Source organism: Camelus dromedarius, chromosome 19 (genome assembly GCF_036321535.1).
Source record: "Camelus dromedarius isolate mCamDro1 chromosome 19, mCamDro1.pat, whole genome shotgun sequence".
Taxonomy (NCBI): domain Eukaryota; kingdom Metazoa; phylum Chordata; class Mammalia; order Artiodactyla; family Camelidae; genus Camelus; species Camelus dromedarius.
Window position 1 is genome coordinate 15923913 of NC_087454.1, and position 144179 is coordinate 16068091.

General features: G+C 37.2%; 1 protein-coding gene across 1 annotated transcript in view; it reads left to right on the top strand.

Moving 5' to 3' along the window:
- Positions 1 to 142309: 142309 nt before the first annotated feature.
- NRSN1 (neurensin 1) overlaps positions 142310 to 144179 on the top strand; it is an 18684-nt gene continuing 16814 nt past the window's right edge. The window contains exons 1-2 of the mRNA XM_010980120.3: positions 142310 to 142428; positions 144165 to 144179. The exon at positions 144165 to 144179 is cut by the window's right edge and continues 55 nt beyond it. The gene's annotated coding sequence lies outside the window, so the exon portion shown is untranslated. The remainder of the gene's footprint in view (positions 142429 to 144164) is intronic.

The window sequence follows — 144179 nt, forward strand, 5'->3', positions numbered from 1 at the left end:
GATGAGGTAGGAAAAAAATGAACTTCAAATAAATTGAATTCTATTAGGAGTTATTTTTAATTTCTTTTTTTTATCTCATGTAGAAAGTGAGAATGTGGTGGAAGAAGATGGATTTGGTGCCGGAAGATCTGAGCTCCAGCCCCAATTTAACCAGATATGATGGGATATTGAATAAAATACTTAACTTTCCTAAGCCCACTCCTCCAAATGGGAAAATGGGGCTCATGCTGAGACAGGTTTCTTGTCAAGGAAAAAAAAAATTAATGTGGAAAACATTTTATAAACTCTAAAGTTCTATCATGCCTCAGCTACAGAAGCACTCTACAAGGTAGGCAGACCTTTACTAACTTAGCTGTTCACTTATTTTTTTAAATCTCACCTTTCTAGAAAATTCCAGACCTGAATCAGTCCAGCTGTTTATTCTTTCCACTTTTGTATCAAACTGCTGAGTGCTGCCAGAGAAAAAAACATATAGAGCCAAGTTCTTCTTTCCTTCTACAAGTTTAGGGTTTCCAACCCTCTCTGGGCATCAAGGCTTCTTGGCAATCCTAGATTTCCTCACTCAGCTCCCTCTTCTACTCTCCACAGAAGCCATGTCTACACATTCCATGTTTTCACCAAACCTCTTAGACCATAACTCCTATCTTACACTCCCAGTAATGACTTGACCTCCTAGCTCACAAAGAAAATAAAAAATAATCAGATAGGAATTCCCTCAAATTCTGACACCAAACCTTCCTGTAGCTCATCTTTTTCTCCCCTCCTCCTATGACAGTGGAAGAAGTGTTCTGGTCAACCAGATTCTATCTGGACAAGACTAATGTCTCCATCTATCCTCTGCTTCTCATTCTTTCTTAGACTCTCATCGACCTAAGCCCATCAGTTATCTACTCGGTTATTTTTCTACACCGTTGACCTCTCCATTTCTAAATGGTTTCCTACCATGTCATTTAGTTGTGATCAGGTACCTCTCTCTACCTCATTCTCCCTCCAGTTACTACCCTAATCTCATCTCCTTTCTCAAAATTAAGCTTCTTAAAATAATTGTCTCCACTTAAATCACTTACCATTAGTTCCTTCATCTACTACAATGTAGCTTTTACCACATCATCATACCGGATCACACACACATACACACACACACACACCCCCTCTTCTTGTTGATAAATAAGTGGCTTGTAGTTCTTTGTTTACTTATCTGTAGCACTTGACATTTTCGAACATTCCTTCCTGCCTTAAAAGCTCTATTCTCATGATTTTCAGAACACTGCATTCTCTCTGTTCCCTCCCTTTCTCTTTGGCTTTTCCACCCAGACAGCTTTGCAGAGCTAATTTATTTTGCCCATTCCTTATACGTTCATGTCCCTCAGGATTCCACCTTTTCCTTCGACTTTTTCCACCCTAATAATTCTCAGCTGATAATTGCAGGCATACACATGGCTTCAGATACAAACTTTTGGCTGATGATTTCAAAATTAATCCTTCTCTTGGGCTCTAAACTGTATATCCTACTGCCTACTGGATAGCTTGCTTCTCTTGAATATTCCACAGGAGCTACACCTTCAACACGTGCCAAATATTCATGGAGCTTTGACTACATGCCTTTTCTCTGCTACATGTTTAAACTAAGGAAATAAAAGATAAGGAGGCTGCATCCTCAAGCAAAATTTTTGTATATTATGGCAAGGGCTATGCTGGAGACAGGCTCTAGGGATGCTATCAGACCACAGATGTTACACTCCAAAATAAGAGTGGATAATATTTTAAATAGATCTCTCACTTTGATTGTGGGCATATCAAGTAGCACATCAAAACTGTTTTGTGTTTAGTCAGTTGAAATTTGGAAGCAGTATTTCAGGGTCTTCTCCTTTAGAAGCAACTTTGTAGTAAGAGACAGCATCACACTTAACAGTGATGGGAAAGATTTGATTAGGCACATTCTGGGAAGCCCAGGACACTAAACACATTTGAAGAAAAGGCAATAGCAAGTAAAGAATATTGGAGATTTCTATTTCTCAATTATATCATTATTCTGATCTCCAAAAATCTTTCCCTTTGGGAAATACACTTTGATCAAAACCAGAAATAATTTATCACCTAAGCTGCCATAATATCTTCTTATACAGGATTTGTACAGTATAAGACTTAGCTGAGCATAAATTATATATCTGCTCCTGATACACATATATAAATATGTATATTTTATATGTATTATTCAGGAGCAGATATATAATATTAAATATATTTTCAATTTATAAGTAAATAGTCTTCAATGAAAAATTATAGAAATTTTCAGTAGGAATACTTTAATTATTAGAAAATTGTAAGTAGGTTCAAACACAGTCTTTGCCTGAATGATGAACTATAACCTTAAAAATTACAGAAGTTATTGAGATAGTTCAAATATTAATCTTTTTTTTTCTTTACCTGGATAGAATATTTACAGCTGAAGACTTATCTCCCTTTAGACTGATACCTCTGCCAACATTGATTTAATCTCCCTTTGCTAACGGCATTAATATATTGACATTTTAAATCTAGAAGAAAAAGAACTTCTAAGTTGATTTTCAGAGATGCCACACCAGCAAGAAAAATGAGGATCCCTGATCCTTCTCCTCTCCTCATCTCTCCCTCCTCCTCTTCATATTTTTTTTCAGTTGCAGGTAAGTCCAATGGCTAGAAGTTCCCTGGCCTGGGACCTTCTCTACAACTCTGCCCCAAGCTAGATCAAATCAGATATGTAAGGGGACAAAGTGTATCTTAGCTTTTCTACCAGTGACCCTTACAATCCATCTTGAAGATTTCCCTTAAGTACTCTTTGTCTTAGAGAGTCTTCTTTCATTCTCTAACAAAACTCATTTTTATGGCTTTAGAGCACTCTCCTTAGCCATCACCATGGAAAAGTTTGATTTACTAATGTACAAAACATAATAGTAACTCAGCTAACCCTCTTCAAGAGAGCAGCAGTGGCAACTGTTAATTCCTGAGGGCCTGATGTGCACTAGGTACCTGGAACTAAGTACTCCATCACAGAATCTCATCTAATGATTTAGAACTATGTAGGTAGGTACCGCAACACAGGCACTAGTCATTCTTTTTACAGCTGAAGAAGCTGAGCCTCAGAAACGAAGAGACTACTCACAATCCAATGGTAGTGCAGGGATTCTAATCCAGGCAAATCTGACTCCAAAATATAAGTTCTTTTTATTGCATTTTGACAAAAAAAAAATGCTTTCACTAAATATCCTTGGATTTCTAAAATGGAAATTCAAAGACCGTTTAAAAAGACTTTTACTTGCCCTTTGGGGTTTTTTTTTTTGTTTGTTTTGGGATTGGGGGGAGGGGGCAGGGTTCGGTGTGGGGGAAGGGCTTTGAATATCAAGTACACTACCAGAGGTCAGAACAATATCTCTGGTCAGAGGTCAGGTTTTCCTGAACCCAACAGACCAGATATCAGAATGAAATGTGAAGGCAACAATTTGTTTCTTTCCTTCAAATTGTGAAACATAGATTTTTTTTTTCCAAAAATCACTTACAGAAGTTAAATGATGACATTCATGACCAAGACATTTGTATAAATTAGCAGTTAGCAAAAGCGGAACCACAAAACAGTGCACAAGCATGCTTGCTTCACCTCTCCAGGGATCATCTTACATTCATCTCTCTTGGAAGTTAAAGCACCTGAGTTGTCAGACAGACCCTGGTGTGGGTGGTGACCTCTAACAACCAGATAGGGCTCTAGCTTTCACTCCAAGGGCTTCCATATTGAGTTTCATTTGTTTCAAGAAAGCACCTGAGAAGGAAGCCTCGAACCCAAGCAGGTGTTTATTATGCAGACATTTTAATATAGCCCTGTAAAATCTCAGTGAGAAATCTTATATCCTATCCTGAGATCAGGGAGAAGAAGCCACAAAAAAAGGAGTGCAAAAGACTATTTCTAGCAATATCTTCCTTATTTTCAGTTACTAGATGGGAAAAAAAAAGAATACATATGAAGATGGCATGTTTGGGAAATTGGAGATATATTTGAATACTCACCTCTCAAGGACAACCTGACCGTGAATAAACAGTAGGCAAAGATCAAACTCAGGAAGAACACCAACCAGTGAGGGGTATAACAGACACTGTCGTTGAGAAGTCACCTCGTACTGGCCACTGTACCAAGTGCCTTACGTAGTTTATCTCATCCCAATTTCACTAGTACCCTATGGAACACTTAGTAATAGTCTCATTTCACAAGTGAGGAAACCAATGCTCAGAGAAGTCCAGTCTCTGGCCTAAGCACACAAGCATGTAAATGACAGAACTCAGATCCAACTTTCTACAACAGTCAGTGAACTCAGCTTTGACCAGTCATCCATTTACCACTTCTAGGAATTCTCTTGTATCTATATCATAGCCAGAATGATATCCACTGTATATATATAGATAAATAGAGATTTCAATATAATATTATATAAGATATATAATATATTACATATGTGTTATATATTACATAATTATAATTAATTATATGCAATTAATTGCATGCATATTTAATTAATGTAATTACGTGTAATATATAAATATATCATATAAACAAAATAATTACTTTATTACATTGAGCTAACTATTATTGCCTCCAGAAAGCTTTTCTTTTTCTTTGTCTTGAAAAGAAAAAAGTATTAGAGAGATGTTAAAGATCAAACTAAGACTTAATCTTTTACACATTCAGAATTGAAAGAAAACAGAAAAGAGAATCACTTTCTTGCTATGTGAATTTTTGTTGTCTAATATTGTCTTCTTGTACTACCTGAAGTCATCACACCAGACACCAATGATAGGTGGTAAATATGGAATTCTGATGCATACTCAAGAGCAAGTCAGACACACTGGGAATTAAGGGCAGGGGAAGGAGGGAAACAAACTCTTCCAGATCTAAAGTAGAATGGTGTGGTCCAGAATGGAAGCTTTCTAGGTATTTAGCAGAGACAGAGCAGCATGTTTGGGGATTATCATGGTAGACTGAGAAAACAGGTGAGGTTTGAGCTAAAGGTTTTAGAATATAAAGCTAGAAAAGAGGGTGAAGGTATTAAACACAAGGAGAAGCATAAGTGAAATTACAGAAAAGAGAATAGTCACAAGATGCTAAAAGGACACCTGCCTTACAAGATCAGAAGAGACTGGTGTGGCATACTGGGGAGAAGAAACAGGTAGGATCACTAATACACTGTGAAATTATAGAGGATATACGATCAAGGTTTAAATGTGACATGGTAGCTTTTAAAAATCCAACGAGGTTTATTAGCACACTGAACTTCAGAAACATTCTTTCACTTAAACCTCACAATTGCCCTGTGGGGAAGGCATGAATATCAAGCTTTTATTTACAGGCATATCTCATTTAATTGTGCTTTGCTTTATAGTGCTTCACAGATGCTGTTTTTTACAAATTGAAAGTTTGTAGCAACTCTGTGTTGAGCAAGTCTATTGATACCATTTTTTCTAACGGCATCTGCTCACTTCATGTCTCTGTGTCACATTTTGGTAATTCTTGCAATATTTCAAACTTTTTTGTTATAATTACGTTTGTTATGGTGATCTGTGATCAGTAATCTTTGATGTTACTACTATGATTTGCTGAAGGCTCAGATGATGGTCACCATTTTTTAGCAATAATGTATTTTTTAATTAAGGTATATATATATAGTGTGTGTGTGTGGGTGTGTGTGTGTGGGTGTGTGTGTTTAACACAATGCTATTGCAGACCACAGGGTAGTGTAAACATAACTTTTATATGCACTGGGACACCAAACAATTCATCTGACTTTCTTTATTGAAATATTCACTTTTTTGCAGCAATCTAGAACTGAACCCACAATATCTTGAGGTATGCCTGTACAAGAAATCAAACTCAGTGTAGCAGACAGAATAGCAGGCTCCAAAGATGTCCATATCCTAATCCCTGGAACCTGTGGTTATGTTACATTACATGGTAATGCACTTTGTAGTTACATTTACTGTGCAAATGTAATTAAGGTGATAGACCTCAAGGTAGAGAGATTATCCTCGGTTATCCCCAATCTAATCATCTGAGTCCTTAAAAGCAGACAATTTTCTCTGGCTAGAAGGAGAAAAGTTATGGCAAAACAGGAAATCAAAGAGATTTCAGGCATGAGAAGGATCTGATGCACCACTGCTGGCTTTGAGGTGTAGGGATTTGCATGCAAGGACCAGAGAGAGGCCCTTAAGAGTTAAGGGCACCCCCAGCTAACAGCCAGCAAGGAAATAGGACCTCAGTCCTACAACCATAAGGAACAAGATTCTACCAACAATGTGAATAGGTGTGGAAACTGATTCTTCCCAGAATCTGCCAATAATAGTTCAATCAGCAGTTTGCTTTTAAATTTGTTAGACCTGAAGCAGAGAAACCAGCTGAGCTGGACGAACCAGGCCTACCAACAGAACTGTGAGATAATAAACCAGTGTTGCTTTAAGCCACTAAGTGTTTAGTGTTCGTTACAGCAGCAATAGGAATCTAATACATTCAGGTTACACAACCTGCCCAAGGTCATAGAGCTGATAAAGGACCAATCTGTAACCCAAACTCAGGTACATCAAACTCCAAAATTCACATCTTTAATTGTTATGCTATCACATTTCTAGCTGAACAAAATCACAAAAAGCGGTATTTAAGACAACAGAAGCCAATGTGCCACCATGTTTGGAAAGCTGTCTGGAAAAGTTGGAGTCAAATGAGAAGGACTCAAGCTGACATACTGCACTCCTCAGAGCAAAAGCCTCTTTTCGCTCTTTTGTGTCTTTCCTTTGTAAGTACAGAAACACACAAAAAAAGTGAGCTTTTTCTACTTTTCAATTTCTCAAGGGAATTTTGAAAATTATAAACTTAATTTGAGAGTGTCGGAGTCCACTTGAACTTCAGGGAGGAACGATGATACTTGCTAATTTTCACTTCAAAAGCAGGCAGATGTGGAAGAGTTGAGAGCTATTATCCTTAGAATAAAAATGAAATTTATCATGTAGAGCTACAGTAATAGCAGTGGCTAAATCAAAACTCACAAATGACAGTAATATAACTAAAAAAAAAAGTTAAGCCCATGAATGCTTTATCATTGAGAAATTATTTCAAATATATTTAATGCAATTTACAATCATTCTATGAACTAGATAGTATTATCCCAGATTTGCTACTGAGAAAAAAAATGAAACTCAAAACTGTTAAGTGGCTTGTCCAAAGTCACAGTATGGGACTTAAATCAAGGTTCTTAACCTCTAGACTTCATACTATTTGCATGGCATCAACTTGTAGCACTAAGGAAAAGAAAAAATGATTATTAAATGACTTCATAGCATTGTCTTCTAAATCAACTGAAACTTCATGAGGGAAGAGGTTGTATACAGATAAACCTGTCATCAATATGCAACATGAACTTGGCCCAAACTGGCCTCATTCTATGTGCACAACAGGGTGAGATGCTGTGGGGGCATCCCTCATTTCTCAGTGTTATTTATAAACCCAGATCACAATACAATTTCAGGTTTAGTATCCAATTCTCTTTTAAAAATTCTGAAAACAAATGTGCATTTTAATAGGGAAACATTATATTATATTAGCGAATAAGAATAGTGGGGAAAGAAGCAGGAGGAATTGGAAATGACTTTCTATTTTAAAATCCTGGTCCTCCTCCAACCTTGCACTCATCTGAGCAGAGCCAGCACCTCCTCAGGGACTGTGGCTCTGAAGTGGATGGCAGGCACACATGCCCAACTAAGATCACTGGGAGCAGCTGTTCAGCCAACTGTGTTTATCCTTTCCTGGGGCTCCTTGCTCAGGGTAGGAAATGGTGTGGACAGATGAAAAAGTGCTGCCCTGGCACTTCTGAAATGTGCTGAATTGCACTAGATAAAAAGCAGCTGAACTGTTGGAGTCAACTCTCCAGAGAAAATAGAACTCTCAGTCAGCCCTAGAAAATGGAGAGCATTGTAAAAGCCAGGCAAGAGGAACTCTCCTGACCAAACAAACAGCAACATTTGATATATACGTTCTGTGGACGTTTGCTAAAAAAGAAATGGAATAATTTCCTATCATACTGTTGCTATCTCAGCAACTGACAGGAAGAGAACTACAGTGATGGAGATTTCTAGAAAACAGAATTGGGTAGGATGCATTGTTAAGGGGGCAGATGACAGAGCAGGGTCACAGCCTGGAGGAGAAAAGGGTAAGACAAAAAGAGTTATTCCAAGCTTGTCAGCCTATCCTCGGCCATCCGCCCTTTCCTGTTCTTTCCTGTGAATGGCTCCCTGAATCAGCTGTCCTCAAACTTTTTGTCCCAGGCTACATTTAAGCTCTTGAAAATCACTGAGGACCCGCAAAGAACTTTGTTTTACGTGGGTTATATCAATTTACATTTAACATTAGAAATTATAATATTTATTAATTTATTTAAATTAACATATTTATTAATTTATTTAAAAATAACAACTCTAAACCCATTATATGTTAATTTAAAAGCATTTTTTTAAAAAACTGTATTTTCCTTAAAAAAATAGCAAGAGTATCAATGGTTTACATTTTTACAAATCTCTCTAGCATTTAGCATAATAGAAGACAGCAGGATTCTAATATCTGCCGCTTCATTCAGTCTGTCCCAATGTCATATGTCATGTAGCCTCTGGAAACTCCATGGTATACTCATGAGATGCTCCACTGGCTACTCATTAGATGACAAGGATCATGACTAAAAATAATGTCTTAGCATTATTATTATAGTAGTTTTGATCTCATGCACTCCTGAAAGAGTTGTTAGAACCCCCAGGTGTTCCTAGACTATGCTCTGAGAATCACCGTCTTATATTTCAACCTTTTTTCTGATTTTGGAATCACAGCTTGGTTCATTCATGAGTCCTTTCTGGACCTACAGAATCACTTGTACATTATTAGAGTTCCAGAAAGTTATAGCTAGAAAGAACTTGGTAATCTAGTCCAGCTTTTTCATTGATTAAACTGTTTTTCCACCACGTGTCATGTGCTGTTCTAGCACTAGAAAAACTGCAATGAATAAAACAGAGAGTTAAGGAGCTTAAACATTTGAAACAGAGGGAATCTGAAAATAAATAAACAACAAAAAAAATCAAGATAACCTCAAATGCTCTAACTGCTCTAGAGTAACAACTGCTCTAACTGTAACAAAAAGTCAAGGTAACTGAGTTACTCTTGCAATTGGAGTTGTGCAGAGAGATTTGATGACTTGCTCAAGGTCATGCATAGTTAATATGTAAGAATCAATAACAGAACATAGGGCACAAAAAAAGTGAAGTTGATAATTATTTGGGATATTGGATGGTGCAGACAGCTCTTCTAATTTTAGAAAATTATCAAAGGTAATTTTTATTGATGTTTTGCCCTAATTATTTCACTTGACTCTTCTCAGAGGACTTGGTCACCAGGCAATTGACCCACAGTTATTTCAAATTGCCTAAAAATCCTTTGTGAAGATGAAAACTAGGATAGAAACAAATACTTTAAATTTTCAATATTATATTTGAATCATGTCACAGAATATAGGTCATATAACATTGACCTACATGCCCACAAAATCAGCCCCAGAAAATAGAGTTTGTTATATAAATAATTGGCCCAAAAAGAGAATAAAATGTATCTTGGGCATGTCCCACAATTACTCCCATTTGTATATTCGTACCTCCTGCAGCAATCCTAGGTCCAACCCTGACCACTCTCTATGTGTGTGTATTCTTTAATCTTTTATGATAGTATAACACTCATACAGAAAATTGCAGAGATGGCTCAATGAATTTTCCTAAACCAGAAACTCCCATGTAACGAGCACTCAGATTATGAAGCAGAATCCTATTACCCCCGAAGCTCCTTTTGTATTTTCTTTCAGAAATATCACTCACCAATGGTAAACAGTATTCTGGCTTCTAACAGCAAAGATTGCCTCTTTTGTACTTGGTATAATTGGAATCATACAGCATGAACTCTTGTGTCGGGTTTCTTGAGCTCAACATTTTGTTAGTGACATTCATTCATATTGTTGCATGATTATAGATCATTTATTTTCATTTTTATAAACACACATCTCATATGAATATGCCACAATTTATTCATCCAGATGGACATGTGGATAGCTTCCAGTATGGGGTTATTATGAATAGCCCTACTATGGACACTCAATTCATGTATTTTAGTAGACATATATATGTGTGTATATATATATATATATATATATATATATATATTTAGTTTTATATATACTATTTTTCTTAAAATATATTAATATATTTTTAAAATTTTGGTCATAAAATATACTTATGTTCATCCTTACTAAATAATGCCAAATAGTTTCCAAAGTGGTTATTTCAATTTATACTTTCAGCAGCAGCATATGAGACTTCCAGAAAAATTTCTCCCTTTTTACATTAAAATTGGAGAGGCTTGTCTACTATTTTCTCAGGGACATATTCTCTACTATTGAATTTCATATGCAACTCAAGGATTAGTGGCTATGATACCCACCATTCTAGGGATACTGATATCCTAATACGGAGTCATTGGATCTGTCATGTCTTAACCAAAAAGGTTCTTAAATAACAAGACATCAGAGATTAATCAACAAGCCAGTAGTAAAAGAAGGTCTTAAGGTTCTAGTTCCCAAATCACATGGTTAGATCACCTATCACTCTGTAACAAATGTAAGCCTGGTTCAGATATGTGGTACTAGGACAGAGCCTTCGCGCTACAGCCACTCAGTCTAGCCTGGAGCCCTGTATTCAGGTAGTCCTCAGACCAACACCGCTCACATCACCTGAGCACGTGCTAACAATACAGAATCTCAGCGTGCTGCCCCAGACCCACTGAATCACAATCTTCATTTAGCAAGATCCTCTTTACAATTTGAGACGCACTGCCATAGAGTTGTACTAAAAGGAAGAGCCTCAGATGCCAAATTTCATCGATTATGAATTAGCAGAGCTTGTGGGGCAATTCACAGCCTAGGTACCAAGACCTACAAAAGTCAGTCAGTACACTTCTCAGGCCATTTTTTCCTTCTCTCTGGAATAAGGCCTTAGTGCCCATATAGAAGACCAGTGTTTATCAGGAGAGCAGACATGCAGCCATGTTTAATACAATGTTGTTGCAGTTGTTGACAATATTTATAGCAAATATGACAGAACTACAAAAAAAGAAAATGGCTCCCAGTGATCCCCAGCTCCTGGTATTCACACTCTTGTGTAATCCCTTACTTTGAATGTGAGTTGGATCTAGTGACTTGCTTCTAATGAGTATCATAGCAAAAGTGATAGGACATCAATTCTGAAATTAGCTTATAAATAACTATAACTTCCATCTTGCTGGTATTCTCTGTGTAGCCTTTTTGTATGTGTGCTTTGATGGACAGGACCATCGGAGAGTGGCATCTGACCAACCACCACCAAGGAACTGAATTTTCTCAATTATTACTAAATGAACTTAGAAGAGAATCTTGCCCTAGTAGAATCTTGAGATGGCTGCAGCCCCAAGCAACACCTTGATTTCAGTCGTGAAAAAATTCTGAAGGCCAGTACCTAGTTAAGCTGTGCCTGGAATTCTGACCCATACAAGCTGTGAGGTTATAAATTTGTTGTTTTAAATCACTAAGTTTTGAAATAATTTGTTATACAGCAATAGACAATTAACACACACAGAAACCACAAACAAGTCAAGAAATAGAACATGGGCAGCACCCTCAGAAGCCCCATCTTTGTCCCTTTCCAATGACAAATTCCTCCATACGCATCAGAGATTATCACCACTTTCATTTATGAGACAATCACTTCCTCGCTTTTCTGCATAGTCCTACTACTATTTATGAATGTATCACTAAATGACATGGTTTGGCTGGGTTTGGGGATTAATATAAGTGAAATATTATTACTCTATTATTCTTTTCAGTCTTGTTTCTTTTGATCCACATTATATTTACAAGATAAATCCAAGTTGTTGTGTACACCTGAGATTTATTCATTTCCATTGCTCTATATTTCTGTGAGAATATAACATAACTTCTTACCCATTCTACTTTTGATGGCCATTCAGATTGTTTTCAATCTGGGCTAGTACAACAATGATCTGTCAAGACTGATGTACATGTACATGTATTCTGAAGCACATGTGCACACATCTAGTTATCTGTGAAATCAGCCAGATTACAGAATGTACTCATCTTCCTGGTATTACAAAATGCCAGAAGGCTTTGTTTGCTGAAGGGATAGTACCCATGCCATAGTGAATTTAGAGGGAGAAAGGAAAGAAAGAGGAAAAGAATGGTAGGAGTTATTCATTTATGTTTTCTGGTAATGAAACTCTGTATGGTTAAAAAAAAATCCTGTTTGGATGTGTGTGTGTGTGTGTGTATGGGTGTGTGTATTGTTAGTTGTTTTTTTTTTTTTTTAACTGCCTACTATTATTAGGCCTCCAAAGGACAGCAGTTCCTCCTATAACTGGTCCACTCCCATGTGTTTAGGAATTCAAGTCTATTGGAGTTTACTGAATTTATTTCTTAGTTATGATCTCTTGATATACATACTATTCAAACCCAAGACAGAAAAGCATATATTCTCTAATCTGTTCATATTTTTACCAGCTCTAACTAAGATTTACACAGGCACCATGCTTTAGGGTCTGTCCAAAATTTGAGAAGACTGCCTTCTCTGTGTTTATTCATACTTAAATTTCTTTAATTGTAATGAAATAGAAATTTTAGGACACTGTGAAAGAGACCTACCAAAGAGTTTGAGATGTCCTCTCAGTTTCTATCAAACATGCCCAGATAATACTTTCCTTTTCTGCTCATTACCAGTAGTTGAGAAAATGCAGTCCAAGCAATCCAGATCTCTAAATTGGCCCAAGAGAGGGAGATGCTGCAAAAAAATTTCAATGTGCAGGAAACATTGTTGCTCCAGGAAAACTGAGGGTGTGCTCTCACTCTGTTTTATAACCTTTCCCATGGCAGAAATAGACAACTCTATACATAGCCCCATCCAGTGTTTGATCCCATTAGACTTCTTGTAGGTGAATCTCAATAACATTGAGACAAAAGGACCTTCTTTTCAGTTGGGGTAAATAAGCTAAATACTAAGCCACTTTAACAAAAAGACCCCAAAATTTAACAGCTTTAAAAACAGAATTATTTTTACTCATGCAAAGATGAAGAATTTTAGTTGGTAGGGTGGCTCTGCTTCAGATGGTCATTCAAGGATATAGATTGCTTCACTATTCCAGACTGTTGTCTATTTCTGCATACTTAAAATTGGACTGTAGGTGATCCAGCAATCCCACTTCTGGGCACATATCTGGAAAAGACAAAAACTCTAATTCCAAAATGGTACATGTACCCCAATATTCACAGCAGCACCATTTACAATAGCCAAATGTCCACTGACAGATTAATGGATAAAGAAGATGTGGTTTATATATACAATAGAATATTACTCAGCCATAAAAAGAATGAAATAATGCCATTTGCGGTAACATACATGGACCTAGAGATTATCATACTAAGTGAAGTAAGTCAGACAGATCAAATATCATACGATATCACTTACATGTGGAATCTAAAAAAAAAATGATACAAATTAACTATTTGCAAAACAGAAATAGACTCACAGACATATAAAAAATCTTATGGTTACCAGAGAGGAAAGGGGATTTCCATGTTTTACATGAAGGGTAAAAAACTAAACATTTAATGAAGAAATTATATCAATTCTACAATGTCGTCCAGAAAATAGAAGAGGAACAACTTTTCTCAACTCATTTTACGAGACCTGCATTATTCTAATACCAAAGACAGATAGATTATAAGAAAACTCGAGAGCAATATCCCTCGTGAATATAGACACAATAATCCTCAAGAAGACATTAGCAAATCAAAATCCAGCATTATATAAAAAATGACTACATCACAACCAAGTGGGATTCATCTAAAGAAGGAAAGGCTGGTTCAGCATTCACAAATCAGTCACTATAACTTACCATATTAGCAGACTGAGAAAAATTGTATTAGCATCTCTCTCAATAGATGCAGAAAAACATTTGATAAAATTCAACATTCCTTTATGATAAAAACTATTACCAAATTATAAATAAAAGAGAACTTAGTAAAGGATATTTACAAAAAAAAAAAAATACAGCTAACATCATACTTAATGATGAAAGACTAAGTGCTTTCCACCTAAGATCTGGAAAAAGGCAAAGATGTCCTCTCTCATCGCTGCTATTCAACATCATACTATAACTCCTAGCCAGTACAATAAAATAATAAAAAGAAATAAAAGGCATACAGATTAGAAAGAAAATAAAACTGTCTTTATCCACAGACATGACTGTGTATGTAAAAGATTCAAAATAGTCTTCAAACTAGCTCCTTGGTCAAATTAGTGAATATTGCAAGATAGCAGGATACTAGGTCAATATACAAAAGTTTATCATATTCCTATATGTCAGTAATAAATAATTGGAATTTGAATTATTTTAAAAAAACATTTAAAACAGCACTCAAGAAATGAAGCTTAGGTATAAATCCAACAAAACGTGTAGGATCTGTATGCTGAAAACTACCAAACATGGATAAAAAATAAAGAAGATCTAAATAAAAGGAGAGATAATGTTCATAGATTGGAAAATTTGGTATTATTAAGATGTCAATGGCCCCCATTTGGTGTATAGATCTAATGCAATCTCAATCTACATCAGGTAACTTTTTGCAAATATTGGCAAACTGACTTCAAAATTTACACTGGAGTCAAAGGAACTCAAATACCAAAAACGATTTTGAAAAGATGAATAAATTAGAAGACTCATAATATCCTACTCCAAGCTACAGTAATCAAAGCAGTGTGGTTTTGGTGAAAGAAGAAATAAATAAATCATTGGGACAGAATAGAGAGTCTCAACCATGAAATCCAAAATTACAGTGAATCGATTTTTGACCCAGCTGCAAAGGCAATTAAATGAAGAGGACAGTGTTTTCAACAAATGCTGCCAGAACAACTGGATATCCATTTTCAAAACAAGAGTCTCAACCTAAGCCTCATCTGTTTTAGAGAATTAATTTAAAAATAGATTATAGGCCTAAATGCAAAGTCCTGAAATTATAAATCTTTTAGAAGAAATTATGGGAGAAAATCTGTGTAACTTCAGGTTAGTAAAAGACCTTATATTTGACAGCAAAGGCATGATCTATGAAAGAAAAAATGATTTCATCAAAATCAAAAATTTTGCTCTGTGAAAGATGTTGTTCAGAGAAATTTTTGTAAAGTAATAGACTGGGAGGACATATTTGCCAATTACATATCTGGCAAAGGAATTGTATCAAGGGTTTAAGGGCCAAGGGAGAGTATAACTACAAAAGGACAACAGGAGAGAGTTTTTTAGGGTAATGGCACTAGTATTCTTTATCTTGATTATGGTGGTAGTTACACAACTGTGTGTATTTGTCAAAACTCACTGACTTACATCAAAGGGAGTGAACTTTAGTGTATGTAAATTAAAAAATAAAGAAGAAAAAATTATGTGAGTTGACAGTATTTACTGTTTCAACCATATGGATATGCACCATTTGAACAACAGCTCTGAATAAGACCAATACTCCTGAGAAAAGAATTTAAATAGTCAAATAAACCATGTTCTTAAGTCTGTTATCTATTTGGGGAAATGCATGATTTCTTAGTTGGCTTGTCTTATCTCTTTGGGGCTGTGGCACTTCTGGGAGAAATTCTGGAAATGAACAGAGTTTGTCTCCAGAGAAAGATAAAGTACTACCTCAAGAAACATCCCATGGGCTGATAACCCCCCAAGCAAAACCAATGGCATTGACAGGAAACTAAGGTTAAAATTTCTAAAGGGTTCACAGAGCCCATGTTGACTAAAAAATAAACATGTCTTGTCCCTAGTCATCCAGAGATAGATTGCATGGCTTTTCACTTCTCAGACAGAGAAAATGGGAGCTGCTAAGGAGAAATGGAACATCATCTATCTTTTAATCTTCACTCCCTGCCGTTCACACTTGTCTCTTGCAGACCAGAACCTCTGGAGATATTTGCTCTCAGTAGTCTGACCTCATAAGGTTGAGTGTGAGGGTAAATTTTGCAAATGTAGAGGGTTAAATCTCAAGCAGCACTGTGCATCAATGCAGCCATTTTTAGAGCCCTAAAGTTCCCTGATTAGGAAAACAGCATTTAGGGAAACAACCACATACTACGCTCTGCTCCTCCCACCTCACCCCACTGGCTTTCTTCCCTCTGCACAGCATCCTTCTGCTCTCAACCCTCCCTAACACCCTCCAGTTTAGGAAGACTTGTATACATCAGTGTTCATTTAAATCTATTTATTACTATCCCAAAGGCACATGCATGTTAAAATCTCATCCAATTAAAAGATGGCAGATACATGAAACCTGTTAAACAACTAAGCTGGTGAGAGAAGTTTAAGAAGTTTGGGAATGTGTGTGTGGGTATCAGGGATGCTTATAAACAACTCCACATGGGCAATTTTGCTTAAGAATGAGGACAGTTTCGTTGATTCACACCGTTAAATACTCTTTATTCAAGTAGCAGAAAGTTTCAAACGTCAGAGAATTTCCCAGCCATGCAATAGCTGTTTGGGAAGCAATTTGCCAGATGTCTAGGAGAGTTAACTCACTCTAGGTGCCTATGCAATCAGGCCCCTAGTTAACAGCTTCAGAGCCATTAAAATCTCAGTATTAGTTGTCTGGTGCAATATCCTTTATCCAGAAATGGTCCCTGCATGACATTAGAGAGGAAAACAATAAGCGTCCTGGCACACAGTGCTAATGAATTCAAATCTTATCTCCAATTGTAAAGCCTCTAAATGGGAGAAATGGTTCCCCATGATAAGTGGGCCATTAATATATGTTTACTGCAATTAGTGGACAGAATGTCTTTTCATTAAAAAGAAACTTGTAAAAAAATCACTCAGCAAATGAGTAAAGGCTAAGGATGTTGTGATTCTTTAGAACTTTAAAGAACAGGGTTAGGTCTCTGGAATGTCACAGAGCCTACTCGGCCCAATCTTCTTCCAAAGAGCGAAATAAATAAATAAAAGCAAAATATTCACCATATGGGAAAAAAAATTCCTAGGGAGACATATGACAAGGATCAGCGTTGGAAGGGATCGAATATTTTAATTATATATACAAATGACTTGGTACTGAGGACAAGATTTGCAGATTACACTAAACAGGAAGGGAGGCACAGCACAGTAAATAATAAAGTACCCAAATGCCAAGCGGCAGCCAAGGATTTACATTACTATGTGTTATATGTGGGCTTAGAAGATGGAAAATGCAGATAAGTGTAAATAAATGTCAAATAATGTGCCCAGTGGCCAAGAAATATAGAAAGTGAATATGGGACCAGGGGAACAGTGTTGCAGCACAATGATCAGGAAGGGAACCAAACACAGGCTTATCACCCCCAAAACAAGCTTCTAAGAAAGCCAGAAATGTTTCCATGCAAACTAGGATGGAAGGGAAAAATCTACTGTACCTTGCACACAAACATCCACCTAATACCTTCCAAGTACAAAGGCACTGGCTTCTCCATCTAATCCATCTGTCATTTCCAGGTACCATTTATCTGGTATTTAAAAGGAGCATGGGGTTATGAGACTGGTTTTACTTAATTCTATTTCTGTCACTAGCCAGCTGGTAGACCTTGGTCATGTCCCTTCATATCTCTATGCCTCAATTTTCTCTTCTATAAAATGATGAGATAAGCTGAGTGCTATCCCTCACATTTATTAGAGGACCTCTTAGCCAACTTTTATGACAAACAGTCACGGAGAGCTTTGTCAGGGTTGAGGCCTCCCTTTGTTGCGGTGGTCCCGGTATATTCCAGTGCCTGAGCATCTTGGATACCTAGCACACTAGGGAAACATTTATTACATGTTGAATGAATGCTTCAATCCTTCATGACACATTAACTTTCATGATTCAGTTCACTCTTTGTTCAAATTCCTTTTTAAAAAAGAGCATTTACAGTTTGAAATGTATATTTTCAAATTGAAATCTGGTAGTCAAGGAAATATCTGATTCATTCAAGAGGGAAAGAGGGATTTTAATTGCCAGGGTGCTTCTTGCCAAAATATCTCAAAGTTCAGGATAACTTAAAAGCCACTTGCTTAGATTCCCAGCATGGATGGCAACATGCTTTGCTGTCAGTTTCTAAGGCGTTTTCATATCCATTATTTCAATCTTTACAACAGTCATTTGAATTAAGACTTGTTAACAAATCACCCATTGTTTAGATGAGAAAACCAAGGCTCAGAGAAATGAAATGACTTATACATAAGGTCAGATGGCCATTTTCCTAATTATGCAAATATTTCATATAAAAACAGTAAGAATGAGGAGTCTCTAACACAACTTACATAGACAATAGCCTGAATACTACAGAGTCATTGCTTAGAGTTGTTGCTAAGGACATATGATCTAGATTCAGATAACCTGGGTGTGGGTCCTGGCTTCCCCACTTACAACTTGGGTAACTGCAGGCAAGTTAAGTTTTTTAACATTCAGTTGCCAGGTATGTAAAATGGTGATAGTCATAATACCTACTTCATAACAATATCATTAATATGAAAGAGATCACACATTTAAAGTAATTGGCAAGTAGAAAGTACTCAATGAGTCCAAGCCATTGAGTATGAGGAACAACATCTAAAAAACGGACTAAAACATAAATCTAGATCTAAAACATACGTTTTAACATATGTAAAATGAGGCTCAAAGAAGAAATATTTTTGAAGAGTTTTAACGACAGAATCCAAAGATAAGAGAACAGAGTAAGATACATAACTCTACATTCAGTATTATTTTGTTTATACGCAACATCAATGTTTGAGAAAAGCCTGGAAGGATAACCTCTAAGCATTTGCAGTATTCATTTCCTTTGTGGAGCAATTATTGATGATATGTTGATGAATACTGATTTCCGATTTCAGTTACCTTGCCGGAAAATATGAGCCTTCTGGAAAATCATCTCATTTATTTAACCAATGGAAATACTGCAGATTACCTCAAGTTCACCTGCCCGACACTTCACCAATAGGAACTAGCTGACCTAGCCTGGACATTGTTAAGAGACGAGTGTGCTTAGTGAACTCTGCAAAGAGTTCAGCAGCACAAGAACACCATCCAACTCAAGGTGGTTCATCATTAGCTTGTGTCCTATTAGTACTTCTGTGATCACTGGATATCACTCTGTCATTGAATAAAAACAAATCAAGACTTGAGAACTGAAACATAGCTTTAAAAGCACCTTTTAGGACTTCTTCAATGTATGATTGAGAGAATACAGGTCCAGAGCAGCTATGTAACTGAACAAGGCCCAGCTGCTAGATAAAGGCACAATCCAGTCAAGAGTCCAAATCTTGCAATTTGCAGGCCCCTGAATTTCCCCAAGCATCCTGACATCCAAGTGGAAGTACAGTGACATATTCAGCCAAAAGCACCTTAGCAGTAAATTAATGGGGAAAAGAATATAAGGGTCAGCACAGGAACGAAAAGCAAGGTTATTTAAATCCAGAATAAATCATCAAAGTTGCTTTGCTTTCCTATTCAAATGAAACCAATATTTAAAACAAAAAAAACAAAAATCAACTAAAACCCAAAATCCCTTAGAATGCAGTTTATGGGCAGGTAACAATTGCATTCTTATCTTTGAAGGTCACAAATATCCATAGTGCTGTTCAGTCACCAAGAAATAGTAATGGAAAGAGGACAAATATTGTTCCACATAACAATTACATTTTTCTGAAGGGCAAAGTAATATAATTTGCATAATCTCAAGAGTTTTTTTTTTTATTACAAAGGTAAGAAGTCCAAATCCCCTTTTCATGAACTTTTCAAATAATAAAAGACAGGCTCACAGGCAGACAGACATGCCAATGTGGGCAGAATAATTAAGATTCATGACTATGATGAGCTAGAAAGAACCTGGGCTTCTAGCAGCGAGGACTAATAGAATAATTGGGAGGAAAAAAAAAAATGGGACAGACCCCTAGAAGGGAGAAGAAAACGACTGAGCAGTAATGACTTCAGTCTCCAAAGAGTGAAATAATTCTGCCTGTAGATTTGAGAGCCCACTCCTCCACACCAGGCTGCCGTGCTGCTGAAAGGAAAGGTGCACTATGCATTTAAGGAATAAACTGAGTTCTGACATATGAGCAGCAATTAAGATTTAATAGCTTCTAGGAAGGTCACTTCACATGTTGCTAGTCTTCCCAAGAAGAACCTGCCTGCGCAGTTCTCAGATTCTCTACCCAAGGCTGTTGTTCAGTCTTAGAGATCTGAGCATTTGAGAGTCACATCAATTATAGTAAGAGTGAGTGAGTCCCTTTTCCACCTTGATAGCATGCCACATAAGTACACTTGATGTGGTCACCTAGTAATTCATCTCTTCATCAGAGAAAATGAAAATCTTAAAGAATGAAGGACATAGCTTGGAAGATGACAAGGAATAGTAACTGCAAGCTACACAGGTTTTATAACTGGGCAGCATAAATACAAGTTGAAAGAAAGAGACCTAGGAAAATATTTTGCACATTAAAAAAAAATCCCTAATTGCCTTCTGTGCAAGATTGTTCAAGGCAAAAACCAGGACCATTTACAAAGCAATTAGATGTTATCCTGGGGAAAACATAACATTAAAAAGAAGATTACATTCAATTGTTCAAAGCGTTTTTTTTGTGCCCTCTAGGGTCCTGTGCTTTAAATGTGCAATTGAGGAGCTGACCTACTAGGGATATCTGATGAGGTTCCACAAGCCAAGCCACTGATGGCAGAGGATACCTTCATTACAGGGTGACAGCTTATTGCAGACCTGAAGTGCCCCCAAATATAAGTGGAGAGTTTTCCCCATCTGAATTCCAACATTATTGCCCGTCACTGACAAGTGACAAACAGAGGACAAACTCGGCATTATACAAAAATTCCAAGGACACATAAATAAGTTGAGCAGAGTTGATTCTAAAATATGAAGGATGAAGGAAAGTACAGAAAAAAGAGATGAACAGCAGAGACATTGCCTGATTCTATTAACCTTCCAATCAATTCTTTCCCTAAGGGCACTCTTCTTTATCATCTGAAGCCTCTCATTCCAAAGTTTTCTCACATTTGAGCCAATTAAATAAAAATCAGGGTCCAGTGGTCAGAATGCTTACAGACATGGCTCACTGGGGACTTTACAACTGGAAACTCTGGTCACAAGTGCCACCCATCTAACAAGGATGCTGGGCTTGGTATTCTTATTCCCTGGAGCATGTGTTGGCATTATCCACTCTATTATCCGCCCCCATTTCCAAGCTCCCCGGGTTTCCCTGAATTGCTGTTTCCTTCTCTCTGTTTTATCTTCTATTGATCTGCTGAGTCAACATGTGCTACCGTTTTCCATGAAAGAAAACATCTGTATTCCACGTATATTTGTTCTGAGCATGGAGCCAAAGTGAAATTCTGTTGGCCAGTGCATTTTTAATGTAATTACCAGCACCAACCTTTAGGGGCATGTCAATTTAAAACTAATACTGCCAGGACAAATGAAAACTACAACGAATGCAGGTCCAGGATGTCACTGTTCATTTTAGATTATGGTTGGAAAGATCAAGTGAAGGGAGAATCTAGTAGATTTGCCAGTACAGGTTTCAATAGTAGCTTTGGCTACATTATAGTTATTCAATAACAAAGAGCTTTATATAACACGATGATGAAGATCAAATATCAGACAACTTGGATTTGAATCCCAGCATCCTTTACCAGCTATATGACTTTCAGCAACCTAGTAACTTCTTAAAGTCTCAGTTTTCCCATCTCAAAAATGACCATAATAGTAGTATATCATATAATGATTAAGTGAGATAATAATTTAAAAGGTAGGCACAATGCAGACACATTGTTTTTCAAGAGCTCAACAAATGTTAGCTGTGTTAGGAAAGTGTTGAGGAGAAAATCAGCAGAGTTAAGGTTTATTTTTCTTAATAGATACACTAGAAAATTAGTGAAAGCTCAATACATCTAAATTTCCAGAGGAGAGATTCCCAAATTTTAGCATGCGTCACAATCATCTGGAGGGATTATTAAAACTTGGGTTGCTAGACCCCAGCCCCTAAGTATCTAATTAAGTAAATCTGGGAGGAGGCTGAGAATTTACATTTCTAACAAGTTCCCAGATGATGTGGATGCTGTTGGACTAGTGAATATACGTTGAAAGCTGCAGCTACAGCAAAAGGAGAGAGAGCTGATTCACTATTAGGCACCCTCATGTGTGAGCCACTCTACACACCTACGACATTTAGTTTGTTGAAAAGCACTGATCTCACTCTCCAGATAGAGAAGCCATATTTCTCAGTCAGCCATAAATACTGCCATTCAGTTCTAAAAAGTTGGCTACTATGGAGATAATCTCCTGGGCAAGAAAATTATTTGCAGTTACATACCTTTTTTAATCAATCTTGGTCAAATTTGAATCAATCCCTGTACTTAATAAGCAGATTTCTTTTATCTATTAGTAATGCTTTGGAGGTTAAATAATACTCTACCCTACCCTGCAAGATTTATATGCCAAAGGATTTGTCATACCTAAATGAAGAAGGAACACAGAGGAGGGAGATAAGTGATATGCCAGGAAATTAAGCTCATAATAAAAGTATTATTTTTCAACATTCTCCATTTTGGCATTAACCCAAATTTAGATATCAGTAACAGTCATTAGTTATTAGTAAAATTTTAATAAGAATTTTATAATTATAAAACTTGTAATTTTATAATTATATAACTACTCTTTTTTTGATCATTATCAGCACTTTTTAAAAAACACAATTTGTATAATAAAATAACACCACAAAATAAACTGAAAGTTTAAATCTATGTTTAAAAATTTTCATGAGTACTTGATGGAGTGTGTTAAAGAGAAAAGTTGTTTAAAATAGAAATGGGATGAAGGGTTCTTTTAAACCCTTGAAACTCCACATTCAAGATTAAGAATGAGGACATTTCTCACCACTTCTACCTTTCATTTAAAATATTATTCAGAGTATAATTTTTGAAGTCAATCAAATCAATAAATGCCACGCAAAAGCCTCGTATAAACCAGGTGACCTCATTAATGCCAGCTTCACAGTTGAATGACATTCCATCATATTGAATGTTAAGGTGTAAAGTACAAATTAAACATGGCAATAGGAGTGTGCAATTCCATTTTATCTTGTTAGAATGCATTTCTTGACTACAGTTAATTTGACCTTCATAGCAATGACCAAGTGAAACAAGTTTTAAAATAAATGTATAACAAGGATTTATTTGGTGAATTTTAATACCTTCTGCTTTCTTATCACTAGTGACTGGTTTCTATGGGAAAGCTTCTTACAAAATGCTTTAGTCTTACTACTACTCAAATAAAATAAAATCAATTTCATGTTCCTACTAACAGTTGGTACCTAAATCTATTGGATTCCCTCCATTGTCCTTGAATCTTTAACTCACCAAGAACATGTTCAAAGAACTGCAGTCTCACAAATGTAATGCTTGACTTAAGAGAAAAGCATTTCATCTCTATTTTTCTTCATTTTAAACAAATTCCCTTGACTATTTAAGACATTTTTAAAAAATAGAAATAAATGAGATTTTGAGACAAAGGTTTTTGTTAGGAGTAGTCTGAATATTTTTCTTTAACTAAAGCATAAACCAGAGCTTGTTTTTGCCCTAAAAATGAACAACAGATATTCTATATTATAAACTGAAGTCTAATTTTGATGACATCCATTGGTTAGCCAGATTATCCCAGTCAGCTTTTTGGACACAGACATTTTCTAAAAACTGAGACCACTGAGATGATAAGGAACAAAATGCGATGATGAAGGTTTGCTGAAAGAGTAAGGAATTCCAAGCACATCTGATGACTCTGTTCACCAACAATTATAGGAGCCAGACTTCCTACAGAAATAGCCATTTCCATGCTGTGTAATTATTGATCTGCAGATGCTGCATATGAGCTGACTTTGGGAAAAAAGGACTGACTCCCAGCTCCTTCTGCTTAAATATCATTAATTGAGCTCCTTCTACCTGTCAGCCATTGTAATGAAGATAGCAAAAAAAAAAAAGGCATTAACCAATTTGTCTTCACACCCACACCCAACTCAATCCCATGTAGAGGGTTTCTCTCCTAGGAGAGAAAAGTCTGTCCTTCTTTGTTGTCTGTCTTCCGCTGGTGCTCTGGACTCCAGCACACTGGGCTGAAGTTCAGGGCATTAATCATGAAGAGGAAACAATCATGAAGAGGAAAACAAGACAGAGTCCCTATCCTTAGGGAACTGTATGCTAATGGAGAGGCATACTCATCAAATAAAGGTCATAATAAATACTAAGAAAAAATATGCAAGGTTGTGTAATTGAGAAAATCCTATTTGATATAATGGAGTTAGGGGAGCTGATGCATCAAGGATGAAATGGTGCCAACAGAAAATATATTCCAGGCACAGGGAAAGGTTGGTGCAAAAGGCCTTGCAGCTGGAAGAGCTTCCACTGATGGCAACTGAGAAAGATGGCAAGCAGGGCTGGGACTTAGTGAGCACTGGGGAGGGAACTATGAGACAAAGGACACAGATAAGGATGGTAAATTAGACAATAGATCCTGTAAGTCCCCAAAGTCAAGGAAAGAATTTTTTTCCACTCTAATTGACAGAGTGAAATTTTAGTACAGTCAGGTATGCAGTAGCACAAAAAGATAGCAAGTAGTTCTGCTGAAAAAGAATAGTAAAGTACAAAGAGCAGTATTTGAGCCAAGCCTTAAATGAATTGCCAAGAGAAAAAGGAAAGATTATTAAGTCTACACACATGGTCTTTGTAACTGGAGATTTCATAGATAATTGTATTGAAGAGCTAAGGTCATTTTTATTTTTTAATGAACAAATTGTATTCATGCCCCAGTTAAACAACTCCAATGCTATCAAAGACTGCCATAAGCAGAAATAAATTTTTACTGTCAATCCCAGTCAAAGGTGTTTTCAGTTGTCTAGATCAAGGAATTTGAGGTCAGGTCTCAAATACTGGACTGCCAAATGCATGGCTATAGAGTTAGGCCAAGGGTGAAGTCAAAAGGTGGGAATCCCTGGGGCAGAAGAGGGGGATGAATACATAAGTCACTGAGTACTTGCTTCTAGAGTCCTCTAGAAACATCAGGGAGTTCATGCTTTCCCTCCCCAGACCAGTGGGGTGTCCCAGTAGGCATCAGGAAAAACCCACAATTGTCCTCCGCTGGTGTAACTGTATAAAAGACCACCCAACTAGTGGAACCACTAGCAAAAAGCTGCCATTTTCTGACCTGTCCCCCTCCCCACTCTAGACTGTACCAGAAAATCTGCATTACCTTTTGAGTAAGTTATTGATTACAGGTGAGATTAATATTAGCACAATCTGTCCAGTAAATTAAGCCACTAAACTGTTAACACCATGAGAGCAGGGGTCACATGGTTTGTTCACCAAGATTGGCATAGTATTTAGCTATTACCAGGTGTTCAATTAATATCTGTTGAAGGAAATACAGTGCACATGATGAAAATAACTGATAACACTATCCCAAATAAGCATAAACAATACATACTATAGTAGTTAAGATAGAGAAGTATTACTTTCCAGTAGGGTGTTTAGAAAGGCTAGCCAGAGTGAAAGGGATCTGAGCCAGATATTGAAGGATCACGATGATGATGATGGTGATGACATACGCCAGGCATTATCTAAGCACTTTCATACATTAATTCATTAATCCTCATAATGAGACTGTGAAGTAAGCCCTATTATTATCCTAATTTTCCAGATGATGAAACTAAGAAACAGATTAGATGTGCTGTTGATAAACAGAAAAGAGCAAGGAGAGCACATTAAAAACAAGAGGATCAGTAAACTCAATAAATTCTAAATTAAAATGCAAATTACCCAACTCTTCATTGTGTACAGTCACCTCCCTTACGACAGCCACAGAGAAAGGGTAAATAATGATGTCCTTCCAAAGAACATCAATAGAACTGATTTATTAAATGGCCTGTATTCAAATGGTTTGACTTTTATCCCATCCCAGGCTTCAAAAATGTTTGGGTTTTTGAAGGCACCTTGACAGTTCCCACTGTTTTCTGTTCACTCAAGTAAATAATTTCTTTCTAAATCAAACAAAATCCAATCAAATCCAGTTCATAGCTCTTCTGTCAGACGGGGTGGAGGAGTTGGGCAGTGAGTGTACTCCCATGATTCCCTGGGGAACTGCGAATTGAGGAAGTACATCTGTATTCACCCAGAAGAGGAAACCAAAGCTTCTGCATCTGCCTGGAAAAGGGGATGAACTGTTTCAATGATAAGAACACCAAAAACAATTAGTTACACCTATTCTGTTACTTTGTTCCTGACACCAAGCCTGAAAAAATAGGAGTGTGTGGCAACCTGCCCTCTCCTTCCTAATGAAGTTATTAGGACTTTAATTTGATTTCAGTGAATTAAGAAGCTAGTTTCTATGTACTAGAGGTAAAGAAAAAAAGCCATTAAAAAACAGACTAATAACTAAAAATATTTTGCTTGGGAAAAAACTCAGAGGTCACTGATGCTGACACAAGCATCCGCTTAGGACCAGCCATCCTAGGTGAGTGTGTGAGGTCTGTGGTTTATGATATATCAACAGCTGTGCAATGTAAGATACACTGTTATGACACCCAAGCTTAAATTATTTGACCTTATTAACTACTCAGGGACAGTCAGGAGACAACTGTAAGTAATTACTCTGAGAGGTTTAAGAATTTGTTCCATTTTTAAATTGTTATTTAGTATCCATGGGAAAAAAATTGCTGGTCTGGATTCAGGATAACTGAATTCTGATATTGGCCTTGCCACTGATTTCTTATGTGACTTTGTGCAAGTTACTTACCTTCACCAAGCCTCAGTGTCCTCATCAGTGTACTAAAGGACCTGAACTAAGCCATCATTCAAACACACAAGTGGCACTCTATTAGGCACCAGGGAAACAAAAATGATACCAGTCCCTGATGTCATTCTCATATTTCAGGAGAGCAGAAGCCCAAAATCAAGGGATTAGTTCCTTCGGTAGGCTCTGAGGGAGAAACTGTCCCATGTCTCTCTTTCTTAGCTTCTGAAGGTTTCCAGGGATCCTTGGCATTTCTTAGCTTATAGATGCATCATTCTAATCTCTGCCTTCATCTTCACATTGCTTTCTCTCTGCTTCCTTGTCTTCTTTTCTTCTTAAAAGAACACCAGTGTTTTTGTAAGGACTCTAAATTCAGGATGACTTCATCTGGAGATCCTTAACTAACTACATCTGACGAAGACCTTATTTCCAAATATGATCACATTCTGAGTTTCCACGTAGACATGAATTTGGGGAGGACACTATTCAACCCTCTCCAGATGCTACTCTTGCTTCATGACTTACAGCTTCTCTAGACTCTAAATGGCAAACAGGGGGACATCTTTCGGTCTAGAATGGTAATGGAACACTTTCTACTATAAGATTAACAGAGACTTTGTAGACATTTCTGTCTCCTGCATAATGGTTTTTGAAATGCTTCTTTTAAAAAAAATCTTCTGCACTAATATAGATTTTCATATAGTTTATCTTTATCAATAAAACCTCAGGAAAATTAAACCATAAAGAAATTTCCAAAAAGCACTATCAATGTGAATGGAATCCACAAAGGTTCCAAAGCAAGAATAAAGCCTGGGGTTTGTGCCCTCTCCATCGATTATCAGTCTTTTGAGAAAGTACGCCAGATACAAACAGATGGCTAGCCTAGATTTGGATGTGCATGAATGTAAATTACTGTTGGTTTATAACAGTGGAAATCACAAACACTTATTGTCGCTTTCATTCAGGTGGGATTTTTTTTCATATGGTTCAGTTTTTTCTATAGTTGGTGATAGGAGAAGCACCTTTGTTTAGCTTAGCACAGTAAGAAGAGCCCTAGTCTCTCATCAGAGCAGGGAGTGAACAGATGGAGCCCCAGGCATCATAGACCTGAAGGGCCTTTCCTAATATATAACTTTGGGCTTTACTGTTCCCAAATATCAGAGAAAGCTAAATGTTAGCTTTAAAAAAAAAAAAACTCAGGTCAAATTTTGCAGTTCTTTCTTAGGAACAATCCCTGATGCTCCACTATTCCCTTTGTTCCTTACAGCGGGATGGAAGGTTTCATTTATAAAGCATTACAGGAGAAGGAAATGGTAAATGATACAAAAAAGTACCTGGATTACATTTAGAAATGTTATGGGACTCTGTAAACCTTCCTGTCTGATTTTGTGGCTTTCAGTACAAGGAAATTTGGGGAAGGGTCCAATAAAGTAGATATTAAGGAAGCAAACTGTACTTTTTTTTTTTTTTTGCTACATCTTTTTTGGTACCATTTCATTAAGTTGGATTAACGGGTATATTCACTATTGAAGAGTTAGTACTTTGAAGTTTTGTTGATTTACTACTTTTTCTTCATTACCAACATCTTCAAAACTAATCTTTTATAAGATTAGTAACTATTTTTATTTCTGAAATGCAGAATATGAGAGTTCTTATTTCCATATCAATATACAGTGCTTTGTACCTGCTAGGAAAAGTATAGAAATTCATTGACATAAAATGAGACAGAAATCACCCTTCAGAAATTCACTGATCAGATATTGAAATTAAATGGACAAAAAGAAGTACTATCATTTATTCAGGATTGGAAGAGTTCTAGCTCTTGATGCAGGAACAGTCCTTTCTTTCCTTGAAACTCTGATTGCCACATAGGTGTATCCTTTGAAGTGAGAAAGATAGAATTGTTCAGACTCTGAAATTTTATAAATTATAGCCCAGAAGGAAAAAAAGCCAACACTGGTCTATTTCACTTCAAAGCTGCACAATTCCAAGCCACCTCATATGAGTTACATTTCTTAGTGCTATGGTATGTCATTCTTTGGCCTCACAGGAAATTTGAACCACACTGAGCAGTTAATAAAAATCTTTTTCCTTTTCACAACACCCATGCAATATTTTCTAACTTTGTTTTAGGACCAGACAGCTTAACTGGGGAATTCTACCAAACATACAAAGAAGAACTCATAGCAGTCCTTCTCAAACTCTTTCAGAAGATTGAAAAAGAGGGAATACTCCCAAACTCATTCTATGAAGCCACCATCACCCTGATACCAAAACTAGGCAAAGACACCACCAAAAAGGAGAATTACAGACCAATATCACTGATGAACATAGATGTAAATATCCTTACCAAAATACTAGCAAATAGAATCCAACAGCACATAAAAAAGATTATACATCATGATCAAGTGGGGTTCATCCCAGGGACACAAGGATGGTTCAACATACACAAATCAATCAATGTAATACATCACATCAACAAGAGAAAGGACAAAAACCACATGATCATCTCAATCGATGCAGAAAAAGCATTGATAAAATTCAACACCCATTTATGATAAAAACTCTCACCAAAGTGGGTATAGAGGGAATATATCTCAACATAATAAAAGCTATATATGACAAACCTACAGCCAGCATAGTATTCAATGGTGAAAAACTCAAAAGCTTCCCAATAAAATCTGGGACAAGACAAGGATGCCCACTATCACCACTCCTATTCAACATAGTCTTGGAAGTCCTAGCCACAGCAATCAGGCAAGAGAGAGAAATAAAAGGTATCCAAGTTGGAAAAGAAGAGGTGAAAGTGTCACTATATGCAGATGACATGATACTATACATAGAAAACCCTAAAAGGTCCACACAAAAACTACTAGAAATAATCGAAGAATTCAGCAAGGTAACAGGTTACAAGATTAACGTTCAAAAATCAGTGGCATTTCTTTACACTAACGATGAATCAGCAGAAAAAGGAAGTAAAGAAACAATCCCCTTTAAAATAGCACCCAAAGTAATAAAATACCTAGGAGTAAATCTAACCAAGGAGGTGAAAGGCTTACATATGGAAAACTATAAAACACTGATTAAGGAAATTAAAGAAGAATTAAAAAAATGGAAAGATATCCCATGCTCTTGGATTGGAAGAATCAATATTGTTAAAATGGTCACACTGCCCAAGGCAATCTACAGATTTAATGCAATCCCTATCAAATTACCCAGGACATATTTCACAGAACTAGAACAAATCATAATAAAATTTATATGGAACCACAAAAGACCTAGAATTCCCAAAGCATTACTGAAGGAAAAGAAAGAGGCTGGAGGACTAACTCTCCCAGACTTCAGACAACACTACAGAGCTACAGTAACCAAGACAGCATGGTACTGGTACAAAAACAGACATATGGACCAATGGAACAAAATAGAGAGCCCAGAAATGAACCCAGAAACTTTTGGTCAACTAATCTTCAACTAAGGAGGTAAGAATATACAATGGAATAAAGACAGTCTTTTCAGCAAATGGTGTTGGGAAAACTGGGCAGCAGCATGTAAATCAATGAAGCTAGAACACTCCTTTATACCATACACAAAAATAAACTCAAAATGGATCAAAGACTTAAACATAAGACAAGATACAATAAACCTCCTAGAAGAAAATATAGACAAAACATTATCTCACATCCATCTCAAAAATGCTCTCCTAGGGCAGTCTACCCAAGAAATAGAAATAAAAGCAAGAATAAACAAATGGGACCTAATTATACTTACAAGCTTCTGCACAGCAAAGGAAACTATAAGTAAAACAAAACGACAACCTACAGAATGGGAGAAAATTTTTGCAAATGAAACCGACAAAGGCTTGATCTCCAGAATATATAAGCAGCTAATACAACTTAATAAGAAACAAACCAACAACCCAATCCAAAAATGGGCAGAAGACCTAAACAAGCAATTCTCCAAGGAAGACATACAAATGATCAATAGGCACATGAAAAAATGCTCAATATCACTAATTATCAGAGAAATGCAAATCAAAACTACAATGAGATATCACCTCACACCAGTCAGAATGGCCATCATTCAAAAATCCACAAATGACAAATGCTGGAGAGGCTGTGGAGAAAAGAGAACCCTCCTACACTGCTGGTGGGAATGCAGTTTGGTGCAGCCACTATGGAAAACAGTATGGAGATTCCTCAAAAGACATATGGAATAGACTTACCATATGACCCAGGAATCCTGCTCCTGGGCATATATCCAGAAGGAACCCTACTTCAAAAAGACACCTGCACTCCAATGTTCATAGCAGCACTATTTACAATAGCCAAGATATGGGAACAGCCTAAATGTCCATCAACAGATGACTGGGTAAAGAAGAGGTGGTATATTTATACAATGGAATACTATTCAGCCATAAAACTCGACAACATAACGCCATTTGCAGCAACATGGATGTTACTGGAGAATTGCAGTTACATGGATGTTACATGGATGTTACTTCATTCTAAGTGAAGTAAGCCAGAAAGAGAAAGAAAAATACCATATGAAATCACTCATATGCAGAATCTTAAAAAATAAATAAATAAATACATACATACATACATACATACATACATACATACATACATACATACATACAAAAAGAAACAGACTCATAGACATAGAATACAAACTTGTGGTTGCCAGGGGGATAGGGAGTGGGAAGGGACTGGGATTTCAAAATGTAGAATAGATAAACAAAATTGTACTGTGTAGTACAGGGAAATATATACAGGATCTTGTGGTGGCTCACAGCAAAAGAGAATGTGACAATGAATGTATGTATGTTCAAGTATAACTGAAAAATTGTGCTCTACGCTGGAATTTGACACATTGTAAAATGACTATAACTCAATAAAAAAAAAAAAGTTAAAAAAAAAAGAGTTAAAATTCTTACCAGTGTGCATTTCCAAAATGCTACTCCGCAAAACCCTGGGCTAAAGCCCTACCCAAGAAAGAGAGAGTCATATAAGCTTTTTCTCTCTCCTATACACACACACACACACACACACGTACACAATTTAGGATGGGGTATAAGGGGTGGTGTAACATTATTCTTCTTTTAGAACACAAAAGGGCAATCATATTGAGCCATTTCCTAACAGTGGCCACATTTAGGTACCCATGAACACAACCAAATTCCTGTATTAGGCTCTGTCAATGTGACTCTCCTCTTTTTTATTGAATTTACTTAGAGCACTAACTAAATAGACTTTTATTTATTTAAGTACTGCTGTAGATATGAGGGAAAAACTACTCTTGCTAGGATGTAGGGAATGCTGACCTGTCTGAATGTCTCTTTCCTTTCTCTTGATCATCTATCTTTACACTCCAGAGGACCAAAAGTAACTGAATAAACATTATCTTGTCCTTGGCCTTCACCAAGCAAAATTGTTTATATCTGAGACCATTTCCCTTTAGAGTCTGAGATCATTATTTTAAAGTAAATTGTCAAATGCTCCACAGTTGATCTCAGCTCAGTTCTGCCATTTGCTGCTCTATGAACCAAGTCCAGGGCATGACATTAAGCCTGTGACTACATAACATGAGAAAAATGTTTTAAGACAGAATAAAACATCACGTACAGTTCCTGGCAGTGAATCTTAACAATTGAAATATGCCTGTCCAAGCAAACACTTGAAGATACTGTTTCAGAAAGTGACAATCATGCCTACCTCACATACAGTTGTAAGAATTTAATGAGATAATGGATGTGAAAGAGCTCAGTACTCTAACGTGTATAGCAGATTTTCAATAAACCTTATTTGAATCAGAATTTATTGAAATATATTATCATCCCTGATGGAGGAGGGTGAAATTTAACCAAATTAAGTAGTATCCATTGCAGGAAATATTTTGGCCAGCTGCCTGCTGGTTTTGTCAACCATGCATTGCCTGATGTACAGCCAAGAATTTTTATCTTTCTCCATTCTTGAACACTATCTTACAACTTGGATCTATCTTACATATAATCAGGAAAGGAAGCTGCCTGTATGATGTTGCCTGATGCATACAAAACCAATTGCCTAATTCTGAAGCCTCTCCTTTATAATGATGATGCAAAATTAAAATGTTACTATCCACATCTTAGGTTGAAAGAACATTACAATATATAAAGCAGGACAAGTTTTTTGTACCCATTGTTCAGATAAGTGAAATAAGACTTGAGGTTGTATCCAGGCTGAACGGCTCCTGTCACCACCAAACCAACCTACAAAATATCAGAATGGCAGCATTAAAAAGGTTGGCCCAGTAAAAACTCTGCATTCAGCCTTTGGTTCTGAACTGCTCTCCCTACCTCTCCCTCACCTGACTCTACCCTTTTTCTGACACTTCAGCTGCCAACGAACTCCTCACCTTTTCATTTTATCGCCTTCAAAATCTCTATTTTAATGTGCAGCACTATTTCTGGGTCTCCACTCAAGTTATGTGGCCTTGTTTATTCATTTCCTCCAGGGCCCAGAATGTTCCACATTTGGCCTCCCTGCCCTGAATCTCATCTTCCTCAGAAGACAGAGCTTCCACTAGGCTTTTCAGGCATTGAAGAAGAAACAAGTATGTGGCATATTGAATGTCTTGCCTAAAGTTACATGTCCTATTTGCTGCAAAGTTAGGATTTAGAACTAAAACCAACATAGTTCCTGTACTAACCAATTCTGAGACAATGCAGACTCTCCCGTCCCTGTTAAAATCATTCTGGGACCAAACACTCTTTCTAATTTCCTAAAGGTCTGCATTTCTTAAATAATTTCCATGTTTCCAACTTCATAAACAATAACTAGTCCAGGCAAAAATAACAGATATTTGCTCTAAGAAATACTTATTCCTGGATGGTTAGACTGTCAACCAACTAAAACAGTTAACTTGTCAAAACTAGCAGCCCACACATAAATGCTTATTTCAAGCTTCTTACCTCATGGGACCCACCAATCCAAAGTCTTACGTGTCATAAATTCTGTCCAATCCTAACTGGTAAAAGTACCCAGCCCAGGCCCCCAAATCCCTAAATATCCTTCCCTGATCTGCTCCTAGTGAGACATTACGAAGAAACGATCTTACATAGCATTCCCTCTCTCGAATTGCAGTAAGTCTAATAAACTTAGCTTTGCTTAGTCAGGATTTTCTGATGGCTCTTCCATAGCCAACAAACATAAAGTGACCCCAAATTCAGTGTTTTTGTTTGTTTTCTCTACTACCCTAATTCTTCATCATATGGTCGTTGGTATTCAAGAATAAAAGTTTCCCTTTAAAATGTGAACTTTATTTGTTGACATTAGCATCTAACCTAAATCTATTTATACATAGCATATACTTCACTGAATGGCAAATGGCACAGATTTTATTAACAATAGAACTAACAATACAAACTACCTTTCATGCATCTTCCAAGTTCCAGACACTTTACATGCATTATCTCATTTATTCCTAATACCATGTCAGCAAGCCAAGATATTTTCTTCATTTTCCATGAGCAAACTGAGGTTCAAAGAGGTGAAATAACTATTCCAAGCCTACATACCTAGAAAGTACTGGAGCTTGGATTCAAATCCATGCAACTTGCCTCCAGAGCCTAGATTTTTAAATGTCATATACTGTTAAATATTTTTAAATAGTTCTCACTTCAAAAACCCCTTCTTTTCTACTACATAAAAATATTCTAAAAGAGTGAAAATATGGCGAAATGCATAGGGCTTCTAGAAGGAAGACTTGGGTAAAATTTGTTGTGTGGGGTTAAGTGGGGGCTTGCTAGTAAGGGAACAACAAAAGCAGCAGAATTCTATGCTGGCCAGCCAAGGAATAATATAAATTTGGCAAGAATGTAGAGAAACAGGAGTGTTCATGCTTTGCTGGTGGTATTGTAAATTGGTACAGCCTATTTGGAGAGTGCATTGGCAATGTCTAACAAAATTATACACATAAACACACACATTTTTGAAGATACTCATAAAACATAGCTGAAAAATACAAGAAAGAGAACATGGGAGACTGGGGAAGGGGGTTGGGAGGAAAATATTTTTACTGAATGCCTTTTACAATTTTTGGATATTAAACCATGTAAATATTTTCTTTATTCAAAATACAAATGTAATTTAAAAATAAATAAACAAAAGAGACACTGCACTGACTGTTTAAAAAGAACTCTCCACTCTAGTAGTTTAGATTCAAAAATAATTGATGGTATTATACGCACTTCCCAACTGCTCAGTCCTTTTTTTCCCAAGCATTGCCTGGTGCATAGTCAATGGCTAAATTTCTTATAAATATAAAAATAGTATAATTTAATTAATCTGTAAATGTCAGCAAATCCCACTGGAACGCTGATCCATATGTATGTTATATCTACACAGCCAACTCAATTTTTATTTTGGTTTCAGTATTTTTTAAGAAATATTTTAATCCATTGCCTTCCCAGATGCCCTCAGCATTTCCAAAGATTGTGGATTAATGAAGGAATGTGTTCTTCTGTCAGTGATAGAGCATTTTCTTACTTGGGAGATGAACTTTTAGTGCATCTGAAATTCCAATTGTTTTTGAAGTGAAGAGAAATCATTTGCAAAGCCTACAGAGGCTCTGAATTTGTGTGTGTGAATAAATGTAAGAGGGTGACTCAAACTCAGTGAAAGGTGGAACAGAATCTCCTCCATCAGCTCTGAAGTCTGTGTGTGGGAGGCAGCCATCCTCAGAGCTGTCCCAGATGACAACTTAGCTTCTTCCTTAATGTGGGAGATGCCTCACAGAAGTGAGATGAGTGAGAGGACACTTTTATATTTTATCTCAGACATGGGCACATGCCCTCTAAAGAGCTGAACCAGAACCAAAGGATTGAAGGAGGCAGGAGGTGCCCCTGAGCAACTCTTGAATGCCCACCATGATTCTGCTATTCAGAAGCCACAGGCAGACCACGTGCCACAGATGAGAATGTGCATGGTGGGGCTCTGACACTGAGGGACCTCTGACACATAGGACCTGAGATTCTTAGTGGGAGAGCACATTTCACTTGCTCAAAGTCCACAGCCCTAGAAAAACAGACCATCATTGACAGCCCTACATGACCTACTTGATGGCATATTACTATCATTATCTTCACTGTCATTATTTTCTATCATTTATTGTGTGTTTCTATGTGCCAACCACACCATTGGGCATTCTGCATACATTTTCCCTAACCATCAAGATGATCCTAGGAGGTAAAATTAATCTCTACTTTTTAAATGAAGAGAAATTGAGGCTCAGAAAAAGTAAATGACCTATCAAGAATACCTAATAGAGCCAGGAGATGGGAACTCAGGTCATCCTGGATCCTTGTACTACAAGATCTCCTTGTAAGTACTTAGAATGGAATTATTTACCAAAAAAATCAACAAACCGAAGTAGCATCAAACATAATAGAGGTCTATAAATGGTGTTGGTGGATCATATAATCTCAGCTTCCCATAGGAAACATCATTCGAGCTTACTGAGTCACTTGGCAAAGAGCAACGTTTCTCTGTGTTTCATCCATCACCTTCTCCCTTGTGTCTTGAAACATTCACTACTCTCCATTCTAAAAGAGGATGAAGAGCTGTGTTCTAGCCAATTGCCTTTCTGTGTCATCCACACTCCCTCAGTCCCTCTGAAGCCCAACTTCTTTTGAAGCAGGTATGTCTCCAGAGCATGGGATCTTCTTGGAGGATGACAAATTTAGAAAAGCACGAGATGGAAAGAGTCTACTACCCAGAGCATTTTTTTCCTCCTGACATGGCCTTTTCTTAGTCATAAGTCCATCTCAAGCAGACTTGCTCTGAGTAGCATTTCAAGTTTGTATGTCTTGGGTATCTGACTTCCTTTCTTTTCATATGCACCTTCTGAATGTCAGGCTTTCTCTGAGGAAGACAGTAAGTTTTGCACATTTCTCTCACAACTCACTAGGAATTCCCCGTTTTCACCATTAAGGGCTATAAATGGTTTAGCCAGAACTGGTAGGAAGAAAGCATTTGTCGGTGAGGAACCTGGCCTCCTCCTTAATATTCAGGCATGAACACCAACAGGACAGCCACCAGAACTGTGCTGTGGAGTAGCCCAGCTCTCTCAAGATCCAGAAAGACACATGGCTCATACTCTCTATGCAAAAAAGGAAGATTCACCCTTACACACACACATACACACATCAAATCTCATCCATTCTTTAAGCTTTTTGAGTCACAGTGTATCTTCCCTTTTCAGAGAACTCATCTCTGACTCATCTATCCCTAAGTTGGACTTCTGATCCTCTGAACAAATTACAGTATTTATTTTCTATGCTTGTTGGCACTTAACATACACAACATCATTTTCATGCAAACAAGTATTAACTTTTTAAACTACAGTATAAGATCCTTGAGAACAGGAACTAAATTTTGTCCCATGACACCCAAGGCATTGCTTTGCCCAAAGCAGATAAACATGAAGAAATTTAAACATAAAATAATATTTTTAATGAGCATTTTAAAAAATAAACAATCTCGTGACTATTGTATCCCTTCAGTATAGTAAACTTGCGTGTTACATACTTATTTAGAGATATTTCTATTATTCAATACATTCATAATAATCCTCTCATTTCATTACCCTCATATTATTTTTAACTTGTTCAAAAAATAATTGTCATAAATTATTATGAACCAGGAATTTTGATAGACACTGAAGATTCAAAGTAGAATAAAGCACCGAACATCAAGAAACCTATAAGCTATGTGAAGAATGAAGCCATAGATGAAAATGCATTACAGAGATGTGTAGCAAAATTGAGATGTGAACCATTTGCTGTAGCAGCACAAAGATCACAACCAGTTCTCACTAGGAGATTCTAGGCCTCCAAGGACAAGTAGGAATTTTACAGAGAAAGAAGGGAAGACAATAGCCTACCCAAAGGCACAAGTCTTGGAAGTGGGCAATACGCATGGCATACCTGAGAAGAAGCAAGAGGCTGGAGCATACTTTCATCCTTTGAGGACAGATGTGATTTTATTTGTCTTGAATTTGTCAAAGATCTTTACAATAGACAGAATAGTAGATAAACTCTTCGTAAAACCATTTGAGCTTAAGAATGGGTCATGAGCTTGCTCTTGGGGAGTGTCTAAGAATTTATAGACCTGAACAATAATGATACAAACAATTACTTAGAGTATAAAGCTCTCTTCAATATATATATTTTATTAAATGTGTTTAAAAATTAATCTTAACTTCGTTCAAGCCAAGCTCCTCATTTACTGTTCAACTAAAGAATTAGTGATTTTTGATGAGTAGAAGTTAACAAAATTCTGACTTCAAATTATATGTGACATTATTGGCCCAATTACTATGAAGAGATAAGTCCGTGGAATTAGGTTAAACAGTGGAAACTATTAGAAATAAGAGCACATCCTTCTTTTGGTCTCAAACTATTTATTACTTACAGCTTACAGGTAAAGAAATAAAACTTTTTCTAGAATTATTTGTAACGTTTTATCTCATGATATCCTTTTAGTGATTTTTATTAGATCTTGTCAAAAAAATAAGCAAATTACTGTCAAAAGTTTGTCAAAAAGCCAAATTATTTTTAGTCTTTTGATTATCAGATAACTAAATGTTTATGGGATAGGGTGTGGAACACACTGGAAAGCCCAAAGAAAAAGAACAAAAATTACCTGTGACTCTTACTGCAATCCTTATTTTGGTAAGTGTTTCTCTTGGTTATTTTTCTATTCATTTGCATTTTTTTCAAAATTGTAATCATTGCATATTTTGTGTCATAATCATTGTGCTTCATAATATATTATAATTATTGACCACAGAAATTTTAATTTAGCTTTTTTCCAAATCAGAAGGCAAAAAAAAAAAAAAAAAAAAAGAAGTAGTCAACTTGGCATGGAGCTTCATTTTTTTTCAACACTGAGGAATAACCAACATGCTTCACTAACCATGATGTCCTTCTTGGCAAGACTCTCTGTGGGGACAGCTTATTTGGCAAGACCCACTGCAAATTTAAGATAAATAACTCCAAATGGACCCTTTTACTCCATTAAAACAGAAGCTTTCTACTTCCAATGGCATGTGGAATTAATTTCTTCCATGCTGCCTTTCCCTAGAATACTATCCAGTAGAATGGACATAATGACCACAGGCTCACATTTGGCCTTCGTTCAGTTAAGTCCCGCTTTGTTGCTGAAAGGTATATTTCCCTGTAATTTGTGTTTAATACCATTGGAATAAAAAAATAACAAACAAATATTAAAGCATTTAATGAAAAAAAAGTAACTTTCATGGAATTAGCAAACATTTGAAGAATTCTCAAGAAAGAAAAAAAAATCAGGGATAAAGTTCAAATTCACTGCACAGAGATAAGAAAAGTGACACACTGAATGAAGTGCACTGATTGTCAAATAACTGTTTATGTTAAAAGGTGTGGAAGATACTGCAAGAGCCATTATTTTGGTAAATGCCCTTGCAGCCACACAGAGTAGAATCCTTCTTTCACTACTGGTTTAGTTCAGTAAACCAGTAGTGAACATCATGACCTTTTTTTCACAGTGCACATCATGACCTTTCAGTAGACAGTAAAATCAATTTAGTGTATCACAACTGGTGTTTTAAAATTTTAAACAGAACAGAATTGAAAATACTAGAATGAACTGCATAATGTAAGAATAAATATAACTTCTAAAACATTTATTTCAGGTGTGTGTATTATAGGTAAGTAAATCAGTCCTGAGTAGGTTTGAGGGTCATGATTTTAAATGTCCAAAGTCCCTGCTCAGAGCAGAGCTTTCCAAGTGCTGTTTTACTGATGAGCTGAGAATGCATTACAATTAAATGGGAAATACTACTTCCATCAGCTCTCAGGACAACCAGTCAAGGCCTGAGTTTTTGGGAGCACGCAGACCAGTCCCCTGCCACTGTGGGAAGTCTTGTCTGGAGTTCTCAGAAGACATCGTGAATGCAAAAGGGACTGTTGGTCAGCACATACAATGAGGGCCATCCGGAACGTGCTGCTCACCCCACAGTGTTTCATCTCTTGACAAGATGACCATCTGGATAACTAGTTTTATAGCCAACTGAGATCGCACTGCTACCATTGTGGACAAGGAACATCAAAGGAGTTAATTTTCTAGGATCCCTAGAATCAGAAAATTGGCTCAAAATAAGGTGGGTGTGCAATTGAGGCAGAATGTCCATGTAGGTCCAGGATGGAATCCCAAATCTCTGTTTTCATGTATATTAAATATGTCTGTCCTTTTGTGGTAGATGTGACTTTTCAGTGGCATCCAAGTCACCAATAAAGTGACTGCTTTAAACAATCTCATGGGTCATCTGCAAATTAAGTTTAATCTTCATTTTGAAAAAACTTGATATAAAAATACTATGATAAAATTCAAAATTCATTCATATTTTCATAAGAAGTGTCATCATCACATTTAATATTGAAATAGGAAGAATGTTGGACTCTACATATCCTGTCAAACATCTACAGATTTTTGAATGATTGTAAAGTGACTTTAAATGGTTGTAAAGTGACTTTAAATTGTGTATCACCTGCCTGTGCAAAGTAATTCTCCTATGAATGCAAAAAGAAATCTTCTCTTAAGAATTCAGGAAAATCATTATTAAAGGATCTTAATCAAAAGTTTAATCAGCCATTTCAAACATAAAACCTGATGTGAAGTGGTAATGTTCAGAGATATCAGCTCAAATTTATCACTAAAAATTCTGAGCAGAAATTATTTGGAAAATTTATACAAATTCAATAATTAGCATTTGGGGTTTTGTTTCTAGACCATAATAATATACAATATAAAGGAAATGAAATAAACTTTTTTAGGCAACCCCCATCAAGTATCAGATCCTTTCCAGTTTACCCAAATACGTAGTACTGATATACAAATAAGCCATGATGTGATATTTTTCCTTTTTGGAAATGGTATCGTCTAACAAAAGAATAATTGCAACTTGGAGCAAATCACTGCCACCCAGCCTCTGCTATTCTTTTCATCATGTTGAAGATCACTTCTGGTCAACTTTCCCACATATAAGAGCTGCGCCGTGTGTAAGAAGGAGGAGGGCGTTTACTAGCCAGAGGCTGAGGGCCACTCTACCTCGGCCCCTTGAAGTATCAAAACTCAAGGTCTTTCTTTATACAGAAGTATAACCCAAGCCCCGCTCTAAGAACTGCTTTGCGGCCAGCCTGAGAAATGAGATTGTGTGGGCAGAAGCAAGCAAGATCTATAACGGCTGCTTGAAAGGGTTACTGATAACACACATCTCAAAGAGGCCACAGTGGATATCTAATAAAAACGGTAGTGTGGGACTAGAAAGGTGCTACTGTGTCATCTCAGCGAGTAAAACCACAGTACTTGTCCACAGGAGTGAAACACTGAAACATTCTCTTTGTTGGCTGAGACTAACTTTTATAATACATGACATGAATTTCTCTTAAAACAGCTTTCCTCTTCTGTACTGTATTTCCTCTGACTGTATTGATTCACACATATAGAGTTATCCTTTCCCACATGCTCTGCAAAGTAAGCTACCTGCCATTTTATTTATCATTTGGGAGTGGTTTCCCTCTGATTTTACTTTACATCCTTGTTCTTTGTCGTCAGTCAAGTTCTGCATATTCAGACCCTAAGCTCCAAGACAAGGGACTGTTTCATCTAGTTCATCAGGCAGCCCAAGAGCTACTAGGTGCATAGTAAACATGCATGAGTAGTCAAATTAAAGGGAAGATATATTTCATCCACTTTGGTAGAAAGAATAACTCGCTAACTGGCATCCAAGCTAGAAATTAATCCTCCCCCACCAATGATATTTGGCAAAAACATGAAAATGTTGACAATTCCTGTGTAACACCAAGAAACATCAATCTGCCACAGCTATAAAAGTGTTTCTGATTAATCCATTCACACATTACTTTGTAGGCACTACAACAATAACCATTATTTTCATAAAGTCACCCAGAACTTATGGTAGCAGATGACAGAAAGTAAGGAGACGGGTTCTGTCCTTTATTCCACCTTGATAGCAAACTCTGGACTCCTAATTTGCCTTTTCTCTTCCACCCACTATGGTTTTGGGTAAACACCTATATACCAGGTAAGAAAAAAAATCCAGGATAACTTGAAGACATTGGGCCTCAGTGTTTCTTGACTAAGAGAACCACATTATAAGCTTCCTGAGGACAATGACCCTGGCTTTTATTTTTAAATTTCTCCCCCCATCCCATTAGCACCTAATACAATATAGATAAAGAAAGGACATTCAAAAATATATCATGGAGTCAGAATATACATGCAAAAAAAAAAATAGTACAGGAACCAAATATCAATTCAATCACTAGCAAATTCCAGAAGGCTGTCCTCACAGTTATGATGAGAGGAGAAAGGCAGCCCCTGTCCTCTCAGAAGCCTACAGACTGGTGGTACTTCAAAGCAAACTTCCGAAACTGTCTTACATGGTATAATACTTTTTAAATGGGATAAAAATCACCCATCTCTTCCTGCTCTTTATACCTTTTCACAGTATTTTGGAAACAGCACAGAAGTGACTCTCAATTGAAAAGCCATTTGTAGCATCACCAAGCCACTAATGGTGGCCTACTCCCAGCAGGCTTATTTGTGAAAATATGACTTTAAGTTTAACCTAGCAAACTGCATGCTTCTAACAACATCCGGCAGTCCACAGCTGACTTTGAATATACCCTAGGTTCCAACTGGATCACAGAACTAAATCATCTCTTATTCCAGCCTACTCATTTTGAACCACCTCATTTTACAGTATGGTTAGCATAGTCTTTCTAGTTAAGGATGATTGCTCAAAGCACTTAGGGCAATGTTGTCTTAGCACAGCATCTAGAGTGAGGCAGTTGACACAAATTGCATCATATGCTGCTTGAGATTTAATGTTGTTACTGCCAGGAGAATATTTTTGCAAAGGTCACTGATGTATAACAAAATAAAACATGTGCCAAAACCAAACCTTCAGTCAGCATTCCTCTTTAGTCCAAGATTCCAATTATAGCTCCTTTCTTAAATGTAGGACCAAGAAGACAATAAATAAAATCTGCATATCTTAATTAATGTCAAAAGTCTTTGGTATGATAATAATACGGAGGAAAAATACTGTCCACTGTACAAATCCTTTGGTTCCAAAATAAATACAATTGACACTTATAAGACTTTATACCAGAAATGCTATCCATTCATTGTATACTCCTTATACTAAACCTAACTGCTAATTGTAGAGTTCAAAAAACAATGGCAATGATTCATTTATTCTTTCTGTATCCTGTAACAAAGGAAAAGAAGGGTAACATAGGAAAGAAAGTCAGTATAAATATATGGAAAATATACCGGTATCCTATAAAATGAACTGTGAGTAACAGAACACTCCACTCTCATTTCCTAGAAGCATATTTTGCTGGAGGTCATAAACTTTAAAACTGCCCAATTAGATTTTATATCAAGCAATACAATTTAGCCTTCTGTGGATCCGTGAACTCTGGCTCACTATGAATTAAATGGTCCCGCAAATCACTACATACAAGATGACTTGCACAATGTGCATATATTTCTATTAATTACTTTTTTTAATGCTAATGTAATTAAGAACTGGCCTTAATATGTTGGATCCTTATTGTAATTACAGTTCTACATTCTGCAATAAGCTCAAAGAAAGCCCCTTTTGAGCTTACATGGCTTGATGATCAGAATTTTCCTTTCTATTTTCATGATTTCCATTTACTTGGCCTGCTCTTCACAGGTCTAATTTTAGATTTAGCTGTGATCAGGTGTGGCTCTAGCTAAAGAGCCTTCATTCTCTTCTAGAAAGTTCTACCTATTCATTATTTGTCTCACTAGGTACCTGGGAAGGACACAGATAAAAGTGGATGCAACCACAAATAAACAGATTGCATTTGTTCTATAAACGACCAGCATTAGTGTGTTGGTTATTTGTTATCTACAGTCATTTAATCACAGTGTTGAAAATTACATAACAGTTTTCCAAAACTGTTAAGTGGACCAATACACCCAAACAATTTAGGCCTTTCTGCAAGGTCTGAGGTCATCAAGGTTATCATGTCCTTCATGCACCACGGCCATCCTTCAGATGAGGGATGAAGTCAGAAAATGCACACAAAAAAATATGCCGCTAGAAGAGGAAATTATTCTAATCTCCAAACTCTCCAAATTATGCTTATGGTCTTTTTTCTTCCTTTGGAAAGAAAGCCCCCTCCCCCAAAGCTTCCAAATGAGGAGATTTTAAATGGTTCAGGGAGTCTGTTCTGTTGAGATAACTAACCTACCCAAATTTGGAAAACTATTCAATTTTACCTAAACCAATGAAGCTTCTAAAGTAACCAAAGCATAGGAACACTCCTCTGGGAAGTTAAGTGTTTCTAATTCAAATTTCAGCCTTAAAAAGAATATGTAGAAATGCAAAAAAAAATGACAATGGGGAATAAATCTACAAAAATTTTTTAATTATTATCTTTGGAGTAAATAAATATCTAAGGATAATTCTGGGATCAGTTTGATTTGTTTAGTCTTGTTTTCAAATTTTTCAAGATAAATAATGTTTTCAAACATTTTTTAAAAGAGCTAAAAAAAAATCCTGGAGAAGGATAATACAGACTGAATTATTAATGTGAGAATGTCTGAAACTAAAAATTTAATGTGAATATTCAAGATGATACAGTGAAGATTAAGTAAAAGATTGAAATACATGCTACAAAACAGGTGAATCTTGAAAATATTACACCACGTGAAAGAAGTCACCAAAGATCACATACTATATGATTGCATTAACTTAAAATGTCCAGAATAGACAAATCCATAGAGATAGAAAGCAGACTAGTGTTGCCAGGGGCTGGGAAGCAGAATGGGGAGAATGAGGAGCACCTGCTAATGGGTACAGGGTTTCTTTTCAGGGTGATGCAAATGTTCTAAAATTGACTGTGGTGATGGATGAATACTCTGCAAATATACTAAAAGCCATTGAACTGTACACTTAAATTGGGTGAATTTTATGGTATTTGAAATATATATTAATAAAGCTGTTTTATTTTTAAAAGCCCACAAAATTCAACAGTGTTCATCTCTGCTATAAATAGGGATAACGATCACCTGTATCAGGACCCTTGACTGTAATAGTCAGTGGACTTTCTTTTAAAACATCCTTGGATTAGTCACACAGATCAGAGTTACTAATATTTAGAGTTTATTTTTTAAAGAGGAGATGACCATCTTATGCACTGTCTTCAGGAAAGTGAAGTTGAATGCAAGAGAGCTTCTCAGCATCTACATTAAACAGATTATCCACTTCATCAGATGGTCCATTTCAGATGGATCAAAAACACTCAACTATTGCTCATCTCTCTGGCTAGTTCTCTGTGATCCTAAATATTAATCTGTTTGTAGGTCCTCAGACACTTGGCAATATACTAACAATATATCCCAGCACGTGTTGTGTGGATACTTCCCCTGCCCTTGCTCTGTTATAAAAACAGAGATTTACAATTCAACACATAACTGAAATAAACCTAAGAAATCAAAGTGATGGATCTAGAATTGTGTCTAGAAAATACAAAACACAGTTAAATGAAACACCTATGAACAGAGCCAGGAGCTGGTTTTACTAGCTGGTCCCCAGTGCAACATAGGTCACAGGTGACAGGGAACAGCTCACAGAAGTCAAGGTTTATTCCACTTGATAAATTCTTCAAGCATCATCTGTTTGATTTACAAGTTAGGGGAGTCAGATCACAGAGGGCCTGAGCAATGAATTTGCAGTTCTATGAAACTAGAAATTAAGGCTCCTGTTTCAACGTCATTTACTAAGGAAACAGTAAGGCACTCAGATCATCCCTATGTGTTTACCATACTTTAATTTTAGGGGTCAATTTATATAAATCCAGCAGTGGATTTAAAAATAGATGGAGAAATAGGTAAATAAATAAGACTTGAAAAAAGCATATTGAGTGAAATGCAAGATCAGTTGAAAGTCAACCATCCAAATCCAGGGCTGTTCATGTCACTGACTTTTGGGGAGAAGAGATATGTGTCAAAGGCAGTACATGTCAAATGTACTAGGACCCATCAATCCTTTCTTAGCAATAAGGGAATATTCACTGTTGACTTAAACTAAGTCACTTGTCTGGTGACCCTGGCAGCAAATGTCAGAAAACATTGCCTTTCACTTCATCTGTCACTGACACTCGACCACAGTGTTTTTTTTTTTCTTTACCAGAGAAAAGAGAAAGTCAACTCAGTAGAGGAAGTGGGGCTGTCAGGGAGATGATGGGAAAAGATACACATTTTGAAGATGATGGATGGCCCCCACTGAGTCCATACACTCCTCAATCAGAACACTTGGGACAGGTTATTATTATCCTAGCGTGATTCAGAGAGGACTCACTCTTTCCCCTAACTCAGAAACAAGTTGAAAGCCTATGACATCCCATCCAAGGGAGACATATCAGGCTGTGCCCAACCAGGGGTCTCTCTGATGAGCATCTCTTCATTTCTGTGGCCTGAAAGATGCAACCAGATAGTTATTTGTAGAGGAAGGGGAATTTTGACTGTCACTGAGTTGGGTTAAATTTTGCAGACATCCCTATGGTACTGAGTAGGAAGAGAATAGAGATTCCTCTCCACTGCAGTGCAGTCTTTGAGAATTTAGGAATGTGGGGAAAATATGTGGAGGATCTATGATGTTCCATGGAGAAGGGGCAGGTGTAGCAACAATGTACACATATCCTAAGCTTCATTTCCCCCGGTAAAAATCAGGGCCAAACACAGCAGATAGCGATTGCCACTGGAGCTGAGAAAGAGCGCCCCCTGTGGGGTGCATGAGCAGGAAGGGTTTCCCATATTTTAAAGGCTGTAAATGATTCCATTAGATAAATAAGTATATCACAGTTTGGGGACACAAGCTCAGCAAAAGGTGCATTTGGAGAAGAGTGAGCCAATCAGTCCGGCCCCATTAGAGAATGTGTTCTCATATTTTGTCCCCTTATTCAGAAGGAACAGAGACAGGCAGAGGAACAATAAGGGAACACATAAGACATTGGTGTTCTGGGATTAACAATAGAGTGTGCTCACTTGGAGACAGAGAGCAGTAATGGGCTACAGTCCTCGGAGGGCACTCAAGCTATAAGCATCTTCTCAATAAGCGATCCCTTCATGTTATATATACCAAGAGTCCCACCTATGACCACAAATGCTACTTGCCATATCTTCTAGTTATTCTGAAAAGGACAAGAAAGACCTAGATGAAAGAAGTTACAATTATTCTTGACATTTTAGAATGAACCTCTGCTGTGTTCAGAATGTTTCGTCATAGGATTTAAAATGTGAACTAGTATAGGAGAAAGTCTGGACTGAAGACTTCTTTGAAACAAGAGCTCACCTGTATCTGACTTTGCCTCAAATTCAAACAGATTTTAGCAACTAATTGAAAGGTCTTCATCTCATCCAAGTGAAAAACATCATAACTCCTTTAGCTTTATACTGATTAATTTATGATTAAGCAGTACAACGGGGAAATATGGATTTTTTTGGTTAAGAAGCTATAAAGAAATGTGTCACTCAGGCTAGCTCTGGGTGCAAGCTTATTAATGAACCACATTCTCCTTTATAGTTGTCTGCATTCTTCAGTTTTTCTTTAAAGGGCATATATTACTTTTCAGGGGAAAAAAAAGTTGTCAGAAAAAGAAAAATATTACCACTAGTCTTTACCTTGAAAAAGGAATGAGATCAAAACAAAAAGGCAAAATACCAAAGTGTTAACAGTGATTGGCTTCAACCACAAAGTAAGTGATGACTTTTTTTTTCAACTCTTCTGGTATTTTTTCAAATGTTCTAAAAAGAATATTTTTAGTTAAAAACACTTTGAGGAACAAAGGAAACTTGGAAAGAAATGTTGCCTCAATTTTAATTAACTGGAAATCCAGGAAAAGATTGTAATTATCTAACTGGAAGAAAGCTGAGTGGACAGAGCCCACAAAGCTTACTGGAGACAAATGGCAACGGCTAAAAGCACCCACCTGTGGCCAGCCTTGGTGTTAGGCAGATCTCTCTGTCACCAAGCATGTGGATTGGAAGGCATCCAAAAGACTGTTCTCCAACCTATCTGTTCTTTCCTGAAACAGCACCCACACCAGTCTGCTACTGTCTCTCATGTTCTTGCTGTTAGTCATTTCTTCAGCTTCTAGCAATATGTTCTCTGGAATACCCATTTTAATCAAAATGTCCTTGGGAAGGGGACTAGCAGCCAATGGCAAATCAGAAAGGTTGAAGTTGCCATGAAAAGACCACAGACCTGAACCCCAGTTCCAAAGCCAGGGTTTTCTCTAAGTCGTACTGAAATCTTGTGCACAACCTTTGACTTCTTTTGGAATTAAATCCCTCTTCTATAAAATGAAGGAATGGACTTATAATTCCTTATGAGTCTTCCAAGATCTAAATTCTGCCAGCATAATTTCTCAATTTAGATGGCTGTCACCTTCAAAAAGCAAAGAACTGCTGAGGGACTAGATAATAAAGTAGACATGTGTTCAAGGTGGGCATCAAGGGAAGTAAATATTTTTCTGAGTCAGTCTTGATTCTGAGTCAAGAGTCTCAGTTTAATATCTTAATCTCACAAGACAATCATACTCTATGAGGTTTTTTTTTAAAGTGGCTTATTTTCTCAAGAAACTACTGAGAGTGATCATTTTATCAATATTCCTATAAAATGGAGATGTTAAAAATATAGGGCCATTCTCCTATATATTTTACATGAGTGAACTCCCAATTCCCCTCCAGCTGATTGACAGAACAGAGTAATGTAGGGTTCTTTCTAATCACAAATCCATCACAAATGAGAGTGAGTAGAAAACATACACATAAGCAGTAGGCTCTTCTGTGAGGAAAAAGGAATAGTTTATTTATTCTCCTCTATAGAAAACAAAGAGATTTATTAATGAGGAAGGAGAAAGGCAGTACCAGTTTAAAGAAGAATGAAATCAAGGACAGGAGAAAAAAAAAACAAGCGTTTCCCTACCAAATGACCTTATTATTTTAAAAGAAGAATATGTTCATGTTTTGAATGCATTTTATGCTGCTGTACAATTATCTTTCTAGAGAACTAATTCTGATAACATGGGATGCATCAACATGGCATAAAATAAACCCTGCAGCTTTTAACTATGGACCATTCTCTCTTGGTCTTGCACCCAGCCTCTTACTGTGTGAATGGCAACACATTTTTCCCAGCAATGAAAGCAGACCTTATTCCTAAAATTAAAAAGTTTGATTTTTCCAAGTCCTCTTTTTCATGATCAAGTTTCTGACCCTGATTTGTCAAAACCCCACTGGCTAGACTTCTCCCCAACTAAATGAACTGAATTGTAAAAATTACTCAGTGGAAACTGAAAGCCTAAAATGAACTGAGATGATTCATTCTGGAGCCCCTTGCTATTTTCGGACTTTGGACAGAATTGCTGGCATTCAGAAGCAATAAACGAGGCTGACTTGACACCTTGATTTGTTAACTCAGAGAAATCCACAGTCAGTCCCACACTGGATTCATGTGGAGTTCAGTGATACAAAGGTGATTAAGAAGGAAAAAAGTGGCCACATCACTTTTAAAGTTTTATAAGCCAATTTATCACCCTGTGTTTTGACGTAGCTAGCCCAGCAATATTCTTAAAGGATTCCCAAAGCAGATTACCTAGAATAATAAAATCAGTAACTCATATAGCAAGAATTTTTTTAAATTTATTACACATTTAAAGAAAAAAAAAGGCAAGCCAACCATTCCTCTGGAAGTGAAGTCTGAATAATAGATCAATAAGCACCTGACCAAACAACTGATCTATATGGTCAAAATCATATTCAATCTTTAAAGGTTAAAAACTGACTCACCACTTAAAGAATGTACTTTGAGCAGTCTCTCCAGCAGTGCTGATGAATTTAGACAGTTTTGTCAACATTGTCATTAGTGTCTTCCCCTGACCAAGCTGAATATTTGTAATATGGTAAAACAAGGCCCAGTGTAAGGTATTGGCCACCGTGAACTGACTGACAGAAGCACTGATCCAGAGCCATGGCGCGACAGACCACAGGTGTGATCTTAAGTCCTCAAAAATTCTTCAGAATGCCACCAAACCTGTAAGCTCAAACCTCGAAGTTCAGAGCACTATTTATATGCTATATATGGCAAGGGAACAACCCTCTAACAATAGCAGTGCTAGAAATTTTTGTTTAACTTTCCCTTTTTTCAAGTGATCTCTGTTTTTTGAAGTGTACCCAAAATATACCAAGAGCCAAAACTTGGGTTGGTTTTCCCAACACTAGTAACAGTAGAGATAGCTAAAACCTATAGAGTGCCTACATGTGCCAGATACTCTTCTCAGTGGCTTGTCTATGTTAATGCATTTAACTCATGCCAACTACATCTGTCTCATTTCAACCAGATTCTGGTGCTGGGTTGATTGTTAAGACAGGTAAGTAAAAATGTCCCTCTTCTGGGCTTTGACCTTAAAAGGGCTTTACTCTGTCTGTCTTCCACCAGTGCCCCTTCCCACATAGGCACAGAGTCCAAAGAACCAAGAAAATATGCCTGCTTCCTCTCTAGATCACACTTCTGCTGTTGAGACTGCAGACTCTCTGCCTAGACAGTGTGGAGCCTGCTTCCCAGATCTGATCTTCCTCTTCCCTAGGAGCTGATCATTGTTGAATGGGTATGTTGAAAGGGATGTGGAAAAATTAATGATTTAATTGATCAATTAACACATAAACCTTAATGCAAAGGGTTTGGGGAACCTCTTCTAACTGTCAAGAGAAATTTTTTTTTTAATCTCCTGATTTCACATCCACTTCCTGGAAAGGTGAAGCTGTCAGTTAATTCCAGTTAAGTAAGATGTCTGATAAACTACATAACAGAAAACAGCATTCAATGAACAAAGGTCTGTGACAGTGGCTTTTTTTTTTTTTTTGAGAAAAAAAAAAAGGCGAGGAGGAGTTCTAAAATCCTAAACACTTGGCTTCTTTCAGAAAAAGGATCCTCTTCCAATAACATTTAATTTTGCTTTCCAAAAACTGTGCTCAGCACTTTCAGTCAGCAGACAGAATAATTAACCAATCTCCAAATACCTTTCTGTTCTTTGGCCTCCTATAGTAGATGTAGTATTTCATCTCTTAGTTATTTCAATCAGGGTCCTTCCTGATTGTTTTGTAACTTAATTACAGTGGTTACATCATGTTTATAGACTATGCCAGGCCAGCACAGTGCAAGATTTTCTATCACACCCTGGATATACGAAGAATCAATGGGTATGCTTGTTGGCTACAAAACCAGCTAATGGGCTGCAACTGTGAAGCAGGAAGCTTTTCCAAGAAAACATATAATATCATTAGTAGAGGTGACTGTATCTCATCCAGCAAGACTGGGTATCTGTTTCTCAATCCATAGACTTCAACTAGACCTAAGAGTTCCCTTAGTCTTCAACTAAGAAAAGCTCAGAGTGCAGAGGCCAGCATCCCTTGTCTGTTTTATCACTAAGAGGCAGCAGCAATCTAGTGGGGGGGGAAATGCTGGAAGACTCTCATGTAACTAGATGATTTTTTTTTTTCTTTCTTGGATTTGTTTCAAACCTTGGAAGCGACTAGCTAGTTTATATAAGCAACCAGCCAAAGCCAGATTCAAGCACAACCCCCATCCTGGGTTGCTGGGGTGATTATCCAAGCACGTTTTAGAGCAGGGTTTCTCAACTGGGCAATTTTGTACCCCAGAGGACATTTGACAGTGTCTGAAGACATTTTTGCTTGTTGTAACTTAGGGAAGGAGGGAGGAGTGAAACTGGTATCTCATAAACAGTCTATAATGTGCAGGATAGCTCCTCACAGCAAAGAATTATTCATCCCCAAATACCAATAGTGCCAGAGCCAGAAACCTTGTTTTACTGGGACAAGGGCATGAGAAAAATGGCACCTAATACTCCTAACTTTGAAATTCGAACAGCTTCCTCTCTCAGGTGTTCTTACCTACATGCACCGAGAGATGCTTAGCTTGTTTATGGAGTCAGGCTGGGACCACACAAATTGAACTTGTGGGTGGTACAGAATCAAATATAATTCTGTGTTGCTATATAGCACCTTTCCTATGGAGGTCAAAATGCTTTTCAGAAAACGTTACTCCACCGGGAGAGGGAACTGGGAGTCAAAGGGATCCTCATTTCACAGATGAGAAAACAGGGGACTAGAAGAGGTTGTCATTTGGTCATGGTTATTCAGTGAAGCAGGTTCAGAGCTCAGGAAACTAAGAGAGACTTGACATTGGAGAGAAGAATTCTGAAAGAATGTAAAAGGACAGAAAAGTGCTCTCCGCTGGAGGCCATCTTGGCAGCACAAATCTTTTCCACGTCCTGAGGCCCTGGTTTCAAGAAAGCTGGGTCCCTGTGATGGACAGCCCCTGGTTCTCCCCAGAAGCAGTAACCCCAGAAGAATCCCACAACCCCTCCCTGACAGCCAGAGCCCTCACCTGACAAACCCAATTCCCAGGGCTATTCACCAGATGTTTATACTGTCAAATGATTTAATGGACTGCAGAAATGAGTTGGTCTGTTCGTTAAAATAGTCATCATAATGAAAAAGGTGGATGGCTTCTGCCCTTCTCCTCTGTCAGTCTGTCACATCTAGGTACCTCTGTCCTATCAATCAGCGTAGTATACATTATGTAAATACCAAAGATGAAATGTCAGCCTATGTATCTAATTGTTCTTGTGTGCCATATGGGAAAATGACTGGTGGGCCCTGCTCTTCCCCTTTACAACCAGCACTAATTGGCATCTTTGTTATCTAGCCATGGAGATCCTGACTGGCATGGTTTTGAGGCTCCAGTAACCCTTTTTACAGGAAACGCGATTCAGGCTGATTCTTCTTGAGTGAAAAAAACAACAACAAAAAGAACGCAGAGAAACCTCAGGAACTTTATGATCCTTGTAACATTTGGTCAAGAATTTTCATGGACACAGAGTCATTTATTATACTTGTTGAAGGTAAGAGGGAAAATTCAAAAGGCTTGGAAATGAATATTTCTGTATTTTCCTCCCCAGAAAACAGAGGAGCCCTATAGAAAGAGGTGAAGCATTTTCCCAGATAACTGGGAAAACAAAGCACAGAGGTCATTTTCTCCCACTAATTCCTGACCTACTTTGGGGAACATATGTTTTGTCCATCTTCAGGGATAGGATCATGAAATATCAGTATAAGAATGGATTTTAAAAGTCATCAAATTGAGCATTCTACTGGGACATGAATCCGACTTTAGATATTTCCAACAACAAGCTTCATGTCTCTGCCTTGATACTTTCTATGAATAGGAAACCACTGACTTATAGGATTCCATTTAGATGTTACTAATTTAAAAGGATAAAAGATGCAAACCCCAGGGGTATTCCAGCGCACTCAACACAGTACAGATGGTAGTATCAAAAATGCCCTATTCATAAAGACAAGCTCCCTGTCCAACTTTCTCAAAGCGAAAATGATACTGAAGCCACCTTCAAGTCCCTAAAGAAGTAATCGATCTTCTTGTCTTATTTGCAAATATACACAGTATATAAATTAACTTACTTTCCATCCCAGAGGACAAGGAGTTTTTAACATATCCTATACTGGGAGAAAAATATCTCCTCTACCTCAAATTATGTTCCATCCTATCCTACATACAAAAAATCTGTGAATGCAATGGTAAGTGCAAACCAACTACCAACATAAAACTTAGTTCTGAAAATTTTCAAAGTTCTAACTGATTCCATGTTCAAAGTGATCCATGTAGAGTTATTGGGAAAAAATGGCTACATAAAGTTACCAAACTTAGACCAATAGCAAATGAGACCACCTGTGATATTTGAAATAAAAGTTTATTTTCTCACGCAAGATAAACTGGAATCATTGTATGGACATCTGAAGAATCTTGTGCTCCACTTAAACATGACTCCACATTTGAAAAGAGTTGTCTCTCTCCATTCTATATTCTATATTCTATATTCATCTTAAAGATGGATAACAATATGCTACTATATTGCCCCTAGGTTTTCCCTCCTTGTTTATTTGAAAAAGTGCAAGCAATCCATTAAGGTTAAAGAGATAACATTAAGGAATGCAGCTGCAATGGTTGTACAGTAGATGACTCTGGCCTGTGCTTAATCTAGGGCCCTGTTTAAAAGAGCTTTTCGATTTTAATTAAAATAAAATGGGCCCTGGAAGAAAATGCATCACCTCCAGCGAGGATTGTATGTGGCTTATTCTCTGTAATTTTGCCCATCACTCTGCTGGCTGTTGCTTTTTCCACAGCTCTTAAATGGTGTCTAAATTGACCAGCTCTGTTGCCAAGGAAACGGACAGGACAATGCTAATAGAAGCTACTTAGGACACACTGTGAAAAGCTTAGAAATAAAATTGTTTGACATGAAAGGCACCATGTCAGCAGCCCAGCAACTCTGTTAAAGGCTGCATAAGCAGAAGATGGTTACATGTCTCCCCCTACTCTTTTCCCTCAAAATCTCTCCTAGAAAATGGATTCTGTCTTGGGAGTTTGGACAGCTTTTTCTACCAGAATCACTTTGTATTTCTAACTCAAAGTAGAGAAAAAAAATCTTCATGTTGTGGTTTCGAAGCACCCAGAATAGACTTCAATTTGTACCCATGGAAATGAGCTGCCTTGTTTTTATCCTTCTTTCTAGCAACCAAGTCCTCTCCCCTCATGAATAAATTGCAAATATTCTTCTGAATTTTCTAAGATTGTTAATTAAAATCCACTTGATTTAAGCTGCTTCTCCCATTTTGCACTCACAAACCATAAATTATGGAGGAGGTCAAAGAATGAATGGCAATTTGACATGAAGAGGTTGATTTATTGCTTCAGAAGGAGTTTTTTACCAGATGTGGCAGGAGTCATAAATTAAATGCTAAATGTTATGTATTATTATGCTTTCAGGAATATAAATGTGTCTAAAATGCTATGCAGGTGGAATGATAAAAATATGAATCTACTCTCCTGGCAATTTTAAAAGGACTTTTAAAGCTGTCAAAAGGAAAATCAGCAGAAAAACTATCTAGATGAGGCCCTCAAATGCCTTTTACAGCACACCCCTGGTTTATAAAAGTAACCCTTTCCTGTAATATACTGGACATTGGCTTGTGGTGGCTTGGGTGGGAAAAGAGCTAAAGAATTCTTTCATCTGAGAAAAGAGGAGAATGAGAAAGGAAAAAAAAAATCCAGAAAGCTCAGTGCTCCTGTGACATTATGACACAAACTCAAATCACTATTTCTGATCCAATTTTCTACAGATGACCATAATTTAATTTATCAAACCTCATGTGAATCTGGGCAGGACAGGATGAAATGTGCCTAACTCTACCTTCAGCTGGAGTGGCTATATTCAGCTTAAAATATAGAAACAGGACAAGATTCAGGTATATGAAAGCTGGGAGCTGGAAAGAACAGTAGGAGAAAATTTCACTAGAGGGCAGAAATCATAAATGGAAGGGCTCACCTTTGGGTGGAAGTCCTTTCTGACGTGGAACTGAGCGGTAGAACTAAAGGCAACAGCTGATTATCAGCTAATGCCTGGGCTTGCAGTCCCTCTGGACACAAATGTGGAAAAGGTAATTTGTCTGACTCCTGCCTCTCTCGTCCCAGCACTCCATCTCTTCTCTCAAATCCCCACCCTTCCAAGGCTGAGACAAGCACTGTCTCCATTCATGCAGGACCTCAGCTGAGACCTTCCATTCAGGCATGCTCTTCCCAAGTCTGAAAACCAGCTCCCTGTCTACTATGCAATCAGCCCCAGGGAGGGTATAGAGCCAGGTGCGTCCTTGACATGCCAGTGTTCCTCACTAGATACACTTGCTGCCTGAATCCTGCAGAGCACTGGCATCATGAGACATGAGCCAGCTGCACCATGTATGAAGAGCAAAGCCACACAGACAGGGAGTGTGTGTGCTGAACAATGCTCTGAAGAAATGAAAGAGTCTCATAACCATTAGGTGCTCTGAGGAAGGTTGCCAGATTTAGCAAGTAAAAATACAGAATGCATAGTTAAATTTAAATTTCAAGTAAACAGCGAATAAATTTTTAGTATAAGTATGTCCCTTGAAATACTTGGGACACACACTTTTTTTAAAAAGTATGTACTAGTTATCTAAATATAAATGTAACTGGGCATCCTGTATTTTATCTGAGAACTCTAGTTCTAAGTCAATACCAATTAACTCAAGGTGATTGCTAAATTATATCAGCCATAGTTGGCAGCATCTTGATAAAGAAAGTCTGCAGTCCATGGCTGTTATGCAGCCATCACATTAGGGTCAGGCTTCTGTTCCAAAGAGAAGAGTAATTATAGTTATTCCCACCACCACATCAACAGAATCATGGCTCAGGAATAGTGTGGAAAACTGAGTCAGAAAATTAAGATAATGCTCGAAGAGTACAAGAGTACAGAAAGAAGAGCTACTTATACCACACGATTTCCAGATGGCCAGCACATCCTTCTACTCCTGAACAATGTCGCAGTAAATGACCAGGCACTAAAGATAAACACCAGGTGGGACCACAGAACACAATGACAGTCCCTCTCAGCTTGTGTCCTGGTATCTTTTCTCACCATCTTAAATAAAGGGCATTATGCCAGACCTTGCACAGCTCAGACCCTCTTGCTGATCCCAAGAATAAAGAAGAGGGAACAATTATTTTCTATACAAATAATGCCATTTCACCAAAACCTAACAACAGCCACATATTCAAAAAGAAAGCTCTTTAAGTTTGAGCAATGCCAGCCAAAACAACTTCACAAAATCTCACCCCATCCTGGCTCGTGCATCTCTTCCCTGGGCTGATTTTTTTCTGTATCCTTTCACTGTAATAAACCATAACTATGAGTTTAACAGCTTTTGGTGAGTTCTATGAGTCCTTCCAGCAAAGTATCAAACCTGAGGCTGATCTTATGAACACTCAAATTTGAAATTGCTCTCAGAAGATAGGTTTTATGTAACTACCTAAACTTACATAGGAAAAATGCATCTAAAAAATTCTCTTATTAATCTCTGAGAGAGACAAAGATATTGTTATCCATGATAGAGTAAAAAGAAATCTATAAAAAGAAGCATTCAGAGAACATAAAGTATGATATTTGAAATTAAAATTAATTACATAAAAATAGAAGATCCCAATAGGAGAAATTAAGTGTGGAAAATTCTCAGGAAGTAAAGCAAAAGACAAAGACTGAAAAAAAATAGGAGGGAAAAAAACAAGAAAAGTAAAGGATTAAACATCTAAATAATAAACATACCAGAAGGAGAGACAGAGAAAATGGAGGGAACCTAACCATCAAAGTGAACTAGAAGGCACACATTTTCAGACTGAAAGAGCCAACAAAGTAAATACACAGTCCAGGAAAATGGATGAAAATAGTTACATCACTATGAAATTTCACAACACTGGAGACAAAAAATGATCTTACAAACTTTCAGAAAGAAAAAAAAAGTCATTTTCATTTTACATAATTTAATGTAAAAATCAGCAGTTTTAAGAAGCCATTAAATTTCTGAGGGAAAGGGACTTCTACTACTCAATAAGGCCATTTAAAGCATCATACGTGTAATGATAGAAATTGCTTAAAAAATTAGCTATAAAAATGTCATTAGTTCATAATGATCTCAAATAAAAAGAAAGAGATAATAATATTTGATCATATAAAAGATTTCCAAGGTACCACTCATTACTCTGAAAACTACAGCTGGTTCTCTGCTTGTGATGGTTAGACTTAAAATTGTTCAGCTTTACAGTGGTGTGAAAGCACTAAACATTCAGTACAATCCGTATTTTGAATTTTGAATTTTGAATTTTGATCTTTTCCTGGGCTAACAATAAGCAATACAACTCTCTCTCTCTGTCTCTGTCTTTCATTTTCTCAGCTGGTCAGCAGGAGTGAGCCACGTCTTACAGTCAACCACACAATCACCAGGGTAAATAATTAGTACACTTATAATCACTATGAACCCACACAACCATACTGTTTTTCACTTTCAGAATAGTATTCCATAATTTTCATGAGATATTCAATACTTTACTATAAAATAGGCTTTGCCCAACTGTAAGTTAGTCTTCTGAGTTCATCTGAAACAGGCTAGGCTAAGCTGTGATATTTAGTACATTAGGTGCATTAAGTGCAATTTGACATACGATATTTTCAACCTATGATGGGTTATCAGGACATAACCCCATTATAAACTGAGAAAAATCTTTAGTAATTAAGTGGAAAAGATTGTGTTATTCTTCTGGTATGAACTGTATAGCCCTCCTGAATGTGGAAGGGTTCTTCAGTCAAGAGATTTCCAACTAATATATGAATAGGAATGATAGAATTAGAAAAATAACTAACTTACAACTTCTATAATGAGATTGCTGATTTAGACAGTTATCACTAATGGATATTAAAACAATTAGGTGAAAAAATATGGAGAATTTTACAAAGAAGAGAGGAGGCTATCACTACTTGAGCCAGCCACTGTTCTGAGAATAACTAAGAGACTCTCCACTTTTGGAATATTGTTGCCAAAAGAGTTGAATCAGAATCCAGTCGAGGTAATTTAAGCCTACCTTCTGGTCTACAAGAAATATGAAAAACAGAGAAACAGGTTGAACTGGCTATGAGAAGGCAATCAGCCAAATCCAGAGTATGGGATATTCTTGTTACTTCAGTGGTGAGGGAGGTGGGGGGAACAGGTAGGGCTATGAGAGAAGAGACTTTAGGGATTAAAAGAGACTTCAAAAATACAACAACCAAATACAATGAGTAGAAATTTTTTGGATCTTGATTCAAATAAAGCATCTATAAAAATATTTCTAGACAATCAGAGAAAATTGAATATGGACTTGTTTTGGTGTGATATAAAGGAATTATTGGCAATTTTGTTAGATATGATAATGGCATTGTGCTTAAGGAAGGATATGCCCTTTATTCTATTTTGGAGATTTGTCCTGAATCAGTTAGAGGTGAAAAATGTCTGGGATTTGTTTTAAAATACTCCAGCAAAACAAACAAAAAGGTAGGTGGACAGATGAATGAAACAAGTAGGCAAAATGTTGGTAATTGTTGAAACTGATAGTTTTTTGATGAGTACATGGAATTTCTCTGAACTCTGCTTTTTTATATGTTCAGAAATTTTCATAATAAATTTTTTTCTAAAGTTTTGAAGGAAATTATTTCTAATTGAGAATTCTAACCTGGCCAGATTTTTTAATTAAGTGCAGCAATAAAATAAAGACATTGTCAGACATACAAGTTATAAAATAACTCATCTTTCATATAGTTTTCTACCTTTCTCAGGAAGCTACTGGAGGATATACCCAGTCAAAATGAGGGGAGAAAATCAATAAAGAGGAAGACCTTGGGTCCAGAAAACAGGGATTCAATATATGAGAAAGTCAAAGGTGAAAATGAGGGAAGTTAAGTAAAATCTCTTGATGAAATCAGAAATAGAAATTAATCCAGATGAGAAGGTACCAACAGGCTCTAGGAGATGTTTCTTCCAGAAGACAAACTGAAAGAATACCAGATGTGAAAGAACATATCTAGCATAGATTTACATACTGACGTGCAGAGTTTGGGATAAAATTAGTGCTAAATCCAAAGAAAGTTGAGCTAATGTATTTTTAAAAGATAATATAAAACTTTTTTAATTGCCATGCAGGATAGCAAAAATAATCAAAGCATATTATATATCTCAGGCATAAATAGTTTTAATATAGTCATGATAATGCAAATACAGAATAATAATCTATCCAAAATTATGATTAAGTATTGGGAGCATGGAAAATAGGAAGGATCCCTGTGCAGAATAGGACTACTGGCATGCATTTAAAAGAAACCTAAATTCTCATCCTCCATAATACAAAGTCAATAGATAATTTTTAAAACTAAAAAGTCAAGAAGCAGTAATAACATCATGTTAAATACAATTATGAAAGTAAATACAAAAAGTTATTTCCTCTAGGAAAGTGAGAAACAGAAGGTGTAACGTGGATATGCTGCTTTTATTAACAAGCAACATAGAAGTAGTTGACTCTTCTAACTACATGCATGTATGCAACTTTGATAAAAAATAAAAACTTAACTTATTTTAAAAGAGTAATATAAACCTATTACTTTGAGATACAGCAATAAGTACCAAAATAATCAACTAAAAGAGTTGAAAGTGATTATCTCAGGGAATAAGAAATGTGCAAGTTTGGCTTTGATTTAAAAAATTAAAATTTAATAATAAAAATGCTAATGAGTCCTTCTGGAGACACCTTGGTCTGATGAAGTAAAAATGGATCTGATCAGGAGAGAAAGGATTTTATCCTCTTTCAATATAACAGCACAAGCTAATTATTCCTACAATCAAAGTAATGTTTTCCCCTTCAGGAAGAGCCTTGTTATTTCAATTAGACATATTCACTAACAGGCCCATAAATATTTCTAATTAGCCTGTTTGCTTCCATTTTATGAGACTGCTTTCAAATTAGCACCCACATTCTATAGAAATGGAAGGAGAATCTTGGAAGACTGTAATTTCCCTCTCAAGGAAGGAAGGACAATGGATTGCATGTCCAAAAAGAACTACTTATTAGATTCAAGCCATTTATAGTGCATGTTATTTAGAGCAACATACTTGTCAAACTTGGATAGAAGGCTAAAAGTGAGTAGCAGTTTCAACCAATTATTTTCAGGTCTTCAAGCAAACGTGATAGAAGGGTATAGGCAAAGCATTCGGAGAGAAATAGCATGGTGTTCATGCCCTGCTTCCTCAGGCTGTGATCTCATCTGGCCTTCCCTATTGAAGAAACACCACAGGGAGCTCTGCCACAACCAAAGAATGGGCCAGGCAATCAAGGACTCAAAAGTGCATCAGAGCCTCAAAATTCAGACGAAGTTAGCATTAACAACATTAGACCACACTGGAAATATGCTTTATCTTGAGATGCCTATAACCCAATAATTGCTCAATAAGTTACTATCATCATCATCAAAATCACAATTTTGGAACACTTCTGAGTAGATATGGCTTAAAGAATAAAAAAAAATAGAATTTTGATATTACAGGAGGTGAATGGAGGTAAACAATCTGAGGCATGTGATTGTTCGTAAGATAGTAACTGCATTTTTTACTAAGTGCTAACTATGGTCCAGGCACTGCGCTTGACAGTTTACATATATTATCTTTAACAAGCACAACAATTCTGAAGAGGTGGTATTATTAGCCCCAAAGAGGCTCTGAGGTGCAAAGAGAAGCAATGATTTCTGCAAGGTCCCATAAATGATAAGTGGTGGAGGCTGGGCTAAGTCCTTTCTGGGTCAAAAGCCCTAGCGTCCTGCAATTCTTCTTGTCTTCTACTTGGATAACACTTGATAAATAAATTTCCCCATGAACTTTTACAAGCATCATCATATTATATATATTCACATTGCCCTCATTATATAGAAAGGACCTATTAGTCTCAATTTTCAAGAAAAGAAATCTTGACCTGGATAAGATGGACAATTAGCCCAAGATCACACCTCTAATAAGGAGCAAAGTTGGAATTTCACTCCAGATGGTGGGATTCTCAGCCCATCACACCATCTACAAAAGATTAGGACCAATGCCTATCCCTATGTGGAAGTTCTAAAATGAACCCCCTTTTAGGTTTAAAATAAGATGACCATATACAGCTTACCCCAATAGGGAAAGTTGTGAGGGTGAAAGGGGGTGCTGTTAGTTATAATGCTGAGCAACAGATGTAAAGCAGCCTATCCCAAGCAAGTAGGACTTATGGTTACTCTCTAGAGAAAGCCCTAGCCATTATTCCCATTGAATCATTCTTCCTTGACAGAGTGGGAAAAATAATTGATATCTGCCTCAATTTAATCATTGTATTCAACATCAGGTGATGAAGACCCTTTGGAAGAAGCAGTGTATGTCTCATGCTTTATTTGCCTTTCAAGCTGAGTAGTTCACCATCTTCTAGAATAAGGGTCAGCAAATAACAACATAATGGCCAAATTCTGCTCACTTGCCACCCGTTTTTGTAAATAAAGTTTTATTGGAACACAGCTGCACCCATGTGTTTACACATTGTCTGTGGCTGCTTTTGTGCTACCTCAGCAAAGCCAAGTAGTTGCAGCAAAGACCCTATGGCCCACGAAGCCAAAAATATTTACTGTCTGGCTCTTTACAAAAAGCATTTGTCTATGCCTGTTTTAGAACATAAAATCCAAACTCCTCAGCAAACACATGAGGCCCTCCATGATCTGGCCCTGCTCTCTTTCAGCCTCATCCCTTCATACTCTACTTTGAACATTATTCTCATTCTCAGTACCTGCCTATTTTTTAGAAGCTCTCTTCATACTTTTCCCTGTTCTTTTGATGAACACTGTTCCAGGGTGTTGTGAGGATTAAGTGTCTAAAAGGACGTCTAACACACAGGAAGCATTCAGTTAATGTACTTTTATTACTGTTATTATTATTATTGTTTTATTCTTATTTTTTGCAGTATAATTTTAAACAAGTCATCCAGCTTCTCCTGTTTTTCATTTTGCCATCCATTAAAATAAAATAAAATAAAATCTATTACTGTGTACTACAAAGAGATTAGCACTCAAAAGTGTCAGTAAACTGTAAAGTGCTGGGCATACAGAAGGTTTTAACATTAAAAGCTGTCCAGGATTTTCCCTCATTGTTCACCCAACCCAAACCCTGACTATCCATATATAAAAAGGAGGATAAGTCAAAAAGCAAAAACCAGAGTTTGAAGAGCTATTTAGGATTATTTCTAATGTGGTATTGACAGTCTCAAGGGGAACATCAGTAAGCCCAACAGTAGGATGAAAGATGGTACCTGGAAACATCAGCATGACCTCCTTTACAGGCTGTTGCAGCATCTTCTTTATTTATAGAGCCTCTGGACTTATGAATGGCTTTTCTGCCACCTTGTTTTACACTAATTCCAACTTTTCTTTCTCTATTTGTGCGACTGGATACACTATTAGTCATCGAGTTTACTGATAGCAGGGGGGGAAAACACATGTTAAAAACACACACCATGCACACCAAATGGATCTTTAATTTCAGGCTGCCATTCCTTTCATTGAACTCCTCTCAGGGTTTTCTGCAGTGTGAATAATCACAGAGTGTCTGGCCTGCTTTTTTCTTACAGACGCATGACCTGGCACTAGAAACATTCATCAGAAGGAAAAGGTTCTCTCAGAAGGGCTTATTGAGAACAGGACTATGGAAGTCTGCACAGGAAAGCCATATTCCACAAATGTTTATGCCCAAACTGGTCTTAGGCACCAAACACCTAATACTTAATTTTGTAGTTAATGACACTGAAACCTAAAAATGTATAGCAATGTGTTCAAAACCAGAATCAAATTTTATGCTAAGCTCAACTGTCCAACTAAAAATCCACGTAGTGACCATGAGACTAAAATTGCTATGGGCAGAAGCAGTGTCTAAAATTATTTTCATCTTACAGATAAAAATGCAGAGATTCAGAGAAATTGGGTAATTTAGTCAGAATTACAAAGTCAGCCAGTTTTTAAAGCCAATTCTTTTGTAAAATAGAAGCATATTCTAGGATGTTACCAGGGGCCCACCCAGAGGTAGAAGACCACCTTGAGAACTCAAAGCAGCCAACCCCTACCTTGCTTTACTTCAAACATAACATAAACATGTCATTTATCACTTTAAAAGGTTTTTTTACCCCCACATGATTAATTGATTTTGACCAAATTAACATAAAGCCAAGTTAAAGTCAAAAGAGGTTAAATTACATGTCTAAAGTTCACAATCAAATAAGATTTTTCAACTCAAAGCCCAGTATTCTTCCGCTCAGAATGCACACCCCCATGTTATAGAGATTTCCTATTGTTCTTGACATTCAGAGACAGAGATAGGTAAATGCCTCATTTGTTTAATTGTCCTGGGTTCATCTTAGTTTTACTTTCCAGCAAAGTATTTTATAAATAAACCTCTCTCAAGAACTAGCATCACCGAAATTACATAAATCTTACCAGTGAAACTAGGGTCATCTTGCTGATTTGTAGTTATGAATTTATGATCTGCCCCTCCTTTTTTTTTTAATAATGTGACTTCTGATCTTTCATAAAAGCCACAGCTTGAATCACATTTATAAAAATATCACTGAATTACACCCTTTCAGCAAGAAGATTGGTTTAGTAACTTATGATCTCAGTCTCTTTAGCTTTTCAGTGCCATTAATTCTGTAATTTCATCATTTTTTTCCCTGCATTGGGGGAGATAAGGAAAGGGAAAGGAGAGAGAACACAAACCATACCATGATTTTCTGAGTAAATTGAACAAAAGTGACGTCACAGAACTGGGTTACATCCCATTAAAGAGACTATCCAGAACAGAAATGCAGTCTATGAAGAAACTAAAAAGCTCCTCCACGGTGGTCAAAGGGGAAAGCGAGTATTGAACCTAATGGGATTTTATCTCTGAAGTGGATGCACAGTTACAAGCAGCCAAGGAGTGTCGGAACACTGTTAAGTGCCAAATCCTACAGTGCAGACAACTTAAGACGATCCTTCATTTTCTGAGTGGCAAACTTTATCCACTGTATAGCCCAGATGTACATTTGTAGCTGCCACCACCTTCTCTCTCTCCTTCTCTCTTTCAAACACACACAAACACACACACGCACGCACACACACAAATGGAATGTTACATCACCAACATCCAGAGTTACTTGGTTACTATTCTGTTGATTGCTTCTTAATATTTGAAATTATGTTAAAAATCAATTTGGAATATTGTTCTTCTCATTCTTTATGAATAACTGAAAAAAGCATTTGGAAGGTAACAACACAACCCCTGTATCTTTTTTATGCACTAGGTTTCCCTCACCCCCAAATCAATTTGCTCTTAGTCAAGAATTGAAGTGACAATTTGTACTCACTATCTGATCACAAGTAGTAAACAATACAATGAATTTTTACTGAACATCACCAGGCTCTACCTTAGGAAGGGGGATGAGGAGTGGCAGTAGGAGATGTAGAGGAGTAATGGGCCTCTCCCGATCATCAACTAAATATGGGTACATATGTTGATTATTTTTTCTCAACTTATAGCCTGGCAATAGTGCTTTTACCATTCTTAGAAAGTTGCTGGCAATGGACAACCACCACTATCAATTCCCTCCACAGTTTACTCACATATGCTCTGACATTCAAATACCACAGTTCTAAATTCTTTGTCCATCACCTATGGGTAAAACCCCTTCACAGAACTACTCTAGAAGGTCTCACACACACATTTAACTAGACAAAATTTCATATGGTCCAATATTTTAAAATCAGATATCACCCTACTTTGGAGAGATTGAACTTCGTGTTTTCAGGAGTATTCTTAACATCTAATAAAATTGAAACAAGTGGTATTTATATAAACTAAATTTGGAAAACTATCTCAAGCACAAAGTTAACTATTTCCTTCTTCTTAGTAGGGTCTAACTTGTTCTGGTTCAAATATAAACCCCAAGGTTTATGTTTACGGGTAAACAGTAAGCATCAAAAACTATTTCTTAACCCTCTTTGAATAAGGTTATTATTTAACTCTGGGCATTCTGAAAAAGCTAACAAACTTTCCTTTATGTCAAATTCCTTCCCAGAGTGTTCCTTAGAAAGGATTGAGTATAGGACTTTTATATCTTTTTTGCTGTTTTTGAGATTATGTCAGAGATTGAACAGTGGGGCATTATTTTAGCCATGCCCAGCATGGATAAATGGTAAGAAAAAATAAAGAGGCGATGTCTGTCTTTGGCACCCTTTGGCTTCCCTCATCAGTGCCCTTGTGGAATGGAATGCCACATCCTCAAGGTGGAAAATGGGATTTGAAGGTAGCCTTTGGCACCTATCCTGGGGCCCATTTTGTTATTATCTAGCTATTAATTATCTCTAAACTACATTGGTTGATAAAGCTTAACAGCTTTCAGGAGTGTTCACATTTCAGTTGGAGGTGGAAGAATGTTGCCTCACCAAAATCTCCTATGGTATATCCTAAGTATTCTAAAATGTGAACATTGGAAAGATCTTAAGCAAAAATCTCCATGTGAAAGCCATGGGTTGAACAATCAACTTACCTTGCTCTACCAAAAGAAGTTCTTTCTTCTTTTCTTTCTTTCTCTTTTTTCCCAACACATATTTATTATTCTTTTAGTGTTTACATTTGCTGGGCATTAATACAAAGCTGAAGAGGTCAACATCAGAGAACGTGCAGAACCATTCACTAGAGGATTGTTGTTTTAAGTGAGAAAGCTCCTCTACTCCAGTGTCAGTTCATTCTGATATCCTTAAACTGATATCAAAAATAAACTGTTTAACTTTATCAACCAGCTTTTGAAAACAATGAACTAATATCCACTGGCTAGAAAAACTGTTTACTTAGTTCTGAAAATAAACTTGATACATTTTTAGTTTTCTATGAAAAACCAGTTTGTGTTACAGGGGACAAATGCATCATCTCAAAAATCAATAAGCTTTATCAGCAGGTGTTTAATTTTCTTCATTTTTCTTAGTAATAAAAGGCAATACTGGACCATATTATTCTCTGTGAGTGACGTGGCAAGCAAAGCTTTTCAAATTTGACTCTAGCCACTGTTTCAGCCTCTTCTCTCATCACTTCTTTCCCTCAGGCCTCCCACCCCTTGTCACGGTACTATCAACAAGGTGAGTTAAAGCCACTTAAGATTACATGTGCAAACAGCTCAAGAGTTTTATACCTTCATGATTTTGATTAAGTAAAACTTCTGCTTTAAAGGGCTTTTCCTATCCCTTTCCTGTTTACTTTGAAAAATCCAGCTTGCCTTTTAAGTTGGAAGCCAAATGTCACCTTCTCTACGAGACAGTCACTGATTCCCCACCCCCCTACACATCCTGGAAGAGTCTATCACACAGTCAGGGTGAGGTACATGATTTTATACAGCATGGGCCCAGCATCAGCCTAAACTGGCATATAGAGGTATCTGGGTGTTTCTGAACTGGTGGGTGAGATTTGCATATAGGTTTTGAACTGGAGGGATTTCTCTCATTATTGTTGTCTGCTTTGTTGTACCATGGTTGTATATGTTGGTGTAGAGTTTTGTCTGAAGCTTATAAAGGAAGAAAAATTGCACATATCCCTGAAAGGAGATAATGGAGAAAGCGAACACAACTTGGCACCTGAGTAATTTCTCCAGTTTCATAAACAGAGCTCATGAAAATTATATCAGAGTCTATCAAAAGAGAAACTGCAGGTAAAATCTAAAGAGGCAATATTTATGAAGCTCATTGTGTCTCAAGAGTGCTGGTTCTGGAGAGCCAAGGTAATTGCAGCTCCTAAATATGAATCTTACCACACATCCTGTAATAAAACTACACAGATCAACAAACACAAATAAAACCATACAAATATCATATTTTCAACATATGTAGAAGATAAAAATCACTACTATTTTAAATTTCCTGTATTTAGAAAAATAAGTACCAATTTCCAGCAAAGTTTTCTCTAAAACTCCCACCTATTCAGAAAGTTAGAGGTGGGGACAGGGGGAACTGGAGAGAAAGAAGAATATTAAAAAAGTATGCAGAAGACAGAAAGAGGATTAATTAAGCTAAAATTACCCTAAGTGATAAAATACTGATAAAGAGCACTGGAAGACCTGAGCACTAACTACAGGGAAGGGACTTAAAATTGGATGTAGTGCTTAAGGAGACAATTTGAAAGGAAACATTCTGAAAGAAAGTAAAATAAAAGAGAAAGAAAGACATGGCCAATGGAGACTGGTGGGGGAAAAAAATGAAGATGGTTACTTTAGGATTCTTTCAGAAAATATTTTAAAAGGAAAAAAACCCTACATACAACCCTACACCTTACTGGCCCTCCCAGCCACGCACTCATGCCACCTATTAAAGAAACTGCAATCTTCTACTCTGACAGAAGATGGCAAACTTGGACAAGAAATCTAGGAAAAATACTGTAATCTGCCAAGTCAATCAAACAAATATATAGATACGTGCCGTTTTCTTCTATACAAAGCTACTATGAAAAGAAAACAGAAAAATTAAATTTAAATTTCAGCTGATAAAATTCTCACAAATAAATAATCATGAATTTGAAGAAAAGTGTAACACAGAAAGCAAAATTGAATCATTTATTCTCAAACAATTAGAGATCCAAAAAGACATATAAAATTAAAAATCCAAAATCGAGAATAAAGCAAGATGAAATGAAACAAGAGTTGGTTGACTTCAGGAAAGAAAGAGAAGAAGATAAAACCATACCCTAAAGTAGGCTCATGTATACGGTGCCTATGTAAAAATAGATTTGAATAAAAATTTAATGAGAAGAAGCATTAAAGAAAAGTAGGAAAATAACAAAGAGATTTTAAAAGATTTTTTTAAAGAAGTAAAAGGAGTCAGAAAGAAATTGGTTGAAATTTAAAAACAGGCAATGAAAAGTCAACATAAGTATAAGTGGTGATCCTAAGGAAGAAAAACAATGTGGTGAAAAAGAACTATTATTTTATACTATAATTCAAGAAAACTTTCCAAAAATAAAAGACCTGAATTTACATATTACAAGAGCTAACTAAATACTGGGAAAATTGATCTAGAAAGATCAATCCTAAATCTTATACAAATAAAAACATTCAAATTTAGAAATTAAAAAATCTTCAGGGCTTCTAGAAAAAATAATTTACAAGGGCAAGAGAATTTGACTAGCATCGTATTTCTCAAAACCAATATGCAAAGCAAGGCAATAATAAAATAGAATTTACAAGAAGATCAAGAAAATAAAGTGTGAACCAATAATATTGTATTCAATCTTGCTGTCTTTTAACTATCAAGGCTACAGAATTAGATTTAAATTTGAAAGAACTCAGAAAATGCAGTATCCATGAGCTTTTCTTATAGATGAATTTTATCCAACCAAGAAATGCCTGAAGAAATCTAGTCCAAAGTCTCCAAATTTTTAAAGAATGAGAATAATCAATACATTACATATCAGATTCTGATTACATTTAAAGCAATGATCAGAAGAAAATTCATAGCCTAAAACACTTCTATAAATAAAAGTAAAATAATGGATATAAATTAATTATATTAGTAAAAAGACTATAAATTTAATAGTAGATCTAATAATAAGGATAGCAAAAAGGGTGGCAGAGTAATATAAACAATAAATAGACTAAAAAGAATTTTACAATTATTATTTTTATAAAGTAAAAGTAGAGGGAGATAGGAGAAGTAGAAAAAGGTCATAGATCCTGTCAATAAGTGGGAGTCAAAGAATACTTTAAAAAGTGACGAACTACATATTAAAGGTTAAATGAAACAGGAAAGAAGGGATTTTTTTTTGAAGTACAAGTACGTAGATAACTGTAAACCCAAAATTTTGTAGATTTCAAATAAAACTTTAGAAAAAGTACAGAAAACAATCATATAGAGTGGGGATGGTATTGCTTAGTGGTAGAGTGCGTGCTTAGGATATGTGAGGTCCCAGGTTCAATCCCTAGAACCTCCATTAAAATAAATAAACCTAATTACCTCTCCCACCAAAAAAAATGTTTTTAATCATATAGAGAATATAAGATAAGAAACATACCAATTTATATGACAGAATCAATAAAATTGAATGGTCTGAACTCATCTATTAAAAGAAAAAGAATTTTCCACTTGCCTCATAAAGAAAACTCCAACTATATACTGCTTACAAAAGACACACCCAAAGCAAATTCAGTAAGAGTAACTGTACAGAGATGCACAAAGGTGTAACCACAAGTGCAAACAATAAGAAAGCAAAGGCCATAATCCTAATGTCAGATAAAGTAGAATTCCATCAAAAAGCATTAATATTATTAAGAGGGACACATTTTAATACTAAAAGGAACAGATTTAATACTACTTTATGTTGAAGATAAAACAGTTATGAATATTGATGTATTCATAAATCAACAACTTTTTAATAAAGCAACCACTTTTGTAAAAACAGAAGCTACAAGAGATGCCAGTAGACATGAAAAGAAACATGAATAATGAAAGACTTTATCACATTATTCTCATACAAGACAATTGAAAAAGGAAAAAATAAATAGGATAGATAAACCTAAACAACATAACCAATAACAGCAATCTTATGAATATATATTGAACTTTACACTCTAATAATATAGAATATAACTGTATCTCAAGTGCACATAGAACATTTATAAAAATTGTCCTTTTTTACATTAAGAAGAAAGCACTGTTAAGTTCATAAAGTAAAAATATTATGAAAAGGCTGCAGCCAAACTACAATAAAATTAATTTAAAAATTTTTAAAGGTCTGTCACCTGGATTTTTTTCTATTAGATAACTCTTGGTTAAACAAAGAATAAAAACTAAAATTACACAATTTCTAATGAATACTTTTATTAAAAAAAAATTAAAGGATGAAAATAAATGAATTAAATTCCCAACTCAAAAAGCTAAAAAAAATAAATAAATAAACCAAAATGAATCAAATTAAAGGAAACAATGAATAAGAGAGCAGAAATTAAAGAGCAAAAGAATAACATACTAAATGTTAATTTTTTAAATTTAACAAAATAAACAAACACTAGCTAACTCAATAAAGCAGCAGAAAAAGCATAAATTAACAAATCACAAGATAGAAATAAGCATTGAAACAAAAGACTCTTTAAAAATAATAATGTACTACTTTGTAGACTTCTTTGTAAATAAAGTCACAAAGCTTAATAAAGTAGATAATACCTTAGGACAATACAGTCTACCAAAATGGACTCCATCAAGAATAAAAAGTATAAACCATTTTAATTTAAAGTAAAAGTAGACAAAACAATTAAGTAACTATTCCATTTTTAAAAACACCCCAAATATAAATTGTTTCACAGGAAATTCTATCAAATTTTCAAAGACCCAATGCTAAATATTTTTCCCATAGGATATAAATTGTAAAGAATCTTCTACACACTATTTATAAAACAATTACAACATTGACATATAAACCTAAGAAAGATGGCACAAAAGAGAAATTACAAACATTATTCATAAATATTGATGGAAATTCAATATAAAATATTAGCAAACAGAAACTGAAACTACCTTTTTTTCTAGCTTTATTGAGATATAACTGGCATAAAACAGTATGTGAGTTTAAAGCATACACATGCAGATTTGACATATTGCAAAATGATTACTGCCAGAGCATTAGCAAACACCTGCATTATGTCACCTAATTACTATTCTTTCTTCTAGTGAGAACATTTACGATTTCTTCTTTGAGCAACTTCCAAGAATTTAATACAGTATTAACTATAATCATTATGCTGTACTTTGATCCCTTGCAAATGGAAGGATGTCTTTCTTTCTCATGCATGAATAATATTCATATATATCCCACAATTTCTTTATCCATTCATTCATTAATGGACACTTACTTGTTTTGATATTTTGGCTATTGTGAATAATGCTGCAATAAACATGAGAGTGAATATATCTCTTCAAAATTCTATTTTCATTTACTTTGGATATATATACAGCATTGGAATTGCTGGATCATAGGGTAGTTCTATTTTTAATTTTTTGAGGAATCTCCATACTGTTTTCCATAGTGGATGCACCAATTTACATTCATCAAAAAGACAGTGGTCCCCATGCTGTCTTTTTGATGAATGTAATTCTGACAGATGTGAGGTGATATCACATTGTGGTTTTTATTTGCATTTCCCTGATAATTAGTCATGTTAAGCACCTTTTCATGTACCTATTGGTCATTTTTATGTCTTCTTTAGAAAAATGTCTGTTCAGTTACTCTGCCCATTTTTAAATTGAATTGTTTAGGGGTTTTTTTTTGCTATTTAGTTGCAAGAGTTCTTATATATTTTGGATATTAGCCCCTTATCAAATAATTGATTTGCAAATATTTTCTCCCATTCTGTAGGTTGCTATTTCATTTTGTTGATGGTTTCCTTTGCTGTGCAGAAGCTTTTTCATTTGATAGAGCCCCACTTGTCTATTTTTGCTTTTATTGCTTTTGCTTTTGTTGTCAAACTCAAAAAAACCATTGTCAAGTCCAATGTAAAGGAGCTTATCCCCTATGTTTTCTTCTAGGAGCTGTCTGGTTTCGGGTCTTATGTTTAAGCCTTTCAACCATTTTGAGTTGATTTTGGTGTAAGAGGAGGTCCAATTTTCCCAAAACCATTTATTGAACAGACTACCCTTTCCCCACTGTACCATCTTAGCTCCTTTGTCATAAATTAATTGACCCTACATGTGTAGGTATATTTCTGGGCTCTTATTCTGTTCCATTGGTCTGTGCTGTTTTTATGCCGACACCATACTGTTTTGATTACTATAGCTTTGTAGTATAGTTTGAAATTAGGACGTATGATACCTCCAGATTTCTCCCTCTTTCTCAAGATTGATTTCACCATTCAGGGTCTTTCACGGTTCAATACAAATTTCAGAATTGTCTTCCTATTTGTGAAAAATGCAATTGGAAATTTCATAGAATTACATGGAATCTGTAGATCACTTTGGGTAGCACATTTTAACAGTATTAATTCTTCCAATCCACAAGCATGGAATACCTTTCCACTAATTTGCATCTTCTTCAGTTTCCTTCATCAATGCCTTATAGTATTCAGTGTACGGATATTTCACCTCCTTGGTTAAATTTATCGTAAGTATTTTACTCTTCTTGTTGCAATTGCAAATGGGATTCCTTTCTTAATTTCTCTTTCTAAAAGCTCATTGTTAATATATGGAAATGCAGTTGAATTTGTATATTGAGTTTATATCCTACAAATTTACTGCATTGTTTACTAGTACTAACAGCTTTCTGGTAAAGTCTTTAGGGTATTCCACATAAAATATCATGTCATCTGCAAATAGAGACAGTTTTACTTCTTCCTTTTCTGATTTGAATTCCTTTTTTTTTTTTTTTTTTTCTTCCCTAATTGCTCTGGCTAGAATTTCCAGTACTATGCTGAATAAAAGTTGTGATGGTGGACATCCTTGTCTTATCTCTTATCTTAGAAGAAACCTTTCAGTCCCCTCTTCATCATTGAGGATGATATTAACTGTAGATTTGTCATATATGCCCAATTTTATGTTGAGATACATTCTCTCTATACCTACTTTGCTAAGAAATTTTATCATAAATGAAATGTTGAATTTTGTCAAATGCTACTTCCACATCTATTGAGATGATCATGTGATTTTATCTTTAATTTTGTTAATGTGGTGTATCACATTTATTGATTTGCATATGTTGAACCATCCTTGCATTCTGGAATTAATCCCACTTCTTTATGGTGCATAATCCTTTTAATGTATTGTTGAATTTGGTTTGCTAATATTTTGTTGAGAATTTCTGCATCTATGCTCATGAGGGATATTGACCTGTAATTTTGTTTTCTGATGGTGTCCTTGTCTGACTTTGGTATCAGGGTAATTCTGGCCTCATTTAATGCATTTGGAAATATTTCATCCTTTTTTATTTTTTGAAAGAGTTTATGAAAAAAATGGTTTTAATTTTCCTTTAAATGATTGGTAGAATTCATCAGTGAAGCCATCTGGTCTTGGACTTATTTTGTTACGAGGTTTTTGACTACTTATTCAATCTCCTTACTAGTAACTGTTCTTTTAAGATTTTCTATTTCTTCATGATTCAGTCTTGTTAGGTTATATGTTTCTAGGAATTTATCCATTTATTATAGGTTGTCCATTTGTTGGTGTATAATTGTTCACAGCAGTCTCTTTTGGTCCTTTGTAATTCTGTGGTATCAGTTGTCATGTCTTCTCTTTTCATTTTAATTTTATTTATTTGAGTTCTCTGGTTTTTTCTTGATTAGTTTAGATAAGGGTTTACCTATTTGTGCATATGTTCAAAAAAACCACTCTCACTATCAAAAAAAGAGTTTCATTGCTCTTTTGTATTGTCTTTGCATTCTCTACTTCATTTATTTATGCTCTAATCTTTGTGATTTTTTTTCCTTTTACTAATTTTAGTCTTAGTTTATTCTTCTTTTTCTAGTTCTTGAGGTGTAAAGTTAGAATATTTACTTGAGATCTTTCTTTTTTTACTTCTTGTAGGTGTTAATTGCTACAATATTTCCTTTTAGAACTGCTTTTGGTGCATCCTAAAAGTTTTAGTATCCTGTATTTGAATTTGCCTCAAAAAAATTTTTTTTTTACTTTTTATATCTTTCTTGACCCAATAGTAGCTCAAGAGCATGTTGTTTAATCTTCATGTGTTTGTGAGTTTTCCAGTTTTCTTCTTGTAATTCATTTCTAGTTTCATACCACTGTGGTCTGAAATGATTCTTGATATAATTTCTATTTTCTTAAATTTATTGACTTGTTTGGCGGCCTAAGATGTGATCTATCCTGGAGAATGTTCCTTGTGCACTTATGAAGAATGTGTATTTTTCTGCTGTTGGATGAAATGTTCTGTACCTATCTGTAAAGTACATCTGGGTAACGTGTAGTTTAAGTAAAGTGTTTCCTTATTAATTTTCTATCTGGATGATCTATCCATTGGTTAAAGTGGAATTTTGAAGTCCCCTATTATAATGTTGCTGTCTATTTCTCCTTTCAGGTCTGTTAACATTTGTTTCATATATTTAGGTGTTCCTATGTTAGGTGTAAAAATATTTACAAATGTTATCTTATCTTGATGAATTGACACTTTTATCATCGTATAATGACCTTCTTCACCTCTTTTTACAGTCCTTGATTAATGTCTGTTTTGTCTGACATAATTATGGCTACACCTGCTTTCTTTTGCCTTCCATTTGTCTCATATATCTTTTTCCATCACTGAACTTTCAGTCTATCCATTTCCTTAAAGCTTAAGTGAGTCTCTTGTATGCAGCATACAGCTGGGTTTTATGTGTTTCTGTATGTGGGGATTTTTTGTTTGTTTGTTTTGTTTTTTGTTTTTTGTTTGTTTGTTTGTTTGTTTTCTTAATCCATTCAGACACTCTACGTCTTTTGGTTGGAGAATTTAGTATATTTACCTTCAAAGTAATTATTGAATGATATGGATGTACTATTCCTATTTTATTCATTGTTTTCTGGCAGATACATAATTTCTTTCTTTCTTTCTTCCTCTATTGTTCTGTTACTTTGTGATTTGATGATTTTCTGTAATGGTATGTGTACACTTCTTTCTCTTTATCTTTTGTGTATCTACTATAGGTTTGTGCTTTGTAGTTACCATGGGGCTTACATAAAACAATTTATATTTATGCAACAGTCTATTTTAAACTGATAACTTAACTTTCAATGTATACAAAAGCTTTACATTTATGCACTCTCACCCCCACATATTATGTTTTTGATCTCACAATTACATCTTTTTTTTTTACTGTATCCATTAACAAATTACCATAGTTATAGTTATTTTTATAGTATAGATAGATAGGTCTATATCTATATTTATATCTTAGAAACAGCTTACAATAGAGATTGGCTAGGGGAAGGGTATAGCTCAAGTGGTAGAGCACATGCTTAGTATGCACAAAATCCTGGGTTCAATCCCCAGTACCTCCTCTATAAATAAATTAATAAGCCTGATTACCTATCCCTCACCAAAAAAAATAATAGAGGCTGGCTAACATTCTAACCTTCACAAAATGATTATAGATTATGTTTTCATCACCTAGAAGACCCCTCAACACTCACTAGTGATAGAGAAATCTACCTTATAGGTGAACTACTGAAGCAGTTATGAAAAGAATAATAAGACAGAATATCACCCCAAAAGCTCTAGAAGGAAATAATAAATTAATAGTTGTTTTAAATCAAAACAATCCAAATTTTCAGATGACTTTAATCCACCTGGCCAAAATTCTACCCATAGTCCTAATGATATACAATTTACATGAAAGAAATTCTTACAAATTCTCATGAGTTCTTATAAATTTGTTGTAGGAAAACCTATGAGTCTTGGATATATTTATCCACTGACAGACTGTAAATTGTCACATTATGATTACATCACATATTGTTTAAATTAATGTCATATTCACAGACATATGCTAGGAAAGTACAAGTTACATTTTTCTTTTAAGACACCATTAGACATACACCTGCATGATATACATCCAGGAGACTGAATGTTTTGGAAAGACACCAATAAAGGGCAGACTTAACATCACTTAGGAAAGGACCATATTGAATATCTGTAAACACAAATATTACTCTTGAAGTCCAGGATGTACACCCTGTGTAAATGTGCTAAGGATCCTGCAACTGGACTTACGAGTATACTTAAGATCTAAGACTGCAGCTCACTATAAAGCCAACAGAAGCAAAATACTTCTGGAAGTAGACTTCTAACTCAAGAATTTAGAGATCACAAAGATGACAACAAGTATATAGTACTGCTTTCTAAGACTTTTGGGGATTAAGATCTATAATAGGTCAATGGACTTACACTCAGTCTTTTATTTGTCTCTTTTTCTGTCACTGATTGCCATGTTTGCTCCATTGGGATTGTTTGAGGTACTTATTTATTAAAATGGCTAATCCTCTTTGCCCTTCTCTAGACAGACTTCTTTTCTGTCTTTTTAAACTCCTTCGTTTGCCATTATCAAACAATTGCAATGGCTGACAGTCTTTTCAACTGTTGACTTTGCCATTTGGCACTAGATCTCACTATTAGAATGAATCTCAATTTATCAACATGCCTTAATTGGACTTAAGTCTCAACAGTTAGCTGCTTTTATGTATTTCTCATAGAATCTCAAAGAAACTCAAAGAATGTTAAGGATAGAAGGGACACAGGATTAATAATACAAACTAGGATCCGATTATTTTCTCATAAATCCATATATACAGAAACCATTACATTATCTTTATGTTTAATTATACCCAGGGTGAAACCAATTAAAATTTAATAGCAAATCCTAACAACCTCTGGGTCTGCTCAATGTGCACCCTTACAATTATACTTATGTGATCACAGGGCTTTCCCATGCTTACCCACATCAAAGTATGTCCTAGACTTTGACATGATTATCCAGCCTTTTCAAGTGTTCAAAATAAATTATTAAAAATCTGATACAGTTACTCACCATGAGGGATCCAAGACACCAAATTTCATCACTTTCTGCAAGGAATCCAATCCTACATTAAAACACATGAAATGCAATTAATCTCTGACTATGCCCCAAATAACAAAACAGTTCAAACTTTAAAGGCCAAAAAAATCAATATAAATCCATGAGCTAGAATATTCCCAGACAATAAAACTGCCTTTAACTATGTACTCATTATTACCTAGTCATTAAACAAAATGGAGTTTGGAAAGTAACTCATACCTGGGGAAGCACTTCAGTAAAACAGAATAATCATTTAATCCACTGAGCTCTTTGGTTGACCAAACTAAACTGTGAGGCTTATTCTCTTGATTAGATATACTCCAATGAAAGATCTGAATGCAGAGTAGGTTTCAAACGTTGCTTATGATGATTGGAATAATCCTCACGCTTGTGGTCTTCTTCCTATCTTATATCCAGTGCTTTATATTACTACATTGCCATTATCCTAAGCCAGACTACGAGTAAAATTTCTGAGTCATAGGACATATTTATGTTCAACGTATAATACCAAAGAGTCATCCAAAGTAATTTTACCATTACATTTCACCTACAATGATGAGCCTTCCAATTACTCTACATTCTTGTCAATATTTAGAAGTGATGGTCTTAAAGTCTAACCATTCTGGTGGATACATAATGGTATTATGCTTTGGCTTTAATTCACATTTCTCTGATTTAAAAAAAAAATGTGGTTGAGCACAAATGTTTATTCACCCTTTGGACAGTCTCTTTATAAAGTGTTGGTTCAAGTCTCTAAATACTTTTTTCCTTGAGTTACCTTTTCTTATAGATTTGTAGGCTTTCTCTATGTATTCTGATATAAGCCTTTTGCACCTGTTTGTATCATAAATATCTTCTCCCAGTCTGTGACTTCCCTTAATGGTGTCTTATGGTGAACAGGAGTTCTTAATTTTAATGTTTCTTTCTCTTTAGTGATTTTTGTTTCCTATTTAAGAAATCTGTCTATCCCAAAGTGATAAAAATAATCTCTTAATCTTTTTCCTAAATGCTTTCTTATTTTACATTTCACATTTAGATATGCCTTCCACATGGTGTTAAATTTTGCTATGATGTCAGTGAGGATAAAGTTTCTTTTGAGTTTCAAATTGGCCCAGCACTATCTGGTGGAGATATCCTCCTCTACCCATTCCTCTGAAGTGCTGCTTTTATAATAAATCAAGTGTCCCTTACATATAGGTCTCTCTATATACTAATATACAATAATAATTACTGTTGCCTTGTAATAAGTTTGCTGCCTGGTAGAAGTGTTTTCAAAAATTATCATAGCTTTCCATGGCCTTTCTATTTCCATATTTTAGAACTAGCTTGTGAATTTCCACAAAGAACACCTACTGGGGTTTTGATTGAACCTCCAATTCACTAATCTTGTCTTCTGCTGTTTCTAGTCTGTTGTTATACCCATCAGATGAATTCTTAATTACAAACATTGTATTTTTCAGTTCTCGCATATCATTTGATTCTCTTTATGGATTCCAATTCTCTCCTGAAGTTCTCCATATTTTTTTATCTATTTTGTCCGTCTTTTACTCCATGATCATAAACATATTACTGAGTTATTTTAACCATATCTGATACCTCCAATAACTTTACCACCCACATGTCTTTTCTGTTATCTGTTTTTGACTTCTTGTGTTTCCCCCTCTATTGCTTTAGCATGCCTCATAAATTTGCACTGACTCCTTGTTTTGGATAAAATATTGTGCAGAATCTGAATGATGTTATATATTCTTCCAAAAATGGTTAAGATTTTGTGTTTGTGTGTTGGGTTTTTGTTCATTCACTTGTTTGTTGTCATCTTGTTTTAGTTAGTTCTGTTCCATTTTGTTTTACAGACAGATAGCATATGAGCAGATCACTTGATCTTGCCAAGCCTTTGTTTTCTGTTGTATTAAAGTTGGGCTACTTTAGTTTCCTTTTGCTATTGGAGTACAACACTCACTCCTAAAACTCGCTTTACTTTTGGAGTGTAGCCATTACTTCTAGAGCCTCTGAAGTCCCAATATTAAGCCCAGAGGATCTACCAAGGTGTTTATCTTAGGGGACATAAACTTGAATCTATTTCTTCCCAGTATCTAATTACTGGTGAAATCTCTACTCAGCTCTTTTGACTCCTAACTGCTATTTTCTTCTGGGTCTCTTTGAGACTCACCCTATACAAGTGCAGCTTAAAAGTCGATTGGCTACTTAAGAGGAAGTTGTATACAGATTTGAGGGCTCCTTTTCTATAGTTCCCTTGTCACTAAGATTTTTCTCCTCTCTAGGATATTGTCCAGTTACTTTGTGGCTGACCTCTATGCCAGCATGGAAAAACTGTCACATTCTGACACGTTTCCAAATTGAGGATTTGTAGATGTAATCAGTTACCATCCCCTAATCATATGAACTGTTCTACTTACATATAGGTAACACTAACATCCCATGTCATTTGCATTATTCCAGTCACTTTATTAATTGGAACATTGTGCAATGCTAAAGCTAGAAAAGATCTCATAGACTTTTCATCCAACACCTTCATGTCAAATATGAGAAAAATAAGCTGCACCCAGAGATTAAATAATAGGTTCAAAATCTCTATATATTATTAAACAAATAATCTCCTCTTTCCAAAGCTTTAAATGTACTCTCTTTCATTGTGTTACATCTTATCATTCTCTTGTTTCCCTTCCATTCTAATAAGGCTTTTTTAATTGCTCATGAATTTTTCTAGTTACTACCACAAAGTGACAATTCTAAATTCTCACTATTCAATATGGTTATTCTTGAAAAACTTATCTCCATAAGTATGATGCTTGCTTCGGCAAACTTTAATAATGTTATCCTCACGGCTCTCCCTATCCTTGAACTATCAGTAATAAGGATTTTTCCTTCAACTGAATTCAAGAAAATGTTTTCCTCATTAGCTCAGGAAACGCTATCACAAGCTAATTCATTCAGTACTAGAGGCAGGAACAGATAGCATATGGTTTCACTCTGCAAATGTGGTCTCAATACATTAAAAAAGCGAAACAAACAAAGCAACGCATTCATCTATGTTTTTGCCACTGTGACATTAATGTCCAACAAATAAAATCTATACACAGTGACTGTCACACAGAAGTAGCTTTCATTTCTTTCTGAAGTAGACAACCTGGCCCACAAATTAATTCACCTTCTCATGAAAACCCAGCTATTGTTAGAATTAGAACCAGCAACTTAAGGAAGAATTGATGCAGACATAGCTAGGTAAAGTTTCTATTTCTTCTAAGCATACAGGGAGTATTTTTTCCTCCTGATATCCACAGGTAATCTACCTAATAATAAAACTATAAACAGAAGTTACAGTAAAAACTGCTTTGTGTAGATCAAAACCCAATTCCTTTTCCTCCTGGCCAAAGAACAAGGCAAAACTTACTAGCATCCCTTCTAATTAGATGTCACTGTGTTCTAGTCAATGGAATGTGATCAATTCTAGGTCTGGCCCATAAAGACCTCCTACCCATGATCTTACTTTCTCTCTTTCCCCAACTGTCAGCTGCATGCCGAGGAAGACAGGCCCTATACAGTGGTAGATCCCTATTATGGAAGATGCCTGTGACCCAGAGTAATTTGTGAAGAGCTCCCCAACATCTGTTACTGCCAATCCACATTGGACTTTGCTATTTTTAGAATTTAACGTACTATTTAATTTCCTTGCAGTATAGACAGTTTTCTTCTAATCCTTACAACTTTTATCTCTTTTTCATGATTCATTGCACTGACTAAGCACTCTAGTAAAATGTTGAATTAAAGTGGTTAGATCTCATATCCTCTTAAACTTAATGTCCAAAGTAATATTTTCAATAGCTTACTATTATGGTGTTTGCCATAGGCCTTGTTAGGCATGCGTCATCAAATTATGAGGTTTCTCTTTATTCGTATAATACTAAGAGATTTATCATGAAAAGGCATTAGATTTAATTACACATTTTTCTGCACCTATTTCATTACCTGCATGTTTCTTCTTTGATTTCATTAATGTTGTAAACTACATGTATTGAATTAATAATATTAAATTAAACTTGTACCCCTGGAATAAAACAAGCTTAGCGTAATATATTATCATCTTTATATTATTTTATATAATATATTTGGTGTTCTCTGTGTTATTCAGGATATTTCCATCATATTTGTAATATTCCTTTCTTACACTGCTCTTATTAGGTTTTAGTACTAAAGTTATGTTGGTTTCATTAAATGGTTTGGAGAGTACTTCTATTTTTCTTTTTTTCTACAAGATTTTCTGTTAATGTTTGATAGAATTCACCTTTAAAGCTGTGGGTACCTAAAATATTCCTTATAGAAACATTTTTAATTATAAATTCAATACTTTTCATAGCTAGAAGACTATTCACATTTTCTACATTTTCTTGTCTATCAGTTTTATAAAGATGAAATTCCTTAGGTATTTTTTTCACATCATTTAAATTTTTTAATTCATTGGCACAAATAACTTGTTGTTTATCATATTTTCATATCATCATTTCTGGAAGATTTGTGATAATATCCCCTTTGCCATTTCTACTGCATGCCTTCTCTCTCTTTTTTTTTTTTTTCGCTCAGACTCACCAGGAGTTTATCAATTTTACTAGTCTCATAAAAGAACTAGCTTTTAGCTTTGTTGATCTATTGTGTATCCCTTATTTTTATTAATTTCTACTGTTACAATTTTATGTCCTTCCCTCAACTTTCATTGGGTTTATTTTTCTATATATTTCCAGTTTTTTGAAGGAGATGCTTAGCTCACTAATTTTAAACCCTTTACCTTCTTTAATATGTGTATTTATGCCAAATATATCTATCTAAGAACTTTTAAAATTCCATCTCACAGATTTGATATGTAGGATTTTTAAAATTTGACTCTGATATATGTATCTGTAACATTTCTGGGTCTGTTTCTATAGTCTATTTTTTTCTAAGTTTTCTTATCTCCTTGCGTAGTTATTAACTTTTTTATTGAGTGCCAGTCATTGTGGTTTCAAATTTAGAAATAACTTTGCTGTGGATAGTTAGGACAATATAAAATTCCTCTCAAAGAAGTGTTTTATTTCCTTTTACCAGATTCCTATGGATGTTAGCAAGCTAGGATCACCTTTATCCAATTTTAGAGATTGAGATTTTTCTTGGACCATCTAGTTGACTCTAAGTTAGACTGCAGCACATGCAAAGGCTGTTTGACCTCTGATTTTCTCTTAATCCTAACTTCAAACTGGGTAGGAGTTTACCAGAGTGATCTTTGTAAGCCTTTAACTATAACTTGCATCTTCTTAGCCCCATAAAACTATTTTTAAAAAGTGTTTATTAGACTTTTAGTTGAGTCTCCTGGATTTGCAAATAACCCAAGATTAGAAATAGCCCCACTTATTAGATTCACTTCTCTGAATTTCTATTTTCTACAAGATACTGCTTTTATATCTCTTTATTTCTCTATTAATCTTCCAGTTCCTTTTTAGAAGTTTGTTTGTTTGTTTGTTTTTTACATATTGCCCAGATTTTCTAATTGTTGTCAATGGAAGAAACATTGTTCTGATTTATCTAATCTGCTCTAGCAGACATTATTCACCTTCACAAAAAAAAAAGTAAAGTTAAAATTCAGACGTTATTTACATGTACATATATTTTAGACTCTTAAACAAGTTCTGTTTTTCCCAGCTTAACAGTATACTAAGTTTAATAATATAATCATTTGAATGATATCTTCAAAATCAGCATAAAGGTTAGGCCTTTGGGGTATCCCTTGTTCCTCAGGCTATATCATAAAAATTGCCTAAGTAAGAAAATTAACACTTAATGATTCTGCATTCCAATATCCCACTTAACACTTTGTTAAAAGCATTGTATATGCATGTTGTCTTTAGCATTCAAGTTGCATTATGGAGAACTTAGGATCTTGTGTATCTTATTTGTATAACTAGAATATGTGCTGTCTTGCAATCAATAAGTTGATCTGGCTATTCCCAGGAGTAGAGACAAAGGGTTGCTTAACAGGTGGCTTTAGCCTACCTTTATAATATCTGTCAACTGTTCACTTGTCACTCTCAATCACTTTATGTTAAGAAGATCTTAGTACAAAAATGATGTGCTTATTACACAAATAGAACTTAAAAACAATCCCCTGGCCCTCAATTTCAACCATATTACTGTTCCAAACTCCCTTAAGAATGAAATTCTAGAGCCATCCTATCATCAGTTCTATGGGGGAACATTTCTATTGTCCAAATATAGTATGTGCCTGCCATTAAATTTACATCTAACTGAAGTAGAGCTTTTGCGTGAGAAAAACCTTTAGCAAGTCTTCTGGAACACCCAAACCTGGTTTGAATATAGTAAAGGGAAGAGGGTAAGAAATGTATCAGCTATAGTACTCTGAGACCCTATCACCAACTTCTAGCCCCCATGTTAAAAGATATTTTCAAATTAATTTCTTTTAAAATGGTACCAGAATGGTAAATGCATCAGTCACCTATACCCCTGGAAAAAAATTAACAAATAACACCGTCTTTGTCCACTAGTTTGTGTCCTGGAAGAAATAAGGAACAAATATTTAACAGTAATAGCTGATATTAGCACTGTACTGAATGTCTTATATGTGCTATTTCTAGCCTGGAAACAACCTTGCAAAGTAGCTAGCATCATCCTCAGATAAGTAAACAGGTTCAAAAGTTCAAAGCGATGTCAAGACAGAATTGAAGCCAGTTCTCCAAGTCTCTTCTCTGTGATGGAATCACTTTCTTAAAGTCTCTGAGGTCAGAAAGTGCCCCTTTCAGGACACAACTGCCTATTTCTTCTCAACTCTATATTCTATTCATTAAAAAAAATAGTTATTGATCACCTACTGCAAATCTGGCATATTCTGAGGGCTGGAAAAGCTATATAAAATGGCATACACAAGGTTCTTGTACTCATAAACCCTACATAAAAGTGTAGAAGAAAGACCAATAATGAAGTAAGCAATACAACTGTATTGATAGAGATAAATGTTTAAAATGGGAAGTGAGAGCTAATTGAGATTAAGTAGCTAGGGAAGACATTTCTAAAGGGCAACTTTTAAGTTGGCTCTAAAATGATGAAATAGGACCCAACCAAGCAAAGACTTAAAGGAATAGTGCTCCCAGTTGAGGGAACAACAGATATGAAGACCCTGAAGCAATGCATCTTCTCCTTCAGATGTCCAGTTCCTTCACATTTTCTTTCCCTTTTAGAAACTTCAGGTGAAAGTAACTAAAAAGACCTGAAAATGTCACCCCTGTCAGAGATCCTGACAGTTTACCAAAATAAAAAGATTAATTATAAAAGAGGAAACCCCAAAAGTGAAATTTCTTCCAGTGAAGCACTCAAGTGGCAGTAAGCATCTCTCTGCCCCAAGGGAAAAAATTCTACCACAGGCCTGGCTAATGCCCACCCAGCTCTACCCATGCCATCTCAAGATTCTCAGTGAAGGATTTATACTTTGGTGCTAATTCTTCATATGTGAAATAGGAACTGAAAAACTTGATAAGGCACAATATCTTTTCCCAGCACAGGAAGTTCCCAATGCACCAATCTGCCACATTCCAATGCTTTGTGAGTTGGATTTTTGGAACTGAGACCACATTTCCCTGTAGTAACAATGATATTAATTGCAAACTAGACCCCTAAACAAGCCTGCAATAGCCTGCTCAATTTAAAATGCTGCTGATTGTCTATAAACTAGCAATGGAAAACAAAATTCTGTCACACAACCACAGAATAAATTTTTTTAAATGTTGAGTGAGAAGTAATTTATCTTGAATGACATTGCATAAAGAAAGCAAGGTTTAAGAAGGATGATTAAGAAGAAGGATTTTGAAGAGGCTTTCTGGCAACTATAAATTCTGGTGGATGATAGAATAGGTTAATTAGCTATTGTCTAATTTCAGTTCATAAATTGATATTCTTGGTATAGCTGCAATACTGTTGATGTTATTGTTTTGTTTTGTTTTGTTTTGTTTTGTTTTGTTTTGTTTTGTTTTCCCAACACACAACCACCCATGATTAGAGATGGTTGGCTTGGAGCTCTTTTCAAGGTTGATGATGTTCAGAACTTATGTAAGGTATAGAAAGAGTGGGGGGTGAATGAAAAGAGAGAGGTCTGAATCAGAAGTTCTCAAAGTTAAGCATGCATCAGAATTCCTTGGCAGACTTATTGAAACAGATTTCTGAGCCTCATGCCAGATCATGCGATCAATAGATCTGGGACTGGGCAGAGAATCTGCATTTCTAACAAGTTCCCAGGTAATGTTGATGTTGCCAATCCAGGAATAACACTTTGGAAATAACTATTCAAAACATAAAAGGTTCAAGTCAGAAACAACATAAAAACTTGCAGCAGTTGCTGCTATTGGCCTGGCAAGTTGTACATTATCATGATGCTTAGGGATGTCATGTTACTGTCTAACTGCTAATGATATGAGTTAATGGGTTGGGAAGGGCCACTATGTCAAGCCTTTTCCAGTGTTCTGAGGTATCTGAAAGGTAAAAGGATTAACAGTTCTCCCCAGATTTTTATGATTCTTCTCCATTATAAAGAACAATGTGTAGGACTGAGATAATTTCAGAAGCTGATTTAACTCTTTTAGACCACAAACACACTATATGAAAAGTGACATTTTATAGCTTACTCAGCAAACATGTATTAAGTGACTACTACTTGTAAGACACAGTGACAAATAGGAGATGTGGGAGTAGGGGGGCAATGATTTCACCTAAAGGCAGAGCAGTCACGTACATGAGTAACTAAAGTCAAAGTATCCTAAGTGCATCCTCAGAACAATACAGATAAAATTCAGTGAGAGTTTAAAGGTGAGAAGGATGCTTTCTACCTGGAGAAATAAGTCAAGGAAAAAGTGACATTTAGGCATAAACTTGGTCGAAAGATAAAGTTATGGATTTAAGGAACTAGGAGTGAAAAAGGGAAATGACAGAAGAAAAACATGTGTCCAGGAAGAGAGAACCATGTAAAAAAAAGTTATACAGGTGAGGGTGGGACACAAGAACAACACGAAGTTCCAGTTGGCTGGAGTTCAGAAAGACTGGAAAGGCAAGCTAGCATTAGGTCAAGGGGCCCTGAAATAGCAGCAGAAGAGCTTGAAAATGACTAGTTATCAGGGGAGCTCTGAAAGTTTTTGAGTATAGGAATGATCATTTGGAATGATATTTTAGAGGGATTTATTGGGCAGGCAGAAAATTTGGAGGTGGTGAAACAGCTAGGATAGTAGCCCAGGACAGAGGAAAGAAACCAGGGTGGGGCAGTAAGGGGAAAGTGGGGGAGAGCTTGATGGATAATGTAAGGTAGGATCATCATTACACAGATTTGAGGTCAAGAAAGAGAGAGAGAGAGAGATGAGGGGAAAAAGGACCTTAATGTTTTGAACCTTAGTGACTAGACAAACAGTAGTATATTCAACAGGAATGTGGAAGATTCTCAGAAATATTCCAATACTGTAACTGTACTTTATGGGTATCACAGATTCTCATACTATAAGGGAGATGAAAATTTTATTAAAAAATCCTAACCTTGCCTGGCTCCAGTATTCAGCCCCACTTGCCTTGGACTACAACCCTGAAGTCAATGGTTATCAATTTTTTTTTAACCTCAATTCACACATGAGAGTGTAAATATGTAACTAAAGCAAAATGTCAAGAAGCAGTACTTGTACTTAACCTTCCCATGTATAATGCACTCTGATATTTTCTATTATGTTTCATTTCACTTTTTAAAAGTACTCACTGCAACCACTGAATTGATTCCATGGTTCACTAATAGGTTGTAACCCAAAACCTAAAAAACACTGTCATAATCTATAAGATTCAGCAATTGTGTAGACAATATTGAAAGGGAAGAGCAAATTTTATCACATGTAAGGGGAAACATATGTAGTTGGAATGCATTCTTCTCACTCTCCATAATATTTTAGATTACTTCTCCACAAATGTAAGATACCTATAAATATCAAGCTTTAAAATAATGGACAACTACCCCCAGTAAAGATGAGTACATTATGTGCCTGTTTTAACAAGATGCTCAAAGTATTGGACACAGTTCATTTGTGTACCTTATGAAAATTTAGTATTATATATGAAAACCCATATTTATAACCTAAAAAAATTGAGATGGGGAAGCTAAGCCTTCATATTTCAAAGGCAACCTTCACTCTATGAAAGAAATATTTCAATAAGTTTAATAGAAATAATTCTCCTAATGCATTTAAGTTGCTAATAAAATTAACTAATCACTTCACAGAACAAGCTAAAGGGAAACTAGTTTAAAGTACTGTCAATTTCCTTTTAATCAGAGAATAAAACAAAGCATTGAAACAGGAAAGATGTTCCAAGGAAAGATGTCTCCATTTATAAAACTGTTCCTTATGCCCAACTTTTAAAAAGCACCAGGATGAGGCAGGGATGTTGCAGCCTGTGGTGATAGAATATGCCTTGCTCCTCAGTTAGGCCTGACCAGAGGGGCAAAAATTGACCATGGATAAGCTGGGGGTACAATCTTTTCACCTGCCAGCTTTTAGTAGCCATAATACATCACTTTAATAAAGCAGATTCCAAAGGTTCACTTCCCTGAAGACAGACAGAGAAACGGACAAAGTGGATTGTCCTGTCACAACCAATTTATACTCTATAAAGAATAGAATAAAAACTAACCCAAAGTGGGCCATACTATGCATAGCACACACATATGATTCTCTAACAACATGAATAGGTAAGTGTGTTACACCCATTTTACAGGTGAATAAACTGGAATTTCAAGAAGTTAAATAACCTGGCCAAAGCCAAACAGCTGGAATGCACAGAGCTGAAATTTGAAAGTAAATTCCTTACTATCTTACACTCCCCAGTAAGAAATGGAAGGAAGTTGCACAAGAGCAGGTCAATTGATTTCTAGTGCAGTCCTTTATGGAGCTTTATTCAAAAAGATAATTGGCTTCAGAGTGGATGTTTGAATGTACAGTATATGCGGCAGGATCAGCAATCAAGACCTTCAACAATAAATCTTCCCAGATGCTTGGCTGGTGAGATTGTTTTCCCCGTTTCTTCCACCCCCTAATCTGTCTACCTCTCTCCACCTTTGGGTTTTCATTTCTTTCCATCAGTAGCCATGGTAACACCCAAAGATAAAACACAGGCAGGAGAGTCTCACAAGCATCTTGAAACACGGAAGCTCGCCAGCATTTTTCATCAGGGTAATACTGTGTACCACACAAACAAAGCAGCGCCCTTCTCATTCTCTCCCATTCATTTCCCACCCACTCAGTGGCAGCCAAGGTCGTTTGTGAAGCTCAGAAGATGACTGGTACATTTATATTCATAAACTTGCAGATCAGTCTTCCAATGTTTCAAAAAATGCTTGAGCTGGAAACAGTTGGATTTGTCTCACCCTTCCCTATTAACCCTTTCCTAAGAACTGGCATTAGCCAGAAATGAGCTTTTCTGTGAGGTGGCCTGTTCATTGTTTCCCTTAATCAGAGGTGACTTTAAATAATAGCTCTCCTTCTGGCTTCCCATATAGACTGAATATGCAATGAAATTTTACCAGAAAGAGGCTCTTCTGAATTTCTCTGCTAGATTGTGAACACTGAAAGAGTGGAAAGCAGAATCTGAAAACAGTCTTGGTTCAATGTGTTTTACTTAAAAAAGGCCTTGATTAGATTCATGAATATCTGGTTCACCCAGCCAGAATACCTAATTATGGACTGCATGGCTATAAATCAGAAGAGATTACAAAACAATGATCATCCGTCCGGAACACATAAAAACATGGAGTGTTTGTAGGCATGAATACAATGTGGATGGGTACACAGTATGTATGTTTGAGGATATGTGTGAACACAATAGTCTTTTTTTTTTTTTTAGCTTTGTTATATTCAGAATTGCCTGATTTGGCACTGATGACCATTATTTAGAGTTATTAATTTTTTATTGGCTTTCTCTACAAAGTATTGATGACTTTCTAACAGACAAAAATCCTTAAACAAACAGCTTACCTCTTTAGGATGCAAGACACCCTGATCTCATGATTCCTTGACCTCAATTCTAGCAGGAGATATTTTGTGAGAGCCTATTAAGTCATAGCGATTGATGCTTTAGATACCTACAATATCTCATTCATTCTCCCCACAACTTTTGTGGTATGAATTTTTAGTCCCATATTATGATAGAGAAAATTGTGGTATTAATTTTTGGTCCCATTTTATGATAGAGAAAATTGAGGCTCAGAGAGATTAAATAATTTTTCTGGGGTCACACAGCAAAGCAGTAGCAAAGTGGGAGTGAAATGAAGGCCTGTGACTACCCACACTCTTTTCTTTCAACTCTATGTCAATTACCCATAGCTGTAGTCACTTCATAAGCATTTAAAGATATTCCACAATGAGCCCTCCTCTTGACCACCATATATTTCTTATCATTGCATGTCTTTCATTGAGTCATCTGGCCCATTATCCCTTCTTCTCCGTAGTCTATCAGTATCTTTAGCACAAATCCTTCCTAGCTGGACCAGTTTCAGCCTTTTGTTCAGCTGCACACTTCAGTCCTATAAATTTGCTTCCAATTCTTCAACTGCATCCACCTTGGCATTCATCTGAGTAAACCCTCAACCTGGAGGCCATTAGCCAGCAATGAATAAAGCCAAGGAAACAAGAGGATTGTTTGCACTTAAAGCAATGCTAATCAACCTCAGTTTAGTTTTCATCATTCCTTGGTGAGCCTTTAACACATCTTAATTTGATCCTCAGTCACAGTCCTCAAACTCTATTTCAAAAATTTTGCCCTCAAACTCCTAGCCACAGTCCCTCATACCTGTACCTCAACAATAAATTCACATTCCATTTTTACCAGTGATTGAAGCCCTTTAATGTGAAAGGCACAGCTTTCCCCTCTCCATCTCAATCAATTTTTTTTCTTTCTTCCACCTTAGGGGGAGAAATATGATTTGTCTCAGAATCTCTACCACCATGTATCACCTTTCAACAAATTAAATGACACAAGAAGAAAATAATCAGTCAAATCCAGAATATGAGACATTCTACAATATAAATGGCTCAGATTTTTTCCAACAAATAAATGGCATGGGAGAAAAGGATTGTGGGGGAAAGACTGTTAGAGACTTAAAAGAAATAATTACCAAATGCAATGGATAGACCTTATATTGATGCCGATGCAAACAAGGTATATGTAAAAAGACACTTAGAGACAACCAAGGACAATTAAATATGGGGTGGGTATTAGATGATAGCAAAAAATTGATGTGCCTTTTTTAGGTCTGATAATAGTGTTATGGTTATGAAAACAAAGGTCCTTATTAATTTAGAGATGCATACTAAATTATTATAAGTGAAATGATACATGTTCCCTGGAATATGTTTCAAAAAACTTTGGCAATTCTTTTATTCCAGTATGGGGAACAGATGAAATAAATTTTAGAGAATGTTGACAACTGTCAAAGCTGGGTATGGGCACCTGGGAAATTATAGATTGTCTCTACTTTTCTGTATGTTTGAAAATATACATATTGAAAAATTTGAAAGTAACAAGAGTATAGGGGAGCAAAATTTGCCACCCCAAAATGTGTCTCTTTGGCATGAGTACTATTTTAGGCTGTTTATTTTTAAAAAACAGAGGACTTGGAAGTCTTTCTTTTTACAACCCCTTAACTGCCTAAAGAATTTAGTTAAAGGGCTATCACCAGAGATATCTGCAAAGAATATGGGCTAGGTCTAGTGGGGGAAAGTCAGCAGGACCTAGAGAGCAGAGTCCACGCTGTGTCCCACAGTCTCTGTGTGGACCAGCAAACATTTTTTTACCAAACATTTGCTTTTCCATCTCCATGTGAATTACCTTCCTCCCCTTTAAAGTCCCAAACCACCACCCCCAACACCCTCTTTTGTCTTTAGCTGAAGATAGTCCTTAAGGTGAGGACTTCAGCCATTTTCGCGAATTACTCAGTCTTCTCGGCTCTCTCCCGTGTATCCATATTATTAAACTTTTGTTTGATTTTCTCCTGTTAATTTGTCTCATATCAATTTAATTCTTAGTCAGAAGAACCTAGAAAGGTAGAGGAAAATTTATTCCTCTCCAACAAAAGCACTAAAAACTTTTTAAAAATCATTATTTAAAAATCATTCTCTTTCTCTAACATCTTAAATCTCCCTCTGTTTGGTTGTTCCCCCTCCCTCCACCTTCAAACAAGCTGGCCTCTTTTGTCCCAATCTTCTCTGAATAGCACTGTTTCCGGAAGCTATAATTATCTTTCTCGAAACCCTGAAATTTCAAGAAAGGAGTCCAGATCACTTCTGCCTTTCCCAAATTACATTCACTCTTTATCCCCTCATTTCCTCTCACCCCTGGCAATCTGGTTTCTGCTCTCATCATCACTTAGCCAGTTCTACAAATCTAAGGTGCTATACCACTAACCTTTACACGAACAAAAGTCTGTGTCTCTTTCTGCCCCCTGCAGCTATCTCTCTTCTCTTCTAGACCATTCTAAACGCTTTATTTACATTTATTAACTTATGTAATCATAATCATCCCAACAATCCTATAAGGTAGGTACTATTATTATCCCCATTTTACAAAAAGAGGAAATTGAGGCTGAGGAAGGTCCAATAATTGTCCACAGTCACACAGCTAGTAACTGGTGGGGCTGAGAGCCTGGGCTTTCTGACCTTTGGCCTAAGCCCTTAACTGTCACACCAAATGCCTTTTATTGGAGGCTAGCATAGGACTCCTTCTCCACAAGTCTGTGTGTGTGATGTACAATGCCACAGGAGATAAGTACATTTGGGACTTTAAAAATTAATAAACAGAAACGTCAATTAAATAGAGACAGGAGACCAGAAGGGTGAGTTTTCGTGCCCTGTGAAGACAGCAGAACCCAGCAGGTAGAATAAAAGCCTCTTCTTTGCTGGCAAGGACTCCACAAATGAAAAGCCATGGGCTCTTTGTTTACTAGAGCCCTCCCAACCTCCTCTTCCTCCCCATATAAGTGTTCTTCCCTCACCACGCAGGCACTGGCACATGGCTCGCCAGGGTTGTAGACTCCAAGTTGTAATTCTCTGCTGATCCCAGATAAACTGTTTGCTAGAGAAATACCTGACAGCCTATTTATTTCAGTCCAGCATTTCGGTGGCCCATATAGGAACCAGAGAAGATTCCAGGGCTGGTGAGCAAACAGGTGCTGTCACTCCAAACTGAGCCCCTTGAGCTCACTGCTTTTCTAGCCAACCCCAGAGTCTGAAGGTATGTCTTTCTCCTGGATCTCAGCTCACACCCTCTTTGCCTTTGAAGCTCTCCAGCTTTTATTCGGGACCTATTTAAAGATAGTCTTTCTAGGTATTGTTCTGTATATGAGTACTTGTTTGGCACTTTGGTCTAATTTTGAGATTAGATTGTTTTAATCAAAGCTGGCTGAAAACATTTTCAGCACATTTTTTCAGAAACAGAGGCTGCTTCTCTGAAACTGCCAGTTTTTCTACCTTCAGCCTATTCCTTTGGAAATTCCTCAGGAAACTGGCTGAAAAAGACTTTGATCTGACTTGTCCAGAACCAACCTGTCTCCTTAGAAATGGCTGGGATTAGCTTGTAAGCTGTTTGAATTGAGTTGCTTGAGCTGTCAGCTGTTTGAAAATTGTTCTTTTACTCTAGAGAAAAACCTGTGAGTAATGGGATCCTGGTTATCTAAATATTTGTGAACATCCCCCACCCCTACCCCACTACAGGGACTCTGGGCAATTTTATGTTTAAAAACCACAGTCCTTCCTCAGGCACATTTCTAACTAAATGGACCTACTTGAAAAAAGGCAATTTAGAATATCAATGGCCATTATAGAGAACCTTTGAAATCCCCAAACTTAATTTCCTTAAAACTGAATTGGACTACAGTGACTCAAAAATTTTAAAACTGAGCCGAATGCTTATTTCAATTGGTATTTTGAGGCCTCCCAACATTATCAGGGGTATAAAATTGCCTCCCTGCCAAATAAGATTTTAAGATTAACCGAGGCAAACAAACTATTGAGGAAAGATAAAATGGCTCCCAGGGCTTCAAGCTCTTCTTTGGCTACTTTGTCTCAGCCCCCGCCTCTGGCACCATCTTGTCTCTCTCCCTTGGCTCCTTGTGGCCAAGCTCCACCTCCAGCGCCATCTTCCTCCTTCCCTTCTATGCTGACTGTATCTCCTCCATACTCTCCAGACCCCCATACAAACTTCTCCTTTTTGCTGAAACTCTTCCCCACTCCCTTTTCCTCTCAACTTGTAAGAACCTATCCTTTTAAAATTAAGCCTTCTGAGGATCCAGAAGCTAAACCCTTAATTTCTTATGTATCTTGGACAAAAGTGGAACTGTGAGCCACAGTCAAGGATTTTCGCCTAAGTAATTGAAGATTCTCACAGACTTGCTGAGGAATTTAATACAATCATTCAAACTTATCAACCTGGTTTCTCTAACATGTATCAACTAGTTCATGTGCTTCTCAGTGAAGGCCAGGCCCAACATCAGATGAAAACCACTAATTGAGAAGCTCCTGAAAGGTCTCTAGAATTACAACTGAGAAACCAGCCTGCTAATTTATTGTGTGATCAGGCTCAGCAATTGCTAGGGGACCTCATGAAGCAATTCTTAGGACTTTTTCAAAGCCTGTTGATTGGAACAAAATTCAGGCTTGCACACAAAAATCTGATGAACATGTTCATGACAACTGACTTCAGATTATTTTAAAAAAAAATCTTGGCTTCCTTTGAGACAGGAGGGAAGGGAGCAGGGCACAGCCATTAAAGGAATGCCACAGAAATTAACATCAAAATGGTGGAAGATTCAACCCCCAGTAGGCCTTGAGGCTCAGGATGATGAGAGATTTAACTTCTAGTAGATCTTGAGCTTCATTATATGCTCATTGTAATATATTAACATGGTGAATAACACGCCCACAGGCACCATGGCAGTCCCAAAGCTAGCCACGAAAGGTCAAAGAGTGGGAAATGGCCAACTTCCTGGGAATCCCAGCCCCTTCCCCAGGCTACTTAGACTGGTCCTTCTACTTATTAGTATATGAAGCCCCCAAGCCCATAAAAACCAGCAACACTACACCTCTTGGAGGCCGCCCCTCTCTCTCTCCCTTCGAAGACGGCCCACATTCTGTCTATAGAGTGTGTACCTACTTTTAATCTGAGCACCCAACCCCCAAACTTTGTGGCCTTTCTCTTGCCTTTCAATGTATCTCTCTGAATAAATCTACCCTCACTCAACAGTGGCTCGCTGTTGAATTCTTTCCTGCGCGAAGCCCAGGACCCACACTTGGTGGGGCACGTCCCAGGGGTTCAACCGAAGCCTGGAACACGGCCCTCCTCACGCCCCACATCTGTTTTCCTGCATCACCTTCATACGTTGATTCTGATGGGGTAGTTTTCAACTCTGTTTATTAGTGGGCTGAACTAAGATCTTTCTCTTCTAGTAAAAAGGACCAGCATAGAATTGGAAACTGTGTCCATTCTAGACTTAGTTAATCTGGCAAACCGGCTCTCTCAACTATAGATGAGTTACCTAAAAGTAAACTGCCAAAATTCTTAATCTTCAACTCTAGCAAATAAAGCCTCCTAAATGAAACCAAAACCCTCCTAGTTTCTGCTATCACTGCAAAGAGCCAGGACATTGAAAAAGAAAATGTTACAAATTTAAGTATTTTAGACACTTTCAGCCCTTTAACCAGGCTTCCAACATGGTCCCAGTTCCCAATTCTCAATGACAAGCCTCCAAGGAACTACAGGTTTTCCAGTCCTCCCTCTTAACTGGCTTGGAGAAACATTTCTGCAGATTGAGAATGAATCTCTTCCATTCCTGACACCAGAGCCATTCTCAGCACTCAACCCCACTACTATAAAACAAACCGCTGACTCAGAGTACTAAAATAGTTCAAATAGTGGGGATCTCTAATGAAACTCAAGATGTTCCTGTTTCTGAACCTGTTCCCTTTTGATTAGGCCCTTTGAGAGATATTCCTTTCTCCTTAGTTCCTCAGCTCCTACCCATTTATTAAGCCAAGACTTCTTTGAGAAGTAGCATGCTGGAATTTCTTTCTCCCAAAAAAAGGTAAATAATTCTAGAATTTGACAGTAGACATCAAAGTACCCAATAAGATGAATTAAATGACCCTTTGACATCTTTTATTTGTTCCACCTCTGACAGTACTAGAGCTGATTCTGGAAGCACTGATCAATGGTCATTACTGAACCAGCCACCACCTTTCTTACAGACAAAATTTCCAACTGATATTGGCAAAAATCGCAGCACATCTCCCATCAAGATTCAAACAGATCCCTCAAAACCTCTTCCCAGTTAGTCAATACCCTATAAGTAAAGAAGCCCTTCAAGGCATGAAGCCCATAATAGAGAATAACAAAGCTCAAGGCTTTATTGTCCCTTGTACTAGTCCCAATAATACTCCCATTTTACCCCTGAGAAAATCTAAGGGCCAAGGTTGGAGATTTGTTCTGGACCTCTGAGCTATAAATGACATTATTACCCCTCCACACCCCGTTGTTCGTAATGCTCGTATGTTAACAACATCCATTCCCACCAGAAGTAAATTCTTTACTGTAGTTGGTTTATGCAGTGCATTCTTTAGTATTCCAGCTATGAATCTAGCCAATACCATTTCTGCCTTCACTTAGGGAAAAAACCAATTCACCTGGACAGTAATGCCTCAGGATTTTACTGAGAGTCCTTCTTATTTCTCACAAATCCTGAAGGCTGATCTGGGTAACACAAAGTTCCCCAGAGGTTCTACTTTGTTGCAATATGTGGATGATTTGCTTCTTTGCTCTTTCTGAAGCCTCCTCACAGGAAACCAGCATCCACTTGCTAAAGCTTTTAGTCTTAAGGGGATGTGAGAACACCAAAAAACAAACAAACAAACAAAATTACAGTTTGTCCAAACCCAGATTTGGGCATTTGATATCAGAAAAGGGGCTTCACCTAGATCCAGACAGACTTCATAGCGTCCTCAGTTTCCCAAAACCCAAGAAGTAGCTCATGATTTTTGAATGTTTGTGGGAGCAGTGTGGCTTCCTTACTTCCAGCAGAAATAAAATTTTAAATGGCCCCTATATTCAAGAATTATTGAACTCAATAGTTTAGCCTACTACTTTAGCTGTTATTAAATTAGCTGGAATTAGCTTATTTAAAAATTAGCTGGAGCATTCTAAACTTGACTCTCTAGAAGCTAAGCAAAACCACCTTGCTAAATTTCCTCAAGGAATGCTGGCCTTAAAGGGACCAACAGCAGCCAAAGCTCTTGTCATGGTCCAAAGTGACATTTCCCTAAATAATAACTTAGAAAAACTGGCTTGAGAAACCCAACAATTGGCCTCCAAAAAGGATAAACAAGATTGAAAATTCAAAAATTGTTGATCCAATAAAGAGTTTGGTTTGGACAAATAACAACCCAGTCCTACCAAAGACTCTCAAATTCCTACTCATCACCACTGTACATGTATTAAACCATAACCATTGTTCTACTGATAAAATGATAGCATGAGTAGATCAATGTTGGTGGGGAAACATTAACAAGGCCATAAAAAGTGCCTGCGTCACTTGTACCACTTTTCTGAAGTACAATCCTGCTCATTCTCCACTCAGACATTTTAATCTGCCTGATGGACCATTCGAGGTCTGACAAATGGATTTCATACAGTTTCCTCCATCTCATGAATATAACTTTGTTTTTAGTCATAGTCTTCATGTTTTCACACTGGGCTGAAGCCATCCCTTGTAGATAGGCTACTGCCTCTTCTGTGGCTAAAGTTCTTTTGGAAAAAAAAATTATCACTACCTGGGGAACTCTCAAACTTCATAATGATTGAGGAATTCACTTTATTGGACAAGTACTTCAACAAGTCTGTGCTGTTTGGCCAGTTTTACAACACTTTCACTGTGCTTACTACCCTCATCTTCTGGTTTAATTGAACATACCAACAGCATTATTAAGATTCAACTGGCAAAATTTGTATAGACCCTCCAAATACCTTAGCCAAAGAGTTTTGCATCAAGCCAAAAATGAAAGAGTCAAGCATTTTCACTACTATGTTGGCATAAGCCAGAGTCTAAAACCAGAGAAAGCAGTGACTGCCTTTGTTCCATTTTTCCCCATGGAACAGTGCACAGGTTGAGCAGCACAGATGTGGGGTCCTCTCATCGTTTCCTGACTTTTGTTCTATGGACTCTAAGGTGGGATGCAGGGGGCAAGCAGGGCAGGTTAGGAGTGGACTGAGTCATAGTGGGGAAAAGTGTCTTCGAGGTTTTCTCCTTCCTTTCCTGTTAGGAGACCTAGGCTGGGACACCTGCAGAGGATCTCTGTGCAAGGCCTCAGAAAAAGAGACCAGGGTATGAAGGTACTGCAGGTAGAAATGTAAATATGTGAAAGATCATGGCTGGAGGGTGGGTGCTGGGAAGTCTCAGTTCTTAACTGCAACTCCCTTCAGAGACTGCAGTACACTTGCTTTGCCCCAAGTCTGGTCTGGGGAGGAGAGCTTCCCACGGAGGAAGCAAACCATAAGTATAGAAAGACACTTAATGCCAAGTGAACTAAGAAAAAGAGCCAATGCACAGCTTTTAGAACTTTAATTATTGCCTGGGTCACAAAGGAAAAGAAAAAAAAAAAACAAAAAAAACGTTTCCAGCACTTTGTGTACCTGCTAAAGACTCTAAATGGATTCAGATATATAGGCATTTCTCTGGTAGTTAAAAGAGGTTAGTATCCAACAACTGTGTAAAGACATTCATTAAATCCCAATTTCAGTCTGTTCTAAGGCATCGTTCTCTTGAAGTTGTAAATAAATTAGAACTGTTCTAAATAGATTAAGTGCACCGCACTTCAAAGAAAAACAGGAGTTTCGGCATGTAGATAAATACAATGTGAATTAGCTCTTTCAGGAAAAAGAAAGAGGAAAAATAGAAGAACAAAGTGAGGTATTATTAACATCACTGAGCTTCACAGATCCCAGGGCTAATGGTGGGGGACGTTTCATACTTAAATGCATATTAAACCCCTACGACTTGTGTAGCATACAAGCATACAGTGCCCAAAGGCCTCCACGATCCAGCTGATCAAAAAACACATAACTGCAGAAAAAGCCGTTGCACGACTGTCTACGGAGAAAATCACAAGGGATATACCAAAAAAAAAAAAAAAAAAAAAGCTCAAGAAGTAATACTTAGCAAGGCCTCAGGATATGAGATCAACACACAAGAATCACATTTCTTACACTCATAATGACCACACAGAAAACAAAATTGAAAAACAAAGTATCATTTACAATCTCTTCAAAGAAGACAAAATGCTTACGTATAATCCTAACAGGCTGCAAAAAAAAAAAAAGTTACCAATAACAGTAATAAAAAATAACTATAAATAGCTAATAATATTAAGTGGCTTTTGAAATTAGTCTATAACAAAAAGGAATGAGGGTTTTATCCATTTTTAAAAGCAAATGGTTTTATTTTATTTACTTTTTAAAGTTTAGTTGACTTATAATATTAGTTTCAGGTGTACAACATAGTGATTCAATATTTTCATGGATTTTACTCCATAAAAAATTATTATAACATATTGGCTACATTCCCTGTGCTATACATTACTCCCTTGTAACTTACTTACTTTATATCTAATAGTTTGTATCTCTTAATCACCTTTACCTACTTTGCCTCTTACCCTACCCTTCTTCCCTCTGGTAACTACCAGTTTGTTCTGTGTATCTGTGAGTTTCTGCTCTGTTATATTCACTCATTTGCTTTATTTTTTAGATTCCACATATAAGTGAAAACATACTGTATTTGTCTTTCTCTACCAGACTTACTTCACTAAGTATAATACACTTCAAATAATGTTGTTTCAAATGGCAGAATGTCACTCTTTTTTATGGCTGAAAAATATTCCATTAAATATAAAACATCTTTATCCATTCATCTGTTGATGAACACTTAGGTTGCTTCCAAGTTTTGGCTATTGTAAATAATACTGCAATGAACATGGAAGTTCATATATCTTTTCAAATTAGTGTTTTTGTTTTCTTCTGATAAACATCAAGGAGTGTAATTCCTGAGTCACATGGTAGTTCTATTTTTAATTTTTTAAGGAACCCCCATACTGTTTTCCATGGTGGCTGTGCCAATTTATATCCCCACCCATGGTATACTAGGGTTCTCTTTTCTCTACATCCTCACCGGCACTTGTCTTTTTGATGACAGCCATACTGACAGATGTGAGGTGATATCTCATTGTGGTTTTGACATGCATTTCCCTGAAAATTAGTGATCTTGAGCATCTTTTTATGTGCCTGTTGGCCATCTGTATGTCTCCTTTGGGAAAATGCCTATTCAGTTCCTCTGCCCATCTTTTACTCTGGTTGTTTTTGTTTTGTTTTGCTTTATTTTGCTTTTTTTTATATTGAGTTGTATGAGTTCTTTATACATTTTTGAATTTTAACACCTTATCAGACATCTTCAAATATCTTCTCCCATTCAGTGGGTTGTCTTTTCACATTGTTGATGGTTTGTTTCACCGTGCAGATGGTTTTATATTAATGGGATCAGAGGAAGCAAAAACAGCTGAGATTTCATTCCTTATTCTCTTTTGAAGAATTTCATCTTTTGTCTTAAAAGGGGAGATGTATTCATCCATTCTTTCACTTGTTCATCAAATAAAATATTAAGCTCATGCAATATGCTAGATACTTTGCAAGAGGTATGAAAGTGACATAAACATGGCACAGTAAATTAAAATATGACAAGGGTCTAAAAGTGAGCAAAACCAGATGGCACCTGTTTCTTCAAAAAGTTTACCAAGTTCGTGTAGAAGACATAGTAATTCAATTGTCACCCAAACAAATGTAAAATTATATTTCCAAAATTCTATGAAGGAGAAGTTTACAGTGCCATGACAGCATATATTGGAAAGATTTGATTTAGAGGAACAAAGGATTGTGAGAGGAAGTGCTTGGGAAAATCTCCCTGGGGAGGGTTGATTCAGCTGGGATCTGAGGATGAGTGGGTGTCAAATGAGGTTAAAAGCATGGCAGAGAAAAGTCTGTCCAGCAGAGAGAATTATGAATGTGAGAGCCTCTTAACAGGGAAGCAAGTTGTGTCTGCGCAAGGGTTGTACAGAATAGGGCAGAGTGCAATGCAGCTGTGGAGGTAGACAGGGCCCCTGGACTTCACTATCTAAGTCATGGTCAAGATTTTGACTTTTACCCCAGAACGAAGGGAATTTGTTGATGGGATAATATAATTCAGATTTATATCTCAAAAAGACCACTGTACTTCTCAGGATTAGGCTCCTGGTGCCCAATTAGGAAGCTATTGTACTAGCCTAGGTGAGATATGAGGTACTTTGAACTGTTGTGGGAGAAGGGGGAGGGGAAAATGTGAAAAGTATTTTTATAAGGTATAATCCATTGAATTTTTTGATGGATTGGATATAGAGTAAGAATCCATGACTTTTCTAGCATCCCAGTTTGCAGAACTGACCAGATGGTGGTGCCCTTCAACAAACTAATAAACAGTGAAGGCCACAGTTGGGGCTAGAAATCATGAGTTCAAGATAGTCTGGGTTATGTTTGGGACATCCAAGTGGAGATGTCAAACTGGCAGTTAGATATGTAATTCTGGCACTAAGAAAGTCTTTCACTGATTCAAAGATGTTAAAGTCTCCTACATAGATATAGCTGTAGATACAGAGATAGTGATATATATATTCAGGTGTTAAGAGAAATTATAGATATAATCTTGTATTTATGGGTCCATATGTTTCAAGTATTATGCACTAAAGGATTAAATAACAAAAGAATGCAAACAGACAAATATTTTGAAAGGAGAAAGGCTGGTTCCATGAATTCCATGAGTTCAAATGTAAGCACCAAAGGACTCTAGAACAGATGAGTAATAGGGTGATTTGTGAGCTCTTCAAAAAGAAAAGCACAATTACCAGGTGACAGAACAGGCCAAAGATTAGTCAAATGCATTCTACCCCTTTTGTTTAAAGAATTATCATTAATTTGTGTCAGACTTAGAATCTGGATTTCAGCAAGGCATTTGACACTCTCCAAATACCCTTACAAACAAAGAAAACTAGATGATGATATTGAAAGACACCTTGGCAGTTGGCTCCAAAAAGATTTATGGTCCATCAGAAAGAAGGTAACGGTGATCTGCAGTGTTTTGACTATAGTCCTGTCTTTTTTCTAATATTATTATGACATTTACATTTTAATATTTGGTTATGAGAATGATATTGATCAAACTGACAGATGATAAGGTTAAAAGAAAAAAATTTTTAAAACTTGAATTCTAATGATTTCAGAGAAGTCAGTAGTTTCACAACTGGTAGTGATTTTGCACCTCCTCCCAAAGGCATTTTGTAAAGTCTGCAGAAACTTTTTGTTTTCAAAACTGGGTAAAGTCACGTTACTGACATCTAGTGGGTAGAGGCCAGAAATGCTGATAAATACCCTACAATGCAGAGGACAGCACCAATCTCAACCCCACCAACCAAGAAAGAATTATCCATTCCAAATGTCAGTAGTGCCAATGTTGAGAAAACCTGATGTAAATGAACAGATTAGAACAAAGATTCAAATAAAGCAAAATTTAAGAAAGATCATTATAACATCCTGTATTTACTGCCTCCCAATATCAACTATATAAATCACCAGCAAGGAGTTAAGAGTCCCTTCCACTACAGTAGGGCCTGAAAGAAGTCTTCTTGTTCCAACTATTCATTCTAAAAGTATAAACCCATTCCCAGAGACTAACTTACTTCCTCAGGGCTTCTTTTTCTTTCTTTGTAGAAAAAGAGGTTCAGCATGATGGTATTCATTGTAGGCTAGAAAATGGCCCCCCAAAGGTGTCCACATCCTAATCCCTGGAACCATATTTGGAAAAAGGGTCTTTGCACATGTGATTAAGTTAAAGATATTGGTGTGGAAATGACCCTAGATTATCTGGGTGGGTACTAAATGCCATCACAAGTGTTCTAATAACTCTTCCATCTTTTCTAAGTATTTTTGAACCTCATTTTGTAAAGACTTTGCTGATCCTCTCCATACAAATAAGATACACTTGGCAGGAATTGAACTTAGTTCTATTCGTTTCTAACCTCTAATTAAATGCTAATCCTATCCTCCAGAGGACTGGTGTCCTCAGCTAACTTAGACTGTACTTTCTCTTCCCTTTCTCATGTTCTCCAACCAACTAGATAAACAAGACAGGACCAAAGGGAGAACTCTGAACCTTCCTGTTTGTGCCTGTAAAAGAGAAAAGCAATATGGAAATGAAAGAAACAGCTATTTGAGAAATATATTAAACTACTGGTTTTTCTAACATTTTAACTGCTTACTGACCAGCAGAGCAGTTATTATCTCCTCCCAAGCAGAAAGTGCTTCACCAATTACCATTTTCTGGGCATGACCTATCATGGGTTTCCAAGAAGCCCACAATTCTAATATGGACTCCTCTTTTAAGAAAGAGATCCTTGAAAGGTACTATTAATACACATTATCATTTATAATATCCCCACTGTGATATTATAATTTATAATAAGAAATATATATTTGGCTTTCATCCCCATTTTTGGCTCAGAGCTCCTAAAACTTTTGGAATTATCTAAGTGAGGAGAGCAGTAAAGACATCCTTCTGTTATGTTAATGAGATGATCTTTGGAAAGCCCCTAGGTAACCTAAGGATAGGGGCTGCTGCCACAAAGGCCCAACCATGTGATTAGATGGTTGGACTTTTCAGTCCTACCCCTTCACATCAACCTCCAGGGAGGGAAGAGAGGGTGGGAGTTGAATCAATCCTCAGTGACCAATGATTTAATCAATCGTGGCTATATAAGGAAGCCTCCATAAAAACAAAAAAGAACAAGGTTCAAAGAACTTCTGGGTTGGTGAACACATGGAAATTTAGGGAGAGTGGTGTACTCAGGTCATGAAAGTTCTGAGCCCTTTCCCCATAGCTTGCCCTATGCATCTCTTCCATCTGGCTGTTCCTGAGTTAAAATCTTTTATAATAAACACAATATGGTAAGTAAAATGTTTCTCCCAGTTCTGTGAGCCAATTGAGCAAATTAATGGAACCAAGGAGCCGGTTTTTGGAATCTCCAATGTACAGCCAGTGGGTGAGAATCACAGGTGATAACCTGGATTTTTAAATGGCCTCTGAAGTAGGGTAGGGCTGGGGGAGACTTACAGGATGGAAACCTTAACCTCTAAGTTCTGATAGTACCTCCAGGTAGATAGTGTCAGTATTGAGCTGAATTGTAAGATACAGTTACTGTCAGAATTGCTTGGTGTGGAGGGAAAAAAAAAATTGGTGTTGGGTACAAAATTGTACCTATCAAAAACACATAAAAGTAGGGACTAAAGGGCATACTACCAAAAAATTATATCCACAGCTACCTAGACTTGCATCCATTAAATCTAAAAACCTTGTCTAAGCTATTTATGTGCACAATTTTGACTTCAATTGTCCTGGAACAAAATTCAAATAAATCAGTTTTAATCAATATGCCAACTTTATTTCTGAAACATGCAAACAAATTAGTAAAGGTTTAGTTGAATCCACTGACAGTAATATGCAAGTGAATTCTAAAGTCAGGGTCTTCTAAGCTTGCACCTAAAAATTGGAAAATGGAATGTTATATCCTAAGGTTATTTCTGTTTACTTCTATAGAGACAGCAATTTATTCAGCAGTCAACACAAATACACTGAAATCCCGAGACGTACATGATCATCACTAATAAAAATGACTGGGATTTGGTGTGCATTCTATTCATATAAAAATGCCATATAAATGCTGAATAATTATAAGTCATTATTTCAAATTTAATTTGAGAGGCAAAGCATTTGTCTGGCAAGTCTTGTTCCTCTGCTCCTAATTACTAAGCAACCATGAAATTGACTATAAACAATGACTGACACCTTATTTACAAAAGCTTTCATATTTTCACACTACAACATTTATGCTCATATTGACAGGTTTTTTTTTCTCTCCCATAGAGTTATTGAGGATTGAACCCAGGACCTTGTGCATGCTAAGCAAGCCCTCTACCACTGAGCTATTACCCTCCGCACCTTGTATCAACAGTTTTTACTTAGTCTACCTCATGGAAGAGTCACAAAGTTTAGACACATAAAGTGAATGGCAAAAATATTTTCTAGGAATGAGAATACCAACTTGGCTTCCACCAGCATGATAAATAGCATGCCTTCAAAAGCCTGATCAACTGGTATATTAAAATGAGTTAACTAAAGCCAATTAGGTATAAATATAAACTATTTATTTGCACAGAATACACTGAACTCCATTCTCCCTAAAAGCTAAATGACTGCATCTTTCCTTCATAAAGCAATCCTATATTCTATCAAGTATTACAGTCATTTTAAACTATGCCAAAGGGTACTGAGGCAACTTGTTGTAGGCCAGAATCCTACATGAGATATTTTGGAACCAAACATAGGCTTTGCCTGGCAGGCCTCATTTGAGAAAGCTGCTATCCCCACCTTAGCCTTGGTGCAGAGCCAGTGCGCTGCAGTCTCTGGGGCAAGTTGCCTTTGAGGACCCTGCCCACCTCATCCATCCACTAGCCATGCTCATATTTGCATTCCTAGCCTAGGCACCTCCATTCAGAAGCCTCTTCATGTGTGTTGAGGACAGGGAGGGGGCTCTCCATTCTTCTAGGCTCTCAGGTCCCTATAATGGCAAAAGCCTTTTATTTGGGGTTCCCTGAGCAGTGAGACCACTCCCTTTCCCCTATCTATACAGATCCATCTGACCTTTGTCCAGTGTCAGTCCATGGGGGGAAATGGAACATTGGGAGAACTAGCACTCTCTTTCTCTTTTTGGCTTCTTGCTTACACTATCACAGCAGTGAATAAAGTCTTAATTGTTACTTTCCATTTGACTTGTCCTAACTGACCACCAAACTTGGCAGCTCTCTAACAGGAACAAGAGTTCCATGCAGGGACCTTGAGGATGCCATGAAGGACAGAGAGGTTAGGTAACAGTCCTCCCAGCACCCCCTTCCTAAAACACACTTCCTCGTTTCCATCAGAATAGCTCTGAGTCTGTCTGTTTTATATGTTAAGATTATGAGCAAGATTTCAACTGAGAAAAGGACTGCTCAAGGCTTACTGAAATACCTGTACATTAATATTGATTTAAAAAAGAGATCAGTAAGTATTAGTCATTATGATTACTGCAGATTAAAAAAAAAATTATACTAGTTTTCTTGATTCTAGTCTAGTTCTAGTTTCTAGATTCTAAATAGTCCCACTATTTTGGAAAGGAAAGAGCCCAGCATAAGCAGCAAGGTCAGTATTCATTAGGAACACTCACTCTCAGACTAGGGAGGGCTCCACCATCACAGTGAAGGAAGATCTTGAGACTACAATGAAGTTATAAAGAAGATGATAGAAGCCAGAGCCTATCATTACCAGAATCTTCCACTCAGAGAGGAGATGGAAACATGCCATATATGGACTCAGGGATGAACAGAGATGAAAGTTCTCACCATCATCATGGTTGTCAAGATACGCTAAGAGGCACTGTTCAGTGAATAGTTATATTGTAAAAACACACCAGACAAGAAATTTACACACATTGTCAAAACTAGTCCTTTAACAAAACCCTGAAATATAATCTCCATTTTACAGATTAAGTAACTGAAACTTGAAGGGATTACATAACATTTCCAAGTCACACAGCAGACAATGAACTCCAACTGTATTTTAACCAGATTTATTACAAACCTCATGCTTTAACTCCTACCCAGTAATGCCCCCTCCATCAATGTTCCAACTTGCATAGAGTGAAATAATATCTAGCCTATTATGTATCAATTTTATTGGGTGCCTTAATAACAAACTAATTCTTTTAAACTACGAACCAAGGAACATTCCCAGGTAGTCAAAACAAACTACCCAGAACTTGCTCAGACATATGCAGTTAATGAGAATCAAACAAACAAATAAAAACAAAATCTAAGGGCCTAACAAAATTTTCAACCAGTCATTGGCCCAGTCCATACTTGATCTCTTTTTAACCTTTCCACCAAGCAGTCTTCTCTCCTACAGTGAATAAGGAACATGAATCTCATCAGCAAACTGCAGAGACATCTGACTTGACTTTTTCCCTAACTCCTGTGACCACTTTCAATTGCTCTCCCTCTTTCCTGTGATCCAAACTTTGGTCTTCTGATTGTGACAATAAAATCAAAAGATGTTAAATTGGCCTGTGGAGGATGTGAACACTTTATCTTAAGGGTTTCATTTACTTATATTTTAATGAATTCACAGTTATGATTAAAATCCCATAATCTACACACTTCATCCCTTTTGCTCCCATCACCACCACCACAACCTTCACAACCACCCCCCACTCACTCTTGGCCTAATATAAAAATGCATATGTTCAAAAAGAGAATGTAAATTTGAGGCAATAACACCTTAAGATTAGTCCATTTCCCAGCAATTTCTCATTTGAATTATTTTGTATCCATAAATAATTAAGCCAACAGGGTGTATTTCTGTGTCCTCATGAATGCCCTGGCTTTCATTACTCAGTATGACTTTATTGTTAGCAAATTTCTCCCCCAACTTCTCTATGACTGTCATGGCCATTTAAAGAGCCCTAATTAGTTGCTAATCCATTCACCCAAAATTCAACTAGTTGTCACTGTAAGTGGTATAAATGGCAAGTCTGCAATCTACTAGGACAGATGTCATACGGTCTCCACACTCAACCAAAATATAGATGCTCAGTGCTAGTCAGGGCACAGCTGACTCACTTGGTGAAGGATGCAGATGACTTACTGTGAAATCCAAAGATAACACTGATGCAAATGACTCTGTCTAGTGATGTTTTTCCAATCTGCCAACTGAGTTATAAGATTGGAGGTTGTATTGCCCACTTCCTGTGTGGTTTTTTTTTCTGAAAACAATTAAAATATCCAAATCACTTCTAGCCAGGCTGACCTGTGCCTTTTTTGACGTCACTCCAAGACCACAAAGGGCAATCATTAGAAGAAAGTGGTCCTGGAACCACTAACACACCTGGAGGATGGTGACACTCTGCTTATCATCACCACCTTGCTGAGATGTGATACTGAAAGAAACTACAATTCTTTCTAGGCTGTGTGCTCTCATTCAGAGAGGAGCTGAGGTCCACAAGGCAAGGAATAGACTCTGGACAAGGAACATTTGTGTTTTAAAAGGAATCGACTAAGATGACACTGATTCCAGCTCTCAAAATTTTGGTATCTCTGTAAACCCTTCCACACAATAATAATAAAAATTATTATTTATGGAACCCTTACTATGTGTTAGGCATTATACTCAGTGTTTTTTTAATCACATTATCTCATTTAATCCTTACAACCCCATGAAGCAGGTGAGAATCAGCCTCTACTTTTACCTGTGAGACAGCTGAGCACGGTGGTGAGGACATGGAATCTAGAGCCAATTGCTTAGGTTCAGGTCTGGCTCTGCCACCTAATAGCTCTATCACCTTGGTCCTATTCTGTGGAGCAATTTTGATGATTCAAGGAACTAACTTATGGAAAACACTCACTCAATGTGCAGGCTAGCTGTGATTATTGCCATCCTGGTTAACCGGGAGCTGCAGAGCAGGGACAGGGGACATGCGGTGTGATACAATGGCTCTCTGGAGACCCAGCTCAAAGCAGCACTGCTAATGAGGATGGTTGACACTTAAGAGCAGCCCTCATCAGAGATATTCCCAAACATCTTCCTCCTTCCATCAGCTGCTTGTTTAACCAGCTACATACCAGGAAAAGGCAAGAAGAGGCTATTTCTCTGTTATCACTAAAGTCAGATCTCTGTTTCTAGGAAAAGGATGTACTCATAGTTCTAACCCTTAAGTACAAATCTGACCCAGTGGCAACTGTCTATTCAGGATGAATCTCCTTTGGAATAAAATAAGTACAGTTCTTATTTTAAGTGGGGTTCCCTAGAAGCAGAGCCTCTAACAGGGATTTGGTGAACGTCATTTATTGAGGGGGTGCTCCTCAGGAAAAACCTGAAAGGGAAGGTGAGTATCAGGATAGGAAAGGAAAAGAACTGTGCAAGGATATGGTCTCAGGTAAACTGTAGGCTTAGCCTGATCCACAGGGGACTATGGAACATACATCACACCCTAAAGTTGTTCCTACCTTGAGGCAAGAAATCTGGTACCTTTGTGGTCTTTTTGTTTTGTTTTGTTTTGTTTTTCTATCCTGCTATTACTGAGTCATTGCCATAAGATGCTTCTAGGGTGAAGCAGCTGCAGTCAGCCAAGGGCATTTCTCCAGGAGAAGCAGGTGGTGAGCCCAGGGCAGCCAATCCCCATGTGACCTGGAGGATCTGGGCAGGGTACCAACAACATCTACTACAGTCCTATCAGGCCGTGGGACTATAAAAACAAACTTATTGCCCCTCATACCCTTTACACAAGCACATGCCTCCATAAAGAGTATAATCCAAAAGATTAAATTACCAATTTGCCCTCTTACACTTTAAAACAATCAAAATAAAATCTCTGGATCCTAAAGATCTACCCAAGCCAGGCAGACTCCAGAGTTCTTTGTTTTAGGAGGGGACGAAATAGGCTGGGATTCCAACAAGAAGTTCCAGTTACCAGTTCTCTCGCCCAGATCCTCAATAAACCTCTTCATCTGACTTAGCTTTGCAGAAATGGACACAGGCAAACAGAAAGTATTCCTGACGCTTAGTGGCAGGTACCACATTTTCCACCTCAGAGAAAGTCAGGGCAGGGGAGGGTTTTCCAACCATCTTTCTCTAAGGAAATTACAAGAGTGAGACAGTTCAGTTACAGGACTGTAATTAATGTCATTAAATCACTGTTGGGGAATGATTATGCCTTGAATTTAGAGGTCACCTCCCTGTTGGGATTCACAAAGGAAAAATCCTCACCCTTACATAGTCTTACTCATTCTGACAGCACGTCTTGTGAGACAGATAGACAATCTCTGTGCAGCCTCTCTGGGCAAGCACATACATTTAATTTAGCATCCTCCAGTATCTCCCCTAGAGGTCCTGTCTTCCACATCCCTTCCTGGGATGTATGCAGGTCCAGTGCTCTGGACAGTTGCACAGGGCCCCACACTTAGAAGTGCCCTGTGTTTGGTTTATGCTCTGATGTCATTCCCTTTGAAACCTCTTAATAATTTCTGAGTAAAGGGCCACATACTTTCATTTTACACTTCTTTTTCATTTACCATAAATCATGTAGCCATCCCTGAATGTATGTTTTGAGCTGAACCTGGGATATGAGTGAGGAAATATGGCAGCAAGACAGCTGTACCCTGCAACCTCCTCAAGGAGTGTGTACCCCACGGGTGTGCCAGTCATTAGAACTGTCAACCAGATATTCTGAGTTCTCCTTCCAGACACAGGTAGGATTAAACTGAAACTTGCTGATGAAATGTGAGCAAGAAGTGATGTCACATCTGGCCAAAAGGTGTAAAAGCCAGTGCTCCATTCACCACACTGCCATTCTCCTGCCTTGGTCATCAAGACAGAGTTTCCCTCAGCCAGTCCCTAAGAGAGACAGAGCTCCCAGACAACCTGTCATAAGCATGTGTCCTGTGAGAAGTATAAACCTTTGTGGTTTTAAGCCACTGAGACTGTGGGGTTATTTTATCCCATAACTTAGCCTATCCTGACGGATGTAGAAGATCATAAACAGATTCTCAAAGCATCCTTTGCAATACCTAGAGACAGCAGTGGGGGAAGAAACAGCATGCATGGTGACCATGTTTATGATAATGGGGAGGAAGACTCCCACACAGATATGATGGGTCAGAGGAAGCCCTCAGGGTACTGTTTAACTAATTTAGTCCAATTACTCACCACTGAACCTCAGAAAATATAGCATTAGGAGGGTTCAGTTATAATAGTCTCAACAGAATATATTTGAATCAAGAAAAAAAAATCTGATTAAATGTGATTGTCCTTCTATCCCCGCCATTTCGTTTCTCAAATACAAAGCAAGTACAAATTGCTTCTTTTTTAGGATGAGGAAAAGGAGGAATGATAAAATGACCCTAAAAGACCCCAAAAGTGTCCTGGGGTTGACTAGTGAAGCTCAGCAAATAAACAGTATTTTAATAAAATGTTTGACGAGCTTGGGAGGTGCAGTGGCTAAAAATCCCAACCTATTTGACATTTGTCTGTCTCACAAGCAAACAATCAAGGTCAACATCAATTTACAGTAGGCCCTGGAACAGCTCTGTAAAGAAGGGTCTCGTCCTGACTGCAAGTTGGAACAGCTGCAGTGTTCTTTTATTCATGACCAAATGTTTCCAGAATGATTAAACTGGCGTTGTAAATGTGCAGTCTATATCAACTGAGTGACAAGGATTAAGTGAGATTCAGATTAAAATGCTAAGTGAGTTTGTACCAAGATCAAGCCAGATATATAGTTAACACTAAGAAAATACATGCTGAAGAAGAAGTGTAAAAACAACCACCTAGAGAAAACCTCAGAATAACAAATTGTACCAGAGGAAGTGTCTTGAATGGCAAGTAAGTCAGTGGGGGCTGAAATTACCTTTTTGAAAGTACAATTGCTCAGCAGTATTTTTTAAAAATATGCAAACAAACAACAGGTATATTCACAGTGGATTTGGTTCAAAAAGAAGATACAATAATGAAGTTCATTTTATTGATACAATAAATGTTGATAAACAAATTTCAGAACAAAATATAAGTTGGAAACCAAAAATTACTTTAAGAATTGCTAGAAAAAAACTGCAAAGAATAAAAATGCTTGGAGTCTTGCAGAGCTTTTCTCCCTCAAAATCTACAGTTAAAAGCCAAAATGGATGGAACTTTATTATTTCTCAAATATTGTAATAGATAGAATAAAAACACCATTAGAAAAAAATCTATAACCACTACATGAGTAATATGTTAAATTTCTATTGTATAATGAATATAGAAATAAAATCACAAATCCCTTTAAAGTGACCTGAGAAACTGATTAATTAACACTCATTCAGCCCTCTGTATCTGCAGGTTTTGCATCCTTGAGTTCAACCAACTGTGGATTTAAAAAAAAAAATCCTAGAAAGTTCCAAGAGCAAAACTTGAAATTGCTACGCACCAGCAACTATTTAAATAGCGTTTACATTGTATTTATGTCTATTTATATAGCATTTACGTTGTATTAGGTATTATAACTAATCTAGAGATGACTTAAAGTACACAGGAAAATGTGTGTAGCTTATATGCAGATACTCCACCATTTCATAGAGGGTACTGGAGCACCTGTGAATTTTGGTATACATGGGAGTCCTGGAACCACTCACTCTCAGACATGAGGAACAACTGTTTAAGTAAGAGATTTGAATTGATTCCCTCTGACTTCCCTGGCTGTGGATTTCTAATCTTCTCTAAATCAGCTCACCTTCCATGGAATTTTACCCCACTGATCTGCAGGCCTTTGCTACAACCTGTATTTCTGGATTTTTGAAAAGAACACAATTGGCAGCAAAGACTGGCGTCTATATAAATTCCAGATAGTAGCTGTAGAGGAGCAAACTTCGCCACCTCAAAATGTGTCCTTTGGCATGTGGGTTATTTTGACCTAAAACAATCAAGGCCCAAAAGACTCTGGAAGAAACTTTGACCTTCCCCCTAACTGCCTAAAAGAATTTAGACAGAGGGCATGTTCCTAGAATAAAGATATCACCAGAGATGTCTGCAAAGAATGGCTGTGTGGTAGGGGAGACTTGGCAAGGTCTAGAGATGAGTCCACTCTGTGTCCCATTATCTGTGCCTGGCCCAGCAAACATTTATTTACCAAACGCTTGCTTTTCCATCCCCATGTGAATTTCCTTCTTCCTCACCTGTGAAGTCCCAAACCACTACCCTCAACATCTTCTTTTGTCTGTAGATGAGGATGGTACTTAAGGTGAAGGTTTCTGCCATTTTGGTGAGTTACTCATTTTGAGGTGGGGGGGGGGAGAATCTATCCCATGTATACATGTTAATGAACTTTTGTTTTATTTTTCTCCTGTTAATCTGTCTCATGTCAATTTAATTCTTAGACCAGCCAGAAGAATACAGATGGATAGACGAAAATTTCTTCCTCCCCAACGTGGCCTTCTGCCTGAGAAATTTCCCAAGTTTGCTTCATGGAAATACTCCTTCCCAGACCCTCTGAGACTGCCCTCCTCCAAGTCAGGACCTACACCCCTCACTTCTGAAGTACAGAATGGGATCAGTGGAATGGTGATTCCTTGTTCATCTTCAGTGCCAAATGAGTACAAGGAAGTGCCCAAGATAAAGTAAGTTAGAGGCCCCAGGACAGCACAGTGGTTAAAAACAGGGACTCTGAGCCCATCCAGCCTAAGTACAAACAGCCTATCACTCTAGTTTCCACATCTGTAGCAAAGGGACCATAATAATACATAACACACCATAAACCAAATAATCTTAATATAGAACTTACGGGTTATCGTGCACATAGAAAGTCAGCAATACACAGTTGCCATTATGGTTATAGTAAATTCTCTCTCTTTGGCAAAGCATTCATTTAGAGACACTCTGAGCTTCTTGGCTCCTTCCATCCTCTTAGAAGAGCCGCAGATCTCTACTTGTGTGCTACGGATGCCGACTCTATCAAGTAGGTGAACAGATGTGGCTGTCCCAAAATTGGACAGAAAGATAAAATACAGACTGTTGAGGAAAGGTCAGGAAGAGGCAGCTGCACAGGAAGAGTAGGTAGAAAACAACATTCAAGGCCTGACCCCTGATGAGGTGTTAAATGACGGGTGGGAGCAATCCCCGCTGTAATCCAGTTAACACTTAGCACCTAATTATCACTGCTCAGTGGAGTCCAGACTAGATAATTGTGAACTGCAACCTCCAAGCTACAAAGGAAGTGTTTGATGCTACTAAGCCACAGATTCAATCATTTAACAGGCACTGGCTATCCAGAAGCAAGGAGCAAGAGAGGCAGAATATTACTCTCGTTAGTCAGTGGAACGTCATCCCTTTTCTGGAGCTAGCCTGCAGTTCAGCGGATTCTAGCCAAACAAGACATGGCTGATTTAATCCAAGATTTCTTTCTAAATTGCCTTTTATAACCAGCAGTCATGGATAAAGCAGAAAATACAGTGTAAGATTTCAAACCTAGATTTTCCTTCACAGAGGGTACAAAGCAGTATTAGTGATTCACCACCTTTGTTTTTGGGGTGAGATGATAAATTTCTTAATCTTTTCAGTCCCCAAAAAAACCATCTTCTCAGTATGTAAATGGGATAACTTTTGGGATAGTACTATGACTAAAACACAGGTCTGACTCCTGAGAAGTTCTAACATGTAAGTCTAATATGGAAGACGAAGAGAGAGGGTGAAAATTTTCAATACAGTAAGTGTAACAAAACCATCTGGAAGACTTTCCACAGAAGCAAAGATATTTATGGTATATCCTGTTTTACAATACTGGCATTGCTCTCACTGACAGTTCCTCAGCCAGGGTATTTGAGTACCTGGGTTAGTTGTCGGAACTGCCCAAACTAGACCTCAAAGTCCATATACCCAACCTGCTAGATACTGTAACTTCTCCGTGACACTCTACCAACCTGTGATCAAACACTGCATGTGCATACTTTAAGAAACACCTCAATTTTTATCCTGTAAAACTGAGTTGAGTATTTTTGCTCTTGAATTACATTAACCCTCAGCAATGTTGAAGAAGGACTCAGACAATACACAATACATATACACACATACAAATTTATTTCGTAGGTGTTTTAGAAAAATAAAGGAATTCAACTTCAGTGATTTTAAAATAGAGGCAAAAGACTTAACTTTACATTATAAAAATTTTCAGGTCATATTAGGGTCTCTGAAGAGAGAGGAAAAACTAGGGTAGTAATAAGAATATATAAGGGAAAAGGATGAAAAAGAGGGGAATATAGAAACACCCTATTCCCTCACTCTTAAGATATTCTTTCATAGATTATTCTCTGAAGTCAGGATGCATCACACAACTGATAAAGTTTTATGATCATGAGGCAAATGTTACACCATAGTTTTAGGGAAACTTTCCTTTGACAATTTTTGGAAAGATAAAAAAGCAGCAGCAGCAGAGCACACTGGAATTGGTGAAATATGAGTAACAAGAAATGAGGGAGACACTTTGGGGCAGTTCCATAGCCTTTAGACAAGTACTTTTTGTAGATGAATTGCTCTTTCCATATTGCAGAGCTTCCTGGAGTTTGGAGGATAATAAGCTATTTCCCTGTTACCCTGCTCAACACAAAAACTGTCTTTTACATCCTAGAAAATGCATTCTATTGTCAACCACTGCAATGTCAACCAAATGCAACCACTGCCCTTTTTCTTTTTTCCAATATGTACCTTTTAGGGGGATATTTAGAGTTTTGCAAAGTATGAAGAAATGACTTAGAATATTAAATTTGAGCAATGTAAGGTCTTTAAGTGTTAAGTTCTTGATTTTATAGACTTGTAAAACTGAAAGACAAAAAAATTAGGTGATCTGTACAAGACTGCATTTAAAGTATATTGAGAACTCAGTATTCTAGATAGCATGTAGCTTTTTCTATTTAGCCATGCTGTCTGCTTCTAGGTTTTAGTGAGTCCTTCAGAAAGACGAATGTAAATGTACTACCTATGTCAAAAAGCTGCTTCACTGTCTTATCCTAATCTTCAGGAGTTATGGCTGCTTCATTTGGTAATACCTGAAAGTTAAACTAAACCTTTCAAATCAAATCCAGACTTATCTAACTGGATCTTAGTTTGTATTATATTGTGTTTTCATTGTAAAAAAAAAAAAAAGTGCCAGTTATTAGAACATTCACCTCAGAGGCACTGCATACTATACCTGTTCACTATATAATAAACTCAAGTAAAAATGAAATAAAACTCCTTCTGACATAACCGTACCCACCTGGGGATCTCTTCACCTCTTTCAGGGTCTCTCACCTCTTTCTTCTGTTCTTGTTCCTGGACTTATTTCCTGGACTTATTTCATTAAGCTTTCAAAAGAATACTAATCAAACACATACTTTCCCAATTCCATTCCTACTTTAAGCTTTTCAATTCCCTTCACTAGAATAGATACTGAGAGTCTCTCTGGAAAATATTTCCAAATTATTCCTTGTTGTAGACTTCAGCACTGATGACCTATATTAATGTACATGTGATATGGAAAGGGACATTTATGAATTGTGCCATGATTAGCCATTACCAGTGTAGCTTTAATTTATCAGATTGAGCTGCCAATCCCCTAACAGGGCATCAAGGGAGGGACACAGGAAAGATAAATTTTGATTAAAAAAATGTCTACATCATGGGGACTCTTGGAGAGGGCAAGCTTAGCTAAGCAAGTTCAAGGAGCAGTGTCAGGAAAACACTAGAGGCAAAAGAGAAACAGTAATAAAAGGGCTCTGGGAAGAAATTTTCGTTACTTGGTGACCTGGGTTGAGATGTGACCTCTGAAATAATGCACAAAACAAATGCACACACCGTTCCTATAATTTTAGCCACATATTCAGTGGAGTTAATATTCCACCTCATGACAACCATTATTGCTGTTGCTATATGTTTAATGAGTTAATATATGCAAAGCATTCAGATGTGTGCCAGATACATGGTAAGTACTATGTAATATTAGCAATTATTACTTCTATGTCCACCCATTTATATTCTTTCCACAAAAAAAATGACTGAGGAGAATCTCCTCAATGCCTAGCACTGAAGTAGGTGCTACAGATATAAAGGGAAACTAAATATGATTCCTCATTTTGAAGATCTTGGTGTGATAAAAACACATGAAAACAGGGGTGCTGCTCAAATTCATCTGTGAATCTTATGAGTTGTTATTATTCCCACTAGACTCACAAAGAATTCAAGATTCAGAAAAGTAACTTGTGAATCCACAGTCATGAAGTTAGGACTTGAAACCAGGTCTGTCCAAACCCAAATCAGAGCTGTAGGTCAGCATACAGGACATGCAGTCATTATAGCTGTAGTAGACTTCTGGCCTGATAGTTTGGGAAAGGAAACTTAAGCACAAGATTCAACTAAATCTACCTGGGAAAACCAGTGAAAGTTCCAGAGAGGAGGTGACATTTGAGCAGAGAGCATTTCAAAAAGAAGAGAGGGTAGGGAAGAAATTAGACATTTTAGCCTAAGGAGCAGTGTCATACTGGGGTTTGGGCTATGGGGGTCAATGAACTCTGATAGCTATCTAAACCCAGTATGTTCTACTTCCTTGTTTGGGACAGCTGATCTGTTCACTCAAACAGTATTTACTGAGCAACTACTCTGGATGAGGCACCATATTCAGCACCGTCATGGATACAAAGATTCCAAAACAAACTCCACCCCCAAGGATCTTCGTGGAATAAGAAGCTGACTAGACTAGCTCATTCTTTAGCCCCCTTCTTCCATTTTCACAAACCATGTGTACTTCTCCCACCCTGGCATGGAAAGCAGGTGTAAAATGTTTCTGATTAAAGCATAATTCCTGTTGCTCCAAGATTGACTATCAAGAATACCAGAATACAGGTTATAAAGAATAATTTCACTTTCAGGAGAAGCAAAAATATATCAGTGTCCAAAACAATAAATGTGAAAAATAATTAGGGCTCTAGTTTAATCTACACTATGAATATGAAATGTGATCTAAAAGTGAGTTCAGAGAGTATGACATTTCCATGGAGAGCACATATGATGAGGAAATTCCAGGCTTGAAACATGAAGAGGTGAGCTCATGGCACAGGCTGGGGAGCAGAAACTGAATCCAGGTATAGACCAAATGTTAATGAGCCATCTCCTTTGAGCCTGGTAAACACAGTGAGAGGTTATGTAGATGGAAGGAAAGTGACTGGAAAATCGACTGCATTTTTAATGAATTTGAAAACCCATTACATGCTCTGTGATTCTATGACACAACACAATTAAGCCACTTGTGCACACTGTATTCGCCCCAGGGAAAGCTCACTGGGTGAGCAAGATGTGTCCCCTTTCCTGTGGGTTCCATAGTCAGAGTTGGTAGGAAAACATCTAAATAAGCATGACTGCTACTACTAGTGGCTAACACATAAGGGCTGCCTTTCATGTGGCCAGTGCTTTATCTCTTATTTTATTCCAATCCTTACACATACTGTTGTGGCAGTTATTATTAACCCCATTTTACAGGTAAGTCGACCTAAACTGAGAAGGTTAGAAACTTTCCCAAAATGATGCAACTGGTAAGTAGCAAACCCAGATTAACTCCAAACTCATATTAATTCCAAGGCCCACAGTAAAATATCTCCCCCATAAAGGCTGATATTGCTCAGAGTAAGAGAAGAGATAGCCATCTTAGACCTGGTAACAGGAGGCCGAACAAGGTAACAATGGAAGAGACCTGGAATCAAATCTCAGTTGTGCCACATGCTGACTCTGTGAGCCCTGAGCAACTCACTAAACACATGGACCTTATGTACAAAATGCAAGTAGTTCTTGAGAGAATTATATAAGATTACACATTATGAAAGTGCCAAACAATACCTAGCATATAACAGATTCTCATTTAAAAGCAAGTTGAACTGAATAACCAAGTATATTTTCCTTTAGGAAAACAAAAATAATGTGCCCAAATCAGAATTAACCAAACTTATAGTTCCATTTCCAAAGAAAAGGATTCCTCTATGATACCATTAACAGAAGGGTATTCTTAATATGTGTAGAATATAATTTGATTTATAAACATTAGCTTTATTCAGCTTCTCAGGCATATTTATTTCATTCAGCAAAATGCACCAGAAGTCCAGTAACTAAGACAACACATTCCCCTTGCATTTCTAGATTTTGAAAACTGATTTCAAAACAAATCATTAGAAATGTCATAAAATTCAATCACTCTATTAGTTAATATTCAAATCAATGGTGACTTACAAATGGTGAAGGAAACTAGACTGTACTGTGTGCCTATCATGTGCCAGGTGCCTGACATAAGTTTCAGTAGGCAGCTGTACTCACAGGTCCACAAACACTACATTCTTGATAATTCCAGACACTGGGACAGTGTCAGGCATCCAAACTCCTAGAGGAACTATCTATCCATCTGCAGAGATTTCTCTCATCTGTAATTATGGTGGCTTCAAATTTTCTCTCTTGTCATCAGACTATATCTCCCAATTTTGAGTCTGGAAAATTTGTTCATGGTATCTTTAATTTAGAGCCAATTTAAAGCATGGATTTCTCTGAAAGGTGGAAGGAAGGAGGGAAGGAAGGAGAGAAAGAGAGACACTGACAGAGAGATGAAAAGGAGGGAAGGAAGGAGAGAGAAAGAGAAAGAGAAAGATGAAAGAAAGAACAGAAGGAAGGGAGGAAGGAAGGAAGAAAGGAAGAAAGAAAGAAAGAAGAAGGAAGGAAGGAAGGATGGAAGGATGGAAGGAAGGAAGGAAGGAAGAAAGAAAGAAAAAAGAAAAGAAAAGAAAAAGAAAGAGGCAAAGAAAGAGAAAAGCCTTTCCCTTGGCCCACACATGGACCACATTAGGCAAGCGGCATACTCATTTATCCAGAAGATTGATGTGATAGCCACAAGGGATTCATTTACAAGGGGAAACTGTAGTCCGCAAAGAGGCAAAAAGTATGAGTACATCAGGTTTAGCAGTAAAGCCTCATCTATTTCCAGGTCTATCTGTCCTACCATCTACACACCCCTCTCCCCACACCTTTTTATGTTATTCATGGTCATTTGTAGAACTAATCAACTGCTAGATGAGGTGTGAATTTGGGCTTTTTTGCTTGTATTTGGCAAGACTGCTTCCCCTACCCTGACAAATTAATTACCTGTGAATACCTCCCAGCAGCCCCAGACTTTCTTAGATGAAAGAACAGTGGGTACCCATGCTCACCATTTCAAAATGCGAGCATAATAAATGAAGTGATCAAAATACAAGGCTCTGACCCGGAGCCAAGGACAGAGAGCCTGCTGTGGGTTCTTTTCCACATTGTTTTCCTCGGCATCAAGTACTGCAGAGCGCAAGTCCCAGGACTGTCAGCGGAATAGATTTAATATTGCCATGTGGGAGGAAGGAGAAGCCACAGGGGCAAAGGAGCTATTAGAAAGAGAGAGGCCATGAGTAACTGGGAGGCTCAGTCTGGAAGGTCCTCCCAGAGAGGGAGAGCCTTTTAAAGATAGAGGAGAAAGAGAGGAAGGTGAAGCAGCAGGGCCCTGCTGCAGTGGAGAAGCTCCCCACTTTCGCTGGGAGCAGAACAAGGGGCTGCTTCACCTGCACAGAGTGTAAGAGCTGGTTCTGGGAACACCAGCTCCCTGTGTTATATTAGCACTCAGGGCTACAATTTTCATTTATTTGTAGGAGCTTGCTTCCAAGTTACCTTGCAATTTCTCCTTAATTGTTCCACCTAGATCTGAGCCTCCAGCTGGTTTTAAATATCTCAAGGGCAGGAACCAAGGTGGCTGTTTCATTTATAACTTTCTACAGGGCTGGGTAGCAAAATAACATTTGTATAATGCTATACAGTTTGCAGATGGCTTCTTGTATGTCAGCCCATTTGTTCTTCACCATAACCCTGCGAGGTGGGAACTATTATTATCTGTATTTTATTTAGTCAGAGTTCAGTGCACACATGAATGATGCATATCTGTAGATGGTGAGTCTATTTTGTTAAAAGGCTAATTTTTTTTAATATACTAGGTACCTATAACACATATATAGAAGAGGAAAATATGCACAACTTCGTGAAAGGCAAACTATACACAATTTTAAATAGATTTTAATTTAGAAAATTCCCCCAAGAGTATAAAAGGATGGGACAAAAAATGAGATAGGCCCTGGTCTTCAAATAAATCTACCTGGGAGGCTGGCAGAATTTCCTGGAAGAGAGGAAACATTCCTTATCTGTCAGCACAAGGGGTTCCCCAAACCTTGTGGACACCAAGCACCATCTATAGCTGAATAAGTCATATGTCTTACACATACATATTCATTTTGTGAATGATCCCAACACATTTAAGAATTATTTCACTCACAGTAGCCATTTTTCATTATGCATATTCTCAAACAACAATTACTAGAAGAATAACTGCTTTCACATGAAAGCCATCATATAGGGTCCTGTGGGTTTCAGTGTCCAAAAGCCAGTGTAAGATCTTGGAAGGGACCCTGGGGAAATGCGGGAGCAGGTCAGATGCTATATTGGAGAATGTACCATAAGCATCAGCTACTCCTGAGTGATGTTTGACCTCCCTAATCAAAGGTTTCCAGATCTCATCTGTATGGTGTTATAAAGAAACACTTCAGACAATTCAGGGAAAAGGGCTCATCTAAGAGAAATAGCAAAGAGAGGATGGCTCATCACTATCACCATCATCTTCACTTGTCCAAAGTGATCCTACATGGAACTCCAGGAAATGCTCTGGAAGAAATCAGAAATCCACCCTCGTCATCCTCATCAACAGCATCATTATCATCATCACTTCTCCCAGAATGAAGCTATGCATTCACTATGACTTCAATCAAAGCCTACTGAGTTTCTCGACGAAACATTCAAACTGATTCTAGGATTAATCTGGAAGAGCAAATGGGCAAGAATAGCCAAGATAATTTTATAAGAGGGCAAAATAGGAACCAGCCCTCCCACAAGTCAAGATGTTAAAAACTACAGCAATTATATGGTATCAATATAGGAATAAATGGATTATTATTTGAAAAGAATCAAAAATAATGCCATTTGCAGCAACATGGATGGACCTAGAGACTGTCATTCTAAATGAAGTAAGCCAGAAAGAGAAAGAAAAATGCCATATGATATTATTTATATGTGGAATCTTAAAAAAAAAAAAGAGAGACACACACAAATGAACTTATCTATAAAACAGAAATAGACTCACAGACAGAGAACAAATTTACGGTTATCAGGGTGGGAAGGGGTTGGGAAAGGATAAATTGGGAGTTCAAGATCTGCAGGTACTAACTAATATGTACAAAATACATAAACAACAAGTTTATACTATATAGCACAGGTAACTATATTCAATATCTTGTAGTGACTTATGGTGAAAAAATATGAAAACAAATATATGTGTGTTCGTGTATGACCGAAGCATTATGCTATACACCAGAAATTGACACAACATTGTAAACTGACTATACTTCAATAAAAAAAATATATATATTAAAAAATAAAACAGAGCTATCTATATGCAGGAATTTAATGTTTGATAAAGATGACACTGTAAATCTATGAAGAAAAAGATTAGTCAATAAGTGATGTTAGTAATAACAGACTTTTCTGAGGCAAAAGAAAATTTGTTCATATGGAGATTCCATATGAATGAAAGATTTAAATGTAAAATATGTATATACATATATATATGTGCTAAAAAAATTAGGGAATATCTCAGTGACTTTGAGGGTGGGGAAAGTTCTCCCTAAACAAGATGCAAAAAAAGTTTATATATAAATATAAATATATATATATATATACACACACACACACACACATATATACACACACACATACATATACACACACAAACATATATATATCACAAAAAGAAAGAATATATATATCACAAAAAATGACAAATTTAGCCACCTCAAAACTATTTATCAAGAGACATCATAAACAGAATTGAAACACAAGCAAAAATTCGGAGAAAATATTTGCGACAGAGAGAACAAAGGATTAGTATCCCCTATTAACAGAAAAGGGAATATAAATGGCCAATAAAGATGTGAATGGATACTCAACCCCACTGGTCATTAGCATGTTAAAACCACAAATGATATATCTTTTCTTTTTTTTCACCCACAAGATTATTAAACCTGTTAAAAGTGCTGACAAGTTTGACAAGAGAGTAAGGAAAGGAATGCTCTCATGTGTTGTGGTTTGAAATTTAAACTAGTAGAGTTGCTTTACTGGTCATTCTGCAGAACTGTTTGAAGCTCAAAATGTATACACCTTATGATCCTACATATCTAATTCCTGATGGCTTCCCCTAGAGAAATACTTGCACAAGAGAGCTGGAAAGGTATTTGTTGCAACATTGCTTGTGTAATTAAAACACTAGAATTAATCTAGATATCCAGCAAAAGGGAAATGGTTTTAAAATGTATCACACACACTTAATACAGGACTCTACAATAGTTTAAAATAATAAAGTTATTTTACATCTATTAACTTGGATTTTGAAAACACAGTGAGTAGGAAAAAAAAGCCTTAGACTAATACTATGTATTTTCTCTGGGGAGAAAAAGAAATTTTATATATCTCAATACATAGCAAAAGACCAGGAAAGATACACCAAAAAATGGCAAGAGTAATTACCTCTCAATAGAAGGGTAGAAAGCTAAGAATGAAATTGTGGAGAATAAACGGCTTAAAGGACACTTTGTCCTTATCTGTAATATCTCAAAAATTTTACAAGGGATGACATATTTGTATACAACTAAAATTTATGTTAAAACTTAAACTGTTACTTGGGGGGTTTTGAAAATTTATGTGTCAGACACTGGGCAAAGTGCTTGATGGACATTACTTCATCCTTAACTCAAAAGAAGCCTCCATATATTATTATTCCCATTTTACAGGTGAGAAAGCTAAGCCCAAGAGACAATAAGTTATGGGTCTCCCTGGCCTATCTACACTTTGCTGCCTTCTACTAGAATGAGTGTGAAGGATGCTTAGAGATGGCATGTCTCCTGGCTCACCTAAGTCTTTCTCTAAAACAGATATTGGGAATTCGAATTTCTGGGTCATAAAGTGCACACAGATTCAGCTTCAACAGAGTCAGTCAAATTGACCCCTCAGGGTTGCTGTGCCAATTTACACTAGACTAATTCTTTCAGTTTTTAGAGAAGGACTCTGGCCCAGGGACTGGAAGACTAGTTAGTCCCAGCGTCCCAGGTCACTGTCTTACCCACCACATCCTATCACAGAACATCATTCCAGTCCCAGATTAACATTTCACAAGTGTTGAGTCGATGGGGCAATGGTTAACATCCATTAATTGAAATTCAAAGGCCAGACAGTGTTAATCTTCCATTGAAGGGGCCCTGAAGCTACTGGCAGTGGGTTTTAATTGGGTTTTCTATTAAAGCAATTTTCTCCTCAGAGTTGTATCATAACGAAATGAAACAATTAAGTCTCATTTGGAAATACTAATGAATTATTTAGCATGGGCCAAGCAAAAAGAAAACACAACCTCTGTTACCCTCATCTGAGGTAGAGGGGAAAAACTTTGAAGAAACATGTTAAGAAACAGAACATGAGGGACTGGAAAGTTATGTATTAACAAGCTCTCTACATAGTATCTCTCCCTCTGGTGGACCTCCCATCCCAATCTATTCTGTACTAATTCACAAGATAAATCTTGGTAAAATTCCACTTGATCAGTCTTGTCCATATTTTTCAATAACCCAGGAAATAGGGATAAAAATGCCTTAGTCTGGCATTCAACCCTCTGCTAGTTCCCCTCTTTCTGGTCTTTGCCTTTATTCTTCCACAGAAACAGGATGTGGCTAAATCTATGGGCTTCACAAATACCATCCTCTTTTCCTAACTAAAGTAACACTGGTTTATAACAATGTTCCATGTGTACATTATATTTGACTTCTGTATACACTACAGCAAGCTCACCATGAAGAATTCAACTCCATCTGTCACCATACACCTCTTTATCCATTCTGACCTCCCCTCAGCCCCCTTCCCCTCTGGTAAACACTTCTGTGTTCTCTGTATCCATGTGGAATATAAAAAACAAACAAAAATAAATGAACCAAACAGAACCAAACACAAGTGTCTTTGTAAAGAGCCTATCCCCACTGATACTAAGCACCCTCTTACCTCTGCACAGAGAAGACTTAACCAGGGAAACTAGACCCGGTTTGTCCTCACACCAACCACAGCCCAGACCTGTCCAGACCTAAAATCCCAGCTCATTCTCTTAAGATTTTGACTAAGCTTGGCAGCAGATTCAGCCACGCAAGTGTTTAACTTCTTGTATGTGTGACAAAGAGAAAAACGTCACAATTCACAGCAGCCATTCCTGGAGGCAATGGGGACAAAAGGCTGTTTCTCCACAAGGTAAGTTTTCTGAAGAGGTGGTCTACCACAAAACTGGCTCCAAAGGAACACAAAAACAAACCAAACCAAAAACAACAACAAATTCATATCATTTACCAATGCCTGTGGTGTAAATGCTCCTGCTTGGGCCAATTTCAAACTACCTGTGAGCCCCAAATTCCTGAATATTGAACAGTCACCTCTTCCAAGCCAGCACTGGCAGACTCCAGCACACAGAAGACCCTGACTGGATTCTTCAAATAGGGAAGGTAAACCTCAAAGGCAGAAAAACAAACAGCAATTGAATTATCTGTCTGTTCACGGAGCTGGCAATTGACTCAAGCAACTAAAGCAGTAAATGGAGGAGTTTGGGGAGGAGAGGAGGCCAATGAGAAATTCTTGTGATGGTCTCCTCTGAGGACTTTTAAATGAGACAGAATATGTTCATTTGATTTCAGCAATTTGCAATGTTGTAATATAAATTCCCTCCATAACTCTGAAGCTCTCAGTAAAATCAGGCTCCCTCTCAATCCTGTGAAGATAGTATTCTTGGGAAGAGGATTGCTAGCATGGAATAATATTCATTAATTCAATGAATTAATGTGCTGAGGCTGACTATCTCAATAAACTGGATGAATTCAGCAGAAACAAGTAAACAGAGTTAATGTAGGAAAACATCCCATCTCATCACACTCATTCAAAAGCCCCCCAGAGAAATTGGAAGCATCCCACTGCTGGAAGAATAAGTGTTCAAGTGAATTCCATTTGACCTTCAAAAGCCAGTGTGATCCCCAGTCAACATCTGTATTACAGTGTCAAAATAAATTGCTTTCTTTCGTTGCCTTTATGTATCATGCTTTGGACAACAAAAAATGAAATAAAGTAAAATGAAATAAAATAAAACAAAATAAAATGGGGCAGACTGGAAGAGTCAGTCCCAGTGTCAGGTGATGTAAGCCTAGCAGAGAATAAAGTTGTTTATGGGCAAAGCATGTGGCCAAGACATCAGCAGCCATAAGCAGAACAACAAATCTGAACCAAAGTCCAGGAGGCAAGCACAGGTGAGGGAGGAATAGGAGAGAAGCATTTGCTAATGGGCAAGCAAGGTTCTGTGTCCAGAAAGTCAATCCAGTTGAGTGGGACAAACATTTAGCGAGCCAAAGATAAATGGGCAGCACCTCTGGGACCAGGGACTCAGCAGAAGCAGAAGGAAGAAGCCAGCATCCTAATAGATGGCTCAGGAGTGAAAGGGGCGGCTTTCTGCAGGTGGCACTATGGAGACTTGGACTGCTGACCATTAAAACAGCAGCGATGCTCTCTGCCCAGGTGTGAGGCTCCCTTCTCCTTGTGGGTGAGCAAATGCCGGCTTGTGGCCGAGGGCTGCTGAAAAGAGGCGGGGATCACAGCTGACAGTCTCCTCTCATGATTTTAATGGTCTCTCAGCTCTGCCTCAGGGCACCTGGCAACACCGTAGGCTACCAGCTCCCTTGATTAAACTACAGGTGGACAGCTTATCTTTTGTCACTTTTTTTCCCCTTTCTGTGGGGAGCCAGTTCTTAAGGAAGAAGCTTCTGCCTTCTTAGTTCATCCCTCGTAATGAGCCTGCTGACTCTAACTGGGTGGCTATCTTTCACCTTTGGAAATCATAAAGGAAAACACAACATAACAGCTTCGGTGGGAGAAGGGGAATGTTTTAATGGACAATTTGATGATCATCAAAATAAAAACCAGGAAACATCAGTGAACACCAAATACCCAAGGAGCCCCACCACAGCAGCCATAATGTAGACCAGGAATATCACCTCTGGCTATCTAGAGTCCTTTCTGTCCCCTTTGCACAGAGAACAGTGAACTAAGGAGCAACAGACTTACGAGAGAGCTGACTATTTTGAAACACTTGCACGTTTTTTTCATAGGAATAAATTCTGTTGGTCTTTGGCACCACGTAGGTCAGAAGAGAAGGAGCTTGGCAATTAGCATGCTGCCTGCACACTTGGAAAATCTCACACTGTCAGATACACCCTGGAATTCATCTTGGTGATTTTATTAAGTCTCACTCAGCTCTAAATTACTGATTCAGAGCTCAGAAATGGCACCACAGGGGGCTGAAAGAGGTTATTTGGATTCCCAGCATTTCCATGTCCTCCAGAGTCGCTGGCCAACACACCATTGCTGAGAAACCTAGGCAAGAATCTAAGTAACCATTTCTCAAAGCCATCACTTCCCCCCAGAACACTGACACCCCCAATTCTAACCCCTGTTCTCTCCAGAAGGTCTTCCCATATCTAGTTTCACCCTCTCCCAACTTCCACTTAGTAATGCAGAGTGATTGTTCTAAACAACAAATCTGATAATATGATTGCTCTAATTAAAACCATAGCATAGGTTCCTATTGTTAAGATATAGGACAAACTCCTTAAGGTGACTTAGAAGGCCGGACATGACCTGGCCTCTCCTTTGGTCCCAAACTATCCCTCCCACTGTGCTCCCACAAGCACCCATGTCCCCATGTTCCAGCGACATTGAATTTCAAGTCCTGGAGCATCCTCCTCTCTTCTATCTCTGGACCTTCCTATCTGCTGTGCCCTTGGGCTGAATCAATGACTGTTGCATCTTTGCCTAATTAAGTCTGATTCACTCATTCCAGGTTGGATGCAGTTTCCTCTGGGAAGCTTGTCCTGATTCCAAGGCCTGAGTAAGGGACTCAACAGCACTGGCTGGCATCTGCCACAGCCCTGATCACACACTCATTTGTAATATGCTCTGACTACTTGTCTGGTGGTCATGGCCACAATTTCTGAATTCGACAAACCCAGGCACTGGGTTTGTGTGGTTCACAGATACATCTCCAGCACATGGAATAAAATCTGCACACAGTACATGTACAGTCAATATCTACTGAATATATAAAAGAAAACAAGAAGCTTTGAGTAAGTATAATACACTTCATATGCTAATGCCAAGTAAATTAAAGAAAGATAGTAACACTTGTGTAAAACCTTAACTTTTTTTTCTGATTTTGTGTGTATGTGCAAATCTCTGAGCCTTGTGAGATTCAGGGGTTGACAGCAAGTGTTAGTTTGCAAACTCAGGACTTACCCCAGGTGATATTTTAAACTGGCCCCCATACACGGAGGCAAGGAGAAACAGAAGAAAGAGGCAGACCATTCCAGATGGGTAGATGGCAAGTTTAGTAAGCAAAGGGAGTCACATGTGAACTCGTCTGGGTGGCTGCAAGAACAGCAGATCTCCATGCAACCCCCACTCAGAATCTTAAAAGTTTATATATGTTTGTGACCATTTGTAGCACAGCAATAGAATACTAATATAGAGTGACAGCCAATATAATAAAAATAAGACACCCTCTTCATTTATTATGTTCTACTATGTATTAGAGTGTAAAATGATATTGGAATTGAGCATTCCCTTCTATAACTCCTTTAATGATTTATGATTGTAACATACTCTACTGCCTTATTATAAGTCATATTAATGTTTACTACTGTCCTATTCATTATCATCTAATAATGCTTACTATCATTATCATGCCTTAATTAAAGTATCTAAGAAAGGAAAAAAAAGTTTATATAGAGACCTTAACTGGGTTCAGTCATATATTCAGTCCAGATGTTGATTCAGTTAACAACATAACACTCTATCAAGACCATGTCCTTGAAAACAGCTCCCACTGCGGGAATGGTGGGCAGAATGTACATTCCAAGGATGAGGGAGGGAGTCAACTTGCAGTCACATCCTCTTGATGACCTCCTCCAACAGCAAGTCATGAACACTGGGAGATCTGCAACTTGCCTAAGTCTTCATACAAGGTCTTCCTAGACAATCCAGCCTGAGATGCTCTACACTGCACCAGGCCACTCATCACCCCATTACTGCACGTGGGGGAAAAAAATCTGACTTCTAGCAAAGAAAAGAGCCTCAAGGGATACTTGCATGCAACATTTAGAGAGCAAAAGAAGTCATCGCACAATCTATGATTATCTTCAGAAAATTTTTAGGATGTTAATTGTTTTCCATTTTCTTCAAATTCTTGGAAGAAAAAAAATCACATTTAGGGGCAATTTCATTTGTCCATTTCAATTTTTTAGTGGGAATATATTAAGCTGACAGGAAAAAAAGACTAAAAAGAAAGAGCCATTTTCATGATACTATGTAGCATAGCATCAATCAAAGGGAAAAGCAGGGAAGAGGCCAGCTGAGGTAGAAGAGGGAAGCTGGCCAACAAGAGAGTCCAACTCATCTGTTTCTCTGCTCTCTTGAACTTGTTATTGCTGAGACCTTGACTCAGAAAAGTGCCACCCACACCCAGTAGCTACTAAGAAGCCCTGAATAATTACCTGTCAGAAAGAATGAGAGAGAGAGAATGAAGGAGAGAGAAAGAGAGAGAGAGAGAACCACAGCCAGTCTTCCCTAACTAACTCCAAGGAACCAACCCAGTGGTAAGAGTTTGGAGAGCATGCAGTGGAAACAGCCCTTTCTCATCTGTCCTCCTTACAAAACAGTCCACAATGTTTCTTAGTAGCAAGAAATTAAGCACCCACTGCCTTCCTGGCTGTGCGTTTTGTGCAGTCCAGGATTTAAGGAAAGTATATTAGGCAGAGCCTCTGCCCTTAGAGAATTTCAGATTTCATCAGAAAGCAAACACACACAGGAAAAAGAAAGGTACACTATGGACAGACAGCTTTGCCGAAAACAAGGATATTGAAGTCCAACTTGCCAAACCACAATGAAATATCATTTCACAACCACTAGCAGGGCTAAAATAAAAATGGCGCAAAACATCCAAAGGCACTCTCTAACACTGCTGATGGGATTGTAAAATGGTGCAACCACTTTGGAAATCTGTTTGGCAGTTTCTGATAAAACTAAACATACACTTGACCCAATGAGTCCACAGTAGTACACAAAAGAAATGAAAATATATGCCCACCAAAAGACTTGTATGAGAATGTTTATAGCATCTTTACTCATAGCAGCCAAAACTGGAAACAACCACAAATGTCCACCAATAGAAGAATGGAGAAGTAAATTGTGGTATATCTCTACAATGGAACACTACTCAGTGATTAAAAATAGTATCCATTGATATATGAATAAATCTCAAAATATTATGTTGAGTGAAAGAAACCAAACACAAAGGAGTATATATTGTATGAGTTCATATATATGAAACCCAATACAGGAAAAATGAATACACTGTGATGGAAATCAGAAGGCTGTGGAGAGTGCAAATTACCAAAAGTGTGCAGAACTTTCTGAGGGGGATGGAAATTTTACATATCTTATTTTAGGTGGTAACTATATAAGTGTATATAATTGTCAAATTCATCAAACTTCAGTCTTAAATCTGGGTTTTATTTCCTGGCAATTATTTCTCATTTTAAAAAGAAGAAAAAAAATTTAATTTGCCAATTTGGCAAAAGTAGTCCTATTCAGAGTTCTCAGATTTTCCTGGTCTCTATAACTTTACTGTCAAGAGGTCCTTCCTTCTTAAAGCTTTTGTACACCCCAGACCTCCCAGAAGAGGGACTTCTCAACATCTCTAGGACAGATATGGTGTTTGGAGAAAACAAAAATTATTATCCCATCTTACAAATAAGGAAATAGAAGCTCAGAGAGGTTAAGCAACTCTCCCAGTGTCACCCAGCTGGTGAATGACAGAACCAACACAATGCCAAACTACCTGTCTTTAAAGTTTATGCTCTTTTCAATACTCCTATGACATCATTCTATAGGGTAGACTTCTCAAAAATTCAGTATCAAGATTCTGCTTCTGGTGTACCAAAAGAAGGAGGAAATTTTATGACCCACAGAATTTCTCAGGGAAGGGGAGTTAATACTCATTAACAGGGAGAGAGAGATTTATTCAAGAATAAGGAAAAGCAAACCTTTGAAATGTATCTAACAAACAAATCTGAGCCTCCAAAAGACATAAAGACTCCTACAATTGAGTGAAGAAAATGTTAACAATCCATATAAGAATGGCTAAAAGATATGAAATAGTAATTTACAGAAAAAATAAAAAAGCCAAAAAAATGCTCAGTCTTGTTAACAATTAAAGAATCACAAAGTAAATAATGAAATTTTGTCCATATATTTGTCAAATGTTTTTAAAGACTGTAATATCCTATACCAGCAAAAATGTGTAAGTATTCATATATATAGTGTAAGAGAGTTAAATTGGTACATTCTTTTGAGAAAACAATTTGACAGTATTGATCAAAATACAAAACACAAATTCTCTCCAACTCACTATCCCACCTTCATTTTACAGAAATACTAACATAAATCCACTAAGGACTGTCATTAAAGCATTGTTTGCAATGAGAACAATGAGAAGCAATAAAAATGCCTTTAAAGAAGGAACTGATTAAATATATGACTCTAAACCATATAGTAAAATACTATGCAACTATTAAAAAGAATAAAGTGATCTTAAAGTAGCAAAGAAAGGGCTACACATGGGAAGCTGTCCAAGATAAATAACTAAGCAGAAAAAGCAAGTTGCACAGAACACATGTAAAATGTTGTCATTTTTATTTTAGAGCAAAGTAGGTAGGAGCTGAACTATGCTCTTGGCAATGATTTCTTATTCACTAGACTTTCAGGGACTGAATAAGATTATGTATTTGAGCATAGTAGGAACTCAAATACTGTTTGAAATTTAATTTCAGAAATGCTAATGTAAGCAACCAGCAAAGAGGACAGATGCTGATTCTCGCCTGGAATCCTAGGAGCTGAAGCAAGGTCCCACCCTGATAACTCATAAAGATATAAATGACAGCAGTGGTTTTTGTTTCTTTAGCACATCAGAGCTTATGAAGTACTTTCACATGTATTCCCTCATTTAATTTAATACCATCATTAATTTCCTGAGGTTGGCATTGTCATCCTCATGTTGTGACAAGGAAATCTTTATATAGGTTAAATGAATAACATGTCAACTCTAGAAAGACAGAGATCAAATCTGATCCATTCCCCCACAGGATCCCAGGCTCCCATCACAGTACATCACAAAAAGGACAGGGCAGGGAGGGGGGCTCAAAAATTTATTTGGTGAGTATGTGAATGAATGTGTGAGTGAAAGCAAATCTCCCCCCAGGCCTTCCGTTTGTAGACAGAACCTCTTTCCACTCAATTCCACCACTGCCAGGAGGTAGGAAGGCAGGAGGTGATCACTATGAGACAAGAAGATCTCAAGAACGGAACCCAAAATGTACAGCAGCCTCACCCCCATCTCCTAGAGCAGGGAGAGCCAGGTTCTCTAGGGTAGAAGCAATGGCATCTAGTTCTGAGCGCCTCTGCAATGCAGACTTAGGAATGCCAGCAGATCCCAGCAGAGCAATCTCTGGAGCAGTGCAACTTCTGAGTTCTAGCTCCCTCATACTCCCTGCTGTCTCTTGCATCAAAACCTGGTGGAGTGCTGCAGAGACCTGACCTCATATCTCTGCACCACCCCTCCCTACCTTCATGGACTGAGGCAAATCATGTAACTTCTCTGAGCTTCTTTGCTCATCTGCAAAAGAGAGATGCTAATAGTTGCTACCCAGCAGGTATCTGAAGATTAATGGGATGATGTAGGTAAAGTATAGCATCTGATACCTGGCAAACACTCAATAGTTTGCTATTAGTTTCTAATTATGACATGTTAGGGAAAACATATAAAGTATGGCCACAAAAAATCTGCAGAGAACACATTAAGCAAAGGTGTATGTGTACAAAAGTGTGTGTGTGCATGTGTGTACATTCGTGTGTGTGTCTATGTGGGTTTAAGGAGAGCAGAGAGTCTGGGTCCTGAGCAGAGGTGACTTAGTGTTTTGATAACAGGGAAAAGGCTATTTCAAAGAAACTCTCTGAAGAGTGAGGTTCTCAAACTGTGTTACTGCCCTTTTGGAAAACCATTAAGACAATTCCCAGGTCTAGACTAAAGGTTGGAGTCACCCCAGGCATCTCTCCCCTGCCTGAGCGGCCTCTCTAACATTCTTTCACACATGGGTAAAATCCGGGCTCTTTTAAAAAGAAGGCATTCTAATTGGAAGCTTGCTGTTTTATCATTCAGCCCCCCAAGGAGTGTTTTGCTACCTGATTACTGTAAAGAATGAAAGTGATGCCATAATTTGCTGTGCTTTTGTGACCCAATCACATTTGTTAATCAAAAGCCTCTATTTCAACCTGGTACCAAAGTACCAAAGTCCTTTAAATTGAAAATGCCTCCTTTAGCAATTTTGCTCAGTCTACAAACACCAGGGAAATGAAAAGAAATAGCTTTTCTGTTATCACTCTCATCTCCCACCAAAGATTCTTCACACTCCCGTTGTTAGTAGAGCAGCACCAATCACAGGACTCAGCTGTATCTTTCCCACTGGCAATGTTGCCCTGATACTCTAAGCAGGCTACACAGGAGGGACAGAGCCTGGGCTGGGCTGTCTTTCTCACTGAAACCATCTAACACAAGATCTTAAGCTATTGAGTGGCACAGGCAACAAAGAGGAAGGAAAGACTTCCCAGAACAATAATGTGTCTCCCCAACTCCACACCAGCCCTTGCTCAAAAATTGAGCATTTCCCCAGCAAAACTGCCTGTGCTTTCTGTTCCAGGACTATAGAATTAGCACAAGTACAATAGGCTAGGAACATTAAACACTGCATAAATTGCCTGATTGGACTCTTATTGTTGCCAAGTTTTTGGCTGTGCTTCCTTGGAATTTAAGATGTGTCCAAGTGGGCAAGATGCATATTCCCTCCCTGTCCTCTTCCTTCCTTGCCCAAGCCCTCCACCCTCAAAACTCCAACACCATGAGGTGGGAATTCACAGGCATGAGAATCTGCAGCTTTGCTCTCCTCCCTCAGTGCCCCTCCCACTCTATGCAAGCCACAACCTCCTTTCCACTCCAGAGGAATCTGGCCACAGGACAAGGCTATTGCTAAGGGGACAGGACATGATCATTCTACAAGAGACACACTATGGCAACAACTCTTAATAAGTAGCTTCAAACTATGCACCTTTCTAATATGTAGGGATTTCTAATACAATCTGTAGTCATTTTAACTTTTCACAAGTAACCTACTATATGCTTTAATCCCAGACTAGTGATTCTCAAATTGGGAATAGTCAAAGTAATTATTGAGTATAAATCCTGATTTTCTTATAGCTCTTATCACTCTTTGTTGTTTTATGTACATGTATTGTTTTATGTACATGTATGGGTTTCTGTACCACATCATAAGCTCTTAAATTCAAGGTCATGATTTATTTAACTTTGTATCTTCCCAGTTTGTATCTTACATGGTAAATGCTCAATATAGTCAAATTTTTTTTAAAAAGACTGTCAAAGCTTAATCTGAACCTCTTCAGCCCAAGAGTGGGACAGGATGGAGGGACATGTAGAGAGAAGTACAGGAATAATCAGGATACACTTACAGTGTGGCAGTTGGAGCAGTTTAGGGAATGCCTCCCATGTGAGGTGACCCTTTAATTGAGCCTTGAAAGATGACTATGATTTCATCAAATGAGCCAGGGAATGATAAAAGAACCAATACAAGATGGTGTGCAAGTAAGTCTTTTGAAAACTATCATTAGCTTGGTGTAGCTGGAGTGTAAAATGGGGAGAGGACCCAGTGTAAACTTGCAAAAGGTTGAAAAGCATTTTTCCAGATGAGCCCTTCACCAATAATGAGCACAATCATTGTACTGTGGTCTGTTCCTCACTTTCAATCAAACTAGTCTTTCTCTCATTCAGCAAACACACTGAGTATCTACAGAAATTAGGGCATTTTGTTAAGATTCAATATCTGCCTCAGTTCCACTCCTACAGGGGGTCATCCATTGCTTTGGAAATGTTATAAAGATGTTCTATGTAGTTTGCCTTAGCTTTGATCCTATTGGACAAGCTAGAGATTGCATCTTCAATTCCTTACTATCTTCCAACACAATCTGCATAAACATTTTATAGACTGTTGTTTAATAAATGCTTTCGAATTGAGTTAAGCTAACCTCAAGGGGAAGGACAGTAGAAGGAAGATGGCCAACAGGCAGAAAGAATAAATGCAAAACAAGAAGACCTAGAAAGGAAAATATTAGTGCAAGGAAGGAAATCATTAGAACTGAGAATAAAGGAAAATTAATTAAAGGATATTAAAGAGCATAGAACCTGAAATCTAGAAGGAATGGATCTTAGGTTTTGATAGATTTCTAGAGGCCACCACTTAAGGATACCTAAATTCTGAAGAAGGATAAAGAGGCATCTAACATTCTCTCCAATGCTGAGGTTCTAGGCAGCATACAGCAATATGACTTTGACTCATATTTGCCTAGGCAACTGTAAGGCTATTTAAATACCCCCCAAAGATATAGTCCTTGTGCCCATGTTCTGAGCCATCTGGCAAAAGGTGGAATGGTAGTTACAGCAGCTGAAATAACTCCTCAGTACTGGGTAAGTTAGGTTGATAGAATTTCAAAGCATTTTTAAAAAACACAATATGCTTTCTTCTTTATTTCAAAAATACAGTGTTCACGTTCTGAGCCTGTGGTATCAGAGGACTTTGTCTGGATTGCATTATGCACCCACATTCCTTATTTCTAACAGGCCAAGTTATCAGCACTGTTTCTAACTTGTGCAAATCAAACTGCTCTTCAAATCTGCTGCTTCCTGATGGAAGAAACATTCCTCCAAAGTCCCATTTCTCCATCATGGTCTTGGTGCTCATATGGGAATCACTATAGTAACACATAACTCTCCTGTACTGTTGTTATTATATCAGGTTCAAGTGGACCTTGGGCAAAAGATGACTAATGACACCCCCTCCTCCTTCAGTGTGGCATAAACGAATCAGACACACCAGGAAGCAGTGGAAATAGAAGTAGACTATGAATCAGGAGGCATGAGTCTTAAAGTGCTGTCTCTAGCTAGCGATGAACTCTTGCAGAAGTCCCTCGAGGCATCATTGATGATCTCTTTAAAATGTGTCCCCATTAAACTTTAACATTCTTGACTCTTGGTTAGTCCCTCCAAATCTAACTGAATTGCTGTTTATCATGAAATTGGTTTTATATTTTAATTGCTGCAATATTTTGGAGAATAAAGTATTCTACCCAGGTATTTGGACACCTGCTTAGAAAAAAAAAAAACAACTTATGCTTATTTGTCTCCATGACAGCAATTTAAAACAGAGGAAGCCTTTGGCACCAATTTCTCTGAAACTTAGACAAGCTACTTTATATAAGCTCTGCCATGCAGTTAGATGGAATTTTTTAGGGCTTGTGCATGTAACTGGCAAAGTTGGAGATAAGATAAGCTAAGAGAAAGAAGCTGCAGCATACACTTAGTCATTTTACACTATAAAATTATGTTTCTTCCATTTCTTCAAGAACTCAAAGCATTCATTAGACTCTCAGGTTATACTATCAAACAGAACTCAGAATGGAAGAAATCTTTAGTCACTTACTCCCTACAAGGTGGGGACATCATCAAGTTTTTTGAGCCACTCTACTAATCTTGTAAAGTAGTATAAATATGCTAATATTGGTATTGGTGGTATTTATATTTGCCACAACAGAAAAAAAAGGAGGTTGTCCACCTTTGACTCAGAGAACATAAAACTTCAGAAGGCAGCTATCATCATGATTGCCAAGCATTTACTGAGCATGTGTTAGGTGCAAGAATTATAAAAACTTGAGAAGTTTCAAATGTAATTGGAAGAGGTAGGATATACACAGAAAAAAATAAATTAATAAGAACCCAGAAGTAAAAACTCTCAGATATCTAGAGCTGTAGGGGTCCACGTGAGCATTTCGCCAGTCTCATCTCTGAATTTCTTCCCTGTAGTCCGAAGTTTAAAAATCTCTCTTACGTTTCAAGTTCCAGACCATTGATCATACTTTTCTCAAAGCCTTCCTAGATCAATCTCATTTATCCACATGTTGGAAGTAATTTCTATCTTGAAATAAACAAACATGGAAACACACTATAACAAAACCTACGGAATGCAGCAAAAGCAGTTCTAGGAAAGAAGTTTATAGTGATAAATGCTTACATTAAGAAAAACCATATAAACAACTTAATTTTATATCTCAAGGAATCAGATAAAGAATAACAAAATAAGACCAAAGTTGGCAGAAGGAAGGAAATAAAGATCACAGCAGAAATAAATGAAATAGAGTCCAGAAAAACAATAGAAAAGGTCAACAAAACTAAGAGCTGATTTTTGAAAAGATAAACAAAATGGACAAAACTTTACCTAGACTAACCAAGAAGAAAAGAGAGAAGACTCAAATAAGTAAAATCAGAAATTTAAAAGGAGATATTATGACTAACACAACAAAAATATAAGGATCTTAAGAGACTACCATAAATAATTATAAGTCAACCAATTAGACAACCTAAAAGTAACGGATAAATTCAATGGATAAATTCAAGAAACATAAAAACCTACCAAAACTGAATTATGAAGAAATAGAAAATCAGAACAGACTAATATGAGTAAGAGTTTGAATTAGTATTCAAAAACTTCCCAACAAAGAAAAGTCCATAACCAAATGGTTTCACAGGTGAATTCTACCAAACTTTAAAGAATTAATACCAATCCTTCTCAAATAGGTCCAAAAAATTGAAAAGAACATTCCCAAATGATGTTTGTGCTTTGGTATCAGGGTAATGCTGAACCCCTATCTTTCACTGTTCACAAAAATTAATTCCAAATGGATTAAAGATTTAAACATAAGACATGAAACTGTAAATCTCCAGAAGAAAACATAGGGAAAAACTTCTTGACCTTGGCCTTGGCAATAAGTTACTGCATATGACACCAAAGCACAAACAACAAAAGTGAAAATAAACCATAAACCATGTGGGACTACATTAAACAAAAAAGCTTCTGCACAGAAGAAAAAAAAAAAAAAAAAAGAGGGGGATGAAATTATTTGCAAATCACATATCTGATAAAGGGTTAATATCAAAAATATATAAGAACTCTTACAACAAAGTACCAAAACAAACAAATTAAAAATTAAAAAATGGAAGAAGAACTTAAGTAGACATTTTCATAAAGACATACAAATGACCAACAGGTATATGAAAAAGTGCTTGACATCACTAACCAACAAAGAAATGCAAATCAAAACTACAATGAGATATTACCTCACACTGTCAGAATGGCTATAATCAAAAAGGCCCCAAATAACAAGTATTGGTGAGATTGTGGAGAAAAGTACCACTTGTGCACTGTTGGTGGGAAAGTAAATTGGTTCAACCACTATGGAAAACAGTGTGGAGCATCCTCAAAAAAAAAAAACCCAATATCACATGATCCAGCGATTCCACTCCTGGGTTATACCCAAAGAAAATGAAAACAGGATCTTGAAGAACTATTTCCATCCCCATGTTCACTGAAGCATTATTCAAAGTACTCAAGATATGGAAACAACCTAAGTGTCCATCAATGGATGAATGGATATGGATATAATGTATATATACACATTGGAATATTACTCAGCCATTAAAAAAGAAGGAAATCCAGCCATTGTGACAGCACAGATGGACCTTGAGGGCATTATGCTAAGTGGAATAAGTCAGACAAAAACAAATACTGTATGATCTCACTTATATATGGAATCTAAAACAGTCAAACTCATACAGCAAGTAAAGTGGTGGTTGCCAGGGGCTGGGGGATAGGGAAATGGGGGAGATGATGGTCGAAAGTTACAAACTTCATCTGATAAGATGAATAAGTTCTAGGGATTTAATGTACCAGAATGGTAATTATAGTTAATAATATGGTATTACATTGTATATGTATATTGAAAGTTGCTAAGAAAGTAGATATTAAATGTTCACACCAGAAAAAGAAATGGTAATTATGTGAAGTGATGGAGATGTTAGCTAATGCTATGGTGTAATCATTTTGCAATACCTAAGTATATAAATCAACACACTGTACGCCTTAAACTTACACAATATTACATGTCAATTATATCTGGGAGTGGAGGAACACAGAAAAGAACCTATGGTGATGTACCACTCAGAGATCTTGGAACAGCTTTCAGGCCCTGAACCTGTATTTCCAGTCTCGCTCTACCCTATTTCTGCTCCATTCCCCAAATCACTGTGTTACAAGAAAGGATCTGACTGACACTTTCTCTAATAACTAAAGTAGCAGCTAATATATTCCCTGTTCCAGAGAGAAACTTATAAAAAGAGACTATTTCAAATGCCAAATATTCTCCTGTACAAATAGGTTTACAGAGCAGCAAAGGTCTTACTGTTTGTAGAGGAGAAAGGAAGACAGAAAAGCAAATATATTTGGGTACAGTCCAGGCCCAGTACCTCCTCCCATCACCTATTCCACCCGATCAAGGCTAAGTGCTCCTGTTACTCCTGCCCACTGTCCCCTCTGTCCACACTAATCTGCAAAGCAAAGATTTCCTGCAAGGAGGGAGGATGAGCCTCAGAATTGACCAAAGAGAACTTCTCAGCCCAGGATTTCAGAAAATGTGAAATTAGACCTTGATCATTGGGAATCTGCCATCATCGTGGAGCAGAAAAAAGCAGACATCTGTTCTGTCCAGGAACATACTAATCACAGGCTACTGCCTGGTACAGAACACTGTGGCCTTGGCTTGGACAAGCTCACGGCCAGGCAGGCAGAGGCTGACCAGGCTGCAGTCTTCCCAGGAGCAATGCAGGCCACCACTGAAGTGTCCAGTGGCTGAAGGCTCTGCCTCTCCTCAGTGAGTAAACAAATTACACGGAGCCCCTTCTCCATCCTCCTCTTAGGGACCCTAAATTCCAGGAACAAATCTGAGAACTGAGCCTGCAAGCTGAATCTTGTGCTTTTTTTCTTTTTTTTAACTACCTAAGCCTCTCATAATATTCTCTCCTCTCCTTCTTTTATCCAAATCTTATCCACCTGTCAAGGCTCCGGATCCCATCATTCATTTACTAATTTATTCACTTGCCATAATTTTTACAAAGTGATATACTAGTCATTGTGTAGACTATATAGTGAATTGTGGGTAAATCCTTCTTTCATGATATTTACAAGCCTAACAAGGGAGAATAGACATATAAATGATGTTGATACAAGGCAAAAATAAAAGTGGTAGAACAAGACAGGTAAGAATAGATATATTCATATATAGATATATTCATATATCTATGTTAATATATAAAAAACAATGAATCATTCAAGCATATCAAAGAAGGTTTTATGGAAAAGATGGCAGTCATGTGAGGACCAAATGGCCAGTACCTGGAGTACAGATTTGGGGGAAAAAGCATAGAGAACCACTGAAGTAAATAAAAGAAGGAAGGAAGTACAAGTTGTGTTTGAAGAACACTGAATATGTTCAGTGTGATGAGAAATGAACATGGAAGGGGAACCATGAAATACAAGGTCACAAAAGCAGGCTGAAGCCTAATCACAGCACCCTTTCTGGAAAACAACTCAGGAATCTACAACCTCTCCTGACCTCTCTTCTCTGTGACTTTCCAAAGTGCTTCTGTTTGTATCTCGCCCTTTGTGCTCTAAATGGCAGACACTCAACAAATGTGTGTTGAATGATGAATTAACAAGACATTCACTGGTAAATGTTTCTGTGTAATATAACCCAGGGAAATTGGGCAGTCCATTCAAAGTGAAAACTTAGTTGCTTCAAAGCGGTCATCTCTATTCCCTAATGTTTGCAAAACTAATAAATAAAAACTATGGTTCATGAAAGGCAAGAGAATGGCAATAATTCACATTTTCAGGGAATACTGGGATGTAAAATTGATATCTTACTTTATCTCACTAATTCAAGTTACTTCAGATAGAGAGACCAAAGGCAGATGTGCAAGTGGAATTTGGAACACCTGTATTGCCCCCAGGTTCTTGGACAGGCATGTCCACCTCTGGGTCACCTCACCAGAAACTTCCACAGAGATGCCAGAGATGGCACAGATTGGAAATATATCTGGGAAAAGAGGAAGCAAATGAAGAGTACCTGGGAAGCAGAAGCCTCGAGGTTCCAAGCTGAAAACATCATAGGCTCTCAAAACATTTAGCTAAATTGTCATTAACATCACAGCTATAGTTTATTAAGTACTTGCTAAGTACGAGGCTTTGTGATAAGTGCTTTACAAATTTAATTTCATTCAATTCTCATAACTACCATATGAAGTAGATATTACTACAACCATTTTATAGAGGAAAAAAATGGGGTGTTCAGTGGTGAAGCAACCTGACTAGGTTAAAAAGCAGGAGGTTGTGGAGCCAGGATTAAACCCTGGTGGGTTCAATTCCAAGCTCTGTTTAGACTTTATCTCTGAATTAATAGATTATAAATTCTTCATGCGTTGTCAAAAGAGACCATCACACTTAACAGAAACCAACAAGGAAGTCAGCCACACCCTTCCTCTGATAGATGTACAGTTCTGAGCCCCTGGCTTTTTTTCCATGTGTGCAGATTCTTTTGGACTTTCAAGGATGGGACAGCACAGCAGCCATGTCACAATCCAAGAATAAATAAATGTCACCAGATCCACACACCGACTAAGAGAAAAAGCAAGCTAAGAAGCAACACGTCAAAATTCCTGGAAGATGCACTTTCACGAAGAAAGTGGGAAGGGAGAAAAGAAATGTGGTGCCTACAGGTTTAAGCGGTGTTGCACTGGGATAAGAGTTGTGAACCATAGGAACATGGAAGACACAGCCATCCCTTGGTGTTCCTCAAAGCATTGGCTCAACATTTGCCTTGATATATCCATGGTTTAATAAAAATAGAATTATCTTTTACCGTTTTTTAGACAAAATATCACTTATACCCTAAATTCTCTCCAGGTCATCTTGTAGATTCCAGTTCCCCTCCCCCATTTAGCAGTTGTGTGACCTGTGACGAGTAATTGTGAGACCCGTGTCACCATGGGGCAAGTCACTTCTCTCTATGCCTCAGCCGCCTCATCTGTGAAACTGGGATAATAAACAATAACTCCTACACAGAGGGCTGATGTGAGGACTGAATGAGTTAATATGCATATAGTTAATATATATATATATTAGAGCAATGCCTGGGACATAGTAAGCACCATGTAAATGCGAGGTGTTACGATGTGTAGAGTGGCTGTGCAAGTATGAACTATTTTATTCATCATTTCCATTCAATGCCACTTACCAGTGGTCTGCAGAAGGTCTCATGGAGCAGGGGTCACTGCATGCATATGCTAACCTGCCCACAACTACACACGTTTTCTGAGGTAACTTTCTAGTGCTCTTGCCCTCGTGCGCTTGTGTGTTTTTCTTGAGTATCATCATTTAATTCATTTTCTTCATCACTCTTCCATCTCACTCACTCAAGTCTAAATGACCTTGGGGTCAGGGACGAGGGGGAGGCACTGAGACGGCCCAAGGCTGACAGAAATGGGAAGGTTCTTCGAGGTAAGCAGCGCTCTGCCAGCCAGAGAAGTTCCTCACCTCGGTCGTATGGCACCAAGGACATGAGACATGGTCCGGAGAAGCCTCTACACATGAGGGGGTGGGCGAGGAAACACACAGCAGGCTTATCGGCCTTCTCCATCCATCTGAAAAAATTCGTGTCAGAGGCCGCCATGGCGGAAGTTGGGCTGGGCAGGGGAAGAAGCGTGGCCACGGCAGAAAGCGGAGCAGTGCAGGCCCCGTGGAGCTTGGGCAGAGAAGAGTAACCCTCCTTCCAGACGGCGAGTCACCGCCTGAGGGGGCGCCTGTGGCCCCGCGCTGCAGGCCGGAAGCGGGCCGGCCTCTCGAGCCGCGCCAGCCGGGCCCCGCCCACTCGTCGCACGTCGGCGCGGCGCCGGCCCCGCCCCTTCGGCGGCGGCGGCGGCGGCGGCGGCGGCAGGCTGCGCGGGCCTCGGCTGCGCGGGCACGCGGGACGCCCAGCTGTCAATCACGCGCAGGCTGAGCTCTGCGAGGCGGGAGCGGCGGCGGCGGCGGCGGCGGCGACGGCGGAGATGGGACCCCAGCGAGAGATCTGCAGCTAACTGGCTGCATTTGCTCCACGGGTCAGGGGATCGCAGGGGGCAGGTAAAGCCATGCGGAGCCCAGGGATGAGGTTTTCTAAGCTTGACTTGTCTTTCTCGCTCTCCTCCCTTTCTCTTTCCTTCCTCGCTCCTCACGCACAAATATTCATATTCTGTCTCTCTGTCTTTCTCTCTCTCTCTTTCTCTGTCTACCTGTTTCTCACACACACACACTTTACTCATTCACATTTATTATATATACACAAATCTCTACAAAATCTATGCGTATTAAAATCCATGAACACATACAAATTAGGAGTAGCCAACTCCATGCTTTGGCGGTTTGTGGTTTGTGTTATGTAAGAATTTGACAGGTAGACAGGGAAAACTAAGGAGTTTCTCTTCTGTGAGATAGGAAAAGTTGTGTATTAGGTAAGAGTTAAATATATGTATTTGGAGTTTGCAAAGCTGGTTTGATCCATTTTCTAGGCTGAATTTAACCCCTCCTTTACCTCCGCAGACTTCTGCCATATCTAAAGATGTTGGAGTGTTTTGATATGATCTCAGCACCTCCTTCTTTGTATTGTTATAAAGGGGCGTTGGGTGGGGGTCAGACCAAAGCTCATGACCTCAAAGAAAACAGAGCTGGAGTTAAACAGCTGATGTTTACTTAATTGATTCTTGGCTCTGTAACAGAAATGTTTTCAGAACCTTGGAGAGCTTTTTGGGCTCCAGACCAGGCCCGCCTTTGGTGAAGGGCATATGTGGAGTCAGTTCCTTCAAAGAAAATGAGAAAGATGACAGATAAAAAGAAGGGACATTTAATTGAGAGAGACAGGCACAAATGAGAGACAGACAGACAGACTTGTTTTCTTTTGCTTACCTGGGTCTGGTATCCTAATATAATCTGCTGCTTTTCCCAAATCTGCTCACATACCACCCACAAAATAAAATTTCAGGGCAAATAAATGAATCTTGAAGAAGGTTTTAGCGATGGTTCATACAGACTGAACCTGGAAAATACTGAAAGCAGTTTTTCAGGCCTCAACTAGGCTTACACACCTCAAATCTTTGAGGGTCTCCTGCAAATGGATGGGAAACTGTTCATCAGAAAGAATTCTTAATGGCCTCTTGAAAAATATGGCCCCAATTATTATTTTATTTCACATGACTAAAGTAATGTAGGAAACCAACAGTTGGCAATGGCTTTTTAATTAAATCTTTCATGAGCACCTGCTCTTCTTAGGCAGATGGAAAGTAAAATGATCGTGATAGGAAGAAAATGAATATAGGAGTAAAAATCAGCCTGATGAGTAAATTATCCAAAGAGCCTTAATAAGTCTAAAATGCATGTAAATGGATCAGAAAATACAATGGCTATAAGATTAATTTATAATGGAACAAGCACCAAGGAAATCAAGTCTGGGGTATCTAGAATGCAAGTAATCTTTTAATTCATAATTTGTAAAAATACAAATGTATCAGTCTAGTTGGTGTTATTGACTATATGGAATATAATTATATCAAAGTAAAAATATTTTTGTATAATGTGTTATAGTTTACAAAGTATTTTTCATTTGTTGTCTCATTTACTCTATGAACTCTCATGAGAGCCCATTAAAAAGTTATAAAATATGTTACACTTTTGTAAAAAAAAAAAGCTATCTCTGCTCTTGAACAAGAAATCCTTTGTAAATGTTTTTGTCAATGTTAAATGACTCCTTGTAAGTTATAAGAATGGCTTATGAACTTTGGGCTTTTAGCCAGATCATATTCTACAGAGATTTTTTTCTTAAATAGGTTTGAAGAATGTGC